This window comes from Doryrhamphus excisus, chromosome 22, assembly GCF_030265055.1.
Source record: "Doryrhamphus excisus isolate RoL2022-K1 chromosome 22, RoL_Dexc_1.0, whole genome shotgun sequence".
Taxonomy (NCBI): Eukaryota; Metazoa; Chordata; class Actinopteri; order Syngnathiformes; family Syngnathidae; genus Doryrhamphus; species Doryrhamphus excisus.
In genome coordinates, this window is record NC_080487.1 from 10,380,806 (window position 1) to 10,524,984 (window position 144,179).

At 37.8% G+C, this 144,179-nt stretch overlaps 2 protein-coding genes across 4 annotated transcripts; both read right to left on the minus strand.

Annotated features, from left to right (window-relative positions):
• Positions 1–18,469: 18,469 nt before the first annotated feature.
• Positions 18,470–93,655, minus strand: svild (supervillin d). 3 transcript variants are annotated; one of them, XM_058061511.1, is made up of 30 exons: positions 93,454–93,655; positions 93,340–93,371; positions 67,634–68,091; positions 61,887–61,921; positions 57,062–57,117; positions 53,124–53,185; positions 48,209–48,290; positions 45,591–46,039; positions 44,586–44,721; positions 34,013–34,160; positions 33,861–33,944; positions 33,705–33,791; positions 33,456–33,633; positions 32,236–32,408; positions 30,313–30,468; positions 30,104–30,240; positions 29,899–30,046; positions 29,608–29,753; positions 27,912–28,087; positions 27,653–27,788; positions 25,721–26,021; positions 25,486–25,640; positions 23,605–23,707; positions 23,314–23,521; positions 23,112–23,245; positions 22,527–22,682; positions 22,307–22,450; positions 21,081–21,193; positions 20,852–21,007; positions 18,470–19,123 (listed from the first exon to the last, which is right to left on the minus strand). In XM_058061511.1, exons 3-30 carry the CDS (start codon positions 67,972–67,974, stop codon positions 19,037–19,039), a joined length of 4,287 nt encoding a protein of 1,428 aa, XP_057917494.1. In that variant the 5' UTR covers positions 67,975–68,091; positions 93,340–93,371; positions 93,454–93,655; the 3' UTR covers positions 18,470–19,036. The 3 variants fall into 3 exon arrangements, with proteins under 3 accessions (XP_057917494.1, XP_057917497.1, XP_057917496.1); XM_058061514.1 differs by having other exon boundaries at positions 48,209–48,287; positions 93,340–93,655; XM_058061513.1 differs by having other exon boundaries at positions 23,314–23,518; positions 93,340–93,655.
• A 2,391-nt stretch (positions 93,656–96,046) lies between these two features.
• On the minus strand, positions 96,047–106,332 carry LOC131109686 (glycylpeptide N-tetradecanoyltransferase 2-like). The gene is made up of 12 exons (XM_058061934.1): positions 106,196–106,332; positions 106,041–106,131; positions 105,815–105,959; positions 104,206–104,324; positions 103,970–104,061; positions 102,263–102,379; positions 99,803–99,973; positions 98,305–98,413; positions 98,047–98,217; positions 97,800–97,970; positions 96,330–96,467; positions 96,047–96,166 (listed from the first exon to the last, which is right to left on the minus strand). Exons 1-12 carry the CDS (start codon positions 106,303–106,305, stop codon positions 96,143–96,145), a joined length of 1,458 nt encoding a protein of 485 aa, XP_057917917.1. The 5' UTR covers positions 106,306–106,332; the 3' UTR covers positions 96,047–96,142.
• Positions 106,333–144,179: the final 37,847 nt, after the last annotated feature.

The following is a 144,179-nucleotide window of genomic DNA, read 5'->3' on the forward strand; positions in this document are numbered from 1 at the left end:
GTGTGCAGATTCAAGAAGTAGTGAAGTCGATGCTAATATCACGTTTTGATCTGACAAATCTTAAGTAAGTTTAATCAAGTGTAGAATTATGACGGTTTCTGTTTGGATTGCTTAGGCAGTCTGACAAAAAAAAAGTGTCTGGGCCTATAAATGCAATTTGGTTAAAGTATGCTAGCATGGCTAATAAAGCATTCTGATCACAACTGGTAGGGGGGCCACATATGTTATTTCGGCTCATTTCGTGCCAACATTCGGACGCAATATACAGGGGCCAACAACCCGTTGATTGCAATCGACTAACCGATCTTTGGGACTATGCTGGTCCATCCCGAAAATATCAGTTCCCTCCACTCCAAAGACACACCGAACGCGTTCACAGGCCTCACTGCACTCCACTGGACCCGAGCCCAGTCCCAAAGTCTCCATCATGCGCCTCCAGAAAAATCTTTAAGCTGCGGCGACGTGAATCGTTAAGTCTGACTGTTAATGCATCAACCACTACCATCGCTCTCCGCCGACAGTCACTTACTTTTTTTACTCGAAAAAGCTGACTCCACAAGACAAAGAACCCAAAATTGTGACCAGCAAAGTCCCCAATCGCAATTGACGGGTTGCCGACACCTGCCTTTACTATTAAAAGTAAAAACTGATCGAAATTCTTGTCAGATGAAAAGAAGGTCGTTGAGAAATAACAAGCAGCCAAAGCCTTGAGGTGTTTTTTATGAGCATTAGAATTGGATTTGTGTCCTCGGGAGACCTTGCCTTGATGTTCCTCTTTCACTTTCATTTGTTTTTCATCCTTACACAGGAGTAGAACACATCATGTATTGCTGTTATACAACATATACATCAGGTAACAAAACAAACATGCCCATGGAACAGTACAATGGCAACTCCCTTATATGTATTGGAAGAGTGTTGTTCAAAATGTAGACTCAAATTTGGACAGTTTCAAAGTGCTTCCAGCAAGCCCTGAAGGCAACATGCTGTTTTACGTGTGTTGGACTACTGTGTGTCTCCAAGAAGCGCTATTATAAAACTTTTGAAACTTTTTATACTTGTCGAAAGAAATAAATACCATATATCATATACAACAGTGCACGATTAAGGAGTGGACTACACCACCATAGCTACATGAGCTAAAATGCTACCATTACCCATATGGAAGCCCGTTCCGTTCCTAACATGTTTTCAGAATGTGGGAGGAAACCGGAGTACCCGGAGAAAACCCACGCATGCACGGGGAGAACATGCAAATTCCACGCGGAGATGGCCGAGGGGGGAATTGAACCCTCGTCTCCTAGCTGTGAGGTCTGCGCGATAACCACTCGCCCTCCGTGCAGCCCATTCCAAAAACATGCTAAGTTAATTAGTGACTCCAAATTGTCCATAGGTATGAATTTGAGTGTGAATGGTTGTTTGTCTATATGTGCCCTGTGATTGGCTGGCCACCAGTCCAGGGTGTACCCCGCCTCTCGCCTGAAGACAGCTGGGATAGGCTCCAGCACCCACGCGATCCTCGTGAGGAAAAAGCTGTAGAAAATGAATGATATTTATGTATGGGCTGCACGGTGGACGAGTGGTTAGCGCATAGACCTCACAGCTAGGAGACCCGAGTTCAATTCCCTCGTGAGGATAAACGGTAGAAAATGAATGAATGAATTAAGGTTTTAAGGAGGCTGTACAGTGGTCGAGTGGTTAGCGCACACACCTCACAGCTAGGAGATCGGGGTTCAATTCCACCTACGGCCATCTCTGTGTGGAGTTTGCATGTTCTCCCCATGTCCTCCCACATTCCAAAAACATGCTAGGTTAATTGGCGACTCCAAATTGTCCATAGGTATGAATGTGAGTGTGAATGGTTGTTTGTCTATATGTGCCCTGTGATTGGCTGGCTGGCGACCAGTCCAGGGTCTACCACCTCTCGCCTGAAATACAGCTGGGATAGGCTCCAGCACCCGCACAACCCTCATGAAAATAAGCGGTAGAAAATTAATGAACAAATAAGTACATTTAAATTATAATACTTAGACTTCAAAGTACCATTGTATAAATTAAATAGGAAATGTCCCAGCTTTCTGGAATGCACCATTCCTCAATAACTCAAATCAGTGCTAAATTCTCGTACAAACCACTTAATGTTTAACAAAAACACCAAATACTATTAACATTGATGCACTAGTCCACCTGAGTGGAGTGGGATTTTACAAGTACAACACAAAGAGTACGTACTACGTATGTAGAATAACTACAATGTCTCAATGGGAGAAACAGGACTGTGTGAAGCATTACCGTACATGAATAGTGAACATGCTACTTCTGTATTCCGCACATCGAGCTTGATGGTGTCACACCGGCAAGAACATTCTAGCAGCCCGGGGGCTCTCACACCCAGTGAAGAGGTGTTTAAAAATGTATAAGGCATGAAAGTAAAAGATTTTTAAAGATCGCCACTCCTCACTTGGCTCTGAGGTACTGTTCACGTGAAAAGATGGCCGCCTGCAAAGTCAGCAGGGGCTTAAAGGTCCACCATGTTTAATTTACAGAGATACAATAATGTCAACATCTATGCATGATTTACTGTTACTTTAGCAGCCTATAAAAGCCTAGCGCTATTCAATACTTTCTTAAAAAGATGTCTCAATGACAGGTGGACGGCGTATCATCAAAAGACAAGAAAATCACCATTCGGCAACTCTGCGGCTGCCAAATGCTGAAAAGAACTTGGCAACCATTAAACAATCCCAACTGTCATCTTTCAGCAGATTTTACAGCCATTTTCCCCTGCAAAGAACATCTTGCACAAAATAGATTACATGACAGGCAAGTAAATCAGAACACCAGTGCCCCTTTACATGAAGAAATACAGATGTGTCTTAATTAATATTATTTTTCCAACATTAAATTGATTTGATGGAGATAAAACTAGAAAGACACTTGGCTTTGATTTAAAAAAATCTAAAAAAAAAAACAGCAATAACAATAAATTCATTCATTTTCTACCGCTTATCCTCACGAGGGACACTGAAAGTGCTGGAGCCTATCCCAGCTGTCGCCCCCTGGACTGGTCGCCAGCCAGCCAATCACAGGGCACATATAAACAAACAACCATTCACACTTACTGAGTCTTTTGAGCTTGCATAGTAGTTGGTTAATATTCTGCATCATACATTGGTAGTGTATTGTCTGGTTGATGTGGCACAATACTCTTACTGTAGTACTGTAGCTATATATGCAGTATATATATGTATTTAGATTCCAGCAGCCATTTTTATTCATTCATTCATTCATTTATTTTCACGAGGGTCGCTGGGGTGCTGGAGCCTATCCCAGCTGTCTTCGGGCGAGAGGTGGGGTACACCCTGGACTGGCGGCCAGCCAATCACAGGGCACATATAGACAAACAACCATTCACACTCACTGAAATTATCATTTGCCTAAAATATTTAATCACAAATTAATCACATTTTGTACATAGTTAACTCAATTAAATACAGATAAAGATTTTTTTCTACAATCATTAAGGATGTATGAATGTGAGTGTGAATGGTTGTTTGTCTATATGTGCCCTGTGATTGGCTGGCTGGCAACCAGTCCAGGGTGTACCCCGCCTCTCACTCAAAGACAGCTGGGATAGGCTCCAGCACCCCCGCAAACCTCTTGAAGATAAGCGGTAGAAAATGAATGAATGAATGATTGGCTGGCGACCAGTTCTGAGTGAACCCCGCCTCTCACCTAACGTTGCCTGGGATAGGCTCCAGCATTTCTTGTATTATTCTTATTGTTGTTATTCATTCATTCATTTTCTACTGCTTATCCTTACGAGAGTCGCAGGGTGCTGGAGCCTATCCCAGCTGTCTTATGGAGAGAGGCGGTGTACACCCTGGACTGGTGGCCAGCCAATCACAGGGCACATATAGACAAACAACCATTCACACTCACATTCATACCTATGGACAATTTGGAGTCACCAATTAACCTAGCATGTTTTTGGAATGTGGGAGGAAACCGGAGTACCCGGAGAAAACCCACGCATGCACAGGGAGAACATGCAAACTCCACACAGAGATGGATGGGATTGAACTCGGGTTTGCTCACTGTGAGGTCTGCGCGCTAACCACTCGACCGCCGTGCATTACAATAGACAACTTGTTGAGAACTTCGCCACTATATCACCACCCCCTCGGGGCGGGCGTGACCGGGACCACAGTTTGCGCCGTAATCGGTGGTGGCTGTGGATGGCTGCGCTGGGATCAGCACCTTACCTTTCCCCTTTGAGGGGGCTACTCTTGTGTTATGTTGTGTAAAAATGTGCTTACTTCTGCAAATGTATGCAAAGGTTTTTCAACAGTCACACACTGTGCTCCTTTATAGGACTTTAGAATTGTATTCCCCCCCCCCCCCCCCCCCCCCCCCCCGGTCACACTGTCCACCCCTTGTCTCATTGTATAGTATGGTGTATATGTATGGACGGATGATTGCACAATTTCACTCGTCATTCTATATAAGTGACAAAATCAATAAAGGACATTCAGACTGACTTGTTTTGTCGGCTACTCCACCCATCTTGTCTTCTTAGGCACAAAGAGGAAGCTTACCAGCAGACCAACTGATGTAAAGCCAGAAATCTGGAAGCGGGGGGGGGGACCTTTTCACACCACTGTCTATTAAAAAAAAAAAAAAGTAAATAAAACCGGTATTGGTTAACCAAAATCCACCTGTCAATACGATGCAGTGCATGTGAAGTATAACCACAATAATACATTGAAGATTGAATAGCGCTTCCATTGTTAAAAAAAATAACAAAAAAAAAAAACCCTTAAACTGTATTATGGAAAGCAGGAAGTGAACAAATGTAACAGTTACTGATTGTTAAAGTACCAGATGGAGGGGTAGGATTTAATAAGTTTTGCTTCTTCCTACTCCTTTTGGACATGTGGAACTGTGAACTGATTATGGGATGCATTAAATTGTAATCTGATGCATGTTCAAAATAAATAAAACCATGAACATTTTTTTAAATAAAAAAAAAAAATTAATAAAAAAAATTAACAAAAAAAAACTTAAATTATATTAGAAAGGCAGGAAGTGGCAGGTGCATGGTCATATCACCTTGTACTTCGGTATGTGACAAAAATAAAAAATATTATTATTTTTTATTTAACTTAATTGTGTGCATTAATTAAATTAAATTAAATTAGGAAAGCAGGAAGTGAACAAATGTAACAGATGGAGGGGTAGGATTTAATTTAATTTATAAAGAAATTAAATTAAATGAAAAACAAATTAAATTATATTAAATTAAAAAACTAATTAAATTATATTAGGAAAGCAGGAAGTGAACAAATGTAACAGTTACTGATTGTAAAAGTACCAGATGGAGGGGTAGGATTTAATAAGCTTTGCTTCTTCCTACTCCTTTTGGACATGTGGAACTGTGAACTGATTATGGGATGCATTCAATTGTAATCTGATGCATGTTCAAATGAAATAAAACCATTACCATTAAAAGTGAGCATTATGTGTAAATAAAGTTGTCAAACAATATCATATAAAGTGGGAAGCCGTGAATACGAGGTGAATAGTTGCATGCAGATTTTTCACCCATGAGGAACAAATAAGAATAATAAAGTGTCACGCTCTATAAAGTAAACATGCTTGCAAGATTTGCTGTGCAATGAAAAGGTAAAAACAACGAGGAGCATCTGTTCTTGGGTACGCTATATACTATATGTATATGAACTTACATCACACACATACATACATACACATACACAAAGGTGCACTCATGCAAAACATGCCTACATGCAGACAAGCGTTCCCTTACGGGGTTAGCGCCTGTCAAACACTGCTCACTGATGCACACATGAAACACGTTCCCTCCGAGGCGCTGCACACATCAAAAAAGTGGAGCACCACACACACACACACACACACGGCGAGTGTGTCATGAATCAAACTTAGGAGTCTTGGCGGCGTCATTGTCATCCTACATGAATTTATGGTGATTGACAGCCACGTTGGCACCGCAAAAGGAGCCACTAAATGGAGATGGAGTTGCGCTTTGAAAAGAAGGAAGTACCTTGCTGGGCTGGCTACTACATGGAAGAATCAAACATGGCATGGCTGGGTACTGCTATTATTTTTTCTTTCACTTTTTATAGAGTTATTTATTTATAGAGTTATTTTATAGAGTTATATATAGTTTTATACAGTTATTTTTAGTTTCTCTTTTCACAATGACATTATGAACCAGGAAGTAGTATCGTAGCTAATAAACAGATGAAAAAAAATCACAGGGCACATATAAACAAAATTCACACTCACTGAAATTATCATTCGCCTAAAATATTTAATCACAAATTAATCACATTTTATACATAGTTAACTCATCATTAATCACAGATAGAAAGACGTTTTTTTCGACAATCAGAAAGGATGTATGAATGTGAGTGTGAATGGTTGTTTGTCTATATGTGCCCTGTGATTGGCTGGCCACCAGTCCAGGGTGTACCCCACCTCTCGCCCCAAGACAGCTGGGATAGGCTCCAGCACCCCTCCACGACCCTCGTGAGGAAAAGCGGTAGAACGTGAATGAATGAATGAATGACTAGTGTTTGTGGCTGCATGGTGGACGAGTGATTAGCGTGCAGACCTCACAGCAAGGAGACCAGGGTTCGATTCCACCTTCGGCCATGTCTGTGTGGAGGTCTTCCTGTGCATGTGTGGGTTTTCTCCGGGTACTCCGGTTTCTTTTACAATCAGTAACTGTTATATTTGTTCACTTCCTGCTTTCCTAATAAGTTTTTCTTGTCATTTAAAAAAAAATTTAAATAATTTTTTGTTTATTGGCAGGTATGATCAAACACATACTAGGAATTTGTTTTGGTGAAGTAGGTGCAGACACATGTATTAAAAATGAAAATACAGTATGAATGAATATACAGAATAAATAGTATAAATATATATAAACAGTCTGTATTTTGTTTTGTTGTCCAGATGCACAGTCTGATTGTTATTTCAAAGTGGTTACCGAGTGGTTAACGCGCAGGCCTCACAGTTAGGAGACCAGGGTTCGATTCCACCGTCGGCCATTTCTGTGTGGAGTTTGCATGGTCTTCCTGTGCATGTGTGGGTTTTCTCCGGGTACTCCGGTTTCTTTTACAATCAGTAACTATTATATTTGTTCACTTCCTGCTTTCCTAATATAGTTGAAGTTTTTTTTATTGTTTTTAAAAAATGTTTATATACTCCGCGACCCTGATGAGTATAAGCGGTAGAAAATTAATGCATCAATGTTTAAGTTTAGCTCAGCAGAAAAAGTGGTTAGCGCGCATGCCTCACAGATAGGAAACCCGAGTTCAATTCCACCCTCGCCCATCTCTGTGTGGAGTTTGCATGTTCTCCCCGTGCATGCGTGGGTTTTCTCCGGGTACTCCGGTTTCCTCCCACATTCCAAAAACATGCTAGGTTAATTGGCAACTCCACAGCTTAATTAACTCCAATTAACTCCATAGTTAATTGGCGATACCATAGGTATGAATGGTTGTTTGTCTATATGTGCCCTGTGATTGGCTGGCGACCAGTCCAGGGTGTACCCCGCCTCTCGCCCGAAGACAGCTGGGATAGGCTCCAGCACCCCTAGTGAGGATAAGCAGTAGAAAATGAATGAATGAACATCCCTGCATTATTTTTCCACCATTTTTAGTTTCTCTTTTCACCATTAGAATCAAGATACAAATGGAAATGTTAGATTCCTGTCTAAAGACACTCCATCAACCAAGAAATACACTCTTCACAAAAAAACAAGTCGAGTGAAGAAACGGACATTATGCAAATCAGCATGCATAATAGCAATGGAATAATTTTGAACGGAAATCAGAAAACCCAGTATGAGCTTTTATTAAATTTTATTGTATTTGATGCACTTTAGCAATTAGATAAGCGAGTGTTTGACAAGGCACTCCACACCCACGGGCATCCATTTCAGAGCTGGTTTCATAAGTGGAGAGCTCAACTCCAGCGGCACCACTTTGGACTGAACTCCATCAGCCCCCCCATCACACCTCCACAAGACACTCGTTTACCACGTCTACCCCTAAACCCAAAATGATAATTCATGCATTAAATTGACATCCATTTATTCAGCAATCACTTGTTGCTAGGCAGAATTCTAAGGGCCATATAGTCCTATATTCCACTCTACTTTAAATTACATACACTAACATTGTGTATAAAACAAATGTAGTTAGGACATGCTGACTGCTGATGTGTACTATGAGATTTTTCTGATTTTGAACTCGCGCCCGATCGCCTGTAAGGTCACCTTCAATGTTGGCGGCGGGACGGCGTCCTCAGCGAGGCGGACATAGTCATTTGTCAAACGTTAGAAGGGAGGGAGGCCATGAATTTTACTGCACCTGCTGTCTTATCTGCACGTTGAAACTACACACACACACATACACACACACACACACACACATATATATACGACCTTCCCCTGCAGTGTGGGGATCCGGATCTGATGGAATTAGGAATGGGCTCGAGAGCAGGCAAAGGGGGAGGCAGCAACTTGATTGGATTAGAGGAGGGGAGGGGCAGGAAGAAGACATCACTGAAGACTGAAGTGACATCACTGCAATGTGGCCTCCTCCTCAAACATTGAGCTTATATACTGTACATAACCCCACCCTCCACCACCCAAAATGTCCCCACAATTATAATGTCAAGAGTTAGACCACGGCAAAAATGTCCTACATGTCCTACATATTAGATAGAAGGACAAGAAGACACAGACACACACATTCAATGTCCCTGCAAGGACTCGTCCTCACAATAAGCATGTCAAGTGTTGATACACAGGCTGCACGGTGGACGAGTGGTTAGCGCGCAGACCTCACAGCTAGGAGACCAGGGTTCAATTCCAACCTCGGCCATCTCTGTGTGGAGTTTGCATGTTCTCCCCGTGCATGCGTGGGTTTTCTCCGGGTACGCCGGTTTCCTCCCACATTCTAAAAACATGCTAGGTTAATTGGTGACTCCATAGGTCAATTAACTCAAATTAACTCCATAGTTAATTGGTGATACCATAGGTATGAATGTGAGTGTGAGCCCATATATAAATAAAACGGGGCTGCACGGCGGTCGTGTGGTTAGCTATTATGACATGATAACAAAAACGGCTCGAGTGGTTAGCACACAGGCCTCACAGCTAGGAGACCCCAGTTCGATTCCACCCTCGGCCATCTCTGTGTGGAGTTTGCACGTTCTCCCCGTGCATGCGTGGGTTTTCTCCAGGTACTCCGGTTTCCTCCCACATTCCAAAAACATGCTAGGTTAAATCGGCGACTCCAAATTGTCCATAGGTATGAATGTGAGTGTGAATGGTTGTTTGTCTATATGTGCCCTGTGATTGGCTGGCTGGCCACCAGTCCAGGGTGTACCCCGCCTCTCGCCCAAAGACAGCTGGGATAGGCTCCAGCAGTAGAAAATGAATGAATGTTATTATAGCACATAAACCATAATCTGTATAATGTTAGCACCGATGCTAACACTGCAAAAGGTGAAAAGAATGTGATTTCCAGGGTGTACCCCGCCTCTCGCCCCAAGACAGCTGGGATAGGCTCCAGCTCCCCCTTCGAACCTCGTGAGGAAAAGCGGTAGAAAATGAATGAATGTTATTTTAGTACAAAAATGGCTTATTAAATTATATAACTGCCAACGAATTAATAAAAACACCTCTCAAAATGAACATAACATTTTTAATGTTATTTTAGCACGTAAATCACAATGTTAGCACCGATGCTAACTCTGCAAAAGGTGAAAACATTCTATTTGCAGACAAAATGAACAGTTTTTAGAGTGAAAACTGAACCCTTTAATAAAACAATAATAAATATTATATCGTTATATATTATAACATCTTACAATTTTAGTTAGGCAGGCAAATTTAAAAAGCTAGCGCAACAGAAAACCTAATCGAGGAACATCATAAAACGACAAAAGAATATAACACCACCAATTAAATGGTGATATGTTTCTTGTTAATACGTTGTGACAGCGCAGTGTTATTTTAGCACGTAAACCATAATCTGTATAATGTTCATCATGGAACATCATAAAACGAGGAACATCATAAAACGACTAAAGAAGTGGTTTTCTGGGGTGTATCTCTCACCCAAGACAGCTGGGATAGGCTCCAGCACCCCGCGACCCTCGTGAGGATAAGCTGTAGAAAATGAATGAATGTTATTTTAGCACGTAAACCATAATCTGTATAATGTTAGCACTGATGCTAACACTGCAAAAGGTGAAAACATTCTGTTTGCAGACAGAATGAACAGTTTTTAGAGTGAAAACTGAACCCTTTAATAAAACAATAAATATTATATCGTTATACATTATAACATCTTACAATTTTAGTTAGGAACCATCAGTTGCCATCAGCCATGATCGCCAATGACAAGTTAACAAAGTGATTCATTGGCACCATGTGACATCCTCTCCAAGCTAGCATGTGACTTCATCCCCTACGGCATCCATCACCATAATTCCGACCTCCGTCCGGATACGGACCCAGTCATGGCGGGCAAAGTGAATAGGAACTATAATAATAACATATAATGACAGATTGGCAGATTACAGATGTAAATCACTTCAGTTATCACTGCTGTGTGACATCACTCAAAACGAGCCAATGAGAAATGAGAGCAACGTAAGAAAAGTTGATAGAGAAAACAAATGGAGGAATTATGTTGTGTTGTGTTGTGTATGTGGGGTTGGCTTACTTTTGTGTCGTGGCTCGACGTGACGAGGCGGACTCAAACACAGAGCTGGCAGGCACTTCTCAAGGTAAGGTCCAATACGTGAGCACGGGTCGGTACACAAGAAGATATCCTAAAACATAAGAAAGGGTGGAAAAACAGGCAAGAGTTAAAAACCAGGGAGGCCGAAAACTAGGACTTTGACATGGGAGTACTTCAAACTAACAGGAAGTGTATAAATAGAAAGCAGGAAATCAGAGGTAACAAGGAACACCTGTGCATCAGGCAGGAACACCATGAATGAATAACATCAATAAGAATAATACAAGAAATGCTGGAGCCTATCCCAGCTGTCTTTGGGCGAGAGGCGGGATACACTCTGGACTGGTCGCCAGCCAATCATTCATTCATTCATTCATTCATTCATTTTCAACCGCTTATCCTCATAAGGGTCGCTTGGGTGCTGGAGCCTATCCCAGCTGTCTTCGGGCAAGAGGCGGGGTACACCCTGGACTGGTCACCAGCCAATCACAGGGCACATATAGACAAACAACCATTCACACTCACTGAAATTATCATTCGCCTAAAATATTTAATCACAAATTAATCACATTTCGTACATAGTTAACTCATAATTAATCACAGATAGAAATACTTGTTTTTCTACAATCAGTAAAGATGTATGAATATGTGTGTGAATGGTTGTTTGTCTATATGTGCCCTGTGATTGGCTGGCCACCAGTCCAGGGTGTACCCTGCCTCTCGCTCCAAGACAGCTGGGATAGGCTCCAGCACCCTCGCGACCCTCATGAGGATAAGCGGTAGTAAATGAATGAATTAATGAATGAATGGTCGGCTGGCGACCAGTTCAGAGTGTACCCTGCCTCTCACCTAAATGGTCAGATGGGATAGGCTCCAGCATTTCTTGTATTGTTCTTATTGATGTTATTCATTCATTCATTCATTTTCTACCGCTTACCCTCACGAGAATATGAAATATGAAATATGAACTCGGCTAGTGTTAGCAGAAGTATATTCCACAGTAGTCCTTGCATGAGTAGTCAACCCATTTTGGCAGTAATAAACCTTTTAAACAGACTGTAACTGGGATTGCTTCTCTTTTGAGTGGAAGAACCGTACGTGACAACATCAGTTCATAACCCCCGTTATCAAACCACAGTTTCATAAATTTAAATTTCTCCGGGAAACTTTATGAATCATGATCACAAGCATAATCGCAGCTTTGTTGCGCCACTTTCCCAGTAATACCCCTTTCAGTGTCTAGTGTGGGTGCGTGCATGCGTGTGAAATAGAACACGGAAAAGATGAAAGAAGCATCCATGGGGAACAGTCGTGAGGCATTGAAGTGTGTGTCTGTCTGATGATGAGGATGAGGATGAGTTGATAACCATAGAAGAAGACGATTCCATGAGAGAATTCATGTGCCATGCATAAATTAATACATTAAAAATACAGTAAATACATAAAAAAAAAACAGGGGGCGGCACGGCGGTCGAGTGGTTAGCGCGCAGACCTCACAGCCTCACTGGAGGACCAGGGTTCGATTCCACCCTCGGTCATCTCTGTGTGGAGTTTGCATGTTCTCCCCATGCATGCGTGGGTTTTCTCCGGGTACTCCGGTTTCCTCCCACATTCCAAAAACATGCTAGGTTAATTGGCGACTCCAAATTGTCCATAGGTATGAATGTGAGTGTGAATGGTTGTTTGTCTATATGTGCCCTGTGATTGGCTGGCAACCCGCCTCTTGCCTGAAGTCAGCTGGGATAGGCTCCAGCACCCTCACGTGAGGATAAGCGGCAGAAAATGAATGAATTAATGTCTGTTTTACGGCTGCACGGTGATCAAGTGGTTAGCGTGTAGGCCTCACAGCTAGAAGACCCAAGTTTAATTCCATCCTTGGTCATCTCTGTGTGGAGTTTGCATGTTCCGTGGGTTTTTTCCGGGTAGTCCGGTTTCCTCCCACATTCCAAAAACATGCTAGGTTAATTAGCGACTCCAAATTGTCCATAGGTATGAATGTGAGTGTGAATGGTTGTTTGTCTATATGTGCCCTGTGATTGGCTGGTGACCAGTCCAGGGTGTACCCCGCCTCTCGCCCAAAGACAGCTGGGATAGGCTCCAGCACCCCCGTGACCCTCGTGAGGAAAAAGCGGTAGAAAATGAATGAATGAATGAGGAAGTGAAAAGCTGCAGGAATCGTTTGATTTGAAATGCGATGACAATGATGAATTTCACACACACACACACATTAGGCTTATTTCTGGTGCAGAGGTCAAGGGTCAAGGCGAGACAGATGCAGGGTACACGTAAACGACTTTGCTCACAACCTCATGTCGGCAAGATCTGATTATTTGCCAAACAAAAGTGCACACAATGTGAAGCAAGGCATCATAGTGATTTCATTTGGCCACTAATAAATTCCCTTAACAGCTTGCAATACAGTACACGGCGCTAAAGGAAAATAAGAATATAATAGCAGACCAACACCATAAAGGAGTCCCTCCGCTGCTGAAATTGAGTTTTAAAAGCGGGAAAAACTGCTGATGTTGATGTTATTACATCATATTGAAAACAAAGCGGACCAATGTAACTTTAAGGCAATAGAAAAAAAAGCACATGTCCTCCACTTCAGGCAACACTGGACAATAACAGGGCAGTAATTAAATTGTATTGTATTGCAAGCACTCATGCTATCGCTAATGTAGCGCCTCAATACGAACAATGTTACGTCCTAAACAACAAAAATGGCTTATTAAATTGTATAACTGCCAACTAATTAATAAAAACACCTCTCAAAATGAACATAACATTTTTAATGTTATTTTAGCACGTAAATCACAATGTTAGCACCGATGCTAACACTGCAAAAGGTGAAAACATTCTATTTGCAGACAAAATGAACAGTTTTTAGAGTGAAAACTGAACCCTTTAATAAAACAATAATAAATATTATACCGTTATATATTATAACATCTTACAATTTTAGCTAGGCGGGCAAATTTATAAGCTAGCGCAACAGAAAACCTAATCGAGGAACATCATAAAACAACAAAAGAATATAACACCACCAATTAAATGGTGATACTTTTCTTGTTAATACATTGTGACAGCGCAAATAAAAAATATTATGTTATTTTAGCACGTAAACCACAATCTGTATAATGTTAGCACCGATGCTAACACTGCAAAAGGTGAAAAAAATTCAATTCTGTTTGCAGACAAAATTTTTTAGTTTTTAGAGTGAAAACTGAACTTTTTTAATAAAAACAATAAATATTATATTGTTATACATTATAACATCTTACAATTTTAGTTAGGCGGGCAAATTTATAAGCTAGCGCAACAGAAAACCTAATCGAGGAACATCATAAAACGGCTAAAGAAGGTGATTTATTGTTACCATAGCAACCACATCGATGATATTACGCTTTTATATAATAATAATAATAATAATAATAATAATAAAACGCTTTTACGACTACCCGCTGGATGCCGCCTAGCTTGCGTCCCCAATCAGACGTCCGACATTCATCACAATTAGTTGCTGGCCATCAAGTTTAATGGCGACGTGATCCCCGTCGACGCCACCCCCCCACCAATTAAATGGTGATAATTCTCTTGTTTATACGTTGTGACAGCGCAAATACATTTTTTAATGTTATTTTAGCACGTAAACCATAATCTGTATAATGTTAGCACCAGTGCTAACACTGCATAAGGTGAAAACATTCTTCATTTGCAGACAGAATGAACAGTTTTTAGAGTGAAAACTGAACAATAAATATTATATCGTTATACATTATAACATCTTACAATTTTAGTTACATAGGCGGGCAAATTTAAAAGCTAGCGCAACAGAAAACCTAGTCGAGGAACATCATAAAACAACTAAAGAAGGTGATTTATAGTTACCATAGCAACCACATCGATGATATTACACTTTTATATAATAATAATAATAATAATAAACCGCTTTTACGACTTCCCGCTTAACGCTCAGCTAGCCTGGATGCCGCCTAGCTTGCGTCCCCAATCAGACGTCCGGCATTCATCACAATTAGTTGCTGGCCATCAAGTTTAATGGCGACGTGATCGCGATTAATGGCGATAGCGCAAAATAAATTTTTTACGTTATTTTAGCACGTAAACCATAATCTGCATAATGTTAGCACCGATGCTAACACTACATAAGGTGAAAACATTCTGTTAGCAGACAGAATGAACATTTTTTAGAGTGAAAACTGAACCCTTTAATAAAACAATAAATATTATATCGTTACACATTATAACATCTTACAATTTTAGTTAGGCGGGCAAATTAATAAGCTAGCGCAACAGAAAACCTAATCGAGGAACATCATAAAACGACTAAAGAAGGTGATTCATGGTTACCATAGCAACAACATCGATGATATTATGCTTTTATATAATAATAATAATAATAATAATAATAAACCGCTTTTACGACTTCCCGCTTAACGCTCAGCAGCTCGGCTAGCCTGGATGCCGCCTAGCTTGCGTCCCCAATCAGACGTCCGACATTCATCACAATTAGTTGCTGGCCATCAAGTTTAATGGCGACGTGATCCCCGTCGACGCCACACACACACACACACACACACCACCAATTAAATGGTGATATTTCTCTTGTTTATACGTTGTGACAGCGCAAATACATTTACAAGTGGCCTGTCAGGGCAAACCGTTGAAGACAATTAGTGGGCCGTTTTAGGTCTAAATTAGATGGATTCATGTTGTCAGCAAGCGGCAGGCACCAATTGACCAATCAATGTCTCTAGGGATCAAGGAGACATAGCGAGGAAGGACGCTTAAACCCTTAAAAGGTCACAACCTTCCTGTAAATGAATAGAGTGTTGATACAGTAGCACAAGTGTACCAAAGTTATACCCATACTTTTTTTTTCAAAACAAATATCCACTTTTTAATACATTAGCTTAAACCTTAGCTAGCTTTTGTACAATAATTTCTTTATTTACAACAAATTAACAACGTTTTTATCAGCCATACCTGTCTTTGCTTCCGGGGTACTTGAAAACGCCCCTTTGTGACGTCATACACCGGCGGACTTCCTTATTTGGGCGTGTCTTTCCCACCACAATTACTGACCACTTCAGATATTACGGATATTGTACAAACACTAGCAAAAATGCTAAAGATACTTACCTTTGAGAAACGTCTTGAAGTAAATATTTTCTTGAGAAACGTCGCGCTATCCAGTTCCTACTTCCGGATTGGATTAACACATATGACTGGATGTTAAAAAAAAAAAAGATAAATCGCTGTTAATGCACTTTGAAGGCAGTTTAGCTAGCAGGTTGCAATTTTCCCAGTTTTATAGAATGCATCATTAGACTCGGGCTGATACATTGGTGCTACATGATTGTGTAGTGAATTATTAAATGCTATACATTTCAATCTACATTAAAATTCCTATTTTTCCTGTTTTTTTTCACAAAGTAAGCAAACTAAAGAGTTAAGGTGGCTCAGGTGGGAGAGGAGGTCATCTTGTGTTTATGTTGGAATGCTAAACTACTGACTCACTTTGTTTGTGTGTCCACAATGATGTAGGTGTTTCTATCATAACACAACAATGCTGTTATGTGTATATGTGTGTGTGTGTGTGTGTAAACTGTGTGATGCATTTTCTTGTTTTCCAGAAAGTTGAGCAGCTGGAGGATGATAAACAGGCGGCAATGATGGATGAGAGGTGCAGTTAGATGCTTCAATCAATCTGTCATCTGCAGGAAGCGGCGCTGATGTCATGGCGGATACAGTGTGTGTGTGTGTGTGTGTGTGTTGTCCATAATTTTACCAATGTGGGCGGGAATTGTCACTTTATTTCATTCTGTGCATATGTTAAAAGGTGTAAATCAAAGCGGTGGGAAATGCATGGTGGTAAACGACCACAATGTATTCCACTGGGCATTTTCCAGTTATTTGTAATACTATATAAATATATGATGTAACACAATCGCTATTCCGACTGCTTCCAACAACAACAACTACTGCACAGGTGTGAAATCAAAGCGTGGGAAGGAGGGCAAAGTGGGAGCTTATCCAAGCTGCTCCATCATCTCACGCCCATCTGCTTCATCGCGGACCTGCCTATGATAAGATCCATGCATTAAAAAAATATATTCATTTCACCATATAAAACCCAACCAAAAGATATGAAGACGTTACATCATATAAATAATGCAGGGAATGTAATAAAACACTAACTGTATTCCTGTCTAACAGGCCTTCTGGGATATATGATATGATATGATATGATATGCACACTTTTGACATCTATCACCCCCTGGTGGCCATACACAGTACTTGGTAGAATAAGTAATAAGTACATTAATAGCAAACAATAAGCCACTGAAAATGTTATTAAAGCTTGAAAGTGAATTATGTTCATTTACCTGCATGCATGTCAACATCCATAAGTGAAGGAAAATACATTTTATGGGGATCACAATAAATGAAAAATATTACAAATATACAACATAAAGTGGACAGAAATATTTCAATATCAAACAAAGCAAAAATTTGTTCTCAATCAGAAAAATGTCACTCCACACTCTTTATTGCTCTCTGGTTCTACCATATCTTACTTATTGTGTGGAAATATGGGCTAATAACTATAAAAGCAATCTTCACTTGCTAAATGTACTTAAAAAAAAGGCCAGTAAGGATAATTCATAATGCCGCCTACAGAGAACATACTAACTCCTTATTTCTAAAATCACAAATACTTCAACTTGCTGATATCGTTCATGTTCAAACAGCTAAAATAATGCATAAGGCTAAAAAATAACCAATTAGCTGACAAAAAATAAAATATTTTTTTCCAAAAATTAAATTAAATTAAAAAAATAAAAATTAAATTAAATAAAAAAATGTTAAAAATTAAATAAAAAAAATTAAATTACAATTTTTCAAAACATTAAATTATATTAGGAAAGCAGGAAGTGAACAAATGTAATAGTTACTGATTGTAAAAGTACCAGATGGAGGGGTAGGATTTAATGAGCTTTGCTTCTTCCTACTCCTTTTGGACATGTGGAACTGTGAACTGATTATGTGATGCATTCAATTGTAATCTAATGCATGTTCAAATGAAATAAAACCATTGACATTAAAAAAAAATTAATACAAAAATTAAATAAAAAAAAACTTAAATTATATTAGAAAGGCAGGAAGTGGCAGGTGGATGGTCATATCACCTTGCACTTCGGTATGTGACAAAAAATAAAAAATTATAATTTTTTTAATTTAATTTAATTGTGTGCATTAATTAAATTAAATTAGGAAAGCAGGAAGTGAACAAATGTAACAGTTACTGATTGTAAAAGTACCAGATGGAGGGGTAGGATTTAATAAGCTTTGCTTCTTCCTACTCCTTTTGGACATGTGGAACTGTGAACTGATTATGTGATGCATTCAATTGTAATCTGATGCATCTTCAAATGAAATAAAATCATTATCATTACCATAAAGTGCTACAATAATAAACCACCATTCATACAGAGGCAGTTACCTTGCTAATAATAATAATAATAATAATAATAATAATAATAATAATAATAATAACAACACTAAAATGTCTGTTTTGATTTGGTTCCAATGTAAATCCAAACTCACATTTTTGTAAACAAACATTTTATTCATGTTTGCATGTGCCAAAATAACAATAAAAACTGCTATTCATCTATATAATACATTGCTTTCCTGGTTAAAGAGCGACTAGGGACATAGGAACATACATGTAACATGTTTAAAGAGCTTTAACATTTAATACTTTTCACACTTTCAACACTGTTAGCAAGGCTTAAAAATGTCTAATTTGGTCCATGATTACTGAAAAATCACTAATTATTCAGTACCAATACAAATATTTTAAAAGAAAGGTCTCTTTTTTTTGTTTAGAAGAGCTTTTCAAAAGGCCACAAGTGAGAAATATAAAAAACAAAATTATGATATAACAATTAAAACTCCCACTTTTAAACCACAGACATTTTTTTAATACATTCTGGCACAAAAACAATACATTGATAGTATATTACATATTATTACATAATACGATTATTACTATTTTACCACATAAGAAACAACATTGCACATAGTAATGGGAATAAATGAGGAATAATTCATATAAAATGGATATAAAAAACAAAATGAACAGTTTTTTTTAACAAAAAAAAAATGAGGTCACTATTCTTTTGCCTGTATAAAAAGTTTTATTAAAAAAGCCCCTTGCTCTTCTTCAGGTTCTTTTGCTTCCAGTTGGGCAAGGCATTGAACTCCACACGACTCATTTCCAGAAGTTTCTACAGTGAAAGAACACGACAACGTTGGCAATAATGCTATTACAACATTGGTTGTGTTGCTATGCTGAGCAACATTCTTCTTAATCAATGAGTTTAACTTGTTCCACCCGTTTTCTCATGCACTCCAAATTATGACTAAACTTAAAAAAAGTTGATCCGGCAGTTTGATTTAGCTCTATATGCGCTTTAAAATATTGCTACTCTTATGCATGTTACATTTGTCATACAATGAACCGTCAACGATATTCATTCTGAATGAGCAGTTTACTTCTTACAGCGGCTACAACATTGGTTCTGTTGTTGCAGTAGTGTGCAATGTATTTGTTAATAATAAATGACAATGTGGTCAAAGAGCGCTACGTTTTCCTTTCCACTTTTCATATCATTAAGAAATGTATTTATATATCATAATTCTTGTAAATGTATCTACCTCTGCATGCACTTTAAAATGTTGCTTTTGATTTGTTGCTCTGAAAACTCATGTCTACTAAATTTGCTGTACTGCCGTTCACAATGAACTATTCAATGTCGGCATAGCAGTTTACTCCTAACAGCGGCTACAACATTGGTTCTGTTTTTGCTGTAGGGTGCAATGTATTTGTTAATAATAAATGACAATGTGGTCAAAGAGCGCTACGTTTTCCTTTACACTTGTCATGTATTTCATATCATTAAGAAATGTATATTTATATATCATAAGTCTTGTAAATTTATCTACCTCTGCATGCACTTTAAAATGTTGCTTTTGAGTTGTTGTTCTGAAAACTCATGTCTACTAAATTTGCTGTACTGCCATTCACAATGAACTCGTCAATGCCGGCATAGCAGTTTACTACAACATTGGTTCTGTTGTTGCAGTAGTGTGCAATGTATTTGTTAGTAATAAATGACAGTGTGGTCAAAGAGCGCTACATTTTCCTTTCCACTTTTCATATCATTAAGAAATGTATTTATATATCATAATTCTTGTAAATGTATCTACCTCTACATGCACTTTAAAATGTTGCTTTTGAGTTGTTGTTCTGAAAACTCATGTCTACTAAACTTGCTGTATTGACGTTCACAATGAACTATTCAATGCCGGCATAGCAGTTTACTGCGTCCATCTGCTACAACATTGGTTCTGTTGTTGCAGTCGTGTGCAATTTATTTGTTAATAATAAATGACAATGTGGTCAAAGAGCGCTACGTTTTCCTTTACACTTTTCAGGTATTTCATATCATTAAGAAATGCATATTTATATATATCATAAGTCTTGTAAATGTATCTACCTCTGCATGCACTATAAAATGTTGCTTTTGAGTTGTTGTTCTGAAAACTCATGTCTACTAAATTTTCACTGTACTGCCATTCACAATGAACTATTCAATGCCGGCATAGCAGTTTACTACAACATTGGTTCTGTTGTTGCAGTAGTGTGCAATTTATTTGTTAGTAATAAATGACAATGTGGTCAAAGAGCGCTACATTTTCCTTTCCACTTTTCATATCATTAAGAAATGTATTTATATATCATAATTCTTGTAAATGTATCTACCTCTACATGCACTTTAAAATGTTGCTTTTGAGTTGTTCTGAAAACTCATGTCTACTAAACTTGCTGTATTGACGTTCACAATGAACTATTCAATGCCGGCATAGCAGTTTACTACAACATTGGTTCTGTTGCTGCTGTGTTGTAGAATATATCTGTTAAATAATAATGGATTTTCCCCGAGTGATTCTACCTTAAAGTCCTGGTCGGAGAGGTAATCCTCCAGGCGGAGAGGATCCACTCCGTCGGGAAGAGGCGAACTTGTGAGCTCCTCGATGGAGTACTGCAGCTTACTAAGCTTGGACAGCACCTCCTTCACTAAGGTCACCTTGTTCTTGGAGCTCTCAGTCTACATGTAAACAAACAATGTGGTTAACCATCACAACCACTATTGTTATCAAGCAATAGAAAGTAATTCTCACTTTTGAAGCAATACGGGGGTCCTTCTTCCAATATGGGAAGATGTTGGTGAAGGTGAGAGGTTCACAGCCTGCCATGACAAGATATGCCTGAGGGGGTCGCCGAGTAGTCTTTTCTGTAAGAAGATGGCGAACATAAGGACACAGAAAGAATGCATGTCTTTCTCTTTTTTGTGCATTCTAAAGATATACAAACAGCTAAAAAAGAGACAGGTAGACATGCATGTAATGGGATGGAACTATTACACCTATGAAGCTCTAAAATGGGGACCGATTATGCTAATGTTCTGGCCTTTTGTATAGAGTTGTGGACTCCTATAGAGCAGCTACACACAATAACCTGCACAGAAATATTTATTTAAATTGTGGCAATACAGGGCTCAAGTGGTTAGCGGGTTGGTCTCACAGCTAGGAGAACCAAGTTCAATTCCACCCTCGGCCATCTCTGTGTAGAGTTTGCATGTTCTCCACGTGCATGCGTGGGTTTTCTCCGGGTACTCCGGTTTCCTCCCACATTCCAAAAACATGCTAGGTTTTTAATTATTTTTGTAATTATTGTATCTGTAGGACTGCACGGCGGTCAAGTGGTTAGCGTGCTGACCTCACAGCTAGGAGACCCACGTTCAATTCCACACTCGACCATGTCTGTGTGTCTGTTCTCCCCGTGCATGCGTGGGTTTTTTCCGGGTACTCCGGTTTCCACATTCCAAAAACATGCTAGGTTAATTAGCGACTCCAAATTGTCATAGGTATGAATGTGAGTGTGAATGGTTGTTTGTCTATATGTGCCCTGTGATTGGCTGGCTGGCCACCAGCTGTCTTGGGGCAAGAGGCGGGGTACACCCTGGACTGGTGGCCAGCCAATCTCAGGGCACATATAGACAAACAACCATTCACACTCACTGAAATTATCATTCGCCTAAAATATTTAATCACAAATTAATCACATTTTGTACATAGTTAACTCATAATTAAAGACAGATAGAAAGATGTTTTTTTCGACAATCAGTAAGGATGTATGAATATGAGTGTGAATGGTTGTTTGTCTATATGTGCCCTGTGATTGGCTGGCCACCAGTCCAGGGTGTACCCCGCATCTTGCCTGAAGACAGCTGGGATAGGCTCCAGCACCCCCGCGACCCTCGTGACGATAAGCGGTAGAAAATGAATGAATAGCAATACCATTAGCAACACTGTAAATACTTCATAATACTTATAGTAATTTTGACCTTTGCAGTACAGCAACGCCGTCTCCATGGCGCACTTCCTCTCGTTGTCCCAGCGCATCTTTGCCGATCCCGTGCATTGCTCCTCTTCGGGTTGCCACCCCTGCCAGAGGTACACCTCCATGCGGTTGTCCAGTAGGAACAACGCTGGAGCGGAAGCAAGGGCATTAGCACAACATACCATAGCAGTCAACTGAAAGAAAACACTTGGTGTTAAAGGTACCGGGTTGCTGTGCGGAGTAGAGGTTCTCCTGGAGGAACGGCATGGCCATGACGCCCTCCATCACCCTGGCGGGGGACAGACGCTCCTCCCCTTCGAACGCACCGGAACTGGCACTCAGGCGGAACAGCCTGGGGGTGTAATTGTACTTCCCGGGATCTGAAAGCACCACAAATATTTCATTCATTCATTCATTCATTTTCTACCGCTTATCCTCACGAGGGTCGCAGAGAGGTGCTGGAGCCTATCCCAGCTGTCTTTGGACGAGAGGCGGGGTACACCCTGGACTGGTAGCCAGCCAATTCAGGGCACATATAGACAAACAACCATTCACACTCACTGAAATTATAATTCGCCTAAAATATTTTAATCACAAATTAATCACATTTTGTACATAGTTAACTCATAATTAAAGACAGATAGAGAGACGTTTTTTTTCGACAATCAGTAAATTGGCTGGCCACCAGTCCATGGTGTACCCCGCCTCACGCCCGAAGACAGCTGGGATAGGCTCCAGCACCCCTTGCAAATATTTAATTCATTCATTTAATTCAAGATTATGATTAATTTGCATACGAGATGAAGCACCTTGAAGCATGCAGTCGTAGGACTTCCTGTCCTGCACACTAAGAACCTTCAGGAATTCTGCAGGCTCAGCTCCTTCCTCGACTTCTTCAACCTTCACTCGGCTGTCGCTCTTCAGATCCAACTCAGACGGGCACCTTGAAGAAAAAAAAAAAAAAAAAAATTGTTAGAACCTTCACCACCACCTTGGATCTCCAAGTCCTACCTCCGGCAGAGCTGGTCCACTGCTCTTGTAGCAACCTGCCTGGCACCGGCGTGGGCTTTGCAACCTCTCCACACGTATACATGAGACTCCCGAGCGTGGAGCAGGACCAGGACGGCACGCGAGCGCAGGCTGGCGCTGCAGCAGTCCACTTCCACCAGCATGGCTTCCGCTTCTACTTCACCTCGCACGCAGAATAACCTCCAAACTGCTGGAGGAGCAGAAGAAACATAAACATAACAATAAAAGAATATTTCAATTATTTTATGTGGTGTTTTTATTTTTTATTTTTACCAGTGTTTCTGACAGAGTCGTCTCGACTGCCCTTATGGATGATCAAACCCCCCTGGAACAGTTGCAGGAAGCAGGGGGGCTCTTTCCCCTGGGTCACCAAAACCTGGAATACAGTAAATACAGTAATTATGTACATACCAGGCATCTGTTTCATAGATGTATATATACACTCACTAACTACAACATACCTGCAATATCCAACACAACAATAATTATAATCATAATCCTATAAGCCTCACAGCTTGGAGACCCGAGTTCGATTCCACCCTCAGTCATCTCTGTGTGGAGTTTGCATGTTCTCCCCGTGCATGCGTGGGTTTTCTCCGGGTACTCCGGTTTCCTCCCACATTCCAAAAACATGCTAGGTTAATTGGCGACTCCAAATTGTCCATAGGTATGAATGTGAGTGTGAATGGTTGTTTGTCTATATGTGCCCTGTGATTGGCTGGCTGGCGACCAGTCCAGGGTGTACCCCGCCTCTCGCCATAAGACAGCTGGGATAGGCTCCAGCACCCCCGCAACCCTTGTGAGGATAAGCAGTAGAAAATGAATGAATGAATGAATGAATACTAACATCAATAAGAATAATACAAGAAATGCTGGAGCCTATCCCAGCTGACGTTAAGTGAGAGGCGGGGTACACTCAGAACTGGTCGCCAGCCAATCATTCATTCATTTTCTACCGCTTATCCTCATGAGGTTCGCGGGGGTTGCTGGAGCCTATCCCAGCTGTCTTCGGGCCAGAGGCGGGGTACACCCTGGACTGGTGGCCAGCCAATCACAGGGCACATATAGACAAACAACCATTCACACTCACATTCATACATCCTTACTGATTGTAGAAAAAAAATATTTCTATCTGTGATTAATTATGAGTTAACTATGTATAAAATGTGATTAATTTGTGATTAAATATTTTAGGCGAATGATAATTTCAGTGAGTGTGAATGGTTGTTTGTCTATATGTGCCCTGTGATTGTACCCCGCCTCTCGCCCCAAGACAGCTGGGATAGGCTCCAGCACCCCCGCGAAATAATGAATGAACAAATAACATCAATAAGAATAATACAAGAAATGCTGGAGCCTATCCCAGCTGTCTTGGGGCGAGAGGCGGGGTACAATCACAACCTCATGAGGGTCGCGGGGGTGTTGGAGCCTATCCCAGTGTCTTTGGGCAAAATGCAGGGGTACACCCTGGACTGGTGGCCAGCCAGCCAATCACAGGGCACATATAGACAAACAACCATTCACACTCACATTCATACCTATGGACAATTTGGAGTCGCTAATTAACCTAGCATGTTTTTGGAATGTGGGAGGAAACCGGAGTACCCGGAGAAAACCCACGCATGCACGGGGAGAACACGCAAACTCCACACAGAGATGGCCGAGGGTGGAATTGAACGTGGGTCTCCTAGCTGTGAGGCCTGCACGCTAACCACTCCTCCGCCGTGCAGCCCACCTGTGAAGTAGAATTCCTTATTTATAAATCAAATATTTTTGTAGTTAAGAGTATAGAAAACCTCTTCTAAATGTTTTTGTACATTATTAGAGTCCTCTACACATGAAATAACATCCCTATAGTCACATTAATCACAAAAGGGCAAGCTGCAAGCTGGTGACAATTGACGAGGCACATATAGACAAACAACCATTCACACTCACATTCATACCTATGGACAATTTGGAGTCGCTAATTAACCTAGCATGTTTTTGGAATGTGGGAGGAAACTCCACACAGAGATGGCCGAGGGTGGAATTGAACCCTGGTCTCCAAGCTGTGGCATCTCATATTCATCTTTGATAATAAACACAGTGACATGTGGTCCCAGGATAAAACCAGTAGCTGTCCAATTCCCTTTATGGGTGTGTGTCACTCACTTGTGAGCCCCTAAAGTTGCCCAGCTCCACAGTTTTAAGAGCAGAGGTTCCCTTCTCGCTCACGCTGGACTGGAGGCCCTGCCAAAAGAAGCAAGCGGTCCTCTCCCTCCCTGGAGCTCCAGCAGTCAGTTCTCCTGGTTTCTGTCGCTTTCCCACTAAGAAGAAGAACCATCAGCCATCACCAACATCTAAACGTTCCTTTAGATCTGTTTCTACTTTTTCCTCCAAAGCTCACCAAGTGTGGTAATGGAGTACTTCCAGCGAATTATATAAGCATCTCCTTCATGGAGCTGTCCCAGACTCTCCTTCGGCACCTCCTCCTCCCCGTATTCCTTAATATGCCAGGCCTCCACAGCCACCGTGGCCAACTCCGCCTGCCTGTTGTCTTCAGTCCTCACCACGCCATGCCCCCGCTGGACGTCCACCCCTTCCAGAATGGTTCTAACCGGGTCCGGCTCGTTGTCCAGCAGTGCTCTGGCTTCGCATGGCTGCAGGTCCAGGTCGGGGGAGGAGCGGACATTGGAGTGGACCGGGCTCTGAAAGGTCACATGGTAGAAAACCACAAGCATGAACGTTCTGCAACTTTCATTAAAGGACTAAAGGAATCTTTAATTATTAAATTATCATTTATTTTAATTTTTTTGTGGAAAAAATATTATTCAAAGAGTATCATTTGAATACATTAAAGGTATCTTTAATTATTAAATTATAATTTATTTTATTTTTTTTGTGGAAAAAATATTATTCAAAGAGTATCATTTGAATACATTAAAGGAATCTTTAATTATTAAATTATAATTTATTTGATTTTATTTTCTTTTTGGTGGAAAAAATATTATTCGAAGAGTATCATTTGAATACATTAAAGGAATCTTTAATTATTAAATTATAATTTATTTTAATTTTTTGTCTTTTTTGTGGAAAAATATTATTCAAAGAGTATCATTTGAATACATTAAAGGAATCTTTAATTATTACATTATAATTTATTTTATTTATTTTTTTGTGGAAAAAAATATTATTCAAAGAGTATCATTTGAATACAATAAAGGAATCTTTCATTATTAAATTATATATTTTTTTATTTTATTTTCTTTTTGGTGGAAAAAATATTATTCAAAGAGTATCATTTGACTACATTAAAGGAATTTTTAATTATTACATTATAATTAATTTTATTATTTTTTTGTGGAAAAAATATTATTCAAAGAGTATCATTTGAATACATTAAAGGAATCTTTCATTATTAAATTATATATTTTTTTATTTTATTTTCTTTTTGGTGGAAAAAATATTATTCAAAGAGTATCATTTGACTACATTAAAGGAATTTTTAATTATTACATTATAATTAATTTTATTATTTTTTTGTGGAAAAAATATTATTCAAAGAGTATCATTTGAATACATTAAAGGAATCTTTAATTATTACATTATAATAAAAAAAATCTTTTTTTGTGGAAAAAATATTATTCAAAGAGTATCATTCGACTACATTAAAGGAATCTTTAATTATTACATTATAATTCATTTTTTTCTTTTTTTGGAAAAAATATTATTCAAAGAGTATCATTTGAATACATTAAAGGAATCTTTAATTATTACTTTATAAATAATTTTATTAATTTTTTTGTGGAAAAAATATTATTCAAAGAGTATCATTTGAACACATTAAAGGAATCTTCAATTATTAAATTATAATTTTATATAAATAAAAAAAACATTAAAATTAAAAATTAAAATTATTAAAATAAAAAATAAAAATAAAAAAACAATTAAAATTAAAAAATTGCACACATTTTTATTAATTTATTTTATTAATAATTGCAATTGTTAAAAAAAATATTACTACTGTTATTATTATTTGATTTTATTATTTCTTTTGATGATTTCTTCCCCATATACACACAAAATCACACATACAATAATATACTGTAACTAAAACGAACATGTACGCACACAAACAAAATGTAATATTTAAATAAATTCAGTATTACGTTTGTGGGACATTTATTACATTTACGGGATTATTACATTCAAAGCTGCAGATTTGTATTACGTTTGTGGTTTATTACGTTTTCGGGTGTAACAGTCGTCAGTGTACAGCTCGTTTGGTTGTCTTCATTTAATTTTACATTTAGATTATTTTTACAAGCAAAAACTTCACCTTGACTTCCTCCCTTACGGCTGCCTCCTCCTTCTTTCTCTCGGCCCAATCCAGGAACTTCTCCCTGAACAGGGACGTCTCGTTGTGTTCTGATAGACGACCAAACAGAGTCCAACTAGGGCGGCCCTCCCCCTGCCTGGACACCCATGGAAAAAATGATCAGTGTTGTGACACTATCATTATTACACCACTAGGGGGTGCAGTAGTACAATAAATACTCCTGAGTATCATTCACTGCTGAAAAGAAGGCTATACTTACTGTGGTATGTTGTTATCAGTACAGGAGGCATCTAAAGGGTTAACCCTACAATTGGTGTAGTCATAGCTGCCACTGTAGAGCTGCTTGCCCAATTTCACTGCCACCTTCCTGTCACCCAAAGACACGTCCTTGCCGTGCCACACATACACCTCACTGCCAAAGTCAAACACCAAAACCTGGGGAGACAAAGACAAAACAGTCACAAACTTAAGAAGAATAAAAAAATGTTGATATTTTCTTGATTAATCGTATCAATGGGCCTCACAGCTAGGAGACCTGAGTTCAATTCCACCCTCGGGTATCTCTGTGTGGAGTTTGCATGTTCTCCCCGTGCATGCGTGGGTTTTCTCCGGGTACTCCGGGTTCCTCCCACATTCCAAAAACATGCTAGGTTAATTAGCGACTCCAAATTGTCCATAGGTATGAATGTGAGTGTGAATGGTTGTTTGTCTATATGTGCCCTGTGATTGGCCGGCCACCAGTCCAGGATGTACGCCGCCTCTCGCCCGAAGACAGCTGGGATAGGCTCCAGCACCCCCGCGACCCTTGTGAGGGTAAGCGGTAGAAAATGAATGAATGAATGAGTTCTCCTCCTATTTTGTGTGGAAGTGGTAAATTTTTGGCTTCTTATTTTGTCTTTCCCAACCCTCGGCCATCTCTGTGTGGAGTTTGCATGTTCTCCCCGTGCATGCGTGGGTTTTCTCCGGGTACTCCGGTTTCCTCCCACATTCCAAAAACATGCTAGGTTAATTGGCGACTCCAAATTGTCCATAGGTATGAATGTGAGTGTGAATGGTTGTTTGTCTATATGTGCCCTGTGGTTGGCTGGCTGGCCACCAGTCCAGGATGTACGCCGCCTCTCGCCCGAAGACAGCTGGGATAGGCTCCAGCATTTCTTGTATTATTCTTATTGATGTTATTCATTGATTCATTCATTGTGGGTGCTGGAGCCTATCCCAGCTGTCTTGGGGCGAGAGGCGGGGTGCAATCACAGGGCACATATAGACAAACAACCATTCACACACACTGAAATTATCATTCGCCTAAAATATTTAATCACATTTTGTACATAGTTAACTCGTAAGTAATCAGTGACAGAAATACTTTTTTTCTACAATCAGTAAGGATGTATGAATGTGAGTGTGAATGGTTGTTTGTCTATATGTGCCCTGTGATTGGCTGGCCACCAGTCCAGGGTGTACCCCGCCTCTCACCAGACAGCTGGGATAGGCTCCAGCATTTCTTTTATTATTCTTATTCATTCATTTTCTACCGCTTTTCCTCACTAGGGTCGCGGGGTGCAATGACAGGGCACATATAGACAAACAACCATTCACACTCGCTGAAATTATCATTCGCCTAAAATACGTATTTTATCACAAATTAATCACATTTGGTACATAGTTAACTCATAATCACAGATATAAAGCATGTATGAATGTGAGTGTGAATGGTTGTTTGTCTATATGTGCCCTGTGACTGGCTGGCGACCAGTCCAGGGTGTACCCGGGCCTCTTGCCCGTAGATAGCTGGGATAGGCTCCAGCATACCCACAACCCTTGTGATGGTAAGCGGTAGAAAATGAATGAATGTCACGGTAGTACTCTATAAGAGAGTGAAGTTTACATTGTGTACCGCTTGTCCTCATTCAGGACACTGACACAGAACTGGAGCCTATCCCAGTTGACTCGTTTACCTCTTTAGAGTCCAGCAAGGAGACACTCGGGATAGAGGCCCAGGCGTCTTCATGAGGGACCAGTTTGTCTCCCTCGAGTCTGTAGATCCCGTTGGAGTCCAGCACCCCGCTCTCATACAGCTCATCCTCCTCTGGTTCTCCTGCTCCTGTAACACACACACACACACACACACACACACACACACACACAGATACACACAGACACAGATATACACACACACACAGACACACACACACACGCAGGGTGAGAATAACAACAAGTTTCATGAACCAGCTGCGTACACAAAGTACCTCTATACTGTCTTTTCCCTCCAAGCAGACTCCAGAACTCTTTGGCCCATCTGCTGTCTGTGTTGATGCCCTCCTCCAAAACCGTCACCTGAGAGGCTTTGCACCCCAGGTCTCTCTTAGCCTGGACAAAGGACGCCATCTCCGACGCCTGACATGGTAGAATTAAGAAGAGCCAAATCCCAAATCCTGTTAGCTGCCATCTTACCTTCGCCTTCTCAATGACGTTGGCAAACTCGCCACTCCACAGGAAGCAGTGCTTGGGCGTGATGAGGAGGAAGCAGTCGCCGCTGTTGAGGGATTTTGAGGTGGGCTCCAGCAGGCGCACCTGAACGTGCCTCCGACCTGAAGACGAAACAAAAAACATAATAATAATACCTCAATTCTACAACACACAAGATGTCTGCCGTCTCTGACCTTTGATGCGTATGAGCATTAGCTTGTTGAAGGGCAGCGCGCTGTTGTTGGTCACAACATCGGTTGACTTGACGCTACGCAGGCTGACCTTGCGGAAGTTCTCCTTGCTGGCCAGGCCTGCCAGGGCTACGTCGGCCAGGTTGGAGTGTTTCGCCACTAGGAGGAACAGGATATACATACAGACATACCATGAATGCTCTAATGTCTAACAGAACCAATGTTGTAATAGCTGCAAGGAGCTAACTCCTCAGACAGAAACAATACTGTCGATATTAATTGATCACTCACATTTAAAACTCATGATGCATTATATATTGATAATATAAAACAATATTTTTTGTGTTTTAACATTACTAGTACAACATGGCAGCAACAGAACCAGTATTGTAATCCCGGTAAGACCAATACAGCTCAGCCAGCGTTAATACTGCTGATGACATCATTGTAAACAACAGCATTGCAAGCATTCATTTCATCTACACTGCTAGTAGGAACTTTTTTCAAGCGCATGCAGAGATAGATAAAACCACTCAGGATCACATCAGGGGTGGGCAAACTTTTTGACTTGCGGGGAGCGCATTGATTAAAAAAAAATTGAAGCCATACTATATATTTTACACGGAATTATTGTATCTGTAGGGCTGCACGGCGGTTGAGTGGTTAGCACGCAGACCTCACAGCTAGGAGACCAGGGTTCAATTCTATGTCTATATGTGCCCTGTGATTGGCTGGCGACCAGTCCAGGGTGTACCCCGCCTCTCGCCCGAAGACAGCTGGGATAGGCTCCAGCACCCCCGAAAATGAATGAATGAATGAATCAGTCAATAAGAATGATACAAGAAATGCTGGAGCCTATCCCAGTTGACGTTAGGCGAGAGGCGGGGTACAATCAGAGGGCACATATAGACAAACAACCATTCACACTCACATTCATACATCCTAACTGATTGTAGAAAAAAAGGTATTTCTATCTGTGATTAATTATGAGTTAACTATGTACAAAATGTGATTAATTTGTGATTAAATATTATAGGCGAATGATAATTTCAGTGAGTGTGAATGGTTGTTTGTCTATATGTGCCCTGTGATTGTACCCCGCCTCTCGCCCGAAGACAGCTAGGATAGGCTCCAGCACCCCCGCGAATGAATGAATGACATCAATAAGAATAATAAAAGAAATGCTGGAGCCTATCCCAGCTGTCTTCAGGCGAGAGGCGGGGTACACCCTGGACTGGTCGCCAGCCAATCAGGGCACATATAGACAACCATTCACACTCACATCCATACATCCTTACTGACTGTAGAAAAAAAGTCTGTGATTAATTATGAGTTAACTATGGACAAAATGTGATTAATTTGTGATTAAATATTTTAGGCGAATTATAATTTCAGTGAGTGTGAATGGTTGTTTGTCTATATGTGCCCAGTGATTGTACACCACCTCTCGCCCCAAGACAGCTGGGATAGGCTCCAGCACCCCCGTGACCCTTGTGAGGATAAGCTGGATAACATCAATAAGAATAATACAAGAAATGTCAAAAGAAAGCCAATCATTCATTGATGCCCTGTGATTGGCTGGCCACCAGTCCAGGGTGTACCCTGCCCTTTGCCCAAAGACAGCTGGGATAGGCTCTAGCACCCCCCCCCCCCGACCCTCGTGAGGATAAGCGATAGAAAATGAATGAACATTGTATCTGTAAAAGTGTCATGCAATCTGCTAGATGTGCTTGTGTCCCATTTTTCACGAGCACGAGCACTCGGCGGGCTGGATATGGCCCCCGGGCCGTGGTTTGTAGACCACACAACCTACGACTACGGACAGTTACCTTTAGCATTCATAGTAGCATACGGTCGAAAAGTGTGTGGACACGCCCCTAAAAGAATCGAGCTTTGGGGTTTTGTTTTGAATGGATCAACTCTTACTCCTCTCCACTTGAATCCTCTTGGTCTCCACTGTGGCGATGTTGAGCCTCTGTTCCGTGTACACCTGCCTGATGTCATCACGTGCAGCCAGTGCTTTCAGAGGGTTCCTGGATCCCTGGTTCCTTCTATTTGGCCTCACCGCACGTTTGTGCTCGGCGACGGCTGAGGTGAGCCTGTATAAAAAAAACATAAAAAGTCATATTTTTTTTATGGTAATGGTTTAATTTCATTTGAACATGCATCAGATTACAATTGAATGCATCCCATAATCAGTTCACAGTTCCACATGTCCAAAAGGAGTAGGAAGAAGCAAAGCTTATTAAATCCTACCCCTCCATCTGGTACTTTTACAATCAGTAACTGTTACATTTGTTCACTTCCTGCTTTCATAAAGTAATTTAATTAAAAAAAAAATAATTTCATTTTTTTAATTTAAATTTTTAAATTTAATTTTTTTTTTTTTTTATATTTTTTAATTAAATTAAATAGAATTAAATTAAATTATTTTTTTTTATTTTTGTCATGTAGTCCTAGCATATAAGTGTTTTAAATGTACTTCTTCCCTGAGATCATATTTCTCCTCTCTTGTAGAGAAGTATTAGATGACATTTTTAGCTAATTGGTTATTTTTAGCCTTATGCATTATTTTAGCTGTTTGAAGATGAACTATATCAGCAAGTTGAAGTATTTGTGATTTTACAAATAAGGAGTTAGTATGTTCTCTGTAGGCGGCATTATGAATTATCCTTACTGGCCTTTTTTTTGCAGTACATTTAGCTAGTGAAGATTGCTTTTATAGTTATTAGCCCATATTTCCACACATCGGTTGGCGTTCTTATTTTTATATTTTTTATATTTTTATTATTATTTATTATTTTTAGCCTCATGCATTATTTTAGCTGTTTGAAGATGAACTATATCAGCAAGTTGAAGTATTTGTGATTTTAGAAATAAGGAGTTAGTATGTTCTCTGTAGGCGGCATTATGAATTATCCTTACTGGCCTTTTTTTGCAGTACATTTAACGAGTGAAGATTGCTTTTATAGTTATTAGCCCATATTTCCACATAATAAGTAAGATATGGACGAACCAGAGAGCAATAAAGAGTGTGGAGTGAAATTTTGCTTTGTTCAATATTGAAATATTTCTGTCCATCTCATATTTTCATCTATTTTGATCCTCATAAATGTATTCACGACTGTTCTTCGAAAGGTACAAACTTGGGTGTGTGAGCCTGGACGTGACTCAGGTCCTCCTCGCTGACGATGACGTCCCGAAGAAACGAGGGTGAGATGGACCTATAGAAGTTGCCGAAGGTCTCCTCATCATCCAGAGTCATGACTTCCTTCTCAGCCTCAGCCGTCACTTCAATGGTGGACGTGCTGCTTTTGCTGACACCTGAGGATGAAAAAAAAAAAAACCAATGCCGTCAACGTCAATATCGGAAATATTAAAAATGTATCTTATACCTTTGCTGTGAAGTTTGTCCAGGAAGGACTCGAGTTTATCCAGACGTTTGTCTCCTTCCACCTTGACAGCAGTTCTACTGGAGATTTCTGTTGATAAGCAGAGTGACCATTTAGTACTTGGTTAGAATTAGAGGTTAAAAAAGGATCATTGACGACCTTCGTGTGGTTTCACAGGCGTGGCGTTTGACTTTTTGAGCGGCGTAAGACGAGACTCTTCCTTTCCGGCGTCCGTCACTAGCCCTGATTAAATATTACAAAATCATTTTACCGATTTGTTACTATGATTCACGCCCAAAGGGAGATCTTACCTCTCTTGGCCATGCGTCCTGCTACGGTGAACTGGATGGAATCGTTAGCTGCTCCTTTGCCTTTACTCTTCCATTGCTCCTCCTTGTCCTTCAGGACCTTCATCCTCTCAGCCAGAGACACCTTGGATGTCGTATCCACGCTGGATTTCTGTTATGAAAGTTGCGTTAAGACAGTGGATGACTTGGACTTCTAATAACTAATAACTATTGCAACATTGGTTCTATTGATGTTGTGTTGTGCAATATACTTATTGATAAATGGTGATGTGGTTATTCCATTCCAGACATTTTTTTTGGCTATATGTTCTTGGGCTAAATAGACATGGTTTAAAACAAAAGAAAGATTAGACTCCCATCTTGCATTAAATGTTTGTTTCTACCTTTTTCTGTTCTTTAGTAATCAGCAGTAGAACATACATAGGTAAGTTTCAAAATATCATAATATCAGTTCTCAACAACAAAAAAAGGCTTTTTTGTGAGATACATTCAAGGATAACTTTCACACAAATTTTGACATATATATATTTAGCAAAAATGTCTAAGCAAAGATGGTGCTATTTTTTTAACAAAAAAATAGGTGCTATTTTTTTTAACAAAAAAATAGGTGCTATTTTTTTAGCAAAAAAATAGGTGCTATTTTTTTAACAAAAAATAGGTGCTATTTTTTTTTTAAAAATAGGTGCTATTTTTTAACAAAAAATAGGTGCTATTTTTTTAAACAAAAAATAGGTGCTATTTTTTTAAACAAAAAATAGGTGCTATTTTTTTAAACAAAAAATAGGTGCTATTTTTTTAAACAAAAAATAGGTGCTATTTTTTTAAACAAAAAATAGGTGCTATTTTTTTAAACAAAAAAATAGGTGCTATTTTTTTAAACAAAAAATAGGTGCTATTTTTTCAACAAAAAATAGGTGCTATTTTTTAACAAAAAATAGGTGCTATTTTTTAACAAAAAATTGGTGCTATTTTTTTAACAAAAAATTAGGTGCTATTTTTTTAACAAAAAATTAGGTGCTTTTTTAAACAAAATATAGGTGTTTAAAAAAAATAGGTGCTTTTTTAACAAAAAATAGGTGCTATTTTTTTTTTAACAAAAAATAGGTGCTATTTTTTAACAAAAAATTAGGTGCTTTTTTAAACAAAATATAGGTGTTTAAAAAAAATAGGTGCTTTTTAAAACAAAAAAACAGGTGCTTTTTTTTTTTTTACAAAAAATAGGTGCTGTTTTTTTTAACAAAAAAATAGGTGCTGTTTTTTTTTACAAAAAATTGATGCTATTTTTTTACAAAAAAAAGGTGCTATTTTTTTTACAAAAAAAATGTTGCTATGTTTTTAAAGAAAAAAAAGGTCTTTTTTTTTACAAAAATAGCACCATATATTATTTACGTTTGCACACGTGCATGTATTTGCGCGTGTGTGTTCAAATTTTCCATCAACGCATAACCACATTTGCGTAACACGGCGAGATGCCTTTTGACTTAATAAGTGAATTTCTGCAAAGTACAATTCCTTATTTATAAATGTAATATTTTTGTAGGTAAAGCCTTAAAAACATCTGTTTACAACTTTTTAAATATGGTTTTTAACATAATCAGAGCCCTCTAGACATGAAATAACACCCCTATAGTCACCTTTACACTATTATTCACCAATATAGTACACATAATAAGAGTAAATAAGCTGTGCTTATGCGTGTTACGGTAAATGTATTCCCTGGGGGACCTAACACTCCACCACCGAAGTGTGCAGAATCCTACTGAATTCGTCTTTTGAATGCCTTATAATTGTATTTTAATTAAACAAAATGACATGACACATGCACAATTATTTGAAAAGGAGGAGTAAGAACCAAATCCTACTCCTGAACACTTCCTGTGCATGATATTACAACTACTGGTGTCAGCAATATCTCATTCCCAACACATTACCCGGCAATTACTCTTTTAAAAGTAAAATTTCACCCAAAAACAACATTTTCGTGGAAAAAAAAAAACAAGACCTGGCTGATTAATTTCCTCCGCCACATTTGCACCTGAATACACCACCATTAAAAGCATATTAACAATCATTTACGGCGCCTCGTGCCGCCGATGGACCCCGGGAGCTGTGTTATACTAACAAATGATACGCCCCTGAATGGCCCTCGGTGTCTTTTTCACGGCTGACACCACTTCATCATTTGCAATTAACTGAGTGAAGACTTTAATGAACAACAACACAATCTGAGTAATAAAACCCTTTCAGTTGACTAAAGACATGGAAAAAGAAAATGAAACATTATATCTAAATACGCATGGAAGAAAAGCAACGCTAATGGATGACGTTTCTTGGCGGAATCTTTACTGTAAGGCCAGATGGGCCGAGTTAAACATCTACAGATGGAGTAAAAAAAAAAAAAAAAAAAAAAAAAGATGTGTGTCCCAAGCCAAGCTGTCAATGTGGCATTAGATCCGGGGTAGATCTCCCCCTGAAAATGTAGCCTATCTTGACAATCTGACATTAAGTAGATGTAAGAAGCAGTATAAAAATAAGACATTGTCAGCCTGAAAATCCATCATTTGCAGCCTTTATTGGTTGCTCGGTAGCAACAGTGGAAAATTGCTGTACCGTGCAAATTAAACTACATGTCAGGTTTCTATCACTGAATAACAAAGAACGAAAGAAAAAAAAAAGTCGCTTTGAGTGGAGGCAGGCGATAAATAACTCGATAGCTGCAGCTGCAAGGTCAAAAGTTTAATCTTAGCAGAGTCAAAAAAACAGTTCCGATATCCACCTGATCCTTGCGTACTAATTTATAGTAAAGAAGCTCGTTATTTATCCTGCATTAACGTGAAAAATATCCCAGTATACAAATATAAAGATGCAAAAAGTAGAAAGAGATGTGCAAAAACACTTGACCTTCACATTAAAGTGAATAATTTTTCCACTTTTGATCTGTGGGTTACTCATGGCAAAACAAGAAGGTGCTTTTGAAAAAGAAGTTGTTTCTCTTGCTACCATATCGCATCTTTGCGAATCTTGATCAATGTGCTGGAACTTTCTTTGGTTCCACTGTGGGTTACTCATGGCAAAACAAGAAGGTATTGCTCTTGCTACTATATCGCATCTTTGGAAATCTTGATCAATGTGCTAGCACTTTCTTTGGTTCCACTGTGGGTTACTCATGGCAAAACAAGAAGGTGCTGCTCTTGCTACCATATCGCATCTTTGGAAATCTTGATCAATGTGCTAGCACTTTTTTTTTTGTTTCACTGTTGGTTACTCATGGCAAAACAAGAAGGTGCTGTTGAAAAAGAAGGTGTTGCTCTTGCTACTATATCGCATCTTTGGAAATCTGTTGAAAAAGAAGGTGTTGCTCTTGCTACTATATCGCATCTTTGGAAATCTTGATCAATGTGCTAGCACTTTTTTCTTGGTTTCACTGTTGGTTACTCATGGCAAAACAAGAAGGTGCTGTTGAAAAAGAAGGTGTTGCTCTTGCTACTATATCGCATCTTCGGAAATCTGTTGAAAAAGAAGTTGTTGCTCTTGCTACTACATGGCATCTTTGGAAATCTTGATCAATGTGCTAGCACTTTTTTTTTGGTTTCACTGTTGGTTACTCATGGCAAAACAAGAAGGTGCTGTTGAAAAAGAAGGTGTTGCTCTTGCTACTATATGGCATCTTTGGAAATCTTGATCAATGTGCTAGCACTTTTTTCTTGGTTTCACTGTTGGTTACTCATGGCAAAACAAGAAGGTGCTGTTGAAAAAGAAGGTGTTGCTCTTGCTACTATATTGCATCTTTGGAAATCTGTTGAAAAAGAAGGTGTTGCTCTTGCTACTATATCGCATCTTTGGAAATCTTGATCAATGTACTAGCACTTTCTTTGGTTCCACTGTGGGTTACTCATGGCAAAACAAGAAGGTGCTGTTGAAAAAGAAGGTGTTGCTCTTGCTACAATATCGCATCTTTGGAAATCTTGATCAATGTGCTAGCACTTTTTTTTGGTTTCACTGTTGGTTACTCATGGCAAAACAAGAAGGTGCTGTTGAAAAAGAAGGTGTTGCTCTTGCTACTATATCGCATCTTTGGAAATCTGTTGAAAAAGAAGGTGTTGCTCTTGCTACCATATCGCATCTTTGGAAATCTTGATCAATGTACTAGCACTTTCTTTGGTTCCACTGTGGGTTACTCATGGCAAAACTAGAAGGTGCTGTTGAAAAAGAAGGTGTTGCTCTTGCTACTATATCGTATCTTTGGAAATCTTGACCAATGGCTAGCACTTTCTTTGGTTCCACTGTGGGTTACTCATGGCAAAACAAGAAGGTGCTTTTGAAAAAGAAGGTGTTGCTCTTGCTACAGTTCCGATATCCAACTGATCCTTGGTTACTAATTTATAGTAAAGAAGCTTTTTATTATGCATTTATGTGAAAAATATCCCAGCATACAAATATAAAGATGCAAAAAGTAGAAACAGATGTGCAAAAACACTTGACCTTCACATTAAAGTGAATAATTTTTGTACTTTCTGCAGGGTTACTCAATGTGGCAATAGTCAAGCATTGTAAAACAAGAGCCTGTGTGCATCTGGCTTTTGCTGACTATATAAACACAGGACCGCCTGAGCACAATGCAAGCTGTGACATGGACAGCTTGGACTTTCATGTTTCTCACACAAGAGTGACGCTATCTCTGGAGTCCATCAGAACGGGGGGGAATTCTACATCGGCTTGACAAGACCCCCAAAGAATGCAGGGGACGACACACACTTCTCACAGGAAGCCATCATTCGTCATAAAGGGAGGCCAGTGGGGGTATAACAGAAAATACTAGAGAACCACTAGTGTGCAGTGTGTTGGGTATTAACACTGCATCAATCCAATTGTGTTCTTAATGCATTGTTAGCATCATTAGCTTGCTAAGAAAATAGCAACTGGGAAACCGTAAGTCAGCTACATCGACATTTTGAACACAAAACACACTATAGTTTCACTGTTATAGCATAAAACAATTCTAAATGCATATAAAAGGACGAATGAAAGGGACAAAGGTTACCCAAAGACACAATCGTGGCAGCAAGATCAACACCACCTTCCTGTTTTGTCAGTATTTCTTGAAGTCAGTTGTGTTTTTCACTTTCTTGATCAATGTGCTCGCACTTTAATTGGTTCCACTGTGGGTTACTCATGGCAAAACAAGAAGGTATTGCTCTTGCTACCATATCGCATCTTTGGAAATCTTGATCAATGTGTTAGTACTTTCTTTTGTTCCACTGTGGGTTACTCATGGCAAAACAAGAAGGTGCTGCTCTTGCTACCATATCGCATCTTTGGAAATCTTGATCAAAGTGCTAGCACTTTCTTTGGTTCCACTGTGGGTTACTCATGGCAAGACAAGAAGGTGCTGTTGAAAAAAAAGGTGTTGCTCTTGCTACCATATCGCATCTTTGGGAATCTTGATAATGTGCTAGCACTTTCTTTGGTTCCACTGTGGGTTACTCATGGCAAAACAAGAAGATGCTGCTCTTGCTACCATATCGCATCTTTGGAAATCTTGATCAATGTGCTAGCACTTTCTTTGGTTCCACTGTGGGTTACTCATGGCAAAACAGGAAGGTGCTGTTGAAAAAGAAGGTGTTGCTCTTGCTACCATATCGCGTCTTCGAAAATCTTGATCAATGTGCTAGCCCTTTCTTTGGTTCCACTGTGGGTTACTCATGGCAAAACAAGAAGGTGCTGCTTTTGCTACCATATCGCATCTTTGGAAATCTTGATCAATGTGCTAGCACTTTCTTTGGTTCCACTGTGGGTTACTCATGGCAAAACAAGCGTGTGCTGTTGAAAAAGATGGTGCTGCTCTTGCTACTATATCGCATCTTTGGAAATCTGTTGAAAAAGAAGGTGTTGCTCTTGCTATTATATCGCGTCTTTGGAAATCTTGATCAATGCGCTAGCACTTTTTTTGGTTCCACTGTTGGTTACTCATGGCAAAACAAGAAGGTGCTGTTGAAAAAGAAGGTGTTGCTCTTGCTACTATATTGCTTCTTCGGAAATCTTGAGAAATGTACTAGTACTTTCTTTAGTTCCACTGTGGGTTACTCATGGCAAAACAAGAAGGTGCTGTTGAAAAAGAAGGTGTTGCTCTTGCTACCATATCACACCTTTGGAAATCTTGATCAATATGCTATCACTTCCTTTGGTTCCACTGTGGTTTACTCATGGCAAAACAAGAAGGTGCTGTTGCTCTTTCTACCACATCAAATCTTTGGGAAAAAGTAACCTTAAATGTTAATTTTCTTCTACATTCATCATTTACTGTGTTTTGTGTAAACATTTTTGCCTTTTTTGGAAACAATAATCCACTAAAATCTTTATTTTGAGCCGGGTATCCGTCTGCAAAGTGAAAAATTTCATGCGATCAAGCTTTGGAGCTCCAATGAAACAACAAAATGAGACGCATGTTGCACACTCACCTGGAGATACTGGGAAAGGTTGACAGGCAGGTGTCAAAGAAGTCAAAGAAAGGGGGGTAGAGTCTGGAGGTAGGTGAGGGGGTAAACAAGGAAGAAAGGTGGGAAGAGGAAAAGTGGGAATTAATCAGAGTTCTACACGTGCAAGTAGGTGACTTTAGCCAGGGAAAGAGGAAAATGACATAAATACGACTACATCTGGACAGCAATAAAGAAATACATGAAGGACATAAACAATACAGCAATAAAAGCACTATGTACAAGAATGAACTAAAAACATTCATTCATTCATTTTCTACCGCTTATCCTCACGAGGGTCGCGGGGGTGCTGGAGCCTATCCCAGCTGTCTTCAGGCGAGAGGCGGGGTACACCCTGGACTGGTGGCCAGCCAATCACAGGGCACATATAGACAAACAACCATTCACACTCACTGAAATTATCATTCGGCTAAAATATTTAATCACAAATTAATCACATTTTGTACATAGTTAACTCATAATTAATCACAGATAGAAAGACTTTTTTTCTACAATCAGTAAGGATGTATGAATGTGAGTGTGAATGGTTGTTTGTCTATATGTGCCCTGTAATTGGCTGGCTGGCCACCAGTCCAGGGTGTACCCCGCCTCTCGCCCGAAGACAGCTGGGATAGGCTCCAGCATTTTTTGTGTTATTCTTATTGACGTTATTCATTAATTAATACATTTTCTCCTGCTTATCCTCACAAGGGTCGTGGGGGTGCTGGAGCCTATCCCAGCTGTCTTGGGGTGAGAGGCGGGGTACAATCACAGGGCACATATAGACAAACAACCATTCATACTCACTGAAATGATCATTTGCCTAAAATATTTAATCACAAATTAATCACATTTTGTTAACTCATAATCACAGATATAAAGACTTTTTTTTTACAATCAGTAAGGATGTATGAATGTGAGTGTGAATGGTTGTTTGTCTATATGTGCCCTGTGATTGGCTGGCTGGCGACCAGTCCAGGGTGTACCCCGCCTCTCGCCCGAAGACAGCTGGGATAGGCTCCAGCATTTCTTGTATTATTCTTATTGATGAATAACATCAACCATTCACACTCACTAAAATTATCATTCGCCTCAAATATTTAATCATAAATTAATCACAGTTTGTACACAGTTAACTCATAATTAATCACAGATAGAAAGACTTTTTTTCTACAATCAGTAAGGATGTATGAATGTGAGTGTGAATGGTTGTTTGACTATATGTGCCCTGTGATTGACTGCCGACCAGTCCAGGGTGTACACCGCCTCTCGCCCGAAGACAGCTGGGATAGGCTCCAGCACCAGTGACATGAAAATGAATGAATAAAAATGGCTGTACATATACTGCGTATATAACTACAGTACTACAGTATTATAGAGTATTGTGCAACATCAACCAGACAATACTCCACACAGAGATGGCCGAAAGTGGAATCAAACTCGAGTCCGAGCTGTGAGACGTGCGTGCTAACCACTTTACCAGCGTGCACTCCGCAAATCATCTTAAATCCATGAAAATATCAAACACAGTTTCCAAGGAGTCAAACCCACAGGGGAACTGTCCGGCCGAGCATTCATTATCTCTGAGTGGGAGTGAGGGTCCACAGCCATTGTTTTGACAGGTGGGTCCACAGCTAGAATCCAAAACAAAGAGCTCTTACAGTATCTGTTCATTACTACATCTTGTATTTTTTAAATATTTTTTTAATGCTACATGCTAAATCAGCTTCATTCATTGCCATTTAAATGAAAATCTACAGTTTAAATGAAAAATACACAACATGACAGCCGCATCCAGGAAAAGACTATTTACAGGCGTAACAGGAAACATCTGGAGCTAGTTGGAGATGGCCATGATGTGGAGCATGCATGTTACAGTTCCCCACTCTCCCACAAATCTTCCTAAAGGTCCACTTCAGGTCACATGGGCTTTACCTTTTACAAGTACTTCTGCTGTCTCAAAGAGTTGCAAGAATTTATTCGACACTCGCTTTTGTTTGTGGAAGACATTCTTGAAAGGTTGTGGTGACAACAAAAACAACCGCAGAAGAAAGAGTATCTCCGGGGGAAAAAAGGGTTGTAAGGTGTTAAGCCGCAGTGTAGGGTTTTATTTGTACAATGGGAGTTGAGGTAAAAACCTGGATTTGTGGTGTTACTATTTTCCAAATGTTGCTGATTCAGCAGGAGGGAAACAATGTGTCTGAATCCTTTCATCTTGCACAGTATACAGAAAAAAGGCTGATGCAGCACATATTATACTGGTCTAAGTCGAGAGATTTATATATGATACCAAGCGACTTCTAACCAGGCCAGTCAGAGCTTTTCTTCCCAACACACACACACACAAGTGGCCCATATACTTTTTTTTATACAGATACACGACATACACGATATTTGAGATCTCTAGATTGATACATTAAATCAACAGATGGCGCCAAGCAACTTCTAACCAGGCCAGTCAGAGCTTTTCTTCCCGACACACACACACACAAGTAGCCCATATACTTTTTTATACAGGTACATGACTGTCTTGTATTTGAGATCTCTACATTCATACATTCAAATCAACGGATGGCACCAAGCAACTTCTAACCAGGCCAGTCAGAGCTTTTCTTCCAGACACACACACAAGTGGCCCACATACTTTTTTTTATACAGGTACATGACTGTCTTATATTTGAGATCTCTAGATTCATATAAAATCAAATCAACGGATGGCGCCAAGCAACTTCTAACCAGGCCAGTCAGAGCTTTTCTTCCTGACACACACACACACACACACACACACAAGTGACCCAAATACTTTTTTAATACAGATACACGACTGTCTTATATTTGAGATCGCTACATTCATAAAAATCAAATCAACGGATGCCGCCAAGGAACTTCTAACCAGGCCAGTCAGAGCTTTTCTTCCAGACACACATACACACACAAGTGGCCCATATACTTTTTTTCTTATACAGGTACATGACTGTCTTATATTTGAGATCTCTAGATTCATAGAAAATCAAATCAACGGATGTCGCTAAGCAATTTCTAACCAGGCCAGTCAGAGCTTTTCTTCCTGACACACATACACACAAGTGGCCCATATACTATTTTTATACAGGTACATGACTGTCTTATATTTGAGATCTCTAGATTCATACATTCAAATCAACGGATGGCGCCAAGCAACTTCTAACCAGGCCAGTCAGAGCTTTTCTTCCTAACACACACACACAAGTGGCCCATATACGTTTTTTATATAGGTACATGACTGTCTTATAGTTGAGATTTCTAGATTCATACATTCAAATCAACGGATGGCACCAAGTAACTTCTAACCCGGCCAGTCAGAGCTTTTCTTCCTGACACACACACACACACACAAGTGGCCCATATACTTTTTTTTTTAAACAGGTACATGACTGTCTTATATTTGAGATATCTAGATTCATACATTCAAATCAACAGATGGCGCCAAGCAGCTTCTAACCAGGCCAGTCAGAGCTTTTCTTCCTGACACACACACACACACACAAGTGGCCCATATACGTTTTTTATATAGGTACATGACTGTCTTATATTTGAGATCTCTAGATTCATAGAAAATCAAATCAACAGATGGCGCCAAGCAACTTCTAACCAGGCCAGTCAGAGCTTTTCTTCCTGACACACACACACACACACACACACACACACACACACACACACACACATACACACACACACACGTGACCCAAATAATTTTTTAATACAGATACACGACTGTCTTATATTTGAGATCTCTAGATTCATAGAAAATCAAATCAACGGATGGCGCCAAGCAACTTCTAACCAGGCCAGTCAGAGCTTTTCTTCCTGACACACACACAAGTGGCCCATAAGCTTTTTTATACAGGTACACGACTGTCTTATATTTGAGATTTCTAGATTCATACAAATCATATCAATGGATGGCGCCAAGCAAAATTCTGCACTGGTGCCTCACTTCGTCCATACTAGTCTTGAAAAAAAGGAGTCATCTTACACTTGGGTCAGTAATATGTTTCAAATGTTTGAGCTCTTTACCCATTAATAATAGTAATAATAAACAATGACAGAAAAAGAAATCATACCTTTTTCTTCCAGGCATTCTCAGCATCGTGGAGCTGGCTGAAGCGATCGGCTAGCGATGTCTGGACCGTCTCAGACGGCTTGAGCTTCTTTGCCTTTTCCTTCTTCTCACCGTCACCACTGCTGAACTCTGCTAGTCTAAAAATAGAATAAAACACCAGCAAATTAATGAACATAAAATCCATCTATCATTACAAAAAATAAAAAATATCTATATAGTATATATAAAATAATAGTAATAATATCAATAGACTGGGGCTGCTAGGTTAATTGTCGACTCCAAATTGTCCATAGGTATGAATGTGAGTGTGAATGGTTGTTTGTCTATATGTGCCCTGTGATTGGCTGGCTGGCCACCAGTCCAGGGTGTACCTCGCCTCTCGCCCGAAGACAGCTGGGATAGAATCCAGCACCCCCCGCGACCCTCGTGAGGATAAGCGGTAGAAAATGAATGAATGAATTTCTGGGCTGCACGATGGTTGAGCGGTTTGCATGTTTGCCTCACAGCAAAGTGACACGAGTTCAATTCCAATTTGCATGTTCTCCCCGTGCATGCGTGGGTTTTCTCCGGGTACTCCGGTTTCCTCCCACATTCCAAAAACATGCTAGGTTAATTAGCGACTCCAAATTGTCCATAGGTATGAATGTGAGTGTGAATGGTTGTTTGTCTATATGTGCCCTGTGATTGGCTGGCCACCAGTCCAGGGTGTACCCCGGTAGAAAATGAATGAATGAATTTCTGGGCTGCACGATGGTTGAGTGGTTTGCATGTTTGCCTCACAGCAAAGAGACCCAAGTTCAATTCCACCCTCGGCCATCTCTGTGTAGAGTTTGCATGTTCTCCCCGTGCATGCATGGGTTTTCTCCGGGTACTCCGGTTTCCTCCCACATTCCAAAAACATGCTAGGTTAATTGGCGACTCCAAATTGTCCATAGGTATGAATGTGAGTGTGAATGGTTGTTTGTCTATATGAGCCCTGTGATTGGCTGTACCCTGCCTCAATTACCTTTGTCTGATAGAGGAACCCTGGCTCCCGTCTAAACTGTCCAGCTCCTCGGTGTCCTCAGACACCGTAGAGGTCACCTCCAGGCTTTCATCCGGTGAGGGACTTTGCATCTCGTCCAAACTCCCTCGGCTGCAGCTGCTACTGCTACTACGCTCGCTCCGCCGCCGCGTCGTCGTCGTCTGGATGTCAAAGCTCCCTCCGTCAGTGATATCGTCATCGTCGTCGATTTCCTCATTATTGTCCTGATCCTCCTCTTCTCCGTACACCTCCTCTTCATCATCATTATCACTTTTGGAGTGACTCAGGATGATGTTGCTTTGGCAGACCAACGTGCAGTCCTGCGTCGAACCTTCGCTTTGGTCGGATTCCACGCTTGTGGAACGGCTTTTCTTCAGGATCCCCTTGATGCCTCGCGGCCCGGAGGAGTCTTGACGCTGGAGTGAAACGGCCTGGAGCAAAGATGCAAAGATGCAAAGATGAAACTATGAAACTGACGGTAAACAAAAAGAGACACCAACCGTGAGTTGGTTACCTCAGAGACGTGGAAGCGTGACGCATAAAAAGACTAAGTAATACAGTAAACATCGGATATATCGGACTTGGATATATCGGAAATTCGCTCACAACGGACAGATAAAAAAGAACCGATTTTTCTGTAATGCATTTCCAATAAAAATTCATTGCATATATCGGATTTTTTATAACGGATTTCGCCTATTTCGGACAAAATCTCCAGTCCCGTTCCAATGCATTTCCATTAAATTTCCCTCGCATATATCGGATCGCTCCGATTCGCCGAATCGTGACAGGCCGCTATACGACGTCATTTGCAGCGTTTGCAGCGTTGCCTGCGCGTCCAGGTACATTGGAAACATAGTCAAGGAAGTGCCTTTTTATACCGGACATTTTCCGGTATACGCATATAACGGATTTCGCTTATATCGGACAAAACCAGTGGGAACAATTGAATTTTGAAACAATTGAGGTTTACTGTATGTGAGAACTAGTTGTTCTGTCAATAACTTTACAATAACCAAAAACATGTGTCACGTTTGCAATACAGAAGCCTGCTGCAAAAAAAAAAAAAAAACACGCCATTCAATTCCCCTTTTCACATGCATTGTATTCACTGTCAAAAATATGTTTGCGTGTTGTAAACGACATGCCGCCAGGAGCCATGCTGCTGGTGGGTGAAAGGTCATAAAGGAGTGCTGATGTCGGAGATGATAAGATGTCGAGGCTTGGGTGTAAAAGTTCAAAGCCGAGCGGGTGGTCTTGCTAAATGAAAACCATCAGTGCATTGTGTGTTAAAAGCTACAGCTAAAGCTAGGAGACCCGAGTTCAATTCCAATCTCTGTGTGGAGTTTGCATGTTCTCCCCGTGCATGCGTGGATTTTCTCCGGGTACTCCGGTTTCCTCCCACATTCCAAAAACATGCTAGGTTAATTGGCGACTCCAAATTGTCCATAGGTATGAATGCGAGTGTGAATGGTTGTTTGTCTATATGTGCCCTGTGATTGGCTGGCCACCAGTCCGGGGTGTTGGGTGTTAAGTTGCTATGTGATGAATTTAGTGCTGTTGGTAGTGACGACATCATAACATGTCACTGTACACTGGTATATTTGCACATTTGCCACCTAAACCTCACAGCTAGGAGACCCGAGTTCAATTCCAACCTCGGCCATCTCTGTGTGGAGTTTACGTGTTCTCCCCGTGCATGCGTGGGTGGGTTTTCTCCAGTTTCCTCCCACATTCCAAAAACATGCTAGGTTAATTGACGACTCCAAATTGTCCATAGGTATGAATGTGAGTGTGAATGGTTGTTTGTCTATATGTGCCCTGTGATTGGCTGGCCACCAGTCCGGGGTGTTAAGTTGCTATGTGATGAATTTAGTGCTGTTGGTAGTGACGACATTATAACATGTCACTGTACACTAGTATATTTGTACATTTGCCACCTAAACCTCACAGCTAGGAGACCCGAGTTCAATTCCACCCTCGGCCATCTCTGTGTGGAGTTTGCATGTTCTCCCCAAGCATATGTGGGCGGTTTCCTCCCACATTCCAAAAACATGCTAGGTTAGTTAGCGACTCCAAATTGTCCATAGGTATGAATGTGAGTGTGAATGGTTGTTTGTCTATATGTGCCCTGTGATTGGCTGGCCACCAGCCTCTTGCCCGAAGACAGCTGGGATAGGCTCCAGCATGCCTGCGACCCTCGTGAGAATAAGCGGTAGAAAATGAATAAATTTTCAGTTATTGTGTGATTAATTAATTAAATAACTAACCATCCCAGGCTTTATTTTAAGTGAGGGGAATGATAGTTATTGCTCTATAGACACATACTGTATTACTGTTTAAACATAATTAAAAAGCCACTTTTACATAGCAGGGGACCTCGAAAACATGACATCACGATATAAGTATCCAATGACGCTGGATTTGAAGAACGCTTGCCTCTTTCCAAACGACATATCAGCCCTATAAATTACACTACAAGCATCAATCAAGTCAGCCAATTAAAAGACACCGAGGGGCTGAGGTCTCCGTGATTAAAACCATGTGACCGTTATCGCCGACACACCGACAAACTTGATGACATCTTCAGCAAAACTAACCTTTATTTCTTCCAGAGCGTCGTCACGTTCATGTTGCTCCTTCGCCGAAGACTCATTTGTAGCGTCTGCCATTTCTTTGCTGCTGAGAAATTACATACGAAAAAACGTTGGTGACACCATGGGAAAACTTAACCCCCCCCCCATCTTTTATCGTTGCATCTGTTATGTGTTATTAAGGCTTCCTTCAGCTTGAGGCTCTGACTTGCTTCCCTAATGAATCACTCATTGTAATTGGAAGTAATCAATGTCAGGGTAAGGACCAGTAGAACTGTAAGCAGACTTAATGAGGACTAAAACACCAGGAAAAAAAAAACTGGCAAAGCTTTGAAAGTCATAAAAGAAAAATATTATATTGTGTCAGGAATCTTTACATTTAAACTGGACAGAAAGATTGAATTACACAACCCCTAATTTGCCTAGAAACACACACACACACACACGAGAAAGGTTGCAGTGCTTTCAATCTGTTTTGGATCACCATGGTGATCACTTGACGGTGAGACTTTGCAACAGCGTGTAAAGTAATGTTGCGCAAGAGATGCTCAAAGAGTAGCCTGAGGCTTGTTTTATACATCTAAGATAGAGACCTCCACCAAGTGTATAGTACCCCCATATTGCGCTTGCCCTTTGCACCGGGGTGCAAAAAAACAGCATAAAGGCTTAAAAATAGTTGAGTAAAAAATAGTGAAAAATGGTAGAGTAAAAAATAGTAGCAAATAGTAGCAGGAACCAAAAAAAAATGCTTTGTTGCCCATTTTAATTAATTTAATTTTATTTTTAAATTAATTTTATTTTTTATTTTATTTTAATTTATTCCATATTTATTTATTTATTCAAGAAACACGGGAAAAACAGCATAAAGGTATAAAAATAGTAGAGTAAAAAATAGTGAAAAATGGTAGAGTAAAAAATAGTAGCAAATCGTAGCAGGAACCAAAAAAAATGCTTTGTTGGCCATTTTAATTAATTTAATTTTATTTTTAAATTAATTTTATTTTTTATTTTATTTTAATTTATTCCATATTTATTTATTTATTCAAGAAACACGGGAAAAACAGCATAAAGGTATAAAAATAGTAGAGTAAAAAATAGTGAAAAATGGTAGAGTAAAAAATAGTAGCAAATCGTAGCAGGAACCAAAAAAAATGCTTTGTTGCCCATTTTAATTAATTTTATTTTATTTTTAAATTAATTTTATTTTTGTATTTTATTTTAATTTATTCCATATTTATTTATTTATTCAAGAAACACGGGAAAAACAGCATAAAGGTATAAAAATAGTAGAGTAAAAAATAGTAAAAATAGTAGCCAATAGTAGCAATAGCAAAAAAAAAAAATTGCTTTGTCGCCTACAACTCATACAACTGACATATACTGCATTTTCTGGACTATAAGTCGCTCCGGAGTATAAGTTGCATTTTTTATTAAATTTCCGACAAATCCTCAAAATTTCATTAAAATCCATACAGAACTTTTGGAATTATTTCAACACAAACAAACAAAAACATAACCGCCATACTGCGCTTGCCCGGGGAGCTTTGGCGAAGGCAACAAGAAACGGAAAAAACAGCATAAAGGCATAAAAATAAGTAGGAGTAAAAATAGTAAAAAAATAGTAGCAAATAGTAGCAGTAGCAAAAAAAATTGCTTTGTCGCCTACAACTCATACAACTGACATATACCGTATTTTCTGGACTATAAGTCGCTCCGGAGTATAAGTCACACAAGGCCAAAAATGCTTCATTAAATAGAAAAAAACATACATACGTCGCATTTTTTGCAGGTAATTTATTTTAACTACTTGACCAAAACAGACATTACGTCATCTTTTAAATCACCATGGTGATCACTTGTGTGATCACGGTGAGACTTTGCAAGAGCGTGTAAAGTAATGTTGCGCAAGAGACGCTCAAAGAGTAGCCTGAGGCTTGTTTTATACATCTAAGCTAGAGACCTCCACCAAGTGTTATAGTACCCCCATATTGTGAGTCACACCAAATAATAATAATAATAATAATAATTTGGAGCACATGTTGTTAAGAATCCTTTAGTTTCTGGATCCCGATTGTGATCCGGATCACCCCCAAAATTGTATCGGCTTTTCCATATTAAATTTCCGACAAATCCTAAAAATTTCATTAAAATCCATTCAGAACTTTTGGAGTTATTTCCAACACAAACAAACAAAAACATAACCTCCATGCTGCAATTGCCCGTTGTGCCAGGGTGCTTTGGCGAAGGGAACAAGAAACACGGGAAAAACAGCATAAAAACATGAAAATAGTACAGTAAAAAATAGTAAAAATAGTAGAATAAAAAATAGTAAAAATAGTAAAAAAATAGTAGCAAATAGTAGCAGTAGCAAAAAAAATTTGCTTTGTTGCCTACAACTCATACAACTGACATATACCGTATTTTCTGGACTATAAGTCGCTCCGGAGTATAAGTCGCATTTTTTATTAAAATTTCTGACAAATCCTAAAAATTTCATTAAAATCCATTCAGAATTTTTGGAGTTATTTCCAACACAAACAAACAAAAACATAACCGCTATGCTGTGCTTGCCCTTTGCACCAGGGCGCTTTGGCGAAGGGAACAACAAACTAAAAATACTAAAAATAGTAAAAAAAAAAATAGTAAAAAAAAAAAATAGTACAGTAAAATAGTAAAAAAAAAAAAAAGTACCAACTAGTAGCAGTAGCAAAAAAAACATTTTTTTGCTAATGTGGGTTTCCTCCCACATTCCAAAAACATGCTAGGTTAATTAGCGACTCCAAATTGTCCATAGGTATGAATGTGAGTGTGAATGGTTGTTTGTCTATATGTGCCCTGTGATTGGCTGGCTGGCCACCAGTCCAGGGTGTACCCTGCCTCTTGCTGGAAGACAGCTGGGATAGGCTCCAGCACCCCCTGCGACCCTCATAGGAAAAGCGAAAATGAATGAATGAATGAAAGTCGCTTTGGAGTATAAGTTGCAGGAACAGCCAACCTATGACTTATAGTCCAGAAAATAAGTTCTTAGCATGGTCAACGCATCCTTTGATTTTTGATTTTTTTGGGGGGAGGAAAACATATGGACACCACAACATGACTAAAAGGTACGTTTACATATTTATCTGTTCCCTTAGCAATATGCAAACAAATACCACACTGATTTCCATGAAGAGTGTTCACTGCGAGGCTAGTGAACCACTTCTTTTATTTTAGCTGTTTAGCATTGATTTATCTTTAGATGGACCTAAAAACACACATATCCTGCCTCACACACCACAACAATAAATAAAAAAAAAAACTGTATGGTAAAATTAAAGGTGATGATATATCATGATTTGTATGTGCTTCAGGCTTGGCGGAGGTCCATGCTCACTGGTTATCTTCGCTAGACGGTACTTTTCATGGCCTGGAGTGACCTCACTTATCTGTTTACCCTGCAGGGTTGTGTGCCAGTCGGTTTCAAAGTGAGTCACTTGTACTCCAAATTATATATAGCAGCGTAAAAAAATAATAATAAAATATTACATTGTAAAATATATTAAAAATAATTTAATTATATTTCATTTAATTATAATTTTAAAACAATTAAATATTAAACATTAAACATTAAATACTAAATATTGATATAAAATATTTTCAAGAATGTTACAGTATTTTTTGGTTATATTTTAAAATAATTTTAAAATGTAAATTTTATATTAAATATTAAATTAGTAGCATTAAATATTAAGTGTTAAGTATTAAATATTAAGTGTTAAGTAAATAAAATAATAAAATATTAAATTTTAAAATATATATAAAATTATTTTAATTATATTTAATTTAATTATAATTTTAAAATATATATTAAATATTTTCAAGAATGTTACAGTATTTGTTGGTTGTATTTTAAAATAGTTTAAAAATATAAATTTAATAGTAAATATTAAAATAGTAGTATTAAATATTAAGTGTTAAGTATTAAATATTAAATAATAAGTATTAAGTATTAAATATGAAATATTTTCAAGAATGTTACAGTATTTGTTGGTTATATTTAAAAATAATTTTAAAATATAAATTTAATATTAAATATTAAGTGTTAAGTATTAAATATTAAGTGTTAAGTAAATAAAATAATAAAATATTAAATTTTAATATATAAAAATATTGTAATTATATTTAATGTAATTATAATTTAAAATAATTTAAAAATATATATTAAATATAAAATATTTTCAAGAATGTTACAGTATTTGTTGGTTATATTTTAAAATTATTTTAAAATATAAATTTAATATTAAATATTAAAATAGTAGTATTAAATATTGAGTGTTAAGTAAAAAATAATAAAATATTAAATTTTAAAATGTATAAAAAATATTTTAATTATATTTAATTTAATTATAATTTTAAAATAATTTAAAAATATATATTAAATATTGAATATTAAATATTTTCAAGAATGTTACAGTATTTGTTGGTTATATTTTTAAATAATTTTAAAATATAAATTTAATATTAAACATTAAAATAGTAGTATTAAATATTAAGTGTTAAGTATTAAATATTAAATAATAAGTATTAAATATTAAATATTTTCAAGAATGTTACAGTATTTGTTGGTTATATTTATTTATATTTATTTATATTTTAAAATAATTTTAAAATATAAATTTAACATTAAATATTAAAATATTACATCTTTTCAAGAATGTTACAGTATTTATTGGATGATGAACCACAGAGGCAGCACTCATGCAGCCCTAGACTAAGTCGCTACCACCAAACATGCTTGAATGAATCCTTGTTATGATCACATGATCATATAAGCAGACACATTCCTTACACAGAACAAACTACATGACTTTAAATGAATATTTTCTTTAAAAAACTAAATATTTAATAGTTTGACTGAGCAGGGATTAAAAATTTTATTTACCTTGCAGGAGCGTCCTCCTCATTACCGCCGATCGGCCGGGGGTTTACTCTGTCCTCCCGATCCTTCATTACGACACAAAAACATCCTGTTAGTGGCGTCAACTTCCAAATAAGCAGCAACAGTTTTTCACACCAGCTGTTCTAATAAAGCATATCTTTGACAACGAGGCCCCGCCCTCTTCACTTGGATTGATCAGAGTTCAAAAAGCGTTTGGTCAGACGGAGAGATTGTGAATCATGAGTCCCACCCTGAGTACATACTGTAAAACTAATAGAAGGAAAGATAAGTGTGATGTAATTGTCTCTCAACTGACTCGTAGTATAGTTTAGCTAATGTCCAGATGTTATCGGCATGGAACATTTTACCTGCAAAAGGAGGCTCTGATTCCAAAGTGAGAATTTTATCCAGGATATGTTCATTCATTCATTCATTTTCTACCGCTTTTCCTCATGAGGGTCGCGGGGGTTGCTGGAGCCTATGCCAGCTGTCTTCGGGCGTAAGGCGGGGTACACCCTGGACTGGTCGCCAGCCAATCACAGGGCACATATAGACAAACAACCATTCACACTCACATTCATACCTATGGACAATTTGGAGTCGCTAATTAACCTAGCATGTTTTTGGAATGTGGGAGGAAACCGGAGTACCCGGAGAAAACCCACGCATGCACGGGGAGAACATGCAAACTCCACACAGAGGAGTGGGATTGAACCCTGATTCCTAGCTGTGAGGTCTGCGCGCTAACCCCTAGACCACCGTGCCGCTCCAGGAAATGTCAAATATTAATAATATTATAATAATAATAATATTTGGTGTTAGTCTTTCAGACACGCTCCGGCTTTTATCCACCCCCCCCACGTCCCCCACTCCCTCAGTGTGGTCCCATTCCATCATGTCACGCCATGACATCACTTGACCACTGGTCTGATCCTGTAACCTGTACAATGTGATCTAAACAATGAAAAACAGGAGTGTAAAAGTAACTATAGGGGTGTTATTTCATGTCTACGGGACTCTAATAACGTTAAACCTATTTAGAAAGCCATAGACAGATTTTCTATGCTCCTTTTTCTATGCTAATTTTCGACCGCTTATCCTCACGAGGGTCGCAGGGGGTGCTGGAGCCTATCCCAGCTGTCTTCGGGCGAGAGCCAATCACAGCCAATCACAGGGCACATATAGACAAACAACCATTCACACTCACATTCATACCTATGGACAATTTGGAGTCGCTAATTAACCTAGCATGTTTTTGGAATGTGGGAGGAAACCGGAGAAAACCCACGCATGCACGGGGAGAACATGTGAACCCCTCACAGGAGTGGAATCGAACTCAGGTCTCCGGGCTGTGTGGCCTGCGTGCTAACCACTCGACCACTACCAGCTACAAATACCATATTAAAAACAATAAATACAGCACCGGGGCTGCACGGTGATCGAGTGGTTAGCGCGCAGACCTCACTGCTAGGAGACAAGGGTTCAATTCCCCTCTCGGCCATCTCTGTGTGGAGTTTGCATGTTCTCCCCGTGCATGCGTGGGTTTTCTCCGGGTACTCCGGTTTCCTCCCACATTCCAAAAACATGCTAGGTTAATTAGCGACTCCAAATTGTCCATAGGTATGAATGTGAGTGTGAATGGTTGTTTGTCTATATGTGCCCTGTGATTGGCTGGCTGGCCACCAGTCCAGGGTGTACCCCGCCTCTCGCCTGAAGACAGCTGGGATAGGCTCCAGCACCCCCTGCGATGAATGAACTACAGCACCAACATAACCAACAAATTCCTTGTGTAGACTCATGACATCGATTGCGCTTTGCATTAAGATGATAATTAACGTCATAATTAATTAAATAACATTGCTTGGGATTGCTAAGTAACTAATTTGTGTGATTTCACAAGTAAAGTGTAATGTAATAAATTATTTGTGTGTACTCCCAATGAACACAATCCCGTCCCCCTAGTTTAAACCATGGGAACTGATTATGATTCACCAAGCAATGTGTGAGGTCCGGCTTCTGCACTACATCACTCACATGCACTCAAACAATGCTCCATAATTAAAACCCAATAGCACATAAAACTGCCAAGTTCACTCACAATTCCAAAACATGACGCTAAACAAAGAAAACCAATTATTTCCAACAGTGTAAGATGAATTATTATCACTGCCGAGTTGATTTCCTGCAGGGCTTTTCCATTGTGAACATGCAATTCCAATGTGGGATACAGCTATCCTGCACCTGGATGCATAAACATCCATGAAGTAGGAAGGGGGAAAAAAAACATATCCAGCAATAAAGTATGCATTTAATGTAAAAGGTGTGAGATTTCGGTCTTTTCTCAGGCTGATGGGGTTTCAGGATTCATGCTGGATGTAAATAGCTACGCTAGCTTTGCCCTTCGCTAGACTAGGAGCAGTGCCAAGCTTGGCCGAGTGAAGCCAGATGGCAGTAAAACACAAAACTGCTGGGAAAACTGTCTCACACAAAAAGACGTTGTCGTAATACTCATCCATCCTTTATTGTGACCTACATCTCTTCTTCTATTCTTTCACCTGGAAGATCTGGAATTGGAAACTTTTCACCATACCGACTAATAAAGAATTGGATTTAGGGAATGACGTACTCTTGATACGGACACCAATTCATATTTTTTTTTACAATAGCAACCACTGCTTTTATGACACAAAAATATTAACTATTAATTTCACATATAGACAAACAACCATTCACACTCACATTCATACCTATGGACGATTTGGAGTCGCTAATTAACCTAGCATGTTTTTGGAATGTGGGAGGAAACCGGAGTACCCGGAGAAGACCTGCAGTGGGGAATCAAACTCAGGTCTCCAGACTGTGTGGCCAATTCTGATTCATTGACAATTTGGAGTAGCTAATTAACCTAAGAAACTTTCATAAGCATGTATGCCAATTTCAGTGTATATAAATAACAGTAGATTGTATCCTTACTTTATAGCAGGGGTCTCAAACACGCGGCCCGCGGGCAAAATGTGGCCCGCAGGACACTACTTTGAGGCCCCCGCCTTGATATGAAAGTTTAATGTTAGTGCGGCCTGCGCAAGTTTGATATGGATGCTGTATGGTATCATGTACCCAGAAAAAATTATTACGTTTGATTAATGTTCATGTTAAAGGTTAAAGAACTGTTAATAGTTATCCTCCCTATCAGTGTGGAAGTGGTAAGTTTTTGGCTATTTAAGGTTAAAGGAAATAACTTGAAGGCTACCGTTTAGGTCGCTAGCTCTCTAGTTTGCGAGTTAGCATGTGTCTCAAGACCCTGCAGTTGCGCAATATGTTGTAAGTAAAAAGAGTATAAATGTGACTATAGTCGTGTTTTGTCATGTCTACAGGGCTCTAATAATGCTTTGTTCATATTAATCTGAAAAAAATCATTTGTCTACCCACCAACTATATGTGGTTTCTTAGGTTTTTATTATTTGCCGTTTTATTATTATTATTATTATTATATTTATTTATTACTGATTGATTGATTTTCTTTACTCTTGATTTGTTTTATTTTTCATCTTATTTTGTGTAGAAAACTAAAAATTTAGATATTTGAGAACAGTGGAATGTTTTATCAGAACTTTTATTGTAATTGTTGGTTACTGTTTATTGTAACCACTTCCACACGGATAGGGAGGATAACTATTAACAGTTATTTAACCTTTAACATGAACATTAATCAAACGTAATAATTTTTTCTGGGTACATGATACCATACAGCATCCATATCAAACTTGCGCGGGCCGCGCTAACATTAAACTTTCATATCAAGACGGGGGCCTCAAACTAGTGTCCTGTGGGCCACATTTGGCCCACGGGCCGCGTGTTTGAGACCCCTGAGCTAGTGCAATGTGTGTACATAATAGCCATAATAACACATTCTTAACAAGGATGAATGAAAAATGCGCTACCTTTAAGAGAGACATCTTGGAAGTGTAAGTCCTTGCATCTGAAGTCTTCTGGTCAACTGAAAGAGACACAGCAACACTATTATTTGAAGGCTATTCTTAAAGGGACGTATCTGCTTAGCGATGCATTTGGCACACACTGTGGGTGGCTTGGGAGACGCTCGGGCCAAACATGGTCAACCGAGCGCTGGGTTTTTGTAAATAGAGGATGCTTCTGCCAAAAACAGACTCAATGGTTAATTAATAGGGATGCTTACAAGGTATCAAACTGGGCTCGGGGACTTAATGACACAAAACAGCTTTGGGAAGATGTTGCAAAAGATTCCTAAAAACAGCAAAGAACGTCTGTTATATACAGTAGATCCTTAAAAACATCACTACTACAATATATATTTTACAATACTTTTTGCATCAGATTCCTAAAAACAGCAAAAAAACGTCTGTTGTATAAAAGCAGTAGATCCTTAAAAACATCACTACTACAATATCTATTTTACAATACTTTTTGCATCAGATTCCTAAAAACAGCAACGGACGTCTGTTATATACAAGAAGTAGATAATTAAAAACATCACTACTACAATATCTATTTTACAATACTTTTTGCATCAGGTTCCTAAAAACAGCAAAAAACGTCTGTTATATACAAGCAGTAGATCCTTAAAAACATCACTACTACAATATCTATTTTACAATACTTTTTGCATCAGATTCCTAAAAACAGCAAAAAACGTCTGTTATATACAAGCAGTAGATCCTTAAAAACATCACTACTACAATATCTATTTTACAATACTTTTTCGCATCAGATTCCTAAAAACAGCCAAGAACGTCTGTTATATACAAGCAGTAGATCCTTAAAAATATCACTACTACAATATCTATTTTACAATACTTTTTTGCATCAGATTCCTAAAAACAGCAAAGAACGCCTGTTATATACAAGCAGTAGATCCTTAAAAACATCACTACTACAATATCTATTTTACAATACTTTTTGCATCAGATTCCTAAAAACAGCAAAAAACATCTGTTATATACAAGCAGTAGATCCTTAAAAACATCACTACTACAATATCTATTTTACAATACTTTTTGCATCAGATTCCTAAAAACAGCAAAGAACGTTTGTTATATACAAGCTGTAGATCCTTAAAAACATCACTACAATATCTATTTTACAATACTTTTTGCACCAGATTCCTAAAAACAGCAAAGAACGTCTGTTATATACAAGCAGTAGATCCTTAAAAACATCACGACTACAATATCTATTTTACAAAACTTTTTGCATCAGATTCCTAAAAACAGCAAAGAACGTCTGTTGTATACAAGCAGTAGATCCTTAAAAACATCACTACTACAATATCTATTTTTCAATACTTTTTGCATCAGATTCCTAAAAACAGCAAAGAACGTCTGTTATATACAAGCAGTAGATGCTTAAAAACATCACTACTACAATATCTATTTTACAATAGTTTTTGCATCAGATTCCTAAAAACAGCAAAGAACTTCTGTTAGATACAAGCAGTAGATCCTTAAAAACATCACTACTACAATATCTATTTTATATTACTTTTTGCATCAGATTCCTAAAAACAGCAAAGAACGTCTGTTATATACAAGCAGTAGATCCTTAAAAACATCACTACTACAATATCTATTTTACAATACTTTTTCGCATCAGATTACTAAAAACAGCAAAAAACTGTTTAAGGAAATACAGCAGGAATAGGTGCAGATTCTGGAAGATCTAGAAAGCTTTCTGTGTGGGTTATTGTGTGTAGCTGCTCTATAGGAGTCCACAAGTCAATACAAAAAGCCACAAAAATTAGCACAATAGATTACTATAAATACAAAAAACTACTACTACTACTACTTTTGAAGATTGCCGGCTAGTGTTTTCATGGTAGATTAAGTAGAAGAAGTATTTTGCATCAGATTCCTCGAAACAGCAAAGTACTTCTGTTATATTGAAGATCTTTGACAAGCGTCTCTGCAGCAGAACACTCCTGTCATTTATAGGATCTATGACTTGCATTTTTTGCAGTGGGTCCTTAAAAACAGCATTTTTTTTCATGTATAAAATCTTTTTACAATCATTTTGCATCAGATTCCTAAAAACAGCAAAGCACTTTTGTTCTTAGACTAGCATTTTTGCAGAATGTCCTTAAAAACAGCAGTTTTTTTCATGTATAAAATCTTTTTACAATCATTTTGCATCAGATTCCTAAAAACAGCAAAGCACTTTTGTTCTTAGACTAGCATTTTTGCAGAAGGTCCTTAAAAACAGCAGTTTTTTTCATGTATAAAATCTTTTTACAATCATTTTGCATCAGATTCCTAAAAACAGCAAAGCACTTTTGTTCTTAGACTAGCATTTTTGCAGAATGTCCTTAAAAACAGCATTTTTTTTCATGTATAAAATCTTTTTGCAATCATTTTGCATCAGATTCCTAAAAACAGCAAAGCACTAGGCTAGCATTTTTGCTTAAAAACAGCAGGTTGCTAATGTCATATACTTGCAGAGGAACTTAAGACTACCAGTTTTGTAGTAGATTCCTAAAAATACCAGAAAACTGTGACTATTTTTAAGACTGGTGGCAAGTGTTTTGGCAGTAAATTGTGTAGAAGAGAATCAAGTCTCAATCTCTTCTCTAAATCAGAATCAGCTAAAGAAACAGATGTGTCAATCATGAAAAACAGCTACAAAAGGAAACCATTAGTGCAAATCTTACACAACAATATTTTCTTAAATCCGCCCCCTTAAATGCTGTTCTTTCACTGTAAATCTGCTTTTATCGTCCGACGCCGTGGCATTCAATTAGAACAGCCCCCTTCCAAAGAAAACCTCACCATCAAAACGTGAACTAACCAACAGTGAAATTCCACATGGTGCTGAGGTCCAATAGTTTAACATAATGCTTTCAAATTTGCCTGCTGTCCAGAGTTGATTAAGTTTTAGTGTGGATGACTGCACACAAAGCATTGCAGTGTGATGATTCCACTTTTGTTTGGCTGGTGATGTAATTTTATATCGACCATATATACACCAGCCAAAAAAAAAACTTCATTGTTGAACTTATTCCGATCTTGTTACTACTGCTTGACCCACTGCCACTAATAACAATATCCACAATATGAATCTGACACTATTGTGTTTATACACTTGATGCTACCGGCGAGTGGTCAAGTACGTGTAGACCCTAAGTACAAAAAGGCCGAAGAATGGGTTGTACGCAAGTGATGAATATGAAAAGCAGGAAACAAAAGCTGGGGCTGCACGAGTGGTTAGCGCGCAGGCCTCACAGCTAGGAAACCCGGGTTCAATTCCACCCTCGGCCATCTCTGTGTGGAGTTTGCATGTTCTCCCCGTGCATGCGTGGGTTTTCTCCGGGTACTCCGGTTTCCTCCCACATTCCAAAAACATGCTAGGTTAATTAGCAACTCCAAATTGTCCATAGGTATGAATGTGAGTGTGAATGGTTGTTTGTCTATATGTGCCCTGTGATTGGCTGGCCACCAGTCCAGGGTGTACCCTGCCCGAAGACAGCTGGGATAGGCTCCAGCACCGCTCCGTGACCCTCGTGAGGATAAGCCGTAGAAAATGAATGAATGAGCTGCAAAATGTTAATTATAAATAATATAAAATGTTATAAAATAATAAAATATAATAAATAATAGTAATATAATATAAAATAATTTTTAAATGATAAATAAATGTATTTTTTTATAGCATTTTTTTCTGTTTTTTTTATTTTTTGGTGAAAGCAAACTCTTCTACTGCTGTAAGTGCTAAATTGTCTATATGTGCCCTGTGATTGGCTGGCCACCAGTCCAGGGTGTACCCCGCCTCTTGCCCGAAGACAGCTGGGATAGGCTCCAGCACCTCTCCGCGACCCTTGTGAGGATAAGCCGTAGAAAATGAATGAATGAGCTGCAAAATGTTAACTATAAATCATATAAAATGTTATAAAATAATAACATATAATAAATAATAATAATATACAATAATTAAAAAATTATAAATATATGTATTTTTATTTATAGCATTTTTTTCAGTTTTTTTTTTTTTTTTTTGTGAAAGCAAACTCTTCTACGGCTGTAACTGCTAAATTGTCTATATTTGCCCTGTGATTGGCTGGCCACCAGTCCAGGGTGTACCCCGCCTCTCGCCCGAAGACAGCTGGGATAGGCTCCAGCACCCCCCGCTACTTTCTGAATGTCAATCTCCACTAACAAAAACTGTTACAAAGTAGCTGTGTCCCGATGACGCGTATTAACTCATTTAAATGCACAAAAAAAAGGGAAATTGAATTGTAAATAATAGTCAAAATTACCCCAAAAGTGATTGGTTGAGTTGGCATTTGGGATACAAAATACCCAACTCATTTTAAGGAGTCATACCAAATGAACCGACTCCCATAAGAAAGCCAAAATTCCCATCTCTGTAGAACAACCTATGAATTGTTTTTAAATTAATAGCTGTACAAAGACGGCAAAAAAAACACAGATGCATCACACGATATCATGAGCTCAGGTGGCTAACAAGTGAATCAGCAGCTCATGTGTAAACATTATTACATTTACACAAACCCCCTAAATTTTGGTTTCTCACACAGCGATCTGATGTAACATTTTTAGCATGGCCAAAACAACCTCCGCCGCCTGTGTTTTTTAAATGAAAAACAACTGCTTGGAATGGATGCGGTGCATTTATCAGCGTAACAAGTAAGCAGGTCTGTTTCACACATTTCACACTCATGTCAAAAACCCAGGCAAGAGCATTCAAGATCAGCTCAGAGTGAAAGTAGACAGTTCTTACCATTTGACCCATCTTTGTCATCAGCTGTTTGCCTCCTAGAAAAGAGAGAGAGCGAGATACATGAGGTCACGCTTGCATAGTGAAGTGATGACAGATAATACGCAGCTCTTACATGCAAACATGAACGCTACAACGGGCTCGACTCTCATATGAAAAAAAAAAAAAATCCCCGCAAACTGACCTTTGCAACCGATGTAAGTGTAGCGAAAGTGTTCATGTCTAAGTAATGCGCGTTAAATATGGATGGAGACAGCAGCTGCCTGTGGGGTAGCAGCAGTGATGTAACAGGAGGAGGGGCTGCTCTGAATCAAGAACTGTAGTGGACAGATGGGGCGGGGTCGGAGGTTACGGCGAAAGACGAAGGACACGATTATTATTGGCTACTTTAAAAAGTAAAAGGTCCAAATATGGTAGTGATTTCATCAATTTTAGTAGGATTGTTGCACGGTGAACGAGTGGTTAGCGTGCAGACCTCACAGCTAGGAAACCAGGGTTCAATTCCACCCTCGGCCATCTCTGTGTGGAGTTTGCATGTTCTCCCCGTGCATGCGTGGGTTTTCTCCGGGTAATCCGGTTTCCTCCCACATTCCAAAAACATGCTAGGTTAATTGGCGACTCCATAGGTTAGTTAACTCCAATTAACTCCATAGTTAATTGGTGATACCATTGGTATGAATGTGAGTGCGAGCCCAAGATATGTTATATATTGTATAAATAAAACAGGGCTGCACGGCGGTCGTGTGGTTAGCTATTATGACATGATAACAAAAATGGCTTGAGTGGTTAGCACACAGACCTCACAGCTAGGAGACCCGAGTTCAATTCCACCCTCGGCCATCTCTTTGTGGAGTTTGCATGTTCTCCCCGTGTATGCGTGGGTTTTCTCCGGGTACTCCGGTTTCCTCCCACATTCCAAAAACATGCTAGGTTAATTGGCGACTCCAAATTGTCCATAGGTATGAATGTGAGTGTGAATGGTTGTTTGTCTATATGTGCCCTGTGATTGGCTGGCCACCAGTCCAGGGTGTACCCCGCCTCTTGCCCGAAGACAGCTGGGATAGGCTCCAGCACCCCCGCGACCCTTGTGAGGATAAGCGGTAGAAAATGAATGAATGAATGTAACAATGTATGTTAAAGTAGTGGGACAGGAGGACACAATCATTAGCAACACTAGCATAACGCAAAGAAACGCAGTGCCAACGAGTTGTGGCCAGTGCACTTTGCAAATTTTATGAGCAGCGCAGTCTGGCTCAGTGCCGCGCACCCACGCCTCCATGCGCCCTAGTGCGCCGCCACACCCATCTTGGCGCAATCCAGTCTACCAAATTGGCTGCGCACAGTGGTGCACTGGACCAAATTACCACTGCATGAGCTGTGCCAGGCTCTGCCACACTGCGCCACCTTGCGCTGCGCCATAAAATTAGAAGTATGTGACTGTAAAAAATTTGGGAGCCACTGTTGTACACAATTTGACCACAACCCAACTTGCTGCAATCTAAATTTCTTTGTAGTATTTTTTATTGTAGTTTTGTATTGTAGTATTTTTTTTATTTTTTATTGTTATCCGGCCATATAATGTCATCGGAATGAACACACGAGAGAAACAGGAGGACACTACTGTTACTGTCACCAAGGAATTCAATCAACATGTCTTCCGACAAGTTCAAAGATGTCTGGAAATAAACAGGACTATTTATAGAACATCTTTCTTATCCTTTTGGTGCATGCAGTACTGTGACATGCAGAGGTCATCACACAACTCGGCGCTAACGTGACAAACATCCTGTTGTCTGTGGCAAAATATGTAGTGCAATATTGCTGCATCTATATTATAAAGCAGGGGTCTCAAACTCAATTTACTTGGGGGCCACTGGGGGGCCACTTGGTTCCAATTTCCTACAATAAAAGCTCTGATAAAACATTCCACTGTTCTCAAATATCTTTATTATTTATATCTTATATCTTTATTTTTCTACACAAAATAAGATGAAAAATAAATAAACAAATCAAGAATAAAGAAAATCAATCAATCAGTAATAAATAAATTTAATAATAATAATAATAAAACGGCAAATAATAAAAACTTAAGAAACCACATATAGTTGGTGGGTAGACAAATTATTTTTTTCAGATTAAAATGAACAAAGCATTATTAGAGCCCTGTAGACATGACAAAACACGACTATAGTCACATTTATACTCTTTTTATTTACAACATATTGCGCAACTGCAGGGTCTTGAGACACATGCTAACTCGCAAACTAGAGAGCTAGCGACCTAAACGGTAGCCTTCGAGTTATTTCCTTTCAACTTAAATAGCCAAAAACTTACCACTTCCACACGGATAGGGAGGATAACTATTAACAGTTATTTAACCTTTAACATGAACATTAATCAAACGTAATAATTTTTTCTGGGTACATGATACCATACAGCATCCATATCAAACTTGCGTGGGCCGCACTAACATTAAACTTTCATATCAAGGCGGGGGCCTCAAACTTGTGTCCTGCGCGCCACATTTGGCCCGCGGGCCGCGTGTTTGAGACCCCTGCTATAAAGTAAGGATGCAATCTACCGTTATTTATATACACTGAAATTGGCATACATGCTTATGAAAGTTTCTTAGGTTAATTAGCGACTCCAAATTGTCAATGAATCAGAATTGGCCACACAGTCTGGAGACCTGAGTTCGATTCCCCACTGCAGGTCTTTTCCGGGTACTCCGGTTTCCTCCCACATTCCAAAAAGGTTAATTAGTGACTCCAAATTGTCCATAGGTATGAATGTGAGTGTGAATGGTTGTTTGTCTATATGTGAAATTAATAGTTAATATTTTTGTGTCAAAAAAGCAGTGGTTGCTATTGTAAAAAAAAATATATGAATTGGTGTCCGTATCAAGAGTACGTCATTCCCTAAATCCAATTCTCAAACTAGTATCCTGTGGGCCACATTTGGCCCGCAGGCCGCTTGTTTGAGACCCCTGCTATAAAGTAAGGATACAATCTACCGTTATTTATATACACTGAAATTGGCATACATGCTTATGAAAGTTTCTTAGGTTAATTAGTGACTCCAAATTGTCAATGAATCAGAATTGGCCACACAGTCTGGAGACCTGAGTTCGATTCCCCATTGCAGGTCTTCTCTGGGTACTCTGGTTTCCTCCCACATTCCAAAAACATGCTAGGTTAATTAGCGACTCCAAATTGTCCATAGGTATGAATGTGAGTGTGAATGGTTGTTTGTCTATATGTGAAATTAATAGTTAATATTTTTGTGTCAAAAAAGCAGTGGTTGCTATTGTAAAAAAAATATATGAATTGATGTCTGTATCAAGAGTACGTCATTCCCTAAATCCAATTCTCAAACTAGTATCCTGTGGGCCACATTTGGCCCGCGGGCCGCGTGTTTGAGACCCCTGTTATAAAGCAATTTGGAAAAAAAGTACAATAGTTTGCATTACTTCATGATGTACATTTTCTGAGTATATAACACCGAGTACTTTGTGTTTGAACACATCTTTCCCAATTTAATAAAAAAGAAACGTTCTACCACACATCAGTCACGCTTAGACTAATATCTTGCATGATTAAGCACAAGGCATGAAGACTTGGCACCACAAACTAACACTTCTCACTTCTTCCTTCAGGCTGTTTGTAGAGAACAGACAAGTCGGGATATGTGAACACTTCAGGGTCCTCAAGTAAAACACTGCACAGAGCCATGACTGGACATGTTACAACTCATGTATGCACCACACGAAGAGTATTTCGATGAAAAGTACTTAGTCTTGGACGATGTTGACTCCTTTTACTTTTGTTTTGTTTTCATTTAATAGATCCAGCAAGGCAAATTTTTTTGGACGTAAGGTAGAAGTTCCCACTTCATTTGGGGGCAGTTTTTGCACATTGAGCAATCATTTTCATGAACCATCTACAGTACATTTGGCAGTGATGTTTATGAAGGTACTTAACAGGCTCGATCAAGTCTCGTCAAACGCATTTTTTGGCCTTTTATACCATCTTGTGCTGTAAAAGTCGCTGCAAATAACTGAAAAATAAATCTCACAACGTGATAAAATGTCTTGTGCAAAAAAAAAAAAATGTCTCATGGGGACTAGCCGTGGGTCTCGTACGATAATCATTTTTCGAACTCAACAATTTTGCGGAATATATTTCCATTTCCATGTGATAGTTCACTCTGTGCATTGGTTTCATTTGTTCCATAGAACAACTGCATGAACAGAGTGAGACCTTGTGTAAGTCATACAGTTTCTTTGTCTCGGTGGGTGGCGGCGGGGCCAGTAGCATACACACAGAGTGTAGAAGGTTTCATTGGTTTCATGTGTTCCATAGAACAACTGCATAAACAGAGTGAGACCTTGTGTAAGTCATACAGTTTCTTCGTCTCGGTGGGTGGCGGCGGGGCCAGTAGCATAGACACAGAGTGTAGAAGACTGTAATGTAGTAGAAATTACATTTAAAAAAAATGTCTCATGGGGACTAGCCATGGTTCTCGTACGATAATTTTCCGAACTCAACAATTTTGCAGACTTTAATATATTTCCATTTGTGATAGTTCACTCTGTGCATTGGTTTCATTTGTTCCGTAGAACAACTGCATGAACAGAGTGAGACCTTGTGTAAGTCATACAGTTTCTTCGTCTCGGTGGGTGGCGGCGGGGCCAGTAGCATACACACAGAGTGTAGAAGACTGTAATGTAGTAGAAATTAGATTTTAAAAAATGTCTCATGGGGACTAGCCCTGGTTCTCGTACGATAATTTTCCGAACTCAACAATTTTGCAGACTTCAATATATTTCCATTTTGCGATAGTTCACTCTGTGCATTGGTTTCATTTGTTCCATAGAACAACTGCATGAACAGAGTGAGACCTTGTGTAAGTCATACGGTTTCTTCGTCTCGGTGGGTGGCGGCGGGGCCAGTAGCATACACACAGAGTGTAGAAGACTGTAATGTAGTAGAAATTAGATTTAAAAAATGTCTCATGGGGACTAGCTCTTGTTCTCGTACGATAATCATTTTCCGAACTCAACAATTTTGCAGAATATATTTCCATTTGCATGTGTGTCTGTTTTCCTCATCATTTGTTGTTCCATAGAAAAACTGCATGAACAGAGTGAGACCTTGTGTAAGTCATACAGTTTCTTTGTCTCGGTGGGTGGCGGCGGGGCCAGTAGCATACACACAGAGTGTAGAAGGCTGTAATGTGAAGTGACTTTCTTGTGCCACCCCTCGTGAATACAAATATTTACATTTATTAAACTGTCATGAGAGGGACCAGTTCGGAACATACGCAAGAATAGGATATATTTTTTTATGTAATTGAAATTTCTTATGAAACTACTACTAATAATAATAAATCAATGGCAGATTAAATTAATTTCTCTTGCTGGGAATCAAACTCCAACCACTTCTGCCTGAGCTTGCCTCGTAGAAAGATTCCCTGAGAGCCATAGATAACAACCGGAAGCAGAGCAGTGCATGACCATATAAGGAAGCCTTGCTCTCTGTGATGTCACAAACAGCCAACGTTTAAAAAGCTCTCTGAAATCAAGCATTCAGACCAATTTTTTTAAGGGCTGACTTCCAAATCTGAAATTTTTGAATCGTTTAACATGTGAATACAAAATTTTAATAACATTTATAAGTCAGAAAAGTGGAAAAAGCAGAATATGACTTTAAAAATATATTCCCCCAAAATATATATATTAATAAACTCACCTAATATCGGTCTTGATGGAAGACTCAACTTGTGTTTTTGAAGTTAAAATAGTGTTGTGCTTCAGTTTCTCCATTCCGTAATCAGCGTCAATATCGACTTTACTCTTGACGCCTCTCCTGGTGTACCTTTCCTCCGACGCGTTATCCTCGTATTTCTCCTTCGCCTTTGTTTCGGATGAATCTGCAATTTTCCTCTCCCTGCTGCGGACATATTTGGAGGTAAATTCCTCAGTGGTGCCATAGCGCTCGGCGAGCTCCCTCCTCCTCTCGGCTTTGTAGCGAGCGATCCGCTCGGCTTTGGTTTCTGGGGCAGAGCTCTGTAAAGTGTCCATCGTATCCATTGATGTTGATGACGGCGAATGTAAAGTGGATGATTGGTTTTCGTTTATTCGCTCCGATGCGTAGATCCAAAAAAAAAAAAAAATGCAGTGTCTCACTCCATTAGAATTCCGCCAGAACTGCAAAAAACAGAATAAAAAGACATCATTAGTGAAGTTTTCTTACATTATTTTCTAAAAGACTGCAGTCAAAGTGGATTCAGTTTGCGTCGGCGGTTATCAGAGGGAACTGGCCGCAATTTACTCAGCTGTGGCGGTCTCGGCCCAACCCTTTTAGGCAGCTAACAGCCCCTTGTGAGAATGATGTCAGCTTGCTCTTGCTCAGAGAAAAATCTCATATGACATTCATTCCATCAACCAGTTGGAAAAGGTTGAGCGGTACTTTATTAAAAATCCTTTATCCCCAATTGACTTCCTGCCTAATTGAAGTCTTTAATGGCGTATTGAGTACGAGCCAAACCCTGTGATGACTCTGTATTTACTACTAACACATATGCATGAGAAACTCTAAATGGGGGGAAATGAGTGTGGTTGGAAGGTTGTGTGTCTGCATATCTTATAGTGCCAACCAGAAAAAAAGGGTGTCCAGGACCCGGCAAACGGAGCAATGCGTCGCTGTGAAAATCATCATTTCATTTAGACATTTTGCGGAAAATTCAATCACTTTTTTTTTGACGAGTTCAAAAAAAAAAAAAAGTGGTTAAATGAATTAGAAAAACTGACATGAGCTCATTTTTGTTCCATTGAATATTCAAAAGAGTCGAAAACCGCACGTCTAGAACCTCACTTAACCCTTGCTGTGCCACATTTTGCTTATTTGATTAATTCATGATCACTTTATATTGTATAATTTAAAAGGTTAAATAAAAGTAAAATAAAGTAAAGAAACAAAAAACGTGTTTTTATTTTTGAAAAGTGCATATAAGGCCATTCTGTTTCATTCATTCATTCATTTTCTACCGCTTTTCCTCACGAGGGTCGCGGGGGTTGCTGGAGCCTATCCCAGCTGTCTTCGGGCGTAAGGCGGGGTACACCCTAGACTGGTCGCCAGCCAATCACAGGGCACACATAGACAAACAACCATTCACACTCACATTGTGTGGACAATTTGGAGTCGCCAATTAACCTAGCATGTTTTTGGAATGTGGGAGGAAACCGGAGTACCCGGAGAAAACCCACGCATGCACGGGGAGAACATGCAAACTCCACACAGAGATGCCCGAGGGTGGAATTGAACCCTGGTCTCCTAGCTGTGAGGTCTGTGCGCTAACCCCTAGACCACCGTGCCGCCCTTCTGTTTCATTATGTTTTAAAAATTAAATTAAAAATTATAAATAAATAATAGAATAAAATATAAATAAATATAAATTAAATGTTTATTTTATATTTATTTATTTATAATTTTATTTTAAAATTAAATTAAAATAAAAAAAAAAGTTCTGGCCGGTTGATTTTCGCTTCAATGCAGATCCAGTAGCTCTGAAGTTAGTAACCCAGAACAAAATGGTGTTTCCAACATGGCTACCAAGATTGAAGTGCAAACGGAACGCTCGTTGTTTTGCGGTTACTGATTGGTTGGTTTTGATCAACGTTTCCGCAATAAAAGCGCCATGCTCACTAGTCCAATTCATGACAACAACTGATAAAGAAACGAACAACAATGGCATTATAAAGAAACCAAGCAAAATGGCATTATATGTACTTTTCGAAAATAAAACATTTTTTGTTACTTTACTTTATTTGCCTTTTATTTAACCTACAAATGTGTCAGATAATTTTGCCTAACATATAATCTTATATTAAAAGCAGACCTATTATGCTTTTTCCACTTTTTGGAACAATAAATTGCTCAGTTTCAGAGAGTTTTTTCTAACAGTGACTCACTGTGATGTCACAGAGAGTCAGTTTTCCTTATATGGGCGTTTCCTGGGTACAAGCTGTAGATTTGCCCTCTCTACCACTCTACACTCTACCGTTTGTCGAGGTTATGCTAATGGCTTCCAGGAAATATTTGTTCAGGTGTGAACTTATCCAAAGAGGCAAACATCAAGCAGAAGTGGTTGGAGTTGCAGATTCCTGACCAGCAAGAGCAAAATATGGAACTGTTTTGTGAGCATGGGCGAAGCCGGACTATCTGCCAAATTGTTGCTGAATCACGATGCCTTTCCAATATTACATCTTGTGTTTATTTCGTGTGAGTGAGCGGTTGTCTTTGTTGAATTATCGAGGGTCTTACCTGAATGCATGCTAATTACAAGCTAACCGATATCTGGAGTTGCTAATGACCTTTTCCACCACAGTTTTTTTTTTTCAAAAAAATCCCGTTGTTTTGTCAAAATTGTCTGCACTCCATAAACACGGTCCTACGTTACACTTCGTCCAACCATTAGTCATCAAAAATGGCTGTTCGCGAGTGTTGACGTTTAAGGGTTAAATGCATCATACGTTAACAATGTAGCTTTTTTTTCACAGACTAGCATTAAGTAAGCTCAAGATGCTTTAGGGCGTTATGATGTAAGACACTGCAGACGAGTGAATGGAGGTGTGTTTATGACGCTGGGGGGGGGGGGCATCGGGATTAATGCAGCCCTGTGGTATCCCTCCAATTATAGGGCACAGGTTGATTTAGCACATGAGCTCATGTTCATGGCAAAGGAGCGCAGCTTTGAGGGAAAGAATATCAGCGGGTGGGGGGGGGGGGGGGGGGTGGGGGGGGGGGTCTGCGCCTGGACAATGTTAGTAATGAGAATGGAAAAAAAAAAATAAAAAAAAATGCCAAGTGTACGAGGGGTCAGTGCATTGGGGGTAAGGAGAGGTGAAGTCTGCTCATAAAGTGGAATCAATTAGCTTACTCCAATGACAGTTTCTATTATGATGTAAGTCAGGGGTCTCAAACACACGGCCCGCAGGACACTAGTTTGAGGCCCCCGCCTTGATATGAAAGTTTAATATGGATGCTGTATGGTATCATGTACCCAGAAAAAATTATTACGTTTGATTAATGTTCATGTTAAAGGTTAAATAACTGTTAATAGTTATCCTCCCTATCCGTGTGGAAGTGGTAAGTTTTTGGCTATTTAAGTTGAAAGGAAATAACTTGAAGGCTACCGTTTAGGTCGCTAGCTCTCTAGTTTGCGAGTTAGCATGTGTCTCAAGACCCTGCAGTTGCGCAATATGTTGTAAATAAAAAGAGTATAAATGTGACTATAGTCGTGTTTTGTCATGTCTACAGGGCTCTAATAATGCTTTGTTCATTTTAATCTGAAAAAAATAATTTGTCTACCCACCAACTATATGTGGTTTCTTAAGTTTTTATTATTTGCCGTTTTATTATTATTATATTTATTTATTACTGATTGATTGATTTTCTTTATTCTTGATTTGTTTATTTAATTTTCATCTTATTTTGTGTAGAAAAAGATATTTGAGAACAGTGGAATGTTTTATCAGAACTTTTCTTGTAGAAAATTAGAACCAAAGCAAAGTTTTTTTAAATTTTTTTGTTTTTAATAAAACCTGATGCAGCCCAGTCTCACCCAGACCCGAGCTCCAGTGGCCCCCCCAAGTAAATTGACTTTGAGACCCCTGATGTAAGTCAAGCTTGAAGGAAATCTCAAGAGGGCCTCTGGCTCTCTGACTCATGACCACCTGCTGGTAAGTCAAAAACAAGCCAGATTCAGGTTTCATGTTTGCTTAAATAATAAGGTTGTGAAATATTACAGTGTCTACTTTGACCTCTTTGTAATCCTCCACTTGAAAAAACAATCCCATAGAGAGTAACTGTTACTGACATGTTATTGCTTGATGATGAAATATACGTTCCAAATCCCCCCTATTGGTTGTGGTCTAAATTATTTTCACTGCATGAGGTCTTATATATAAATACATACGTATATCTTCAAAGTCTTATAATCATTACATAATAAATGGTCAATGACTTATGGACAATAAGTTGGCCGAGTTCTAAAGACATATTGCTTGATAGCAGCCATGTTATTAAACAATTTTTTTCTACCTCACAAGGGTCGGTTGACCTCGACGGGTCGCCGGCCAATCACAGGGAACATATAGACCAACAACCATTCACACTCACATTCATACCTATGGACAATAGGTAAATAAAGTTTACAATGGGATGTAAACAAAGAAAAACAGGAGTGTAAAAGTAACTATAGGGGTGTTATCTCATGTCTACAGGACTCTAATACTGTTAAATACTTAAAAACCTATTTAGAAAGCCATAGACAGATTTTCTATGCTCCAAATATGAAAATATTCTGTTTATTAATTCATTCATTTTCTACTGCTAATCCTCACAAGGGTCCCAGGGGGTGATGGAGTCTATCCCAGCTGTCTTCAGGCAAGAGGCGGGGTACACCCTGGACTGGTCGCTAGCCAATCACAGGGCACATATAGACAAACAACCATTCACACTCACATTCATACCTATGGACAATTTGGAGTCGCCAATTAACCTAGCATGTTTTTGGAATGTGTTTAGAGGAAACCGGAGTACCCAGAGAAGACCTGCAGTGAGAAATCGAACTCAGGTCTCCAGGCTGTGTGGCCAATTCTGATTTATTGACATGAAGTTGTATGACAACCCCATCACAATACAAGCAGTTGATGTTTGCTAAATACAAGGATGAAGAGTCTTGAACCAGTCATGATTTTTTGTTTTAACTTAAACTATATTAGGAAAGCAGGAAGTGAACAAATGTAGCAGTTACTGATTGTAAAAGTACCAGATGGAGGGGTAGGATTTAATAAGCTTTGCTTCTTCCTACTCCTTTTGGACATGTGGAACTGTGAACTGATTATGGGATGCATTCAATTGTAATCTGAAATAAAACCATTACCATTTCCATTCATACCTATGGACAATTTGGAGTCGCCAATTAACCTAGCATGTTTTTGGAATGTGGGAGGAAACCGGAGTACCCGAAGAAAATCCACGCATGCACGGGGAGAACATGCAAACTCCACACAGAGATGGCCGAGGGTGGAATTGAACTTGGGTCTCCAAGCTGCGAGGCCTGCACGCTAACCACTTGCACACCGTGCAGCCCTGTTTTCAAATTACCTTGCTAGTTCTCTAGTTCTCGAAAAATGAGTACCAAATTTGGTGGTGATTGACCCTAAAGTTACAGCGTAGACAGACTACCACTGCCACACAATAGGAGGGTATGTTTTGGCAAAATTATTATTTTTTTTCCTTCTTTATTTCGAACACCATCCGAAGCACAACAAACCAAACATAAATCAACACATATAAAAATACCTATATATATATATATATATACAGTAAACCTCGGATATATCGGACTCGGATATATCGGAAATTCGCTCACAACGGACAGATAAAAAAGAACCGATTTTTCTGTAATGCATTTCCAATAAAAATTCATTGCATATATCGGATTTTTTAGAACGGATTTCGCCTATTTCGGACAAAATCTCCAGTCCCGTTCCAATGCATTTCCATTAAATTTCCCTCGCATATATCGGATGGCCGCATTGTGGCGCTCCGAAGCTAGCTGACATTCTGAGACGTTTTAAAGCAGAGGACATTTTTAATGCCGACGAAACTGGGTTATTCTGGCAAATGCTGCCAGAAAACACCCTGGGATTTATTGAATGAGATCTTAACCTCACTATTGGAAATAACGTAGGCCTGACGGGCGTAACAGGGCCTAGCTTAATTAACAATTTGTTATGCTCAGAGTCCAATAAAGTTAAATTCTCATTACCTTACGTCTCTTTTCATTGCCCAGTCCAGGTACATTGGAAACATAGTCAAGGAAGTGCCTTTTTATAACGGATAAAATCTGATTTACGCATATACCGGATATAAATCCGATATATGCGTAAAACGGACATTTTCCAGTATACGCATATAACGGATTTCGCTTATATCGGACAAAACCAGTGGGATTTGCAATTGAATCCGATATATCCGAGGTTTACTGTATATATAAATAAATGTACACATGTTCGAACACATGTTCGAAAGGGAATGGGAAGAAGTCAAGACTTATCTAGTCCCCACCCCCCGTAACCACCCAGATTCCAACCTCATCCCAACAAAACATATTATTCCTTGTCTACAAGAATGAAAACCCCATATCCAACCACCCTGCAGCAGTTCTGGACTGAAAAAGTAATTTACAAAAATACACACATAACAGTAACGACTAATAAAACACAAAAAGGATGTGAATTTAAAGCCAATATGACTCAAAAGCCCTTTGACAATTGACCAAGTCGAAAAACCTTATCTCCATAAATATATCCTTAGAGAGTATTCAGTGGGGTCCATTGGAAAAAAACAATGATCCAATAGTTTCTCTCACACATACACTATTTAGTCCATGTTTCATGCACCAAATATGGCTATTTTTTTGGTAGTTGACGTAACCGGCCATTGCAAAACATCTCAAATAAAACAGACACTTTTCTTGTGCTTAGTGACTGCACCTTACTTTTTAAAAAAAAAATGTCACTCCTTTCCTTAAGTAGCTCTTGACCGTTTTCATTTTGCCTTAAGAAGGCAAAAAAAGTAACTCAAGGCTGGATGTTGACTTCAGGAGTCGTCACAAGCTTACATAAGTCACTTAATTCGCTTCCTAAAAAAGGAGTGCAAATCAGCACACAAATAAGGCTTGCACATGGAGAACCGGTACTGCTTTTGTTTGGATTATGCTCTTGTTATATTAAGCAACAAAGGACATTAAAAGTTGAGTAACATAAAAACGAGGCCATGTTGATGAACACACAAAAGGGGAACGTGTTTTTGAGAGATATTTCCTTGACTGTTTTTCATTTTTCGCCCCACAGGCAGAATACCATGCACCTTGGTAAAGTAGGTATGCGGTCCTACCAGTTCTACCAGCAAATTCAGACAACTAGTTTTAATTCTGCTCCTCTAGGGGCAGGGGTCTCAAACTCACGGCCCGCGGGCCGCATTTTCATTCTTAGTTAGTGAAATGAAAAATAATCTGTGTAGTTTGCATAGCGGTGATGAATTCAGGGATTCTCAGTTTAGCATTGATTGGATCTTAAAAAGGAGTTTCAAACAGAGCAGAGATGAAGGACAAAGAAGCCAAAAAATTACCACTTCCACATGGAATGAGAGGAGAACCTTTTTCAGTATTTTCTTTTTTAACTAATATATTTTTGTAACTAATTAATTATTTTTTTATTAATAAAAATATAATTAACTGCACCAAATATGTGTATATATATATATATATATATATATATATATATATATATATTTTTTTTTTTTTTAAACAAATTTGGTCCAGACCAGAATACTAAACCGTAACTAAACAGTTTGAGACTCCTGCTCTCGGGCATACAAACAAATGCAATCCACCATTTTCCAGTCACTCTTTAACCTTGAATCGCCCACTGGGACTTGTTAGTGGATCGGGGGAGGAAGATCTGTTTAAACACAAGTCAAGTGTGTTGCTTCCTGACTGTGCCATAGACTCTATTTCATGCAACTTGATTTCATCAGGAAATGTCGTACTCGTGAAGCTGGAAAACATCCAAAGGTCTCTTACAAGAGAGGATTGATAAGAAATCTTTGGCCTCCAAACCACTTTGTATCAGTTGGACTTGTCTGTTAGTACCGTACACGACTTATTGCTCTGCTACTCAACCTTACTAGGATTTTATATAATTTTTTAAAATAAACTATTATCAATAGCTTCCAGGTCATGTGACCTTTGACCTCCAAACCACTTTGTATCAGTAGCAATTGTCTGCTAGTACCATACACGCCTTTTTGCTTTGCTACTCAACTTTCCTAAGATTTTATATAATTTTTTTTAAAATTAACTATTATCAATAGCTTCCAGGTCATGTGACCTTTGACCGCCAAACCACTTTGTATCAGTAGCAACTGTCTGCTAGTACCATACACGCCTTTTTGCTTTGCTACTCAATTTTCCTAAGATTTTATATAATTTTTTTTTAAATTAACTATTATCAATAGCTTCCAGGTCATGTGACCTTTGACCTCCAAACCACTTTGTATCAGTAGCAATTGTCTGCTAGTACCATACAGGCCTTTTTGCTTTGCTACTCAACTTTCCTAAGATTTTATATAATTTTTTTAAATTAACTATTATCAATAGCTTCCAGGTCATGTGACCTTTGACCTCCAAACCACTTTGTATCAGTAGCAATTGTCTGCTAGTACCATACACGTCTTTTTGCTTTGCTACTCAACTTTCCTAAGATTTTATATAATTTTTTTTTAAATTAACTATTATCAATAGCTTCCAGGTCATGTGACCTTTGACCTCCAAACCACTTTGTATCAGTAGCAATTGTCTGCTAGTACCATACAGGCCTTTTTGCTTTGCTACTCAACTTTCCTAAGATTTTATATAATTTTTTTTAAATTAACTATTATCAATAGCTTCAAGGTCAAGTGACCTTTGACCTCCAAACCACTTTGTATCAGTAGCAATTGTCTGCTAGTACCAAACACGCCTTTTTGCTTTGCTACTCAACGTTCCTAGGATTTTATATAATTGTTTTGAAATGAACTACTATCAATAGCTTCCAAGTCATATGACCCTTGACCTCCAAACCACTTTGTATCAGTAGAAATTGTCTTCTAGTACCATACACGCCTTTTTGCTTTGCTACTTGAGGAGGTTCTGACGAGACAAGAAATGACTAAGCTGCAGCAACAACAAGACACTACAAGTCTGGAAGGTACTAAGCTAACCTCTTCTCATGTTATGTCAACAAGGAGCTCCATTATTGAGAGCACGAGGCCAAGAACATGTCTGCTTGCTGCTTAGGGGGGTGTCAAGGGTGTTTTCACACTAGTCATGTTTGCTTGGCTGAAAACTAGGGATGTTCCGATCATAGTTTTATGCTGCCGATACTGATCCTGATCCTGATAATCCAGGAGTGAAATCAGCCGATACAGATACCAATACTGATCACATACATGCAGTGTAAATGTTTAAATGACATTTGTCAGCTGAACTGGGGAAGTGCAGGAAGAGACTGACACACAACCAAAGTTCCTCCTGCACTAAAAGTGATACATAGTGTCTGCATGCTCCCAAATCTATACTTAGGTGGTACTCATCCCTACATTTTGCCCACAAGTACAGGTAGCAGTACAGGTTGAGACCGTGTGCGGGCTGCCGTACCAACAACTTAAAGCTTTTCAAAGCGCCACCCCGGTGAGACATTTTTGAGGCACGTTTTGCAGGGTGTAAATATTATATCACTCCCACACACAGCAGTTAGTGAAAACTAAGCGAACTGGTCAAATGGGAGTGTTTCAAACAGAGCAGAGATGAAGGACAAAGAAGCCAAAAAAATACCGCTTCCACATGGAATGAGAGGAGAACCTTTTTCAATATTTTCTTTTTTAACTAATATATTTTTTAACTAATTAATTAATTTTCAATTAATAAAAATATAATTAACTGCACCAAATATATGTGTGTATAAATATATATATAATTTTTTTTAAACAAATTTGGTCCAGACCAGAATACTAAACCGTACATGTGAACGTAGCCTCGGATCTTAAAAATGAGTTTCAAACAGAGCAGAGATGAAGGAAAAAGAAGGCAAAAAATTACCACTTCCACATGGAATGAGAGGAGAACCTTTTTCAATATTTTCTTTTTTAACTAATATATTTTTTAACTAATTAATTAATTTTTAATTAATAAAAATATAATTAACTGCACCAAATATATATGTGTATAAATATATATATAATTTTTTTTTAAAACAAATTTGGTCCAGACCAGAATACTAAACCGTACATGTGAATGTAGCCTCGGATCTTAAAAATGAGTTTCAAACAGAGCAGAGATGAAGGAAAAAGAAGCCAAAAAATTACCACTTCCACATGGAATGAGAGGAGAACCTTTTTCAATATTTTCTTTTTTAACTAATATATTTTTTAACTAATTAATTAATTTTTAATTAATAAAAATAGAATTAACTGCACCAAATATATATATATATATATATATATATATATATATATATATATATATATATAATTTATTTTTTTTTTTTTTTAACAAATTTGGTCCAGACCAGAATACTAAACCGTACATGTGAAAGTAGCCTCGGATCTTAAAAATGAGTTTCAAACAGAGCAGAGATGAAGGACGAAGAAGCCAAAAAATTACCACTTCCACATGGAATTACAGGAGAACCGTTTTCAATATTTTCTTTTTTAACTTTAATTTTTAATTAATACAAATATATTTAACTGCACCAAATATATATATATATATATATATATATATATATATTTTTTTTTTTTTTAGCAAATTTATTTAAAGACCAGAATACTAAACCGTACATGTGAACGTAGCCTCGGATCTTAAAAATAAGCCTCGGCTCTTAAAAATTACCTGAAGCAAATTAGTGTACATAATGTTTTTTTCTACAAAGTCCACATGTCCACACAAGAGGACAGAAGGAATGCGGAACACGCCCCACTCATAAACTGTGGTTTTGTTTGAGGGGGGAAAAAAAGCAATCCTGGCAATGAAAAAATATGTATACCAGGTGTTTTTTTCTACTAATGAGCTCAAACTAACGTTTGATGCAGGACAATAAGAATACAACACAAGCATGTGTTGGACTGCAGCAATATGTCTTTTGAGTCCATATTTCTAATGAAAACCTCCGAGCATCCACGGGATGTTGCAGAAAACTCTGCAGAGACATTGACAAAAAAAAAAGAAGAGGATGCAGTTAAGCCAGGTCCTGACACATTCTTCCTGAGGGAACAAAGTAGAGAATGGAAAGTTCCCTCTGCTGAGAAAAACAAAGCCAGTACACAGAAATCAAGGGGAAATAAGACTGATGGTGGGTAGCTTATTCTATTAATATGTGAAGAAAAGCCAATAAACATGCAAAAACATGCTGTTTTATATACATGGCACTGACACAAAATGGGGTCGACCTGGCAATTTTCCGGCTTTGACACTAGCATGTGAGCATGTTATTCTTTGTTTGTATCACATTACGTAAGCTATAGTATTACTTACGTGATAGAATAGCAAGCTAACCTATTCGGGAGTGTTTCAAACAGAGCAGAGATGAGGAAAAAGAAGCCAAAAAATTACCACTTCCACATTGAATGGAGGAGAACCTTTTTCAATATATTTTTTTAAACTAATATATTTTTTAACTAATTAATTAATTTTTTAATTATAAAAAATATTCATTCATTCATTCATTTTCTACCGCTTTTTCCTCACAAGGGTCGCAGGGAGTGCTGGAGCCTATCCCAGCTGTCTTGGGGCAAAAGGCGGGGTACACCCTGGACTGCTGGCCAGCCAATCACAGGGCACATATAGACAAACAACCATTCACACTCACATTCATACATCCTTACTGATTGTAGAAAAAAGTTTTTCTATCTGTGATTAATTATGAGTTAACTATGGACAAAATGTGATTAATTTGTGATTAAATATTTTAGGTGAATGATAATTTCAGTGAGTGTGAATGGTTGTTTGTCTATATGTGCCCTGTGATTGGCTGGCCACCAGTCCAGGGTGCACGCCGCCTCGCGCCCCAAGACAGCTGGGATAGACTCCAGCACCCCCGCGACCCTTGTGAGGATAGTAGAAAATGAATGAATTAATGAATAACATCAACAAGAATACTACAAGAAATGCTGAAGCCTATCCCAGCTGTCTTGGGGCGAGAGGCGGGGTACACCCTGGACTGGTGGCCAGCCAGCCAATCACAGGGCACATATAGACAAACAACCATTCACACTCACATTCATACCTATGGACAATTTGGAGTCGCCAATTAACCTAGCATGTTTTTGGAATGTGGGAGGAAACCGGAGTACCCGGAGAAAACCCACGCATGCACGGGGAGAACATGCAAACTCCACACAGAGATACCCGAGGGTGGAATTGAACCCTGGTCTCCTAGCTGTGAGGTCTACGTGCTAACCACTAGACCGCTGTTCTCACTAACTAATTAATAATTTTTTTAATAAAAAATATAATTAATGAAATTAATTTTTCAACGGATTAGTTAACTAGTTAAATATTTTTTAACTAATAATAGCCAACCACAAAACATCTACAATTTATTAAGTAATTATTATTATTTTTTTAAAAACATAATATAGTGAGGGAGCACTGGGTTCTGTGTAAAAAGCACAGATAAATAAATGTGATTTACATTATGCTGTATGACATGCCTGTGATTGGCTGGCGACCAGTCCAGGGTGTACCCCGCTGGGATAGGCTCCAGCACCCCCGCGACCCTCGTGAGGATAAGCGGTACAAAATGAATGAATGAATGTATGACATGCATCTAGGTCATGTGACCAAACAGCCAGCACGGTCATCTTCAACATATAGTGTAAATGAAGCACTGGCCTGCGGCCAAACAACAGGGCGAGGAACAGGATGGGGGGGGGGGGGGGGTCGTGTCACAGTTTTGAAGCCACCCTCATACAACAATCAACCACATACTGAGAAGGGGCCAGTGTGTTTCGCATTAAAAAGCAATCACTAAGCACTTAAAGTGGTTTAAGTATCCGACCTGCTAGGTTTTAATTACAAATATAAGGTCAGCAACAATGTGACTCCACAAATCAAACAATTGTTAGAAATCCCCCCATAATCACATGACTCGGTTCTTTCCTTGCTTGGAGAAAAGGAGGAAAACAAGGTTACAGAAGGAAGGAAAAAGGAAGGAAGAAAGTACTCAAGGATACACAAGAATAAAAAGAGTGTGTGTACTGAATAAAAAAGAATGGGCCTTTGTGGGGGTGGATGTGATGGCTTTGTGGGGCATATGTCTCCAGGGTGCCATGGGGTGGGGGGGCGTAGGGTGGTGGGGACAAGAGCTTCTGCCTGAGAAGAGGAGGAGGGGTCCTAATCCACCCCCCTGCCCCCCTCCGTCGTCACATACAGACATAAACTCATCAAATCCTTTTTACCAGAACTCCTGCAGACCGGAGCCGGTCAGCCATAAGCCAGTTGACATAACAACCCCCACGGTTACTCATGCCTGGGCTATGCTTTGCCTTAGTAAGTGACACTGTAAAAACACTGCTGACCTGCTTTTTTTGTGTGGAGATGTCATTGTCACCCGTGCAAAAGACAGTGTGCTGAATGCTGTACTTCATGGTTATTTCATGGGGGACAGCTGTTAATGTACTGTATATGTTTACATAGGGGTTAACGTTAGCGTTTATTCGGGGCAGGGCCTTTATTTGTTCAAATGTACTTTTATACAACGGTAATGGTAATGGTTTTATTTCATTTGAACATGCATCAGATTACAATTGAATGCATCCCATAATCAGTTCACAGTTCCACATGTCCAAAAGGAGTAGGAAGAAGCAAAGCTTATTAAATCCTACCCCTCCATCTGGTACTTTTACAATCAGTAACTGTTACATTTGTTCACTTCCTGCTTTCCTAATATAATTTTTTTTAAATTAAAATTTAATAAAGTTTTTGTCACGTACCGAAGTAGGAGGTGATATGAGCATCCAATGACATAATGGGTACCATAGTAAGTGTCAATATAGTGATATATATATAGCACATCATGACTGGTTCAAGACTCTTCATCCTTGTATTTAGCAAACATCAACTGCTTGTATTGTTTCTTGAATTGGCTCATCGTTGTGCATTGTTTGAGGGTCTTACTCAATCCATTCCATAGTTTGATTCCACATACTGAAATGCTATGGCTTTTTAACGTAGTCCTAGCATATAAGTGTTTCAAATGTACTTCTTCCCTGAGATCATATTTCTCCTCTCTTGTAGAGAAGTATTGGATGACATTTTTAGCTAATTGGTTATTTTTAGCCTTATGCATTATTTTAGCTGTTTGAAGATGAACTATATCAGCAAGTTGAAGTATTTGTGATTTTAGAAATAAGGAGTTAGTATGTTCTCTGTAGGCGGCATTATGAATTATCCTTACTGACCTTTCTTGCAGTACATTTAGCGAGTGAAGATTGCTTTTATAGTTATTATCCCATATTTCCACACAATAAGTAAGATATGGTAGAACCAGAGAGCAATAAAGAGTGTGGAGTTCAAGAGAATTGGAGAATCAAGTTATGCTCATCATGATGAGCATTTAATTGGAGGACAACCAGCATACAAAATAGCTGGATGATGCTGCAAAGTTGTCTCTGTCCACCAGAGGGAGCCAGAGGAGCATGGATCCTCAGGGAGGCTGATGTCATTGCAGCTCCACAGTGAATGCGTTGCAATGTTAAAATATTTTAAACTCCTGTGTCTCTGTCCACCAGAAGGAGCCAGAAGAGCCTGGATCCTCAGGGAGGCTGACGTCATTGCAGCGCCATAGTGAATGCATTGCAACATTAAAATATTTTAAACTCATATTGGTATTTGTACATCCGAAAATGTTGTTTCTTTTTAGAATGCTATTATTAGCTAGCTGGAAAAAAATGGCAACCAAAACAGGAAATTACATCGCCCAACTATGATGTAAATAAGTGGTTAACTGTCAAAAATGTTAACACAAAACATATTTTTATAGTAAAACAATTCTAGATGTATAGGTCTTTGGATCTCGGACCTTCTGGAACGAATTAATGACGCTAACCAAGGTACATGTGTGTATAGTTGTGGTGAGTGTGGTGTTTATTTATCGAAGTCGACAACACACCCGGCAATTATTGCGGTATGGCGCTTGTCTATATGAGAATATACAATATAACTGCAAGTTGTATTCTGCACAGAGAAGCAAGTGTGTGTTTTTTTCCTCTATTTTTATAACAGACTAAGTCATTGTCCTCAGCTTCCGGCCTTCTGTTTGCAGCATTCAAAGAAGCCATTAAATGTGTTGTATGGGAAAAGTGCACACACACACATATATACACACAGAAACACACAAAGTGAAGAGTCATGACAAAAACACGGAAATACGCACTGTGGCTTTTAAAACAAGGCAGAAAGCATGGAACATGGAGTGTGTGAGTGGGATGGGTGGGGCTCATCTCACTGGGGGATCATACTGTATGTGCACACACACACACACACACACACACACATGCAATATGCTCCAGTGGCCATTTCAAATACACACATGCTTCTTACTGGACAGATGCAGCAGCCATAGTTAAAACCATCACCCTCCCACTGGCTGCTACTAATGGGGAAAAAAACAGCGCTTTGCTCCAGTAAATCTTTAAATAAATCCAACTGTCCAATGATGGACGCAGTGACGGACTTTGCCAATGTCCTCCTCACTTACTTTATTTACTTTACGAGTTCTTTCACCCACTTAAATAGTCGACTTTAACCATTTTAAAATGGAACCACAGGACAGTACCATTCATTCATTCATTCATTTTCGACCGCTTTTTCCTCACAAGGGTCACGGGGGTGCTGGAGCCTATCCCAACTGTCTTGGGGCGAGAGGCGGGGTACACCCTGGACTGGTCGCCAGCCAATCACAAGGCACATATAGACAAACAACCATTCACACTCACATTCATACCTATGGACAATTTGGAGTCGCTAATTAACCTAGCATTAACCTAGGGTGGAATTGAACCCTGGTCTCCTAGCTGTGAGGTCTGCGCACTAACCACTCCAGGGCTCTACGTTAAAAACAAAAATGACTTGCCCATGGGGAATCCTTAAGGTGAGAACTACTTGCCCGAACTTGCCCCATGTAAAATGAAAAGACTGCCATAATGATATCATATATCAATATATGCTGATAATTCATCAGATAATAGTACTGATGCATTGTATTTGGAGGAATGTCTGAAAATTTGTGGAGATGTATGTTAACATGGCAAGCCATGCTACCTTACACATGGTAGTCGTAGTAAGCAGTGATATTTATAAGTTGTGCACCACAATGAAACATTTGACACATTTGTGTACTAGTAAAGTGTTTTTAATCCAGAAAAAAATGCTCAATGGTCAAACAATAATTTGTGAAGCAAAGGTGAGAAACATACACAGAGAAATGAAACCGCTAGATTTTGTAGCTTGTGCAAAATCAGCACTTGGTATTGGATCTAATGGGTGGTGTTTCATTGTGACCACTTCAAATTGTCACAGCAATGTGATTCACTCACCTGTGCCATCATTTGATTTGCTGCCGCTAATAAAATACTTGTTTAGGAGGCACTGGTTCATCACTTTTTGCTGTTTCCTTCAGAAGTTGTTGAAGAATTAGACGATGTTGGCAGGGACGCCATGATAGATGTTTTCCTAGTAAAACCATCGCTGATTGGTTGATCGCGAACAAGAACGGGTGTGGGTAAAACGCGGATTGTGGATTACGGACCGCGGTCTAAATAAACGATTCTGATTGGTCCATTTCAAGATTTGCAAGGATTGGTTTGCAAATTACCACCGGAATTACGCAGTCCGTGTTTTACCAACACCCAACAAGAACCGCTTTAAAAAAAACTCTTGGCAGTACGGCATGCTAAAGTGTACTTGCCCGACGGGAATATCACTGATTGGATTTACTTGCCCGAATTTTGTTTTAACTTGCCCCGGGCCATCGGTACAACGTTATTGTCGAGCCCTGCACTCGACCGCCGTGCCGCCCCAGGACAGTACCAATGAAATGAAATTAGGCGTTATAATATGTATAGCATTGCAAGCTAAGCATTGAAACAAGTCATTTGTATTGTAGTACTTAACCTGATGAGGATAAGCGGTATAGAAAATGGATGGATAAATACACAGAAAATAGTGTCCAATGAGGTTGCGCCAATCAATCAGCCACCGATCAATACACATATTGGCATATTTTCTCACTCACATTATTTCACTAGGCAATCATAGCATTGTTTCACTCAGGCAAAACACTGCAGCTACAAAACACAGTGAAGGTAGTCGTGGACCAAACCATTTCATGTAGCTATTGGGGGTGGTCAGTTAGTATGGATATTTAATTGTTACTACCAAATACAAGATACTGTTGAATCATTTTCCGACTATTTACTAGAGTCTCTGTCAGTCATGGTCCTTTGGAATTGACCTAATTTCCACTGTGATGCTGGAGCCTATCCCAGCTGTCTTCAGGCGAGAGGCGGGGCACACCCTGGACTGGTAGCCAGCCAATCACAGGGCACATATAGACAAACAACCATTCACACTCACATTCATACCTATGGACAATTTGGAGTCTGCGTGCTAACCACTTGGACACCGTGCAGCCAAATTGATATGCATTTACGTAAAATAAATTCAGTATATTTATTTTATTTTAATTATATATAAAACAAAAATAAAGTAAAAATAAAATAAATAAAATAAATAAAATAAATAAAATAAATAAAATAAATAAAATAAATAAAATAAATAAAATAAATAAAAAATAAAAATAAAAATAAAAATAAAAATAAAAATAAAAATAAAAATAAAAATAAAAATAAAAATAAAAATAAAAATAAAAATAAAAATAAAAATAAAAATAAAAATAAAAAAATAAAATAAAATAAAAATAAAATAAAATAAAAAAATAAAATAAATTAAAATTAAAATATTTTAATTTTATTTTAAAATAAAAATAAAAATAATTAAATATTATAATTTTATTGCTTTTTTAATTGAAAAAAATCTTCCAGCAAATTATCAAATTCATTCATTCATTCATTTTCTACCGCTTATCCTCACGAGGGTCGCGGGGGTGCTGGAGCCTATCCCAGCTGTCTTCGGGCGAGAGGCGGGGTACACCCTGGACTGGTGGCCAGCCAATCACAGGCCACATATAGACAATTGAATTGAACCCTGGTCTCCTAGCTGTGAGGTCTGCGCGCTAACCACTCATCCGTCATGCATCCCAAGGTGTAATATATTATTGTTTATTTACATGGCATCAGTGTAAAAATATAATATAATATAATAAATATATAAAAATATGGTTGTTTGTCTATATGTGCCCTGTGATTGGCTGGCTGGCCACCAGTCCAGGGTGTACCCCGCCTCTCGCCCGAAGACAGCTCGGATAGGCTCCAGCACCCCCGCGACCCTCGTGAGGAAAAAGCGGTAGAAAATGAATGAATGAATGAATGAATGAAATATATAAAATAAAAAATTAAATAAAAAATAATAAATATAATAATATACCACTCCTTCCTATGTCATCAGCCTGATTTCAATACCCCTGAACAGCTTACCAAAAATGATTTATTCATAACTGGCTAATGTTGGTGGAATGTCACTTTGCGGGCTTTGCTCTCAGATGTCTGGTGTCCACCACCATCCAGAGAAAGATACCATCTGGCTGGAAGGAATGCTACCGAGCAGGGGATTGAGACATGAAGTGGTTAGGGGGGGAGGGGGGGGATGGGTTCAGGCTTGTACAGATGGGAGCTTTACCAGGCGTGCTGGCATTAACCACTTAATGGTCAACACATTTTATTTGTGCATGATTTACAGCAAAGTAATAAAATTAGTACGGACATGTGTGGACGACTTTTGCCTATAAAAATGTCTTGCTTTGAAGTTTTTTTGAAGGATTTCAAACTTTTTTTTTTTTTAATTTAAGGCTTGAAAGTGAAGATGATGAATGGAAACGATGATGTGTGCTAATGATGTGAGGTCAGCAGGGCCTCTCTTAATGGTTAGAACCGTTCAATTTACTTTAGCTGTGACGACCTAATAGTTTCAGGGTGGCCATGCTAGGTCATTCGTCGGCTTTGTGCCATCACTTCAACAATGTTGCATTGTTACACCCGCAAATGTAATAACTGCCCACAAACGTAATACAAATCTGCAGTTTTGAATGTAATAATCCCGCAAATGTAATTTTGTAAAATTTGCCCACTGCAAACGTAATACTGAATTTATTTAAATATTACATTTTGTTTGTGTGCGTTTTAGTTACAGTATATTATTGTATGTGTGATTTTGTGTGTATTTGGGAAGAAATAATCAAAATAAATAATAAAATATAATAACAGTAATAATAATTGTATTAAAACAATTATGATTATTATTATCTTTTTTAATTTAAAATAAATTATAATTTAATAATTAAAGATTCTTTTAATGTATTCAAATGATACTCTTTGAATAATATTTTCCACAAAAAAGAAAAAAAATAAAATAAATTATAATTTAATAATTGAAGATTCCTTTAATGTATTCAAATGATACTCTTTGAATAATATTTTTTTCCACAAAAAAATATATAATTTAATAATTGAAGATTCCTTTAATGTATTCAAATGATACTCTTTGAATAATATTTTTTTCCACAAAAAGAAAAATAAATTATAATTTAATAATTAAAGATTCCTTTAATGTATTCAAATGATACTCTTTGAATAATATTTTTTCCACAAAAAAGAAAAAAATTATAATTTAATAATTGAAGATTCCTTTAATGTATTCAAATGATACTCTTTGAATAATATTTTTTTCCACAAAAAAAGAAAATAAATTAAAATAAATTATAATTCAATAATTAAACATTCCTTTAATGTATTCAAATTATACTCTTTGAATAATATTTTTTCCACAAAAAAAGAAAATAAATTAAAATAAATTATAATTCAATAATTAAACATTCCTTTAATGTATTCAAATTATACTCTTTGAATAATATTTTTCCCACAAAAAAAGAAAAAAATAATTATCTTGTTAAAATCGTCAAAATGACATCTACACCTTCTCCCTCATTAAAAGAAGAAAGAACAAACAACAACAACAACCACAAAGATCATTATTTTGTCTCATATTACATTTGCACTTGTTTTTCCACTCTTCCACATATGTAATAATTTCAGTATTCAGTATTACGTTTGTAGTGTGCAAATTTTATTACGTTTGTGGGAAATTTATTACATTTGCGGGATTATTACATTCAAAGCTGCAGATTTGTATTACGTTTGTGGGCAGTTATTACGTTTGCGGGTGTAACAGTGCATTACTGCAATTTCCCTGACTTAGTGGATTATTTCCAGTGGTTCTGATTATTTCTATTGTGCAAGGTGGTGGCTGTCATAAAGTATTTGCGAGAGCATCGGCACCATGAAGTCAATGACAGATTTTTTTTACGACACAAAAGTATTGTTCCTCTTACACTTATTTTGTGTGTACTTTTGTGACAGTACATAGTAGTCTAGTAATTAAATGTAAAAAATCGTTACATGTATTAATGTAATACATCATTGGCCAATTTTGCCCAGTATTTCAAAAACGGATGCAGCTTTGGCTAACTTTTCTAATGGTATGCATTGCTGTAAAATCCTTAACAAATTGTAATGACCATGCTTGCGCTATAAACGTAATGTATTTTCTTTATGACACCTTTATTATACAATCATAGTTGCAGTTCACAAAGGGGCCAGTTAGTATTTGTGAGGACATACCACCATGAATCACTGGGCGATCGGGAAATACTGCATTTCTCAACAAAAAAGTTTCTCACAAATCTCACATTTTTTTACAGCAGTTCATTCACAATATTTCGTTCAGTAGATTCTGTTTTTATTGAGCGATTCTGCGATTCTGTTAATGCAAAAAAAAATGATATCAAGGTACTATTGGCTAATAGTGTCTGGTCTGTATTGCAAATGGAAGCGATCCAATCTAAGTTTATAAATATTTCTTAGTGGAGGTCACTGCCCGGGAGATTCCCTCTTGCTGACATTGTCACATCCCCGCTTTACTGTCTAAATATTTAGACTACTATGTCACGCAGTCAACAGCCAATTTTTTGGTTATGCTGACTTGTTGCATAAGAGTCGGGTTAAGGTGCAAGAAACGGCAACAGTCCAAGGCCATTTGTATTATCTTCATTAGGGTCGCAGGAAGCTGGAGCCTATCCCAGCTGTCTTTGGACACCCTGGACTAGTGGCCAGCCAATCACAGTTATTAGTTATTTTGTATTTAATTATAATAAAAAATAATAAAAATTAAAAAAAAATAAAAAATATTAGTTATTAGTTATTTTGTATTTAATTATAATTTTAATAACAATAAAAAATACAAAAATACTAAAAATAAAATAATTTAAAATAATTATAATTAAATTATAATTTTAATTATAATTTTATTGCTTTTTTATTAATTAATTAATTCATTCATTTTCTACCGCTTATCCTCATGAGGGTCGCGGGGGTGCTGGAGCCAATCCCAGCTGTCTTCAGGCGAGAAGCGGGGTACACCCTGGACTGGTGGCCAGCCAATCACAGGGCACATATAGACAAACAACCATTCACACTCACATTCATACATCCTTACTGATTGTAGCAAAAAAGTATTTCTATCTGTGATTAATTATGAGTTAACTATGTACAAAATGTGATTAATTTGTGATTAAATATTTTAGGCGAATAATAATTTCAGTGAATGTGAATAGTTGTTTGTCTATATGTGCCCTGTGATTGTAACCCGCCTCTCGCCCCATGACAGCTGGGATAGGCTCCAGCACCCCTGCGAGGTGAGGATAAGCAGAAGAAAATGAATGAATTAATGAATAACATCAAAAAGAAATGCTGGAGCCTATCCCAGCTGACTTTGGGGTGAGAGGCGGGGTACACCCTGGACTGGTGGCCAGCCAGCCAATCACAGGGCACATACGTATAGACAAACAACCATTCACACTCACATTCATACCTTTGGACAATTTGGAGTCGCTAATTAACCTAGCATGTTTTTGGAATGTGGGAGGAAACCGGAGTACCCGGAGAAAACCCACGCATGCACGGGGAGAACATGCAAACTCCACACAGAGATGCCAAGCAGAGAATCAAACAGTAGTGCTAGTTCCCAAACTGGTCACGCAATTTGGGCCAAAAGTCAGCTGAAACACAAAACAAAGGCAAGTCCTTACAGAAGAAACCCTCATCCATAACATGTTACTGCTGTGTTGACGCCTGCAGGGAAAACACAACACTCGCCCCAGCCTGACACACGAGATCCACTTGAATGATAACATTTATGCAACGACAACTCACTAATGTTCAACAATGTTTCTTTGTTTACCAAAGAAAATGTAGTATAAAGGACAGAGCCACTCCTAGTTTGTATTATTTCCATGCATGTTGCTCTGCACACGACTTGAGTGGTTCTGAGCTATCAACTATCTGCTAACAATCACACAACAGGACCAACATGTACTGCTTTGAATGCGTCTTATTAAGACATGTGTCAACATAAAACTCTTGGGAGTCCTGTTTGTTGTCTTCCATTAAAATCTTGCTGTGGGCAAGATACTTCAACTTGCTGATATAGTTCATGTTCAAACAGCTAAAATAATGCACAAGGATAAAAATAACCAATTAGCTATGAGACAAAAAAATTAAATTAAATTAAATTAAATTAAATTAAAGGGTGACTTATTAAATTAAATTAAATTTGAGGGTGACTTATTAACTTTAATTTCATTTGAGGGTGACTTATTAAATTAAATTACAGTGAATTAAATTAAATTAAATTTGAGGGTGACTTATTAACTTTAATTTCATTTGAGGGTGACTTATTAAATTAAATTACAGTGAATTAAATTAAATTAAATTTGAGGGTGACTTATTAACTTTAATTTCATTTGAGGGTGACTTATTAAATTAAATTTTATTTAATTTGAGGGTGACTTATTAATTTTACTTTAATTTGAGGGTGACTTATTAAATTAAATTAAATTAAATTTGAGGGTGACTTATTAACTTTAATTTCATTTGAGGGTGACTTATTAAATTAAATTAAATTAAAATTAAATTAAATTAAATTAGAGGGTGACTTATTAACGTTAATTTTATTTGAGGGTGACTTATTAAATTAAATTAAATTAAATTAGAGGGTGACTTACTAACTTTAATTTCATTTGAGGGTGACTTATTAAATTAAATTAAATTTGAGGGTGACTTATTAACTTTAATTTCATTTGAGGGTGACTTATTAAATTAAATTACATTGAATTAAATTAAATTACATTTGAGGGTGACTTCTTAACTTTAATTTCATTTGAGGGTGACTTATTAAATTAAATTAAATTAGAGAGTGACTTATTAAATTAAATTAAATTAGAGAGTGACTTATTAACTTTAATTTCATTTGAGGGTGACTTATTAAATTAAATTAAATTTGAGGGTGACTTATTAACTTTAATTTCATTTGAGGGTGACAAATTAAATTAAATTAAATTAAATTAAATTAAATTAAATTAAATTAAATTAAATTAAATTAAATTAAACAAATGGACAAAATTGACAATTTGGAGTCGCCAATTAACCTAGCATGTTTTTGGAATGTGGGAGTAAACCGCAGTACCCGGAGAAGACCTGCAGTGGGGAATCGAACTCAGGTCTCCCGGCTGTGTGGCCAATTCTGATTTTTCATGATATTGACATGAAGTTGTATGACAACCCCATCACAATACAAGCAGTTGATGTTTGCTAAATACAAGGATGAAGAGTCTTGAACCAGTCATGATGTGCTATATATATATCACTATATTGACACTTACTATGGTACCCATTATGTCATTGGATGCTCATATCACCTCGTACTTTGGTACGTGACAAAAATAAAAAAATATATATATATATATTTTTTAACTTAAACTATATTAGGAAAGCAGGAAGTGAACAAATGTAACAGTTACTGATTGTAAAAGTACCAGATGGAGGGGTAGGATTTAATAAGCTTTGCTTCTTCCTACTTCTTTCGGACATGTGGAACTGTGAACTGATTATGGGATGCATTCAATTGCAATCTGATGCATGTTCAAATGAAATAAAACCATTACCATTACCATGTTTCCTCACATGTGTTTAAATAAATACCATACCCCAATAAACTCCAGGGTGTGACATCCACTGTAACTGTAATTACCTTTACTATGTGGATATCACCATGTGTTGCGGTATGGCAGATGTTATGACCACAACACCCATACAATTGATGTTAAATGTTATATTCTAAGAACCGTGGGTGGGGTGGGGGTCGAGGGGGGGGCATTACTTTTCAGACATACTTGTATACTGTCAGTAGAAATCTGACCAGGACAACTAATCCCACAACTATGCAAGTAAACAAACAGGTAAGATGATTACATTAGGACACCATAGGACACCATAAGCCCCCTTCAAAAAAGGATTCAAATGGCTTCAGTTTTACTGTATAACAGGGGTCTCAAACACGCGGCCCGCGAGCCAAATGTGGCCTTGATATGAAAGTTTAATGTTAGTGTTGCCCGCGCAAGTTTGATATGGATGCTGTATGGTATCATGTACCCAGAAAAAATTATTACGTTTGATTCATGTTCATGTTAAAGGTTAAATAACTGTTAATAGTTATCCTCCCTATCCGTGTGGAAGTGGTAAGTTTTTGGGCTATTTAAGTTTAAAGGAAATAACTTGAAGGCTACCGTTTAGGTCGCTAGCTCTCTAGTTTGCGAGTTAGCATGTGTCTCAAGACCCTGCAGTTGCGCAATATGTTGTAAATAGAAAAAGTATAAATGTGACTATAGTCGTGTTTTGTCATGTCTACAGGGCTCTAATAATGCTTTGTTCATTTTAATCTGAAAAAATTATTTGTCTACACACAAACTATATGTTGTTTTTATTATTTGCTGTTTTATTATTATTATTGTTATTATTATATTTATTTATTACTGATTGATTTATTTTCTTTATTCTTGATTTATTTATTTATTTTTCCATCTTATTTTGTGTAGAAAAATAAAAATTAAGATATTTGAGAACAGTGGAAAGTTTTATCAGAGCTTTTATTGTAGAAAATCGGAACCAAAGCACAATTTATTAATTTTTCTGTTTTTAATAAATGCGTTTTTTGTTATTTTTTTGTGGAAAACCTGATGCACCCCAGTCTCACCCAGACCCTAGCTCCAGTGGCCCCCCAAGTAAATTGAGTTTGAGACCCCTTGCTGTATAATTATCCAAAAAACAAACAAGTCCAGGCTTAGATAAACAGGTTTTGGTTGCAGCTTTGTGCAAACTAAAGTGTTGACATTTTTTTTGCTCTTGCAAAAGATACAGTAAAAATATCTAAAATGACATAAAGTTCAAGTGAATAACCACTCAGTAATTGCAGTGATTATAATAGGCTCGGCTTCTATCTACTCCTTTTGAATTGAATATAATTATAATCATGTGATTATCATGTGAAACTAAAAAATATATGACCAATACAATGCACATAAATATATATTTACTGTATTTATGGTGCTATCTCCGTAAAGAATACCGATTAAGGAAGGAAACTAATGCAATAAAGTAGTGCATAAACAGCGTTTCGACACAAATGTATCACCACATCCTGATTTAAAAAAGTATAAAACCAAACTGCGTGATAGCGTAAACAACAAAATGTAACAAAAATAACAAAAGTAACGTACCTGTAGTGAAGTTCGATGCGTGTGTCAAACATCTGCAGAAAAAAAGCATTAAGTGATCCAACTAAGCGAAATAAAGTAACTATTAATAGCAAAACAATTAGCCGCAATGCTAACCGGAGCTGGGGGGGTTCTGTTTGCTAGTAGAGTCACGCCAACTGAGAGACATGAAACAAAAGTTTAAAACAAAATAAAGTGTCTTTGCCTTCTTGTGGATCTTCTAAAGATGTGTCAACCACCGAAGGGAGGGTGCGACCGGTGACGTAAAAGACAACATAGACGACCGACGGTGGACTGTTGGAAGTCATGTGTAACTTAAATCGTCTTCTCGCTTCTGATTGGCTGAGGCTGACTGAAGGGGGGTCTGTGTTGCATTTAGGTACATCTCGGAACTCTACAAACGCTGTAATCTAATTTTGCAAATGTACCTTTCAATATTAACGTTATTGTTTTTAATACTTTCTTATAATTCCTGAAATAATAATAATAAATGAACAGCAAATGCCTTTGACAGTTTGAACCAACAACAACAAGTTTTGTGTTACCATTGTGTTTTTCGAATCGTAAAGTGAGAACGTAAAGTATCTTGTGTTTGCTAACACAGTACAGAACACTAGTGTATCATTGAGATATCGTAGTCTTTCTGTTAGTATTTTTTTTTAAATTGTTTTTGGAACACAAACTTACAAAAGTACAATAGAATTAATATTATAATTATTATTATATTATTTTATATATTTATATATATATATTATTTAATGAATAATTATATATTATTTAAAATATTAGTCATTTTAATAATTATTATATCATATATTATAGTTATTAAATTATTAATATTTTAATAATTACAATTAATATATTATACTTGTTTATAAGTGTTTTTTCTATATTATACTTATGAGATACTTTATCAAGTACACTAACATAACCCAAAATACACATGTGGTTTGTCTTTGGTCTTCAGATCAGGCTGACTGTAGGGGGGCTCCGTGTTGCGTTTAGGTACATCTAGGAACTCTGCCAACGCTGTAATCCAATATTACAAGTGTACCTTTCAATATTAACATTATTTTTTTAATAGTTTATTATAATTCCTGAAATAATAATAATAAATGAACAACAAATGCCTTTGACAGTTTGAACCAACAACAACAAGTTTTGTGTTACCAATGTGTTTTTCGAATCGTAAAATGAGAACTAAAGTATGCTTGTGTTTGCTAACAGCACAGTACATAACACTAGTGTATCATTGATATCTTTAAACTTCAATGTACTGGATTAGTTTGCGGCATATACAGAGCAATATAATAAATATGAAATAAAAAAAATACATGCCTGACACGTGCCTATAGTGTAAACAAACAATAATATTCAAAACAAGTATCGTGGATTGTATACACACTACACGTAAGGTCGCCCCTTGAAATCTGAGGCCACAGCACCCCCTGCTGTTTATTATGTGGCGTTACAGTACATGCATAATGCATTGTGTAGATCAGTGGTACTCAAACGAGCATTAATTATATATTATAATTATTTTACCTGTACACAGACCAATTCCGAATTAAGATAATTATTTATTTGGCGAAGTACTTTTATATTAATTTTTATTTCCAAATTTCACTGAGAAAAATCCCACATTATGTAACATATTCAATGAATATTGAATGAATTCAGGGATAATATTACACACTGTGGTTCCCAGCATTCCTCTATATCAGGGGTCTCAAACACCCGGCCCGTGGGACAAATGTGGCCCGCAGGACACTACTTTGAGGCCCCCGCCTTGATATGAAAGTTTAATGTTAGTGCGGCCCCCGCGCAGAAGAAAATTATTACATTTGATTAATGTTCATGTTAAAGGTTAAATAACTGTTAATAGTTATCCTCGCTATCAGTGTGGAAGTGGTAAGTTTTTGGCTATTTAAGTTGAAAGGAAATAACTTGAAGGCTACCGTTTAGGTCGCTAGCTCTCTAGTTTGCGAGTTAGCATGTGTCTCAAGACCCCTGCAGTTGCGCAATATGTTGTAAATAAAAAGAGTATAAATGTGACTATAGTCGTGTTTTGTCATGTCTACAGGGCTCTAATAATGCTTTGTTCATTTTAATGTGAAAAAAATAATTTGTCTACCCACCAACTATATGTGGTTTCTTAAGTTTTTATTATTATTATTATTATTATTATTATTATTATTATTATTATTATTATTATTATTATTATTATTATTATTATTATTTATTACTGATTTTTTTTAGTTTTTATTATTATTATTATTATATTATTATTATTATTATTATTATTATTATTATTATTATTATTAATTACTGATTGATTTATTTTTTTATTCTTGATTTGTTTATTATTTTTCATCTTATTTTGTGTAGAAACATAAAAATTAAGATATTTGATTTTTTATTTTTTATTTGAGTTTTTATTATTATTATTATTATTATTATTATTATTATTATTATTATTATTATTATTATTATTATTATTATTATTTGAAATGACATTTATTTTATCAAATGGTGTGTACTGTAATATGAAGAGACTGTAAACATAAACAATACACACACACTGTTACAGAATTAGAGTGCATTATCTGAACCGCTGGTGTGTTTACACAATTTTCTGCCCTGCCACTCGTAATCTCTTTCAGTCCCACAACTGCTGAAGCCAACAAATAAATGACTATTACGTAACAAATGTGTTCACTTCGCTTTATTTGTTTTATTGATTCTGAGTGTTTTGCAGATGGCCATTTCACGCTAGAAATTCTTGCTGCTCCGCCATCATCTCCTTTTAGTTTGGTAACACCATGCCCACCTGCGGAACAACGCAGCATCAGTTTAGCAGTACAAGGTTAATGTTCTTCTGCTTATGAGACACAACTCTTTCATCTTACTTTGGTACATAGTTTCACTTCTTGTGACGTTTTTTATGCAGGAAACAATAAATAATAATGAGGTATTATTCCAGAATACCGTACCTTGTCTGGACTCATTCTTGGACACATCCAATTGTACAAGTAGTAATGTAGGTTCTTGCCGCTGATGTTGAATTTGAGCTTTTCCAGGTAAGTGTTGTTATCCATCACATCGAGAACAATGAAGATATCGTAGTCTTTCTGTTAGTAAAAACAAAATAAAAATTTTAAAGAGGAAAGAAACAGTTTGTCTGGATTTTTTAATGTGTTTTTTCTATATTATACTTATGAGATACTTTATCAAGTACACCAACATAACCCAAAATACAAATTTGGTTTGTCTTTGGAACTCAAACTTACAAAAGTACAATAGAATGAATATTATAATTATTATTATATTATTTATATATTTATATATATTATTTAATTAATAATGTTTTAAAATAATTTCAACAATTATTATATAATATATTATAATTATTAAATTATATATATTTTAATAAGTATACAATTTTAATAATATTTATTAATAATAATTAGCAAATAATTATTTAATAATTATTATTGATCATTATTAAAATTATTAATATTTTTAAAAAATATATACAAATACATAATACAAATATATCGAGAACAACGAAGATATCGTAGTCTTTTTGTTAGTAAAAAAACATTTAAAAATTGTTTTTGGAACACAAACTTACAAAAGTACACTAGAATTAATATTATAATTATTATATCATTTTATATATATATATAGATTTATATATATATATTATTTAATGAATAATTATATATTATTTAAAATATTAGTAATTTTAATAATTATTATATAATATATTATAATTATGACCCTAATATTAATCATTTTAATAATTATTATATAATATATTATAGTTATTCATTCATTCATTCATTCATTCATTCATTCATTCATTCATTTTCTACCGCTTATTAAATTATTAATATTTTAATAATTACAATTAACATATTATACTTGTTTATAAGTGTTTTTTCTATATTATACTTATGAGATACTTTATAAAGTACACCAACATAACCCAAAATACACATGTGGTCTTTGGAACACAAACTTACAAAAGTACAATAGAATTACTATTATAATAATTATTATATTATATATTATATTATAATTATTAAAAATTATAAAAATTATATTTATATAAATATAATTATAAAAAATATATACAATTATATAAATTATATAAAAATAAATAAAATAATTAATACTTTTTAAATTAATTAAATATTAAAAATATTAAAAATATTAAAAAATATTAAAAATATTAAAAATATTAAAAATATTAAAAATATTAAAAATATTAAAAATATTAAAAATATTAAAAATATTAAAAATTCATCCATCCAAGGCAGGCTGGGGCCTATCCCAGCTGTTATATTATCACTTATTATTGCATCCTATTGACAGGATATCCTATTAGAATTTTTGATACAGCTTGTGTATCAGATCTCATTTTCGTTCTCTTTATTCTTCGAGTATTTAGTACTCACAGATTTCGCCAGGACCAGCGTGTCCTCCATGAGCTCAGCAAGGTCTGCACCGCCGTTTGATGCAACATAGAAGAGGTGAGCCACCTTCAAGTCCTTGTGAACCGCGTGGTTTAATACCTTGGAGGAGATTCCGTAGAAGCTCACCACATCCGTGAGTGCACCATCATCATCCTATATAAGGAAGTATATAAGTATATATGAGTAGTGGAATATATGTTGTTAGAATATATATCAAACATAGTCTGACCTCCACCACATAGGTGTCAATCACACCCCCTCTTGGCAAGAACCAGTGCTCCACTTCCTGCAGAGACCAACTGTGCTTGAGGTGAAACTTGCTGAGGTTTGCTTGCAGAAGAGCGTGCGTCCTCACGACATCGTTTTTGACCATCGCTCGCAAACCTGGTATCTTTGTCACCTGGAATATATATTATTGTAAAACGGCGAAGGTACAGTAAAGAAAAGAAAAAAGGGTTTTTGCCTCTAGGTGGCAGCATACACAAACCTCAGGGAGGCGGTTGAATTTGAGGGCTCTCTGCAGAGGCATGTCTCCTCGTATGCCTGGGTACTCCATCTCCACCAGCTTACGGAGGTTCAGGGGTCGATGCCATAAACTGAAATATGAATTTGTAGACAGTTCCTAAGACAAGACATATAATACAATGCTCTGTTTTTTTTTTAAAATTAGATTCTTATTTGTAAATATTCATTCAGTTTCTACTGCTTATTCTCAAGAGGGGGTGCTGGAGCCTATCCCAGTTGTCTTGGGGCGAGAGGCGAGGTGCAATCACAGAGCACATTTCGACAAACAACCATTCACACTCACTGAAATTATCAATCGCCTAAAATATTTAATCTAAAATAGAAATACTTTTTTCTACAATCAGTAAGGATGTAATCCAGGGTGTACCCCGCCTCTCGTCTTCGGTACACCCTGGACTGGTGGCCAGCCAATCACAGGGCACATATAGACAAACAACCATTCACACTCACATTCATACCTATGGACAATTTGGAGTCGCTAATTAACCTAGCATGTTTTTGGAATGTGGGAGGAAACCGGAGTACCCGGACAAAAAAACCCAGGAGAGGGGAGAACACTCCACACAGAGATGGGCGAGAGTGGAATTGAACACGGGTCTCCTCACTGTGAGGTCTGTGTGCTAACCACTCGACCGCCGTGCAGCCCTCATTTGTAAATACATTCATTTTCTACCGCTACCGCCATATATAAAGCCCACATTAATTCATTAATTCATTCATTTTCTACCGCTTATCCTCACAAAGGTCGCAGGGGGTGCTGGAGCCTATCCCAGCTGTCTTCAGGCGAGATGCGGGGTACACCCTGGACTGGTAGCCAGCCAATCACAGGGCACATATAGACAAACAACCATTCACACTCACATTCATACAGCTTTACTGATTGTAGAAAAAAAGTTTTTCTACCTGTGATTAATTATGAGTTAACTATGTATAAAATGTGATTAATTTGTGATTAAATATTTTAGGCGAATGATAATTTCAGTGAGTGTGAATGGTTGTTTGTCTATATGTGCCCTGTGATTGGCTGGCCACCAGTCCAGGGTGTACCCCGCCTCTCGCCCCAAGACAGCTGGGATAGGCTCCAGCACCCCCGCCACCCTTGTGAGGATAGTAGAAAATGAATGAATTAATGAATAACATCAATAAGAATAATACAAGAAATGCTGGAGCCTATCCCAGCTGTCTTCAGGCAAGAGGCGGGGTACACCCTGGACTGGTGGCCAGCCAATCACAGGGCACATATAGACAAACAACCATTCACACTCACATTCATACCTATGGACAATTTGGAGTCGCTAATTAACCTAGCATGTTTTTGGAATGTGGGAGGAAACCGGAGTCCCCGCAAAAAACCCACGCATACACGGGAAGAACATGCAAACTCCACACAGAGATGCCCCGAGGGTGGAATTGAACTCAGGTCTTTTATAAATATAAATCATTGTATTAATTTTTCATACCTGCAGGAGCTGATGGGTGTAGGCAGCACTATAGCAGCTGTGTACACCGCCTGGCCCACACCCTGCTGTTGAACACGTCTAGTAAGCTCCCGAATCAAAACCGGGGTCATTCGCTTGAGGCGTAGCTTCTTATGAACACACAGAAATTTGATCTGCGCCGTTCGCTTCTCCCTGCAGGACAACAAAAGGTTCCACTTTAACAGACGCGCTCTGACAAATTGCTCTTCCAGCTTGTACGTTTAATAACGCTTGGCATTTATTTGCTGTTGAGTCGTTCGATTGGTGTTGAGTCGTTCGATTGGACGCTAATTGAGGTATGGCGGCTAAAGAGGAGGACACTTTTTAAGGACACGTGACAGAGCTTGAGGAGCAATTGTCTACTATTTCAAGGGGAACTGCATGTTTGTTTTTGTTCTCTTTTTCTGTGCATTCTAGCATGAAAAAAATAGTTAATATGAGCTAGCTAACAACAAACGTCATTGAAAATATTTTGACGCTAAAGCCCTCACAAAAAAACAATATTCCATTTATATACCTGACTTTAATAATATTAACCAAGCTACAGCAATGTTGTTATTGTAGCAGCTAGCATGAAAAGCTATTTTTAACTGACGGGCTAACATAACCCGTCGCAGCATCATTCATAGACAGAACTAATATTCGCTACAAAGACTCAACAACATGCTCGTCAGCATTTTTTTGTCATGTGCTGGAAGACACAGCCATCCCAAGGAAAGCGGACATTTTGTGGCTAACTGTTGTTATTGAAGGAACTAGCATAAATACATTTCGGTTGTGTTTTAAATAATCAAAATACGGCAAGATATTGCAAGTATTACATGTTATCATCGGTATATTCATAGTATTTATAGCGTATGGCAATGATGTGCATTGTTAGCTAGCTCATATTAACACTTTTTCTCATGTTATAATGCACAGAAAGAGGAATGTAAAGAAATTTTGCAACATTCCAAAAAAGTACAGTTCCCATGTTAATGCATGATTATAGCATGTAATCAAACCATGTAATGTTGTTAGAAGTTTTTTTAGACAGCTTCATAGTGTATCCCAATAATGTGCATTGTTAGCTAGCTCATATTAACTCATTTTCTCATGTTATAATGCACAGAAACAGGACTGTAAAGAAATTTTGTAACATTCCAAAAAAGTGCAGTTCCCATGTTAATGCATGATTATAGCATGTAATCAAAACATTTAATGTTGTTCGAGGTTTTTATTAGACGGCTTCATAGTGTATCCCAATGATGTCCATTGTTAGCTAGCTCATATTAACTCATTTTCTCATGTTATAATGCACAAAAAGGGGACTATAAAGAAATTTTGCAACATTCCAAAAAAGTGCAGTTCCCATGTTAATGCATGATTATAGCATGTAATCAAACCATTTAATGTTGTTAAAGGTTTTTTTTAGATGGCTTCATAGTGTATCCCAATGATGTGCATTGTTAGCTAGCTCATATTAACTCATTTTCTCATGTTATAATGCACAAAAAGGGGACTGTACAGAAACTATTGCATTCCAAAAAAAGTGCAGTTCCCATGTTAATGCATGATTATAGCATGTAATCAAACCATGTAATGTAGTTAGAGGTTTTTTTTAGACGGCTTCATAGTGTATCCCAATGATGTGCATTGTTAGCTAGCTCATATTAACTCATTTTCTCATGTTATAATGCACAGAAAGGGGACTATAAAGAAATTTTGCAACATTCCAAAAAAGTGCAGTTCCCATGTTAATGCATGATTATAGCATGTAATCAAACCATGTAATGTTTTTAGAGGTTTTTTTAGACGGCTTCATAGTGTATCCCAATGGTGTGCATTGTTAGCTAGCTCATATTAACAAATTTTCTCATGTTATAATGCACAAAAAGGGGACTGTACAGAAACTATTGCATTCCAAAAAAGTGCAGTTCCCATGTTAATGCATGATTATAGCATGTAATCGAACCATGTAATGATGTTAGAGTTTTTTTTAGACGGCTTCATAGTGTATCCCAATGATGTGCATTGTTAGCTAGCTCATATTAACAAATTTTGTCATGTTATAATGCACAGAAAGGGGACTGTAAAGGAAATATTGCAACATTCCAAAAAAGTGAAAAGTGCAGTTCCCATGTTCATGCATGATTATAGCATGTAATCAAACCATTTAATGTTGTCAGAGGTTTTTTTTTAGATGGCTTCATAGTGTATCCCAATGATGTGCATTGTTAGCTAGCTCATATTAACTACCTTTCTCATGTTATAATGCACAAAAAGGGGACTATAAAGAAATATTGCAACCTTCCAAAAAAGTGCAGTTCCCTTTTAAGGATACTTGGTAGGGTGTTTGTGTAATAATTGTTAAAAAAAAAATAAAAGCAACAAATGAGACTGCGGAACTAAATAATAAGACAAGGAAAAAATACAATCCAGTAATAACAATGAGCTACTCACATGTCGTATATATGCACATCTGCAGGGACTGCTCCGATGAAGCCCACTAGCTTCTTATTAGAATCCACCCTGATGCCGCAGTGCCACTGGGCCAGCCAATTTGGAGGTTGCAAGGCCCTTAAGAGGGAAGGAAAACACAGAACATGGTGTGCAATATGAATGAACGTTAAGGGCAGTTTAACGGCTTCAAGCGTTTGGATGTGGAATGAATTCAGCTTCTATGCCTCTTTACCTCCGGGCCGAGGAATGCTGGAGCTCTAGGAATGTTAATTATTCATTTCAAAGTAAATTATGTTATGTTTGCATGTAAGTGCTCCCTGAAGGTAGAGATAGCGTTTATGGAGATTATAGAAAGGCAGAGAAGAGATGAGAGCGGCAGGCTTGTTACTGATACAAGGGTTGAGTGGAGACCACATTTACAGGAGACAGCTGCTAAATGTGAGACAATGGAACTTTTTGTATAACATAGAATAGCATAGCATAGCATAGCATAGCATAGCACAGCATAGCATAGTACAGCATAGCACAGTATAGCATAGCATAGCACAGCATAGCACAGCACAGCACAGCACAGCATAGCATACTAGCATAGCATAGCATAGCATAGCATAGCATAGCATAGCATAGCATAGCATAGCATAGCATAGCATAGCATAGCATAGCATAGCATAGCATAGCACCACACAGCATAGCATAGCATAGCATAACAAAGCATTGCATAGCATATCTTAACAGGATAATATAATCTTGCAAAATTCATAGCATAGCATAGCATAGCATAGCACAGAATAGCATAGCATAGCATACTAGCATAGCATAGCACCACATAGCATAGCATATCTTAACAGGATAACGTAATCTTGCAAAATTCATAGCATAGCATAGCATAGCAAAGCATAGCAAAGCTTAGCATAACAGGATAAGGTAATCTTGTAAAATTCATAGCATAGCATAGCATAGCATAGCATAGCATAGCACAGCATAGCACACTAGCATAGCATAGCATAGCATAGCATAGCATAGCATAGCATAGCATAGCATAGCTTAGCATAACAGGATAACATCATCTTGCGAAATTCATAGCATAGCATAGCATAGCATAGCATAGCATAGCATAGCATAGCATAGCATAGCATAGCATAGCACGGCACAGCATAGCACACTAGCATAGCAAAGCATAGCATAGCAGAGCATAGAATAGCATAGCATAGCATAGCATAGCATAGCATAGCATAGCATAGCATAGCATAGCATAGCATAGCATAGCATAGCATAGCATAGCATATCTTAACAGGATAATATAATCTTGCAAAATTCATAGCATAGCATAGCATAGCACAACATAGCATAGCATAGCATAGCATAGCATAGCATAGCATAGCATAGCATAGCATAGCATAGCATAGCATGGCATATCATAGCATAACAGCATAGCATATCTTAACAGGATAACATAATCTTGCAAAATTAACAAAACATAGCCTCGCATAGCGTAGAATAGTATGACACTGCATAACATAACCTTACTCTAGCATAACATAGCCTTGCATCACATCATATTTAACTTGTCATAACTTTGTAATGAATGAAAATATGCAGCAATATAGTAAGGCGACTCCTGGCTGAATACAAAACCCGATGGACATTAAATATGATACCATTTTTACCATTATACCAAGGGAAAGGTAACGATTAAAAATGACCTACCATCGCAGATACTCCATAGAAAAGTCATATCTGATGGTGTTGTCATCATCCTCAGTGTAGTTCTCATTGAGCAGCGTACAAAGCTCTTGCAGCTGAAAAGATCCAGAAGCAATTTTCCTCAACCTTGCAGTAAGCTTCACCGGAACCAATATCTACTTCTTCCAGGGGGGGGGAAACTTCTAACATAAAATGCAAAGTTACTTTGAATAGGCCATCTTTAACAGCATGCAGCATACCTCCGTGGGGTTGCTCAGGTCCACGGTGTCCCAGGAGAAACCCTGAGGCAGAGAGTAAGGCGCCTCTCGAACGCTGGCTTCACCTTCTGTTATTTGGCCCTGGCTTGTCATGGCTTCACCTGGTTTCATGGTATCACACGGAGGATTTTTAACATGAAGGAAAACACCATCTCATGACAACCATGTCAAGATTTGTATGCCAATGTTGTAGTTTGCCGTGATGTATCATGCTGAAGGGGTATATTTGGAGGCTAAATAAATATTACATATACGTTATGCCTGAGCAACCATGATGATAATACAAACATAATGGGCAAAACTACTTACACTATTTACTATAAGGCAGTAGAACCCTGGGATTGCTGTTTGTTAATCAGCAAAAAATTAACAAACCCCCAAAATATAACGGGAGTAACATAACATGACGTAACATAACGTGACGTAACATAATGTGACGTAACATAACGTGACGTAACATAACGTGACGTAACATAACGTAACATAACGTGACGTAACATAACGTGACGCAACATAACGTGGCGTAACATAACGTGGCGTAACATAACGTGACGTAACATAACGTAACGCATAACGTAACACATCATATCGCATTGTGACATATCGTAACGTAACGTAGCAAAATGAAACATAATATAGCCTAGCGCAACGCAGCACAGCGCAACGCAACACAGCACAGCGCAAAGCAGCGCAAAGCAGCGCAAAGCAGCGCAAAGCAGCGCAACGCAGCGCAGCGCAGCGCAACGCAACGCAGCGCAACGCAGCGCAACGCAGCGCAACGCAGCGCAACGCAGTGCAGCGCAACGCAGCGCAGCGCAACGCAGCACAGCGCAACACAGCACAGCACAGCGCAACGCAACGTAGAGCAACGTAGCGCAACGCAACGTAGCATAACACATCGTATCGTAACGTAACATAACATAACATAATGTAACGTAACATAACGTAATGTAACGTAACATGACGTAATGAAACACAATATAGCCTAGTGTGATGCAGCGCGCAACGCGATGCAACGCGGCACGACGTGGCACGATGCGATGCAACGCGACACGACGCAATGCAGCACAGCGCAACGCAGCACAGCGCAACGCAACACAGCGCAACGCAGCGCAACGCAGCGCAACGCAACGCAACGCAGCGTAACATATCGTATCGTGACGTATCGTATCATAACATAGCGTAGCGTAAAACATAATATAGCCTAGCGTGATGCAGCGTGATGCAGCGTGATGCAGCGTGAGGCATCGCAACACAATGCAACGCAGTGCAGCGCAACGCAACGCAACGCAACGCAACGCAGCGCAGCACTGTACACAATAATTAGCTGTCATTAAAATTTTAATTTCCAAGTCCTTTTCAATAAGTCCCTTGCAATAAAAACACAAAAAATCCTGTGTGAATGACTTTGCCTAAAGACAGATTGTCAGTTCATTCTGATGCTTCCATCCTCTAGACCAGTCATGGGTGACCTGGGGCCTTCAGAGCCATATATACAGCCCCATATACAGCCCCACATACAGCCTGCATTACAGCATTTCATTTTACCTGCCTAGCAAATAAAAAATGTGTTAAAAAACATTTCATTTACCAAATTTAGGGACCGGCTGTGTGTCCCAGAACTTGTAAGTGCGTCTCTTGGCCTGCTTCAGCGTCCTGGGTAGAGTTTGTCCCAAGGAGAAAAGGTGTAGTGCCCTTTGGATCTCCTGCTGCTTTTTTTCCGGCAGGGTGTCCAACTTCAATAACAATTGTCTGTAGTGTTAAATTCCGTAGGACACACACACAAAAAAAAAAAAAATTTGACAACTCATACAGACCATTTCAAATGGATCCCTGGGTCCCTTTTGTCTCCATTTATCTGGCTTCTTTTTGCTTTTCCTCGCACCGTCATCTGCCGGCTTCTTATCTCTGGAAAATAAATGACGTCTTCATTCATTTTTCACTTAAAAAAGAAAACTACAAGCATACTCACGCTGACTTGGAATCAGTCATTTTGACAGCTCCTCCAAGTTGAGAGCGAGGGTGCTTTTTCTGACACATTGGGGGCCCCTCGGTTTTTTGGCTCTTATCTCTTGCCGGCATGCGAGGGGAGGAGTATAACCGCTTAAGTCACCCATCCCAAGTGGGACAGATAAGCCAAGACTAACCACTCACCTTCTCACGGTCTTCATGTGTCTGCTGCAGATTAAAGCGGCCTGATTCCAACCTCCGCCTTAATTGCCGTCTAATTGCACAATACGATATCTGCTGCTCGGCACTCGCTCTTTTTTTTTATTTTCCCGGCACATCCTCTTTTTCTTCTTTGCAACAACCCCAAGGGAGATCTCCAAAGCCGTCCCCCATGGAGTCTGCTGCACCCTTCTGGTACCCGTTTGGGGACTATGCTCCAGAGTCCAGCTTTTGGTTCCTCTGGTGCTGTAGTGCCTTTGGTGCTTGTGTTTCTAATTGAAATGTACAGTAGATAAAAAGATACACAGCTTTAAAATGCATCAGTTATTTCTGTCTATACATCTGTCATGTGATGCGTAATATACATCTAGCAAATCTAAATCTAGCATTAGCATGTGTCATACATGCGAGGGGTATAGTTGGAGGCTAAATAAGATACACCAAAATATTACATATACTGTATGCCTGAGCAACCATGATGATAATACAAACATAATTTACTATAAGGCAGTAGAGCCCTGGGATTGCTGTTTGTTAATCAGCAAAAAATAAATAACCCCCCCCCCCCCCCCCCCAATATACTATAATATAACTTCATAATAATAAAGTAAACTTAAACCCCCAATGTAACATAATGTGACGTAACGTAATGCAACGTAACATAACGTAACATAACGTAACATAACGTAACATAATGTAATGCAACGTAACGTAAGATAGCATAACGTAACACAACGTAACGTAACATAACATAACATATCGTAATGTAACATAACGAAACATAAGCGCGACGCAGCACAATGCAGAGCAATGCAGCGGAACGCACGCAACGCAACGCAACGCACGTAACGTAACACAATGCGATATCACGCAATATAACGTGATATCAGCGCACGCAACGCTGCGCAACGCGGCGCAACGCGGCGCAACGCAGCGCAACGCAGCGCAACGCAGCGCAACGCACTCAGAGCAACACGGCACAACGCACGCAACGCACGCAACGCACTCAGAGCAACGCGGCGCAACGCGGCGCAACGCAGCGCAACGCAGCGCAACGCAGCGCAACGCAGCGCAACGCAACGCAGCGCAACGCAACGCAGCGCAACGCAACGCAGCGCAACGCAACGCAGCGCACGCAACGCAGCGCACGCAACGCAGCGCACGCAACGCAGCGCACGCAACGCAGCGCACGCAACGCAGCGCACGCAACGCAGCGCAACGCAGCGCAACGCAGCGCAACGCAGCGCAACGCAGCGCAACGCAGCGCACGCAACGCAGCGCACGCAACGCAGCGCACGCAACGCAGCGCACGCAACGCAGCGCACGCAACGCAGCGCACGCAACGCAGCGCACGCAACGCAGCGCACGCAGCGCACGCAGCGCACGCAACGCAGCGCACGCAACGCAGCGCACGCAACGCAGCGCACGCAGCGCACGCAGCGCACGCAGCGCACGCAGCGCACGCAACGCAGCGCAACGCAGCGCAACGCAGCGCAACGCAGCGCAACGCAGCGCAACGCAGCGCAACGCAGCGCAACCCCGCCACCCTAGTGAGGATAAGCGGCATAGAAAATGAATGGATTGTTATCTTGCCAACAGGAAACAATACATAAAGCGAGGACAATATACATCTGCATATATAAATATTACACATGAGTACCCCAGGGATCAATACTGGGACCAAAACTGTTCACCTTTTACATCAATGACATCAGGAAAGCTTACGTAAAACAAAAATGATGTGTACCCACCCTGCCTGTCACCACCACTAGCTTACCCGTTATCCAAATACGGAACATAGAAAATGAATGATAGCGTTTTTGAATAGCGTTTAAAAAAAACCTCCACTCCAAAATACTTGACAGAACTGTTGTTGTTTTGTCCAACTTGTGACAATTAGCCAAACAGCCGTCAGCGTCTTCCTGCCTGTACAATTACGACGCCTGTCTTTTCTTGCACTCTAATCAACATTTCATTGTGTGATGCTTGTAAACAACATCGACAATAGCTTCTCTGTGTCTTGATTGGAGAATCCTCCCTAAATCAGTCACAACGCTGACATCCTGACTGATGTGATTTTGGCTGTGGCGGTTCGGGGGGCCTTGATGAGCCAGTCAGACTCCAGACATTTGCATTCACCTTGAGCTCTGCCCTAAATACCGCTGGCGTTCTCGTCCTTTGCAGGACTTCTGTTGTCGCCGTCGCTAATAAAGCTGCTGGGATGTGATTATTATCAGCACCATCTCACATTTATAGCATGCAGCTAGTTAGACGATGGAGAACTCAAGTTAAATACAAGGTCAGACCGCACTTATAATATATTATAAAAGCATATTATATACTTTTTTATAGTCTGGAACACTGGAAGCGTGTTGTTTAAAAACTAGCCTTAATGCTGAAATGTAGACAGTTTAAAAGTGCTTTTAGAAAAAAAAGGTCTCAAACACGCGGCCCGCGGGCCAAATGGGGCACGCAGGACACTACTTTGAGGCCCCCGCCTTGATATGAAAGTTTAATGTTAATGCGGCCCACGCAAGTTTGATATGGATGCTGTATGGTAATATTACATATCGTAACGTAACGTAATGAAACATAATATAGCCTAGCATGATGAAGCGTGTTGCAGCACAACGACGCAATGCAACGACGCAACGCAACGACGCAACGCAGCGACGCAACGCAGCGACGCAACGCAGCGACGCAACGCAGCGACGCAACGCAGCGACGCAACGCAGCGACGCAACGCAGCGACGCAACGCAGCGACGCAACGCAGCGACGCAGCGACGCAGCGACGCGACGCAGCGACGCGACGCAGCGACGCGACGCAGCGACGCAGCGACGCGACGCGACAACGCGACGCAACGACGCGACGCAACGACGCGACGCAACGACGCGACGCAACGACGCGACGCAACGACGCGACGCAACGACGCGACGCAACGACTCGACGCAACGACGCAACGACGCAACGCAACGACGCAACGCAACGACGCAACGCAACGACGCAACGCAACGACGCAACGCAACGACGCAACGCAACGACGCAACGCAACGACGCAACGCAACGACGCAACGCAACGACGCAACGCAACGACGCGACGCAACGACGCGACGCAACGACACGACGCAACGAAACGACGCAACGAAACGACGCAACGCAACGACGCAACGCAACGACGCAACGCAACGACGCAACGCAACGACGCAACGCAACGACGCAACGCAACGACGCAACGCAACGACGCAACGCAACGACGCAACGCAACGACGCAACGCAACGACGCAACGCAACGACGCAACGCAACGACGCAACGCAACGACGCAACGCAACGACGCAACGCAACGACGCAATGCAACGACGCAACGCAACGACGCGACGCATGGGTATCATGTACCCAGAAAAAATTAGTACATTTGATTAATGTTCATGTTAAAGGTTAAATAACTGTTAATAGTTATCCTCCCTATCCGTGTGGAAGTGGTAAGTTTTTGGCTATTTAAGTTGAAAGAAAATAACTTGAAGGCTACCGTTTAGGTCGCTAGCTCTCTCGTTTGCGAGTTAGCATGTGTCTCAAGACCCTGCAGTTGCGCAATATGTTGTAAATAAAAAGAGTATAAATGTGACTATAGTCGTGTTTTGTCATGTCTACAGGGCTCTAATAATGCTTTGTTCATTTTAATCTGAAAAAAATAATTTGTCTACCCACCAACTATATGTGGTTTCTTAAGTTTTTATTATTTGGTGTTTTATTATTATTATTATTAAATTTATTTAATATTTAATTTATTACTGATTGATTGATTTTCTTTATTCTTGATTTGTTTATTTATTTTTCATCTTATTTTGTGTAGAAAAATAACAATTGGAACCAAAGCAAAGTTTTTTAAAATTTTTAGTTTTTAATAAATGCGTTTTTTTTTTTTTTGGAAAACCTGATGCGGCCCAGTCTCACCCAGACCCTAGCTCCAGTGGCCCCCAAGTAAATTGAGTTTGAGACCCCTGTTTTAGAACATGCTTTTTTGTGCATTCTGTTCATGCAAATGAGCTTTTTTGCTGTTTGTCTCCAAGTCGTGCTAATGCGTGCTTTATCTGCACTGTAGCTCTTCACTTGTCCACATAATGGATGCCATATATCACATACCACAACGTAATATTGAGGAGTGGAACAGGAGGACATTAGCAACACTAATAGCAACACACATTTTTAACAATAACATCACGGCATGTTAGCTTATTCCCTGAAAAATAAAACCCCGAATGATCAAGCTTGCATCTTCCATGTTTGTCGTCGACTAAAAATACTACATAATAACATACCTCAGAAGTATGTTATTATGTTATGGTATGTTATTATCCCATTCAAATAAGGGTTGGCGGGAATAGACAACAATCTGGCACGGGTTAGCTTAAAAAGGCCTCATTCTAAATGAGTTCATGAATGAATGATAATCATAACACGTAATTAATACTGTAACAGTTTTGTGTTTAAATACTACATAAACGTTGATGTAAATGTGTATTTTTTGGGCTAAATTAAGCATTTACAAACCCTAAAAACAAGTGCTGTTGTTGTGGCTGTAACCCAAGGCAAGCTGTAACTCTATTCATGTCACTTCCTGTCCGTCACTCACCCTTTGTCACTATGGAACACATTTATAGCAACACACATGAGAAATAGTCTTATTTATGTTATAAATTTGTTGACAATATTGGGTAATACGAGTGCAAAGGTGACTATAGGGGTGTTAGTTTGGTAATGGTAATGGTAATGGTAATGGTTTAATTTCATTTGAACATGCATCAGATTACAATTGAATGCATCCCATAATCAGTTCACAGTTCCACATGTCTAAAAGGAGTAGGAAGAAGCAAAACTTATTAAATCCTACCCCTCCATCTGGTACTTTTACAATCAGTAACTGTTACATTTGTTCACTTCCTGCTTTCCTAATAAGTGTTTGTTTTATTTTTTTAATTTTTAACTTTTTAACTTTTTAACTTTTTAACTTTTTAAATTTTTAAATTTTTAAATTTTTAAATTTTTAAATTTTTAAATTTTTAAATTTTTAAATTTTTAAATTTTTAAATTTTTAAATTTTTAAATTTTTATTTTATTTTTGTCACGTACCAAAGTACGAGGTGATATGAGCATCCAATGACATAATGGGTACCATAGTAACTGTCAATATAACGATATATATATATGGTACTTTTACAATCAGTAACTGTTACATTTGTTCACTTCCTGCTTTCCTCATATAATTTAATGAAAAAAATATATTTAATTTTTTTTAATTTAATTAAATTAATTTAAATTAATTTAATTTAATTTAATTTAATTTAATTTAATTTAATTTAATTTAATTTAATTTAATTTTTGTCACGTACCAAAGTAGGAGGTGATATGACCATCCAATGATATAATGGGTACCATAGTAAGTGTCAGTGTTGTCTATAGGGCTCTAATCATGTTAAAAATATATTTAAACAGGTTTTCTGTATTGTAACTCCAAAAATATTAAATTTATAAAGAAGTAAGCCTACTTTGTTGTGTATGTATATGTATGTATGAATTACCGGTCAGTATAAAATTTGTTCCATATGACTTTCTTCCTCCGTCTCTCTAATGTAGCCGTAATTCGGCACCTACATAAACTCGTATTCCAGCAGACTCAATCGTATCCACGTCAGAAAACAAAATCTTTGCTTGGATTTTAGCCACGGCAGGTTTATGCATTCCAAAATTGATCAGTCACTTCTATTATTCTCCAAGCCAAACAAATTTTGTACTTAAAGTGAACCTCCGTATACCGACTTGGGTGGCTGCCACATTCGCCTGCAGAATAAACAAATCCGCAACACAACAACATTTATTGGCTGTTGCTTCAAATGATTGTCTGTGATGTATCATATGAGAGAGAGGAATAAAAAACAAAAAAAACAAAACATCACCAGGAGGAGTCGAAGCCGCCAACGGTATCTTCACATCTTCTCCACTTCATTTGTTTTCTTTCCGCCTGCTCTTCTGAAATAACGTTTGGAGAAAGTGTGTACACAAAAAGGGGCTTTGGTTGTCTGACACTAATAGTTATGTCATCCATTTATAATCAGTTTGGCGCCTAACTTTAGGATAGGTTAAAAGAGTCAAAAACAGTTCTATTTCCGTCTATGTGAATTTGTATCAACTTCAATACACGTTGGAGATCTTTCTTCTTTGTAAATATGAACAAAATATGACAAAAAAATGAAAACAATTAAAATGTGAACTCATTTCTATTTACATTTACTAAACTATATGTTAATATTTAGACATAATCTTTAGAAATATATTGAAAAAAAAATATTTTGTGATATAATTTATATAATTATGTAATTCCATTTATTTTATTGATTTAGTTAAAGAAATTACCAATCATTTAAAAAATAAACTAATTTATTAGTTCATTTTTAATAAATATAATAAATATATTTTTAACAATATTTTAATAATTTTTAAATAAATTAATAATAAACAAAAACATAAATTAATTACATTATTTGTTGATATATCTATTTATTTAGTGGCCTTTACTAAACTATATATTAATATTTTGACATAATCTTTAAAAATATATTGAAAAGATCCCAAATATTTATTTTATGATATAATTTATATAATTATGTAATTCAATTTATTTTATTTATTCAGTTAAAGGAAATACCAATCATTTAAAAAATAAATTAATTTATTAGTTAATTTTTAATAAATATAACACATATATTTTTAATATTTTTTAAATAGATTAATAATGAACTAAAACATAAATTAATTATATTATTTGTTGATATATCTATTTATTTAATGGCTTCTTCTTCCATTTACTAAACTATATATTAATATTTAGACATAATGTTTAAAAATACATTGAAAAAATCCCAAATATTTATTTTATGATATAATTTATATAATTATGTAATTATATTTATTTATTTTTATTTAAAGGAATTACCAATCATTTAAAAAATAAACTAATTTATTAGTTCATTTTTAAAAAATATAATACATACATTTTTAATAATATTTTGAATATTTTTTTTATAAATTAATAATAAACTAAAACATAAATTAATTACATTATTTGTTGATTTATCTATTTATTTAATGTCCTTTTCTTCTATTTACTAAACTATATATTAATATTTAGACATAATCTTTAAAAAACTAGATTGAAAAAAAATCCCAATTATTTATGTTATGATGTAATTTATATAATTATGCAATTCAATTTATTTTATTTATTTATTTAAAGGAATTGCCAATCATTTAAAAAATAAACTAATAAATTAATAATAAAAAATTAAAATAAATTAATTTAATTATTTGTTGATTTATCTATTTATTTAATGACCTTTTCTTCCATGATGCTGTAGGGAATTGAACAGCTCCATTAAAAGCACCATGAAATGCATCATAAATCAAACCAGTTATGTTGATGTCAGTTCTATATAATATTAAGACATAATCTTTAAAAAATATATTGAAAAAAATCCCAATTATTTATTTTATGATGATAAAATAAACTAATAAATTAATTCAATTATTATCTTTTTTATTTAATTGTTAATGTTATTATTATCTTTTTTTAATTTAATGACATTTTCTTCCATGATGCTGCAGGGAATTGAACAGCTCCATTAAAAGCACCATAAAATGCATCATAAATCAAACCAGTCTGTCATAGTCAGCCATCAAGAAGGTAGTGGGAAACATCCATATATGTCATATTTTAATATCTGATAAATGTATCGCTTGACACTTTACATTAGCCCTTCAAGCTCCAACAATGGATGTTGTCTATATGTGCCCTGTGATTGGCTGGCCACCAGTCCAGGGTGTAGGGTTCATTTGTCCATACGGGCTTGAACTGAGCCATAAGATATTTGACTTTTCAAGCAATTTTTTGCTTGAAATATTTTGGTTTGAACACCAAATCTTGCCACTTTTATGCCCGGTCATCCGGTTTGAGCCTCGCCACGTCGCTCCACATCGCTCCTCTGATGAAAACATGGATGCCGTGACCATCCATACAATTACCACACAGCACGGATGTCCTAACTCGCTTTTTTGTCAAAATCTGGCGGGCTTAAATCTGAGCATGACTATACTTCTATAGCATCTAAACCAGGGGTCTTAAACTCAATTTACTTGGGGGGCCACTGGAGATCGGGTCTGGGTGAGACTGGGCCGCATCAGGTTTTCCAAAAAAAAAAAAAAAATTAAAAACTTCACTTTGGTTCCAATTTTCTACAAGAAAAGCTCTGATAAAACATTCCACTGTTCTCAAATATCTTAATTTTTATTTTTTTATAAATAACTAAATATAATAATAATAATAATAAAACGGCAAATAATAAAAACTTAAGAAACCACATATAGTTGGTGGGTAGACAAATTATTTTTTTCAGATTAAAATGAACAAAGCATTATTAGAGCCCTGTAGACATGACAAAACACGACTATAGTCACATTTATACTCTTTTTATTTACAACATATTGCGCAACTGCAGGGTCTTGAGACACATGCTAACTCGCAAACTCGAGCGCTAGCAACCTAAACGGTAGCCTTTAAGTTATTTCCTTTAAACTTAAATAGCCAAAAAAAATTACCACTTCCACACGGATAGGGAGGATAACTATTAACAGTTATTTAACCTTTAACATGAACATTAATCAAACGTAATCATTTTTTCTGGGTACATGATTCCATACAGCAGGGGTCTCAAACTCAATTTACCTGGGGGCCACTGGAGCTAGGGTCTGGGCAAGACTGCCCCCCCCCCAAAAAAAAACCGCATTTATTAAAAACAAAAAAATATACAAACTTTTTCAGTGCTTTGGTTCCGATTTTCTACAATAAAAGCTCTGATAAAACATTCCACTGTTTTCAAATATCTTACTTTTTATTTTTCTGCACAAAATAAAAAATAATTTACAACATATTGCGCAACTGCAGGGTCTTGAGACACATGCTAACTCGCAAACTCGAGCGCTAGCAACCTAAACGGTAGCCTTCAAGTTATTTCCTTTCAACTTAAATAGCCAAAAAAATTACCACTTCCACACGGATAGGGAGGATAACTATTAACAGTTATTTAACCTTTAACATGAACATTAATCAAACGTAATCATTTTTTCTGGGTACATGATACCATACAGCATCCATATCAAACTTGCGGGGGCCTCAAACTAGTGTCCTGCGTGCCACATTTGGCCCGCGGGCCGCGTGTTTGAGACCCCTGATCTAAACACAAACGTAACAAGTGAAACTTTCCGTAAAAGAATGAAGAGCTTTGCTGTCTTTGTACCTTCATTAAAGATGTACATATTAAAGGCAGCCATTAATAGTTAATAAAACATTTCTCTTAGGATGAATCAAATAGTTAAAAAAAGGCTTCCAAAACATGTCAAATGCCAATAAAGGTGATGGACGTTTTTTTCAGTGACGGACCACAAATAGTAAAGATTAGGTGTTGTCAGCTTGCTGTAATAAAAAAGTGAGCATGGAAGGAGGATATGAGTTTATCTGCTCCTTCGACTCCTTCTACTCCGGCTCCCAGTTGATTTATTCAGCACAAACATTTCATGGAGGAGAAGGATAACAGCGTGAGGGAGACAGTGTGCAAATGGATAACCAACGCAGACATAAAGTGCCATACGTGTGTCCATGAGGGTCGCAGGGGGATGCTGGAGCCTATCCCAGCTGTTTTCGGGCGAGAGGCGGGGTACACCCTGGACTGGTAGCCAGCCAATCACATTGCACATATAGACAAACAACCATACACACTCACATTCATACCACTTACTGAGTCTTTTGAGCTTGCATAGTAGTTGGTTAATATTCTGCATCATACATTGGTAGTGTATTGTCTGGTTGATGTGGCACAATACTCTATAATACTGTAGTACTGTAGCTATATATGCAGTATATGTATTTACATTCGAGTAGACATTGTTATTCATTCATTCATTCATTTTCACGAGTGTCGCGGGGGTGCTGGAGCCTATCCCAGCTGTCTTCAGATGAGAGGTGGGGTACACCCTGGACTGGTCGCCAGCCAACCAATCACAGGGCACATATAGACAAACAACCATTCACACTCACATTCATTCATTCATTTTTTACCGCCTTTCCTGAAGAGGGTCACAGGGGTGATGGAGTCTATCCCAGCTGTTTTCGGGCAAGAGGCGGGGTACACCCTGGACTGGTGGCCAGCCAGAAAAAAATGTCATTCTCAGCTTTATAAAGAGGAACATTAGTGAAGAAGGAATGGTTTACGATTCTGACGGACTTTCCATCCAGCACAAAAGAAATACAGCTGGAATAGGTGCAGATTCTGGAAGCTCTAGAAAGTTTTCTGTGTTGGTTATTGCGTGTAGCTGCTCTATAGGAGTCCACAACTCATTCATTCATTTTCTACCGCTTTTCCTCATGAGGGTCGCGGGGGTGCTGGAGCCTACCCCAGCTGTCTTCAGGTGAGAGGCGGGGTACACCCTGGACTGGTGGCCAGCCAATCACAGGGCACTAATAGACAAACAACCATTCACACTCACATTCATACCTATGGACTAATTTGGAGTCGCCAATTAACCCAACAAATGGACCGATTATTTGGTGATTAAAACAATGGTTAGTTGCCCTAGCGACACACCTAGTGGTGCGCAAACCACGGCCCGGGGGCCACATGCGGCCCATCAAGTGTTTAAATCCGGCCCTCAATGTTGCTTTCGGAGTATTTCAAGTTTTAATATAACAAACTAGCAACATGACTTGCACCCTGGACTGGTGGCCAGCCAGCCAATCACAGGGCACATATAGACAAACAACCATTCACACTCACATTCATACCTATGGACAATTTGGAGTCGCTAATTAACCTAGCATGTTTTTGGAATGTGGGAGGAAACCGGAGTACCCGGAGAAAACCCACGCATGCACGGACGGGGAGAACATGCAAACTCCACACAGAGATGGCTGAGGGTGGAATTGAACTCGGGTCTCCACAATACCAATACCGCTGTAGCTTGGTTAACATACAGTACAAGTCAATTATGCAAATAGTACAGTTTTTTTAGGGTTTTTGGTTAGAGATTTTGCGTTAAAATAGGTAACTCCTTTGACGTGTATTGTTAGCTAGCTTATACTAACTCATTTTCTCTTAAACTCACATTTATTTGCCCCCTGTGGTGTTGATTGAGGGCCATCTTATTCAATAAAAAACATGTAAAATCCAATATTGCGATTTAATGGGGTCTGGCCTGCAAGTCATAGAAGCACATAACTTAATGATACACTCTTTGATGGACTTGTGGTGTAAGATGATCTAAAGCACTTTGTGAACAGAGTATGTTTCATTATGTCTTTTTCTGTGCAGCAATGCAGCTCAATTACCCTTCACCCTTAATTTCCCCAGAGAGAAAACGTTGTGCGGCTGTTTTAAAGTTAAATCACAAATAAATCTGGCAAAGGATCACAGACGCACACTCGAGCAAAAGAAGATGATGTAGAATATAATTGTTAGTCATGCAACTACAAGAGGTGTCATCCCTATTTCTGTTTTTTTTTTTTTTTTTTTTTACCTCTAATGAAAGCTTCTTCTAAAAGGTAGCATCTGTTGCTGTTTAACCTGATGCCGAAAATCTATTGGAGCTTTTAGCTTTATTCTTTCTCCCGACTTTTATCTGGCAACACAGTAGACCCATTGCTTTTATATTGTAGCACAATTTGGGTCAAAACCATCACCTCTAAACTGGTAATGGTAATGGTTTTATTTCATTTGAACATGCATCAGATTACAATTGAATGCATCCCATAATCAGTTCACAGTTCCACATGTCCAAAAGGAGTAGTGTTTCGCTATTTTTACAGGTACTACCTAGTCAAAGATCTTCTACATGACAAGAGTGTTTAGCTATTTTTACATGTAGTACCTAGTCAAAGATCCTCTACATGACAAGAGTGTTTAGCTATTTTTACATGTAGTACCTAGTCAAAGATCCTCTACATGATATGAGTGTTTAGCTATTTTTACAGGTACTACCTAGTCAAAGATCCTCTACATGACAAGATAGTCAAAGATCCTCTACATGACAAGAGTGTTTAGCTATTTTTACAGGTACTACCTAGTCAAAGATCCTCTACATGACAAGAGTGTTTCGCTATTTTTACAGGTACTACCTAGTATAAGATCCTCTACATGACAAGATAGTCAAAGATCCTCTACATGACAAGAGTGTTTAGCTATTTTTACAGGCACTACCTAGTCAAAGATCCTCTACAAGACAAGAGTGTTTTGCTATTTTTACAGGTACGACATAGTCAAAGATCCTCTACATGACAAGATAGTCAAAGATCCTCTCTATGACAAGAGTGTTTAGCTATTTTTACAGGTACTACCTAGTCAAAGATCCTCTACATGACAAGAGTGTTTAGCTATTTTTACAGGCACTACCTAGTCAAAGATCCTCTACATGACAAGAGTGTTTAGCTATTTTTACAGGTACTACCTAGTCAAAGATCCTCTACAAGACAAGATAGTATAGCTATTTTTACACGTACTACCTAGTCAAAGATCCTCTACATGACAAGATAGTCAAAAAACCTCTACATGATGTTTTGTTATTTTTCAAAGGTGCTACCTAGTCAAAGATCCTCTATATACAGTAACAAGAGTGCCTTGCTGTTTTTCTTTTTTTTACCACCTCTAACCCCGCCCTCCACCAGAACATCCCTGTCACACGGGTCGTGTGCTGGAAGACACAGCCATCCCAATGACAACTGACATTGTCGAAATAAGTACCTGCCAATGACATGCATTGTTAGCTAGCTTATACTCGTCTTTGCACAGAAAAGGGAAAGAAATAATATTGTGCATGATGGGCAAAATTCCACAAAAAGTGCAGTTTTCCTTTTTTTTATCAGCAAAGGAAATATCACTAAGCCATTAAATGTCATGACAACCACTCTGTGTGTGTGCTGTCTTTAAAATGTGAGCTAGCAGTGAGCAAAAAGGAAAGCAAGTTGTCCATGAAATCATTCAAAAGCTTCCTCTGTGGGGCACTTCCTCTTAAAAGCAACGATATCGACACTTTATTTAGCCCTGCTGGTTTTCTCGTCGTCTCCTCTCCTCGCTGCTTCCTCCCCTTAACATAAATCATTCCTGACAGTCAATAAGCTCCTTGTCTAAAACTTTTCAACAGCCACGAAAAGGCAGCGATATGAAATGGTCAGAAATACCTCAGAAAGTTGTGGTATTATTTTTTTTAAAAGCAATAAAATGTCACTTTTCTGGAGGGTCGACTGTCAGACGATTTGTAAAAAAAAAAAAAAAAACTTCGGTTTTTAACAATGCATTTTTTTTTAAGTCACAGTTCTGATTCACCCTTTTTTATGTCAAGATATCTGGAAATGCTCCAAACCTACAACAGCATCCCAATCCAGACCCAAGACCCCAGAAGACCTTGGAACCCATCAGTAGTGGATCCTCTACATGGCATGACTGTTTAGATATTTTTACAGGCACTACCTAGTCAAAGATCCTCTACATGACAAGAGTGTTTAATTATTTTTACAGGTGCTACCTAGTCAAAGATCCTTTATATGACAGGAGTGTTTAGCTATATTTACAGGTACTACCTAGTCAAAGATCCTCTACATGAGAAGAGTGTTTAGCTACTTTTATAAGGACTTCCTAGTCAAAGATCCTCTACATGAAAGGAGTACCTGACTGTTTTTTAGTACCAACTGCAAACACGCTTGTCAAAAATCCTCGTTTTCCTATTTTTAAAGGCGCTATACCTAGTCAAAGATCCTCTATATATAGTAACAAGAGTGCTGTGCTGTTTTTTTAGGATCTACTGCAAAAACACGAGTAAAAGATCCTCTACATGACAAGAGTGTTTCACTATTTTTACAGGCACTACATAGTCAAAGATCCTCTTCATGACAAGAGTGTTTCGCTATTTTTACAGGCACTACATAGTCAAAGATCCTCTACATGACAAGAGTGTTTAGCTAATTTTACAGGTACTACCTAGTCAAAGATCCTCTACATGATAAGAGTGTTTCACTATTTTTACAGGCACTACATAGTCAAAGATCCTCTACATGACAAGAGTGTTTCGCTATTTTTACAGGCACTACATAGTCAAAGATCCTCTACATGACAAGGGTGTTAAGCTATTTTTACAGGTACTACCTAGTCAAAGATCCTCTACATGACAAGAGTGTTTAGCTAATTTTACAGGTACTACCTAGTCAAAGATCTTATTTTTCTAAGGTGCTACCTAGTCAAAGATCCTCTATATACAGTAACAACAGTGCCTTGCTGTTTTTTAGGATCTACTGCAAAAACACAAGTCAAAGATCCTCTACATGCTAGAGTGTTTAGCTATTTTTACATGTATTACCTAGTCAAAGATCCTCTACATGACAAGAGTGTTTAGCTATTTTTACAGGTACTACCTAGTCAAAGATCCTCTACATGACAAGAGTGTTTCACTATTTTTACAGGTACTACCTAGTCAAAGATCCTCTACATGACAAGAGTGTTTCGCTATTTTTACAGGTACTACCTAGTCAAAGATCCTCTACATGCCTAGAGTGTTTAGCTATTTTTACAGGTACTACCTAGTCAAAGATCCTCTACATGACAAGAGTGTTTAGCTATTTTTACAGGCACTACCTAGTCAAAGATCCTCTACATGACAAGAGTGTTTAGCTATTTTTGCAGGCACTACCTAGTCAAAGATCCTCTACATGACAAGAGTGTTTCACTATTTTTGCAGGCACTACCGAGTCAAAGATCCTCTACATGACTAGATAGTCAAAGATCTTCTCCATGACAAGAGTGTTTCACTATTTTTACAGGTACTACCTAGTCAAAGATCATCTACATGACAAGAGTGTTTTGCTATTTTTACAGGTATTACCCAGTCAAAGATCCTCTACGTGACAAGAGTGTTTAGCTATTTTTACAGGTACTACCCAGTCAAAGATCCTCTACATGACAAGAGTGTTTTGCTATTTTTACAGGTACTACATAGTCAAAGATCCTCTACATTACAAGATAGTCAAAGATCCTCTCCATAAGAGTGTTTAGCTATTTTCACAGGCACTACCTAGTCAAAGATCCTCTACATGACTAGATAGTCAAAGATCCTCTACATGACAAGAGTGTTTAGCTATTTTTACAGGTACTACCTCGTCAAAGATCCTCTACATGAGTAGAGTGTTTAGTTATTTTTACAGGCACTACCTTTTTCAAAGGTGCTACCTCGTCAAAGATCCTCTATATACAGTAACAACAGTGCCTTGCTGTTTTTTAGGATCTACTGCAAAAACACGAGTCAAAGATCCTTTACATGCCTCAAGTGTTTAGCTATTTTTACATGTACAAGTCAAAGATCTTTATATGACAGCAGTATTCTGTTGTTTTTAAGGATGTACTGCAAACCGCTAGTCAAAGATCAAAGATCCTCTATAAGCCAACAGGAACTGTGTTAGTCAAAGATCCAGTTTTTAAGGACCTACGGCGAAAACATGAGGGTGTTTTCTTATTTTTCAAAGGTGCTACCTAGTCAAAGATCCTCTATATACAGTAACAAGAGTACCTTGCTATTTTTTTTACCACCCCCAACCCCGCCTTCCACCAAAACATCCCTAGTTTTAACATCTCTTGTATAAAACAACATATTGCCAAGCAAACAAGCTGGATAAAGACCTCATTCAATACCTTTCAATGCGATATCTCACTTTGTGTAATTTTAATAGAACAGTAACAAAAAAATCCTATTGCTATGGTGTAGAAAATCAATATTTAATTACTTTGAGCTTAAACAAAAACCCCGGCACCATCTTCATCCACTAATTATACGTAATTAGCGGTTGCTGTTGACTAACACACTCATTGACAAACGAGCTGTGCTTTTTTTTTTTGTTGTTGTGTGCAACAAAAATACTTCAATTAACGTTCATCTCCAAAGTGTCCATTTTCAAATATCACCCCTCATGCTGAATTAAAGCCAGCATTATGGAGAGTGGGAGGGGGGGGAGGGGGCATCAGCAGTGTTTTTATCAAGCGCAACACTGACTAATGTCGTTTAACACACGCAATGTAGCGCCACAATCGATACGAGGCTTTAATTATTAATTGGATGCAACGTTATTAGCGATCCTGGAGGGTGCATAAATTATTCAATATATTCAGTCCGACCTGTACGGGGTGAATGTAAGATAGTGGAGGAGCAGGGGGGTTCATTTTATGGATAGAATTCAATCACAATGACCAAATTCATACACATCGTCCAGGCATGCCCAGAAATTCGGACTTTACTACACTGTAAACCTGAATAAGTTAGTAGAACTCAAAAAAAGTATTTTTTTTAGTTTTTTAGTCAAACATTTGAGTATATCAGAGCTTTAATATTTAATATTACATTTAATGTTACATTTGTTCACTTCCTGCTTTCCTAATATAGTTTAAGGGTTTTTTTTTTTTGGCATGTACCGAAGTATGAGGTGATATGACCATCCAATGACATAATGGGTACCATAGTAAGTGTCAATATAGTGATATATATATGGTGCTTTTACAATCAGTAACTGTTACATTTGTTCACTTCCTGCTTTCCTAATATAATTATTTTTTAAATTGTTAATTTAATTTAATTTAATTTAATTTAATTTAATTTAATTTAATTTAATTTAATTTAATTTAATTTAATTTAATTTAATTTAATTTAATTTAATTCCCTGAGATCATACTTCTCCTCTTTTGTAGAGAAGTATTGGATGACATTTTTAGCTAATTGGTTATTTTTAGCCTTATGCATTATTTTAGCTGTTTGAAGATGAACTATATCAGCAAGTTGAAGTATTTGTGATTTTAGAAATAAGGAGTTAGTATGTTCTCTGTAGGCGGCATTATGAATTATCCTTACTGGCCTTTGTTTGCAGTACATTTAGCGAGTGAAGATTGCTTTTATAGTTATTAGCCCATATTTCCACACAATACGTAAGATATGGTAGAACCAATTGATTCTTGGTTTGATAATTAATTCATTAATAGATACTTTTTTATAAGTAACTACAAATTAATTAATTAAAGTATGTTACAGAAATCTGCAAAAAAATCATATTAATCAAAGACAGATAATGCAACTGGCAATCAACATTTATAAGTAGAACTTTTAAGAAAATTAACTATACTTATACAAATTAATTATTTTGAGCATTCAGATTTACTTAAGTAAACTAAGTTTTTAGTTAATCTTCCTTAATATTGCCATAGTTCAATTTAATCAAAACACATTACTTAAAAGTACTATATAAAATGGAACAACATGTTAAATGAACTTGACATAATTAAGTTATTAGAACTTTTTTTAAGAACTTTGAGTATGCATAACTTCATTTATTTAAATACTTTGAACATTCTGGTTTACAGTGTATGCTATATTTCTGAGTATTGCTCAAAGAGAGTAATCATTCCAGCTGTAATACTTCAAAGAAAGCCTTCAGGACCCAAAATTGATAAGACATGAACATTTCTGACCGTAACAGAATATAGGAGGTACATTTTATTGTAATACACTTGTAGGTATCATCGTTCCACCCTGTAAAAAAGAATAGCTCGAATAAATCATTCCAGTTGTGAGTGCATGTAAAGTTCTAACCAAATTTTTTTCCCCCTATTAGATATTTTGAATTTAAATAACCCAAAAGAAGAAAAAAAAAATCGAAAAGCGAGCTCAGAGAGCAGCCACTGTGTGATAAGGAGAATGTGATGTCGACCGAAATGTTCCGTGCAGGCTACAATCAGCATATAAAATGGTGCAGCAATTTCCTTTTGCAGTCCCGCCTTGTTGCTTAACAGTCAAATTATACATGCACTTCACTGGGAGAGTGATCTGAATGCAAAATGTGTGTGTCATGACCTACATAATAAAATGTTTTGTTGGCAATGGGAATGTAAATATGGCGGATTAAATTTGGAGGCAACTCTTGTTTGCATTTTAAATCAGAGCAACATATCAACTTCGGGAGTTCTTATTTTGTTAGAAGATCAGAGAGCCAGAAAAAAAAAAAAAAAATCTGATGGGTGTTTGACAGGGAGGATGTACCTAACTAGTCTGACCTTTGAAGCAAAGTTTCTTATATAAAAATCCATAATAAATACCGTTCTTTTTTGATATGGAACGGAAATGATTGAGTGCAAGCGCTGCTATTCAAATAACTAAGTCAAAAAACAGAGAGGATAAGAGTGATGACATCATTGCCCCCCCCCCCCCCGCACATGAACTAAGCAACCCCTGTGAGCATCATGTTGACCATAAAAGCCCAAATAGAGCAGTAAATAACCTAAAAACAGTACAGTACGTGCAATACTGTACGATAACTGAGACAGTGTATGTAAACCAAAGCAAAATTTGGTAAGATTTTTTAATCACACCGTTAGTACACTTTTAAATAACAATAACAGTATTAACAAAATATAAATAAAAACAACTAATTATCATAAGATTTGGTGTTACGTGCAATACTGTACTATAACTGAGACAGTGTATGTAAACCAAGGCAAAATTTGGTAAGATTTTTGAATCACACCGTTAGTACACTTTAAGATAACAATAACAGTATTAACAAAATATAAATAAAAACAACTAATTATCATAAGATTTGGTGTTATGTGCAATACTGTACGATAACTGAGACAGTGTATGTAAACCAAGGCAAAATTTGGTAAGATTTTTTAATCACACCGTTAGTACACTTTTAGATAACAATAACAGTATTAACAAAATATAAATAAAAACAACTAATTATCATAAGATTTGGTGTTACGTGCAATACTGTACGATAACTGAGACAGTGTATGTAAACCAAGGCAAAATTTGGTAAGATTTTTTAATCACACCGTTATTGTTATCTAAAAGTGTACTAACAGTATTAACAAAATATAAATTAAAAACAAGTAATTATCATAAGATTTGTTGTTATGTGTGTGATCCAAGAAGGAGAAGCCACAAGATTCAGAGAACTATAACTGAGACAGTGTATGTAAACCAAGGCAAAATTTGGTAAGATTTTTTAATCACACCGTTAGTACACTTTTAGTTAACAATAGCAGTATTAACAAATTATAAAGAAAAACAACTTAGTATCGTAACATTTGGTGTGTGATCCAAGATGGAGTAGCCGCAAGATTCAGTGCACCAAAGGGTAAAATACAACAGTTTGTTACGTGCAATACTGTACAATAACTGAGACAGTGTATGTAAACCAAGGCAAAATTTGCTAAGATTTTTGAATCACACCGTTAGTACACTTTTAGATAACAATAACAGTACTAACAAAATATAAATAAAAACAACAGGGAGGATAAGAGTGATGACATCATTGCCCCCCCCCCCCCGCACATAAACTAAGCAACCCCCGGTGAGCATCATGTTGACCATAAAAGCCCAAATAGAGCAGTAAATAACCTAATAACACCCAACTGTTTCTTCTTTTATGGCTTTAGCAAAAGGGGGCTGCTGCCTAACTTGACGGCGCCCCCCCCCGAGGAGCGTTTCACTCAATTAATTCACAGGCAAAAGCCGACAGGTAAAGTATGGCAAACGAGGGGGACATTCATCATAGTCCTCCAGCGGGGTCAAAAACAGCATCAACGCTGGCGTTTGTTCCTTTGTATGCTAGCAGGCCTTGTCATGATTACCTTTATTGAAGATCTGTTGTTGGCAGACAACGAGGTCTAAGGACAGGGAGGAGTGGAAGAGAGAGAGTTTTAGGTGTGTGATCCAAGATGGAGTGGCCCCAAGATTCAGTGCACCAAAGGATTAAATGCAACAGTTTGTTATGTGCAATACTGTACGATAACTGAGACAGTGTATGTAAACCAAGGCAAAATTTTGGTGAAGATTTTTAATCAATAAAAACAACTTAGTATCATAAGATTTGGTGTGTGATCCAAGATGGAGTAGCCACAAGATTCAGTGCACCAAAGGATTAAATACAACAGTTTGTTACGTGCAATACCATACGATAACTGAGACAGTGTATGTAAACCAAGGCAAAATTTGGTAAGATTTTTTTTAATCACACCATTAGTACACGTTTAGATAACAATAACAGTATTAACGAAATGTAAATAAAAACAACTATGTATCATAAGATTTGGTGTTAGGTGTGTGTTTGTTAGGTGTAGTTTGTTACGTGCAATACCATACGATAACTGAGACAGTGTATATAAACCAAGGCAAAATTTTGGTGAAAATTTTTAATCAATAAAAACAACTTAGTATCATAAGATTTGGTGTGTGATCCAAGATGGAGTAGCCACAAGATTCAGTGCACCAAAGGATTAAATGCAATAGTTTGTTACGTGCAATACCGCACGATAACTGAGACAGTGTATGTAAACCAAGGCAAAATTTGGTAAGATTTTTTGAATCATGCACATAATTGTACAGTTTTAGATAACAATAACAGTATTAACAAAATACACATAGATTTAGTGCACCAAAAGGTAAAATACTAGTTTGTTACGTGCAACACTGTACTATAACGGAAACAGTGTATGCAAACCAAGGCTAAATTTTGGTGACGATTTTTAATCATACTGCTACTACACTTTTATATAACAATAACAGTATTAACAAAATAAAAACAATACATATTTTAAGCTTTGGTGTTAGGTGTGTGTTCCAAGATGAAATATGACACTTTGTTACGTACAATACTGTACGATAACTGAGACAGTGTATGCAAACCAAGGCTAAATTTTGGTGACGATTTTTAATCATACCGCTACTACACTTTTAGATAACAATAACAGTACTAACAAAATAAAAACAATAAGTATCGTAAGATTTGGTGTTAGTTGTGTGATCCAATATGAAACATGACACTTTGTTACGTGCAATACCGTACGATAACTGAGACAGTGTATGCAAACCAAGGCAAAATTTTGGTGACGATTTTTAATCATACTGCTACTACACTTTTAGATAACAATAACAGTACTAACAAAATAATAAGTATTGTAAGATTTGGTGTTAGGTGTGTGATCCAAGATGAAATATGACACTTTGTTACGTGCAATACTGTACGATAACCGAGACAGTGTATGCAAACCAAGGCAAAATATTGGTGACGATTTTTAATCATACCGCTACTACACTTTTATATAACAATAACAGTATTAACAAAATAAAAACAATAAGTATCGTAAGATTTGGTGTTCGGTGTGTGATCCGAAATGAAATATGACACTTTGTTACGTGCAATACTGTACGATAACTGAGACAGTGTATGCAAACCAAGGCAAAATTTTGGTGAAGATTTTTTCACCATACTGAAAATACACTTTTAGATTCAGTCCAATTTCTTTTCAGTTCAATTAGCTAAATAATAATGGTCATAAGATTGATCCCTGGGGAACACTCAGAATAATTATCCATTGCTTTTCTACTAATATCTGTTTGGGATCACATGTAGATGAACCATATCATTAATGTGATCGCTCCTCCCACCAGTTATGAATGATAACCGCCACTGTGCATATTAGAAATAAATAGAAAAATTAACCATATCCACCACTTATACTGAAATAACCCACAAAGCTACAAAAATTTCAGTCATATTTTTATATCATGAAGTGTCGGCACACATGCTGTAAAGGTTGAAGGGCCTGTTTAGGAAGGAAAAAAAAAATCTTTTAAAATGTTCATATTTCCCCAGACACCTTGAGATCAATTATCAGTGAGTGGTTCAGCAAAGGTCAAGAACGCCTCGATAGACTTGTTTTGGTTTTTCCAACTCCTCATGTGTTAAATCCTGCCTCCGAAAAACAGGCTTCTTAATCCTCCTTTAAAAGACAAGAACAAGAGAGGCTTGTGAAATGTTCAAATTAAAACGTGAGAATAACGTGGAGTAGAGATTAATCAGCATCCAGATGTTACCGCTTTTATACACAATTCAGGTTCAATTAAACTTTACGTAAACTTCACTTCTACACAAGTGTGTATTCACAAAATGATTGATAGTTTTTAGTACCCCCCCCCCCATTGCAGATCCTAGCCACAAGATTCAGTGCACCAAAGGGTAAAATACAGTAACTAAGACAGTGTATGCAAACCAAGGCAAAATTTTGGTGAAGATTTTTTCACCATACTTAGATTTACACTTTTAGATTCAGTCCAATTTCTTTTCAGTTCAATTAGCTAAATAACGGTGGTCATAAGATTGATCCCTGGGGAACACATACGTGCAATACTGTACTATAACTGAAACAGTGTATGCAAACCAAGGCTAAATTTTGGTGACGATTTTTAATCATACTGTTAATTACGCTTTTACATAACAATAACAGTATTAACAAAATAAAAACAATAAATATCGTAACATTTGGTGTTGGGTGTGTGATCCAAGATGAAAGAAGTAGCCACAAGATTCAGTGCACCAAAGTATAAAGTGCAACAGTTTGTTACGTGCAATACCGTACGATAACTGAGACAGTGTATGCAAACCAAGGCAAAATTTTGGTGAAGATTTTTTCACCATACTTAGATTTACACTTCTAGATTCAGTCCAATTTCTTTTCAGTTCAATTAGCTAAATAACGGTGGTCATAAGATTGATCCCTGGGGAACACTCCGAATAATTAACCGTTGCTTTTCTACTAATATCTGTTTGGGATCATGCATAGATGAACCATATCATTAATGTGATCGCTCCTCCCACCAGTTATGAATGATAACCGCCACTGTGCATATTAGAAATAAATAGAAAATTTATTTTCAGTTCAATTAGCTAAATAATTACTTAGATTTACACTTTTAGATTCAAAGGGTAAAATACAACAGTTTGTTAGGTGCAATACTGTACTATACCTGAAACAGTGTATGCAAACTAAGGCTAAATTTTGGTGACGATTTTCAATCATACACAATTCAGGTTCAATTAAACTTTACGTAAACTTCACTTCTACACAAGTGTGTATTCAGAAAATGATTGATCGTTTTTAGTATCCCCCCCACCCGCCAGCTGCAGATCCTAGCCACAAGATTCAGTGCACCAAAGGGCAAAATACAACAGTTTGTTACGTGCAATACTGTACTATAACTGAAACAGTGTATGCAAACCAAGGCTAAATTTTGGTGACGATTTTTTATCATACTGTTAGTACGCTTTTAGATAACAATAACAGTATTAACAAAATTGAAAACAATAAATATCGTAACATTTGGTGTTGGGTGTGTGATCCAAGATGAAAGAAGTAGCCACAAGATTCAGTTTGTTACGTGCAATACCGTACGATAACTGAGACAGTGTATGCAAACCAAGGCAAAATTTTGGTGACGATTTTTAATCATACACAATTCAGGTTCAATTAAACTTTACGCGAACTTCACTTCTACACAAGTGTGTATTCAGAAAATGATTGATAGTTTTTAGTATCCCCCCCCCCCCCCCCCCACTGCAGATCCCAGCCGCTGACATGTCTCAGGTGATAGATCACTCCTCCAAAAGCAGACTGGGGGTATCTTAACACCTTTTGGGAGGATTTTTTTTTAGTGAAAAGTGACGGCTTTAGCGTATTATATCTTAAGGTAATTGTTGGAGCGGCTTTAATCTCAGCACTGTTTGAAATGCCAGTGTAGACTTGTAGTACGGATCAGGGAATCTGTCACGTTTAAACCACTCGTCTGACTTTAAATGGATTTGATATAACCCCACAAAGCTAAAGGGCAAAAAAAAAACTTTTTTTGTAATCATAAGTCTGAAGTTTTCAGTATGTACTTTGTATTTTAAGCCTTTGCCACTGTATACTCTTTTTTTATGACTGACAGAATACAAGGATTTGGTGCTTTAGTAGTCCCAATATTTAACTTTGCATTTAAAAATCTTTAAAATTCACGACACGAATGACACAAAAACGTCCGTTTTTATAGAAACCACTGTAAAAATATCATATATTTATATTTATTCCGCTTATTCCGCTATTTTTCCGCTTTAAATAGTCAATCTTTGCTTATTTCCATTTTTATTAGACTCTGGGATTGGTGAGTGATTGAGAGCAGTATTGATTTTTATGTGTTGTTATTTTTTTTTAGTGTCTGATTTTTGATCCTCTGGACAAAAATATTCATTTTCTTCAAGAGTGCTGTCAAAATACTATTTAGTAATATTTTTATTAACATTTTGAGGGGTTTTCACTAGAGCGGCAAGAATTAATCCATGATTAATCGATTATCCGGTTCATATATAACTATTTTGATCTTCAATTAATAATTTTTTGATAAATATAAGTAATATTATACTATATTGATTATTAATAATATTAATATAATACAATATATTTTAATAATACAATAAATGAAATATTTTTTATTCATTTAATTATAAAATCAGAAATGTAACAGTGAATGTTTTTTAATTTTCTTCGTCATCCATGAAAGGCAGACCTACTATTTTTGTGTTTTTTTTTGTACATTTTGGGGGTTTTTCACTAGAACGGCAATAATTAATTCATGATTAATTGATTATCCGGTTCATAGATAACTATTTTGGTCTTCAATTAATAATTTTTTGATGAATATAATTATTATGATACTATATTGAATATTAATAATATTAATATAATACAGTATATTTTTATAATACCATAAATAACATATTTTTAATTAATTTCATTATGAAATCAGAAATGTAACAGTGAATATTTTTTTAATTTTCTTAGTCATCCATGAAAAGCAGACCTACTATTTTTGTGTTTTTGTGGGTTTTTTTGTATATTTGGGGGGGGGGGGGGGTTCACTAGAGTGGCAAGAATTAATCCATGATTAATCGATTATCCGGTTCATAGATAACTACGTTGGTCTTCAACTAATAATTTTTTGATGAATATAATTAATATTATACTATATTGATTATTAATAATATTAATATAATACAGTATATTTTAATAATACTATATATAAAATATTTTTATTCATTTAATTATAAAATCAGAAATGTAACAGTGAATATTTTTTAATTTGTTTTTGTGTTTTTGGAAAAAAAAATTCACACAAATCAACTTTGACAGTTATTGGACATTTTTGACTCTTTTGCTACAGTATGTTGAGGACCAAACCATTAACTGTTTGTGTTTGGTTTATATTGATTCAGTTCTTCTAAGGCCCAGGAGATTCCTCACTTAATTGAAGATTAATCAACTAAGAAATTAATTAGTTCCAGCCCTAGTTTTAAACATTTAAAGGCCAGTATGTTGACATAACTTGCTTTGTTTATTGAACAAAAAAAACCAAAAACAAAGGTAAAAGCAGACATATAAACATTTATCCAACATCAGTAGACACGCACGTACAATTTCAGTAGCAAGGCACCTTTGCCCAAAACAATACATTTTCCTTTCATTCACGTACACGGTCCAATTGGCAAGTTCAAAAATATCTCTTCTCTCCACTTTATTCGTTTTTCTGTAGCTTGCCTCTATTTCACTTTGTATCTAAACTTGCTTGGTCAACTTATCTTTATAAAGTACGTGTTGCATTTGACATTTCACAGTAACGTCAGTAACTTATGCATCGGGGGTAGCATGACCATTTTTTTCTTCGTAATTTATTTTTCTCTTATTCTGTAAAATCATCATAAAACAAAAAAGCATGTTACTTAAAATATAAAAAAGTTGGTAGTACACAGACAACGGTAACATAACCAGACAGACAACATTAGGTACACTTGCACGGTGGATGCATCAAACATGGTCAAATATTGCACTTTTTTCGTCTGCGGTGCATTTAACAAGACAGCTGTAACTATACGGCTTGTTGTGTCTGCTCTTTTCTAATTCGGCTACAGTGAACAGTAAACAAGGTCAACTTCAGGTCTTATGGATCACTTTAATACAATATATTTAATAATACAATAAATGAAATATTTTTTATTCATTTAATTATAAAATCAGAAATGTAACAGTGAATATTTTAAAATTTTCTTAGTCATCCATGAAAAGCAGACCTACTATTTTTGTGTTTTTGTGTTTTTTTGTAAATTTTGGTTTTTTTTTCCACTAGAACGGCAAGAATTAATCCATGATTAATTAATTATCCGGTTCATGTATAACTATTTTGGTCTTCAACTAATCATTTTTTGATGAATATAATTAATATTATACAATATTGATTATTAATATATTATTAGTAATATCCGAATATTATTAGTAATATCCGAAAAACAGGTTAAGAAACAGATTGGTACAACTGTTTGAAAAAATTAATATACTATTTAGCTAGTTTCTATTCATTCAACACAGACAAAATGGCTTGAACATAAAAACTGAACGGCACAAAATGTCATAAAGATCTGTACAGGATTATCACAAACTACTGCTGTGAATGTCATCATTATGTTCAATTCCCCTAAATTAAAGTGAGCTGACATGGAGTGGAAAAATATAGACATGATTAGCCTATTCCTCTTTTTTTTTTTTAGTTTTACAAATCTCTGCACTTTTAGTTGGTTCTGCAGGGCTGCAGTGGACTGTGGACTGAATACAGGATTTCAATCAGCTGAACTTGAAGAACTTCATTATAAAAGTTTCTAATTCATACCGCAGTGATACTTTGTCCTGAAGTTCTGACAGCTCTGATGACTTACTGCAGTAATAACTTTTAATACACAACTTTGTGATTATGTCGAGGTTAACTATTTTAAAAAGGATCCTCATTCAAAATGAGGAAAATGTTTTCAGTGGGGTGCAATTTTTGGACTGTTGTGAAGTTTGACTTTCACACAAAGAGAGGCAGGAAATAGAAACGATGATGAAACCCAAATGTAATGTTCAAGGGTGTGAGAGCAAAAAAAAAAAAAATGGACAAATGTCAGTCATCCAGCGAATAAGACTTGGACTCGGCTCAGGACACAAAGTGGGGAAAAATCCGAACTATCCGTTTAACGTTAACGTTGATGGCTTCTCTCACTCCTCTTTCAAACCATCTGTCTTCGCTGTCTAGAATTTGTACATTGTTGACTTCAAAAGAGTGCTCTTTCTTTTTGAGGTCCAGTCAGACAGCTGAGTCTGACCCCTGTCCAAATTTAAAAATCGGTGATTCCTCACAGAAGTGGACAGCAAACACGAGATTGTTTTTCTGAGCATGTGATGTCCGGTTTTGAGGCTCAAAGTGCTGAAGTCTCAAAGTATTACCAGTTTGAAAATGACTTATTTTTTTCCACTGAACTCATTCAATTAGCTAAACAATAGTGGTCGTAAGATTGATCCCTGGGGAACACCGTAAGAGATCAGAGTAGCTATTCATTTACTGACATCTACAGATTGTGATGTTTTTGTGCCGGGACATTGTACTGGACAGCAAACACTAGATTATTTTTCTGGGCATGTGATGTCCGGTTTTTGAGGCTCAAAGTGCTGAAGTCTCAAAATGTTGCCAGGTTGAAATGACTTATTTTTTCACTGAACTCATTCAATTAGCTAAACAATAGTGGTCGTAAGATTGATCCCTGGGGAACACCGTAAGAGATCAGAGTAGCTATTCATTTACTGACATCTACAGATTGTGATGTTTTTGTGCCGGGACATTGTACTGGACAGCAAACACTAGATTATTTTTCTGGGCATGTGATGTCCGGTTTTTGAGGCTCAAAGTGCTGAAGTCTCAAAGTGTTACCAGTTTGAAAATGACTTATTTTTTTCACTGAACTAATTTAATTAGCTAAACAATAGTGGTCGTAAGATTGATCCCTGGGGAACATCCAGAAGAGATTAGAGTAGCTATTAATTTACTGACATCTACAGATTATGATGTTTTTGTGCCGGGACATTGTACTGGACAGCAAACACCAGATTTTTTTCTGGGCATGTGATGTCCGGTTTATGAGGCTCAAAGTGCTGAAGTCTCAAAGTGTTGCCAGTTTGAAAATGACTTATTTTTTTCACGGAACTCATTCAATTAGCGAAACAATAGTGGTCGTAAGATTGATCCCTGGGGAACACCATAAGAGATCAGAGTAGCTATTAATTTACTAACATTTACAGATTGTGATGTTTTTGTGCCAGGACATTGTACTAGACAGCAAACACCAGATTGTTTTTCTGGGCATGTGAAGTCCGGTCTTTGAGGCTCAAAGTGTTACCAAGTTGAAAGTGTACACTTATTTTGAGTTTGTTAAAAATCCTTCTGAACTTCTGAGTCTATGTCTCTGAAAGATCGTTACATAAAAGTAAGAAATCAAAACAATGGTGGTCGTAAGATTGATCCCTGGGGAACACCATATGAGATCAGAGTAGCTATTCATTTACTTACCTGAAGTTATCTAAAGTTATATAAAGACATCTCACAGATTGTGATGTTTTTGTGCCAGGACATAAGGGAGTTACTGAAGCTATACTGAATTGCGGTGATAGTATTTTATTCTAAATGATTAATTTTTTTTTCACTGAACTCATTCAATTAGCTAAACAATGGTGGTCGTAAGATTGATCCCTGGGGAACACCATATGAGATCAGAGTAGCTATTCATTTACTTACCTGAAGTTATCTAAAGTTATATAAAGACATCTCACAGATTGTGATGTTTTTGTGCCAGGACATTGTACTGGACAGCAAACACCAGATTTTTTTTTTCTGGGCATGTGATGTCCGGTCTTTGAGGCTGAAAGTGCTGAAGTCTCAAAGTGTTACCAGGTTGAAAATGTACACGTATTTTGAGTTTCTTAAAAATCCTTCTGAGCTTCTGGGTCTATGTCTCTGAACGATAGCTACATAAAAGTAAGAAATCAATAATCATTTTTTGGGGATTGATACCTGTGGAGCACCATTGGAATTGAACCAACAAGAGCTGTGAACATAAGGGAGTTACTGAAGCTATACTGAATTGCGCTGATTGTATTTTAATCTAAATGACTTATTTTTTTCACTGAACTCATTCAATTAGGTAAACAATAGTGGTCGTAAGATTGATCCCTGGGGAACACCATATGAGATCAGAGTAGCTTTTCATTTACTTACCTGAAGTTAGCTAAAGTTATATTAAGACATCTCACAGATTAATCTAAATGATTTATTTTTTTCACTGAACTCATTCAATTAGGTAAACAATAGTGGTCGTAAGATTGATCCCTGGGGAACACCATATGAGATCAAAGTAGCTATTCATTAATTACCTGAAGTTAGCTAAAGTTGTATAAAGACATCTCACAGATTGTGATGTTTTTGTGCCGGGACATCGCGACAAAGACAAAGAAGTGGTCAATGAACAATAATAGCAATCACTACAATAAAAACAACCATAGTCATATATTGTCAGACTACCGAAAGTAGAAATTTCAAGCAGGAATGAACAGAAAAAAAGCACATTTTCCCCATTCCAAAAAAAAAAAGTCCATCAACACAAGATTTAAAAATGTATGTTCACTTTTTGACTTTTTGGCTGCAGTGAGATAACAAAATTATCCTGGGAATTGCTTGTCTTATTTTATCAGTGAAAGTGCTACAGATGTTTTTTTTTTTTCAGAAGCACTTTAAACATCAAACTACATCAAATAACAAAATAAGACACCCAGAATGTACATGAATAAAGGATGTGTGATATACAATATGAACTGCAAACGATAAAACATTGACTATTGAAGAGTATGCTAACGTCCCTCCATTTTTTTTTTTGGTTAAGTTATGTGTCACATATTTATTGTTTTTGTGGATGACTGCATGTGAAAAACGACTTAAAAACATCTAATATTGACCACTTGCAAGTCATGTCGCCATCTTGGATATTAAAGTTTATATTGTAATGCATCGGCCGTAGTTTAATACGAATGCATGCTCTCAAATACAAACATTCAAGCATATAAGAGTGAGTTTAAAACCCAATTTATGCATTTTAAAAGCAGAAAAAAAAAACCTAAAATAATTCCGGAAAAGCTAATTCTGAGTACAAATTGTGAAAACAAAATGCAGGGCTGCAAAAGTAACTACCTCAAGTACTGAAAAGGTTAATGCAGTCCCATAGTGTCCCCACATTATGCCATGTGTCTATTTGCCTTTAGACATTAGTAAATTAGCTTAAATGCTAACATGCTAACGGCTACCAGGCTAGCACCTAGCAAGACAGCCTCAGGTCCTGAAAAATTTGGGGCAGGCCCATAGTGTACCCACATCATACCATGAGTGTATTTGCCTTTAGACATGAGTTAATTAGCTAAAATTCTAGCATGCTAACAGTCATCATGCTAGCACCTAGCAAGAGAGCCTCAAGTTTAGAAAGTGCCAAGGTTGTCCTTTAACCTCCCTACATCATGCCATGTGTGTATTTGCCTGTAGACATGAGTAAATTAGCTTAAATGCTAACATGCTAACGGCTACCATGCTAGCACCTAGCAAGAGAGCCTCAAGTTTAGAAAGTGCCAAGGTCGTCCTATAACATCCCTACATCATGCCATGTGTGTATTTGCCTGTAGACATGAGTAAATTAGCTTAAATGCTAACATGCTAACGGCTACCATGCTAGCACCTAGCAAGAGAGCCTCAAGTTTAGAAAGTGCCAAGGTTGTCCTTTAACCTCCCTACATCATGCATGTGTGTATTTGCCTGTAGACATGAGTAAATTAGCTTAAATGCTAACATGCTAACGGCTACCATGCTAGCACCTAGCAAGAGAGCCTCAAGTTTAGAAACTGCCAAGGTTGTCCTATAACCTCCCTGCATCATGCCATGTGTGTATATGCCTTTAGATATGAGTAAATTAGCAAAAATGCTAACATGCTAGCAATTAGCATGCTAGCACCTAGCAAGACAGCATCAAGTACCAAAAAGGTTGAGGCAGTCCCATAGTGTCCCCACATCATGCCATGTGTGCATTTGCCTTTAGTCATGAGTAAATTAGCTAAAATGCCAACATGCTAACTGTCATCATGCTAGCACCTAACGGGACAGCTTCTAGTCCCAAACGTCTTAAGGCAGTCCCACAGTGTCCCCACATCATGCCATGTAGTTGTCTTTACACATTAGTAAATTAGTGAAAATGCTAACATGCTAACGGCTAACATGCTAGCACCTAGCAAGACAGAAAAGTTTGAGATAGTCTCATAGTGTCCGCACGATATACCATGTGTGTATTTGCCTTTAGACATGAGTAAATTAGTCTAAATGCTAACATGCTAACAGTCATGCTAGCCCCTAGCAAGAGCGCCTCAAGGTTAGAAAGTGCCAAGGTTGTCCTATAACCTCCCTACATCATGCCATGTGTGTATTATCCTTTAGACATGAGTAAATTAGCTTAAATGCCAACATGCTAACGGCTACCATGCTAGCACTTAGCAAGAGAGCCTCAAGTTTAGAAAGTGCCAAGGTCGTCCTATAACATCCCTACATCATGCCATGTGTGTATTTGCCTGTAGACATGAGTAAATTAGCTTAAATGCTAACATGCTAACAGCTACCATGCTAGCACCTAGCAAGAGAGCCTCAAGTTTAGAAAGCGCCAAGGTCGTCCTATAACATCCCTACATCATGCCATGTGTGTATTTGCCTTTAGACATGAGTAAATTAGCTTAAATGCTAACATGCTAACAGTCATGCTAGCCCCTAGCAAGAGAGCCTCAAGTTTAGAAAGTGCCAAGGTCGTCCTATAACATCCCTACATCATGCCATGTGTGTATTTGCCTGTAGACATGAGTAAATTAGCTTAAATGCTAACATGCTAACGGCTACCATGCTAGCAACTAGCAAAAGAGCCTCAAGTTTAGAAAGTGCCAAGGTCGTGCTATAACATCCCTACATCATGCCATGTGTGCCTTTAGACATGAGTAAATTAGCTTAAATGCTAACATGCTAGCAATTAGCATTAGCCACAGAGAGAGTTGAGACGTTTATCTAAGCTAAACATCACAAGGAATAACAATATGGGCTTGCTCAGTATAGACATAGACAGCTGCTGTCTATGGGCTTGCTCAGTGATGCAAGCCCATAGACAGCAGCTGTCTATGTCATAATGATTTATTTCTGTTAAATACACAGCCTCCAAACAGAAACCCCGTTCAGAAAAAAGACAGATAATTTAAAAAGGCTGAGCCGGTTCATGTATTTTATTCTTTCTTTTTTTTCCCCACTTTTACAAAACAAGCAGAACAAAGATAGTTTTGTTTCTTGGCAACGCCGGAGTGCACAAAAAGGAAGCACAGAGCATGAAAATGAACCACAAGGGAGACGCCTTTCCGCTTTAATTACATTTAGGTTCCCCCGTAATTCTATTTGTCTCCTTTAGAATGTTTAGAAGGTCAGCATCACGAAGAACATAAATAAAAAAAAACATCTCCGACAATCATGTGGAGTTGATGTATTTATAGATTTCACAGGCGCGTTCTTATTCACACTTTTATTCAAGTTTTTGCTGAGAATAAACAACTTGAGTTCAATTTTCCACTCCTGTTATTTTGTGGTTTATATTGATCTCTGTTTTCAGTTCTTTTGTTAACAAATAAACAAAAAAGGGTCAAAGATGAAGAAATAAAGGGTAAGTTTGAGTGTCTATTTTTATGCTGTGCTGAATTAGTGACTGAATGAATTTGACTGTCAAGATGGAAGATTATATTGTATTTCCCAGGTTCACTAAGTCTGGTTTACTGTAGATAGAATACCAATTGAATGAAGTAATAATCAGAGCATTCTGAGTCATTTGTTTGTTTACTGGATACACTGACTATGTTCGAAATCCCCCAATTTTGCATGAAGAAGTACATTTATGTTTTCATGAATGTGTCTTCTTCGCACGCCGTGGTGTAGTGGCTAGCGTTCTGGACTTTGGAGCGGATGCCTCAGGTTCGAAAATGCACTACTCATAAGCATCATCGGTATTCGTCAGGAAGGGCATCCGGAATATTCATTCATTCATTCATTTTTTGGGGACGCGGGGGTGCTGGAGCCTATCCCAGCTGTCTTCGGGCGAGAGGCGGGTTACACCCTGGACTGGTGGCCAGCCAGCCAATCACAGGGCACATATAGACAAACAACCATTCACACTCACATTCATACCTATGGGAAATTTGGAGTCGCTAATTAACCTAGCATGTTTTTGGAATGTGGGCGGAAACCGGAGTACTCGGAGAAAACCCATGCATGCACGGGGAGAACATCCAAACTACACACAGAGATGGCCGAGGGTGGGATTGAACTCGGGTCTCCTAGCTGTGTGGCCTGCGTGCTAACCACTTGTTCACCGTGCAGCCTGGCTATAGACTGCTGTTTATTTCTTTTCTTGAATGAGACTTTTCATTCATTCATTTTCTATCGCTTATCCTAACAAGGGTCACGCGGGGGGTGCTGGAGCCTATCCCAGCTGTCTTCGGGCGAGAGGCGGGGTACACCCTGGACTAGTCACCAGCCAGCCAATCACAGGGCACATATAGACAAACAACCATTCACACTCACATTCATACCTATGGACAATTTGGAGTCGCTAATTAACCTAGCATGTTTTTGGAATGTGGGAGGAAACCGGAATACCCGGAGAAAACCCACGCATGCACGGACGGGGAGAACATGCAAACTCCACACAAGGGTGGAATTGAACTCCGGCCTCCTAGCTGTTAGCTGCTACAATAACAATACCGCTGTAGCTTGGTTAACATACAGTACAAGTCAATTATGCAAATAGTACAATTTTTTTTAGGGTTTTTGGTTCGAGATTTGGGCGTTAAAATAGGTAACTCCTTTGACGTGTATTGTTAGCTAGCTCATACTAACTAATTTTCTCTTAAACTCACATTTATTTGCCCCCTTTGGTGTTGATTGAGGGCCATCTTATTCAATAAAAAACATGTAAAATCCAATATCGCGATTTAATGGGGTCTGGCCTGCAAGTCATAGAAGCACATAACTTAATGATACACTCTTTGATGGACTATACTGAATTGCGCTGATTGTATTTTAATCTAAATGATTTATTTTTTTTCACTGAACTCATTCAATTAGCGAAACAATGGTGGTCGTAAGATTGATCCATGGGGAACACCATATGAGATCAGAGTAGCTATTCAGTTACATGCAAACTCCACACAGAGATGGCCGAGGGTGGGATCGAACTTGGGTCTCCTAGCTGTGAGGTCTGTGTGCCAACTACTCGTCCGCTGTGTTGCCAATATTCGGAATATAAAGTACTCAAATAAAAAAAAAAGTATGCGGATCAAAAAATCGGGAAAAAAACGAAAGAAACAAACAAAGGAATGCGTCTTCTTTGTTTGTTGGTCCTTGAACATATTATGTATGACCAAGATTGAGACTTGAGACACAAACATTAGGGGGACATAAAGGGGACCTATTATGTTCATTTTCAGTGTTTTGTATTCAATTGCGTACGATAACCCGCCCAGAAAACTTCCTCGAATTTCCGGATTCTGGACTCTTTCTGCAGTGTTGCCGTGGACTTCCTGCTTCCGACCCGAACCATTCCGCTGTGATTGCTCACACTCCCAAGCGCTCCTGAGAACTTCCGGATATGTGCGCCCGTGTTTACTGAGTACAGGCAAATCTACAGCCCATATAAGGAAGTCCGGATCACATGGATGTCAATAGAACTCCGAAAAACCGAGCATGCGGCGCTCACTTCCAAATCCATGCAGATTTGTTGAGGTCACACACAGCTTGATAAACACAAGTCAGTTACTACATGGATAACCCCCCCCCCCCCCCCCCCCTCTCCACCCCCCAACAAAGAAATCCACACACAAACAGAGCAAACCAAGCCAATACAAATAGCAACAAATCATCCCTTTGGCATCTATGGTTTGCTGCCAAAAACTGCTCTTCTTCTCGACAACCAGAAATAAATAACTCACAATGAAGCCAAGCAGGAAAATACTTTTTTACTAAATATTAATATCATGCAATATTATGCACTTTGTGAAAGAGAAACAGGCTGCACGGTACATGAGTGGTTAGCACGCAGGCCTCACAGCTAGGAGACTCTAGTTCAATTCCACCCTCGCCCATCTATGCGTGGGTTTTCTCCGGGTTTCTTCCCACATTCCAAAAACATGCTAGTGACTCATTAATTGGTGACTCCATAGGTTAATTAACTCCATAATTAATTGGTGATACCATAGGTATGAATGTGAGTGTGAATGGTTGTTTGTCTCTGTGCCCTGTGATTGGCTGGCCACCAGTCCAGGGTGTACCCCGCTTCTCGCCTGAAGACAGCTGGGATAGGCTCCAGCACCCCCCGCGACCCTTGTGAGGATAAACGGTAGAAAATGAATGAATGTTTAAGTTTAGCATGGCAGAAAAATGGTTAGCGCACAAACCTCACAGCTAGGAGACTCGAGTTCAATTCCACCCTCAGCCATCTCTGTGTGGAGTTTGCATGTTCTCCCCGTGCATGCGTGGTTTTCTCCGGGTACTCCGGTTTCCTCCCACATTCCAAAAACATGCTAGGTTAATTAGCAACTCCAAATTGTCCATAGGTATGAATGTGAGTGTGAATGGTTGTTTGTCTATATGTGCCCTGTGATTGGCTGGCTTTCTCACCTTCCAAATATACAAGATGGTATTGCCAAAATATTGGTTAATAATTAATAATCTCCTTGATTCTGATCTCTGTGTGTTATAACACACACAAAAACAACACACACATACACACACAGTGGTAATATGAACGTGTTGAAATAATAGATATTAATGAACATAACTGACAATTACAATAACCACATCACAAGTTGATGTGTGATCGTACGCTTGTCTGTTAATATCCATATTTGTGAAGACCTTTCGGTTGGTCCGCATAAGAAAATTAATAGGATGATCGTCGTTATGTATTTGTGTGTCGGGGGTCGTGGTGAGGTCAGAATGATTCAAGTCTAATTATACACACACACTGATAATTAGAAACAAATTCCACCACACGGATGGATGTGTCTGCAGGTGATTCATCACGCCGATGCTTTCAGGAACCGGGAAGGAGGAGAGACACATTAATGCATGTCTAATGAAGACCAGCATCCCATGATGCATCACAGCGGCGACATGGTGATTATTTAACATCAAAACACCCCGATCTGAATGGGCAAATGTGCTTTGCAGGCCCATAATTGAGCCATGGCATATCATATATAAAGTGGTACTTCGGTCCACTGATATAACATTTATGAGTTTTTTTCATACTGATTAGCCTGCATTAAATAAAATAAGATAAGCTTTTGTGCTTTGCAGGCCCATAACTGAGCCATGACATACCATATATATACAGTGGTACTTTAGTATACTGATGTAACACATGTCGGGGTTCTTTTCACAGTATGGACTGATATGGGGGTCCTAATTAAGTGGCCTGTTTATAACTTTGTTTGGCATTTACATCGCCATGGTTACACAAGTGTTACCAAATATAAATAGCAAGTCATCTACAATCGAGACCTTTCCACAGATATAACATTTCTGAGGTTTTTTCATATTGATTAGTCCGCATTAGATAAAATAAGATAGAATTCTGTGCTTTGCAGGCCCATAAGTGAGCCATGACATACAATATATATACAGTAGTACTTCGGTGTACTGATGTAACACATGCCAGGGTTCTTTTCACGGTATGGGCTCATATGGGGTTCCTAATTAAGTGGCCTGTTTACAACTTTGTTTGGCATTTACGTTGCCATGGTTACACAAAGTGTTACCAAATATAAATAGCAAGTGATCGACCTTTCCACTGATATAACATTTCATATTTTTTTTCATACCGTTTAGCCTGCATTAGATGAAATAAGATCAGCTGCTGTGCCTTGCAGGCCCATAACTGAGCCATGACATACCATATATATACAGTGGTACTTCAGTATACTGATGTAACACATGTCAGGGTTCTTTTCACGGTATGGGCTCATATGGGGTTCCTAATTAAGTGGCCTGTTTACAACTTTGTTTGGCATTTACATCGCCATGGTTACACAAAGTGTTACCAAATATAAATAGCAAGTGATCTACAATCGAGACCTTTCCACTGATATAACATTCATGAGTTTTTCTTCATACTGATTAGTCTACATTGGATAAAATAAGATAGAATTCTATGCCTTGCAGGCCCATAACTGAGCCATGGCATACCATATATACAGTGGTACTTCAGTATACTGATGTAACACATGTCGGGGTTCTTTTCAAGGTATGGGCTGATATGGGGTTCCTAATTAAGTGGCCTGTTTACAACTTTGTTTGGCATTTCCATTGCCATGGTTACACAAAGTGTTACCAAATATAAATAGCAAGTGATCTACAATCGAGACCTTTCCACTGATATAACATTTCTGAATTTTTTTTTCATACTGTTTAGCCTGCATACGATAAAATAAGATCGACAGCTGTGCCTTGCAGGCCCATAACTGAACCATTACATACCATATATACAGTGGTACTTTGATCCACTGATGTAAGTGATCGACAATTGAGACCTTTCCACTGATGTAACATTCATGAGTTTTCTTTTCATACTGATTAGCCTGCATTAGATAAAATAAGACATGCTACTGTGCTTTGCAGGCCCATAACTGAGCCTTGACATACCATATATACAGTGGTACTTTGATCCACTGATGTAACACATGACATGCCGAGGTTCTTTTCACAGTATGGGCTGGTATTGGGTTCCTAATTAAGTGGCCTGTTTACAACTTTGTTTGGCATTTCCATCGCCATGGTTACACAAAGTGTTACCAAATATAAATAGCAAGTGATCGACAATC

Coding starts and splice junctions, on each gene's coding strand:
- svild (XM_058061511.1), bottom strand. CDS start 67,974: ATGGATACGATGGACACTTTACAGAGCTCTGCCCCAGAAACCAAAGCC. Junction 30,469..32,235: donor GAGGATTCAAGTGGAGAGGA/GTAAGAGTTGAT, acceptor TGTTCCTCCTAG/TGGCGAAACACTCCAACCTG. Junction 26,022..27,652: donor CCGTAAGGGAGGAAGTCAAG/GTGAAGTTTTTG, acceptor GTGACCTTTCAG/AGCCCGGTCCACTCCAATGT.
- LOC131109686 (XM_058061934.1), bottom strand. CDS start 106,305: ATGCCGGCAAGAGATAAGAGCCAAAAAACCGAGGGGCCCCCAATGTGT. Junction 105,960..106,040: donor CCAGGGATCCATTTGAAATG/GTCTGTATGAGT, acceptor TTGTTATTGAAG/TTGGACACCCTGCCGGAAAA. Junction 102,380..103,969: donor TCTATGGAGTATCTGCGATG/GTAGGTCATTTT, acceptor TTCCCTCTTAAG/GGCCTTGCAACCTCCAAATT.